At 39.8% G+C, this 144,179-nt stretch overlaps 1 protein-coding gene, 1 long non-coding RNA gene and 2 pseudogenes across 2 annotated transcripts; 1 reads left to right on the plus strand and 3 right to left on the minus strand.

Moving 5' to 3' along the window:
- Positions 1 to 25,019: 25,019 nt before the first annotated feature.
- LOC140523473 (uncharacterized) lies at positions 25,020 to 73,897 on the plus strand. The gene is made up of 3 exons (XR_011973410.1): positions 25,020 to 25,140; positions 33,759 to 34,009; positions 73,822 to 73,897. It is a non-coding gene; the product is annotated as an uncharacterized lncRNA (long non-coding RNA).
- A 17,122-nt stretch (positions 73,898 to 91,019) lies between these two features.
- On the minus strand, positions 91,020 to 93,150 carry COPS9 (COP9 signalosome subunit 9). Its single transcript, XM_072640322.1, has 3 exons — positions 92,934 to 93,150; positions 92,426 to 92,498; positions 91,020 to 91,312 (listed from the first exon to the last, which is right to left on the minus strand). The coding sequence occupies exons 1-3, from the start codon at positions 92,994 to 92,996 to the stop codon at positions 91,275 to 91,277; spliced, it is 174 nt and encodes a 57-aa protein (XP_072496423.1). The 5' UTR covers positions 92,997 to 93,150; the 3' UTR covers positions 91,020 to 91,274.
- Positions 93,151 to 103,815: 10,665 nt separating this feature from the next.
- Positions 103,816 to 105,152, minus strand: LOC140525183 (tubulin alpha-1B chain pseudogene; annotated as a pseudogene).
- A 2,994-nt stretch (positions 105,153 to 108,146) lies between these two features.
- LOC140525184 (L-lactate dehydrogenase B chain pseudogene) lies at positions 108,147 to 109,165 on the minus strand (annotated as a pseudogene).
- Positions 109,166 to 144,179: the final 35,014 nt, after the last annotated feature.

Below are 144,179 nucleotides of genomic sequence, written 5' to 3' on the forward strand. Positions count from 1 at the left end.
AATGTGTAGACAAAGGTCCAGAGAGATTAAGTTACAGGTACAATGTCACACAGGTAATAAATGTGAGAGGTGGGATTTGAACCCAGGTCTTTTGAGAACAGAATCAGTGCTCTTTTAACAATATCGTTCAATGAAATCCAAATATTTATTAAGCACCTACAATATGAAAGATGTTGCTGTGCTATGTGATATCAATAAAAAGACATGAAAGTAAATGTCTATTGCTTGAAACTTGCAGTATAACTTTTCATTATCTCAGGTCTTCTTGACTACCAAGTCTATTCTTCTATCCACTATGCCATCTGACCACCTTGTAATAAAAGGGTTAGATAGTAATAATTATCTTATTTATTCTTCTGTTTCTCACAGTGACTACAATAGTAGCCTATGCTTAGTACATTTTAATTAAATAATTAAGGGACCAATTAGCAAAAGATAAAGGTCTATGTAATTGAGTGATAAATTATATGACTCAGGCTGCAAATACTATTGGTACTAAGAATAACAGGAAGACTCATGTGGATTGGAGTAGATTGGGATTGGTTGGTTGTTGTCCTTTGTCCTCAAATAGGATCAAAATGACATCACTAGGTTGGGGTCAAGGTATGAGCTAGCTCTGTGTTTGGGAGGCTCTGAAGGAAAATGGCTGCCTACCAAACTGAAGGTCTACAGAGCTATGGCACTGACCTCATTGTTGTGTGCCTGGGAAAGCTGGACAGTCTACCAATGCCATGAGAGGAAACTGAATCGCTTCCATATGAATTACGTTGGAAGATTCTGAAGATCACCTGGCAGGATAAGGTACTACACATTGAGGTCCTTTATCCAGCTGAACTGCCAAGCATTGAAACTGTACTGCAGAGAGCACACGTTGTTCTAATGCCAAATGTATGTTTGCCTAAAAAACAAGTTGTAAGGATTCCTAGGAAGGTGGAACTTGACTTCAACTTTGAAGGATGTACAGGATTTAGGGCATAGGAGAAAGGTATGAGCAGAGGCATCAAAGAGGGAATGGAAGAGCCTGGCTCATTTAGGGGATAGTAAAGGTACTAGCTTAGCTGGAGCAGAGATTTCCTGTCGTAGGAGAGTAGGAAGCTGATGTCACTGGCTAAACAAATGGCAAGTCCTCTTAGGCAGGAACTTGGAGGAGGTTTGGTCAAGGTTGTGGGGGTGGTGAGGCATTTCATGCAGTATTTTCCCAAAGAATGTTTTCCTCTTAATCTTGAAACCCATATGGATTTGGAGGAAAATCTGATCCATGTGTTTTTGAATCATTGACGCTGAACTCATCAAAATGTTTTGGTAAGAACGATTTAATGCCCAGGAAATCTTCCAAGTCATTTTCCAGAGTCAAGAGACCTTGAAACTCCAGAGAGGCTGAGATGAATTGAGAAAACTTGAATCTTGAGAAATTGGAGATTTAAAAGCAGGTACAGTCTAGAGGTTGTCAAAAAGGCTGAGATCCTGGCTATATTTGGACTAAGGCCACATATCCTGCTACTCATTGTTTATCGTAAACTTCAGGTGCTTAATAAATACCTGTTGAACTGAATTTTAGGGCTAAAGTATAGAATGAACTTCTAAAAGGAGATAATGAAAAGTTATACTACAAGTTTCAAACAATAGACATTTACTTTCATGTCTATAAAATATTTAATATGTATTACCTTATTTAACCCTCACAATCTCATATGGTAGTCATTCTTATGGAGATGATGAAACTGAAGTTCAGAATGGGCCACAGGCTTGCCCATGGTTGCATGGCTAATAAATTTCAGTGAGGAATTATATTGACATCTTCTCAACTGTCTCCAAGTCAAGTGCTCTCTATCTCCATCTCTCTATCTTTCCAAGGTAGAGCATATGCACTATTTAAGTGTTGTATCTCCAGGTTGTTGCTTCTTTTGCTAGATAGAAGGGGGTGGGTTCAGAACATGCTCTCAGAGAGGCTAAGTTGACAGGCTAAGTTAAAGTCAAATCACATCAGTTGCCACCAACAGTCATTTAAAATCACTGCCTCAGGACTTGTCTGTAGATTGCCCTGCTCCCACACAGATTAGCAGAGAACTGCAAAAGACCTGCACTCTAAATGTGAAATGGAACATTAGATCTGTCTTCCCTGGGCTAGATCCTGAAGGGCTTTTAAGAACAGCCAATGAAGTCTCAGCCTGGAGATGGCACAAGGTAAAATTCTGCAGAAAATGGCTCCAGATGTGGGCTTCTCTTCTCTTCTAACTCTTTTATTTCTGAGAGACCTGGCTCAGAAGTATTCTTCACTTCGTGAATTGGAGGTTAGATTACGAGAGTCACCAACAGGCACCCTGTGATGGTCATTGAAACATCGCTGATCTTGGGTGACAGAGAGGGTCCCCTTTGGTTTTCCTTGCAGCTCCTTCTTGCATGGCCAATGAACATTCAGAGAATCAGAAAATCTGAGAGATGAAAGGAATCTCAGAGTCATTTATTTCTCCCTCACGTAAATAGGAATTCTCTCTACAAAATCCTTATCCTTTTTCTTTTTCAAAAATAGCTTATATTTTTATTTTTTTCAATTAAAGAGCTTTAAAAATCAATCTGTTTTTTCCAATATTCCCTTCCCCATTGATTAAAAAAGAAAAACAATCCTGAAAATAAAGTTCTCAGTACATAGCGTCATAGTTCAGCAAAACAAATTCTCTCATTAATGATGTCTAAAAATGTACACCTCTTTCTGCATTTAAAGTTCTCTTCTCTGTCAGTAGATAAGTGATATATTTCATTTTCATTTTTGTAGATATGTGGTTTATCATTGCATTCATCAGAACTCCAGTTTTTCAAACTTGTTTTTCTCTATAATGTAATTATCATATAAATTGCTCTTCTATTTCTGCTCTACATCAGAAGTCTTCCAAGTTTCCTCTGACATTGTCCATTTCATAACTTTTTATGGTACAATAATATTCCATACAATACCATACAAATTATGCCATTGTATCATGTAGCATAATTTGTTTAGCTTTTTCCCAATAGGAGGACACCCTTAATAACCAATTGTTTGCTACATATAAAAAGACCTGCTATAAATGTATTTGTTCACATATCTAGATTGTGTAACCATTTGGAACTTATCTTGTATAGTGGGAGGCATTGTTTTAAATATAATTTCTGCCAGATTTGTGTCCAGTTTGCCCAGCAGTTTTTGTCCAATAATGAGACCTTCCTCCAGTAACTGAGATCTTCGGGTTTATCAAACACTGTACTACTGTGTTTGTTTGATTCTGTATGTTGCGTACCTAATCTGTCCCACTAATAGACATCTCCGTTTCTGTCTCTGTCTGTTTCTCTCACTCACCAGTACTAAATTATTTTAGTGATAGCTGTTTTGTAGTACAGTTTGTGATCTGGTATTGATATCTTCTTTTCACTTTTTTTCCCCAGTTTTATGCTTCATATTCTTGATCTTTTATTTTTCTATGTAAATTGTATTGTTAGTTTTTTAGGTCTATAAAATATTCTTTTAGGAGTTTTTACAATATTGAGTAAGTAAATTAATTTGGGTAGTATTGACATTTTTATTATTATTGGCTCAACCTACCCATGAACAATTAAAGTTTCTCTGTTTATGAAATCACCTTCAAGTTGTCTCCAATCTGTAGCTTTAAGATTTCCATGATGGGAAATTCCTCACCTGTTAAAGTAGTTCATTCCACTATTGGAAAGCTTTTTTTTTTTTGGTAGAAAGTCTTTCATTATATCAAAGTGATATCTGCTACCCCTAACCTTTATCTAACTCAGCTCTCTAGGGGAAAACAAAACAAATATAATTCCTCTTTCATATGACAAACTTTCAAAAAGGTGAAGATGGTTATCATGTTATCACTGAAGATTTTTTTTTTTTAAATCTAGGCTAAACATCTCTAGTTCCTCTTGAAGTCCCCTTTGGTGAGATGAGGAGAGAGAACCTTTCAGTTAAAGGGGAGATCATAAAAAATTCCTGGAGTTAGGACACAACCTATTTTGTGCATGGAACAATGAGAAGTCCAGAATCACTGAACTGCAGAGTATGTATAAGGAGTGTGGTCTAAGGAGACTGCAAAGCTAAGGACTGTGAGGATACCAAGTTATGAAGGGCTTTGATGCCCAACAGAGGACTTTATATGTAGTCCAAGAGGTGGCAGGAAGCTATTTAGATTGATTGAGTGTGGGGTATATGTGATATGGTCAGAGCTGTATTTTAGGAAGGTCACTTTAGTTTCTAAATGAAGGATGATGAATTGGAGTAGAGGGAGACTTGAGGCATTTGGATATATGATAGTAATGTGATATATGAATGTAATATTGTTGTGCCATAAGAAATGGTGAGGAAGCAGATTTCAGAAAAAACCTGGACTTACATGAACTGATGCAAAGTGAAGTGAACAGAACCAGGAGAACATTGCACATAGTAACAGCAACATTGTACGGTGATAACTGTGAATGACAGCTATTCTCAGAAATACATTGATCCAAGACAATTCCAAAGGACTCGTGATAAAAAATGCTACCTCCAGAGAATGAATTGATGGAATCTGAATGTAGATTGCAAGTCACTATTTTTCACTTTCTTTATTTTTTTCATGTTTTTTCCCTTTGGTCTGTGTTTTCTTTTACAAGCTGGCTAACATGTAAATATGTTTTGTCTAATTGCACATGTATAACCTACATCAAATTATTTATCATCTTGGGAAGGAAAAGGAGAGAGAGGGAGAGAATCTGGAGCTCAAAATTTCAAGAAGTGAATGTTAAAAATTGTTTTTCATGTTATTAGGAAAAATGATAAAATATTATTCAAAAAATGGTCAGCCCTTGGGAACAGATTGGATATTGGGATGAGAGAGTAATGAATTGAGGTTGATGTCTAAATTTTATGCCTGGGTGACTGGGAGGATAGTGATGCCCTTGATAGTAATAACGAAGTTTGGAAGGAGAGAGGGTATGAGAAGGAAAGATATTGAGTTCTGTTTTGACCATGTTGATTTTAAGACGTCTACAACACATCCAATTTGAGATATCTAATAGGCAGCTGGAAATGCTGGTGGTCAGCAAAGAGATTTAGAATGAATAAGTAAATCTGAGAATCATCAGCATAAAGATGATAATTGAATCCGTATGAATTTATGAGATCACTAAGTTAAATAGTATAGAAGGAGAAGATAAGGACCAGGAGAGAGCCCATTGGGAGACCCAATGTACATCACTAGGTTGAGCCAATAAAATAAGATGAAAATATTACCCAAATTAATTCATAGAGTCAATTTGACATTTTTCAAAATAATAATGGGAGGTTTCATAGAATTAAAAAAGTGATAATCAAAATTTATATGGATGAACAGATGGTCAATATAGAAAGAAAAGTTATGTGGAAATAAAAAAGGAGATTTGGCACTATGAGATCTCGAATTTTGCTATAAAATAGTAATTCTAGAACCACTTGGACCTTGATATAAAATAGAAAATTGGATTGGTAGAATAGAGTATATAATTCAGAATAAAAGCCAAGTATATAAAATAGATTGGTGCTTGACAAGTACAAGGTCACAAAGTACTTGGGAAAAATCCATTATTCAATAAAAACTGTTGGGAAATATTGAATAGTAATATGGTGAAAAAATTGGATTAGACCCACATCTTGCAACATACATCACAATAGATTCCCAATAGATTAATGATTTATATACAGAAAATCATAAAAATGAGACAATAATGGGATGTTGTATATATGGACATTTGGGAAGAGAAAGAAAATTCTTAACTATTTGGCAGATACAAGAAATTATATAATCAATGGTTTTGGTTATAAAAATATATAAAAAATAGAGAGGGTTTATCATGTTGTCTTTTTGCTCCAAGACCTCGGCCTCACAGTTCCTCAATATCCTCAGTTTCCATTACCATATTCCTATGCATCAGCCAACTGGAAAAGTAGGATGAAGGAAGATTGTGAAGAACTTTAATTAAGAAAATATTCATTTATTCAAAATTACATATTTTGCATATTTTACAAGGCAGAATTAGTAAAGTAAATCTGATATTCAATTTTGTCACAGGATGGCACCATTGTTCCAAGGTAGCTGGCCCATAGTGTTTTTGTTTTTTTTTTTAATTTTCAACACATACACAGTTTTTTCAGGTGACATTCATGATGATTAAAAGTGAAGAAAATAAAATGAATATTTGTGAAGGGCTTTAAAAACAAAGCAGAGACATTTGTATTTGTATATGTAACTCGAATCATCTAGAGTTAATGGGGAGCTATTGGAGTTCATTGAGCAAAGGAGTGACATGATGAGAACTGAGACATCCATAAGGTGGATGGATTGGAGAGGGAAACAACATGAATCAAGGAGACAAATTAGGAAGGGAGACGTGGTGAAGACCTAACTAGGGTGTTAGTCTTGTGAGTGGAGAGGAAGGACTGATATGGAAAATGTGGAGGTAGGATGGACAAAATGGAAGCAGATTGGATGATCAGAGAAAAATAAGTGTAAATGACTCTGAAATAGTATCTCTAATTCATTAAATACCAAAGTTAGTTACAAACGTTTAACTTCCATGTTGGCAGGGCTGAGGAGAAATAGGTACATTATTATGGTACTGGTGGAGATATAAATTCATGCAATCTTCTTGGAGAGCCATATGACAGAGAAGAACCCCCAAAACAGGGATCCAATTAACTACAATTATACCCTAAGGATGTTATTCTCATTTTTTTTAAAAAAGAAGACATCTGATCAAAAACAGTCAAATAATATTGTATATAATAGTTTAAATAACTTGTGTTTCAATGGCTGAGAAAATTGTAATATTAGAGTGCTGTGGAATATTATTGAAAGAATGAGAGGTAGCCGTATAGAGTGGATAATATAGGTTTGTAGAACCAATAAAACCTGATTTTAAGCCCTGTCTCTGACACTACCCACTGTAAGACCTTGAGCAAGTCACTTAACTCAATACCCTTGGCAATTCCTACACTGTAAATTATAGAAGAGAATTAGTGGATAGAATTTCATACCAGGAGTTCTGTACTCTGATGTGATCATTGGAACAACAAAAAAAAAAAGAGAGAGATAAATATGAAAAATTACCGAGAAATACGGAAAAATTTTTATGGATTGGTGCAGAGTTTTAAAAAATTAGGGTAAAACATTATACAAACCAACTATGACTATGCAAATAATAATGATAATAGTAAAAGAAAAAGAAAAAAACATTCAGAAGGCAATACGGAAATAAATAGGATAACTTCATTAAAATTTTATAATAGATTTTAATATCTTTCATTTAAAAATCATTTAGATTTTCCTCTTGCATCCCTCCTCATTCCATCTCCTAGAGATGGTCTCTTAGACTTTTTTTTAGAGGAAGAAGAGGAAAATATTCAGCAAATCAATACACTGAAAAAAAAATGTGACCTTATGTATTACATTGGGCATCTAGGTGGTACAGGGAGTGCATAGAGTGCCAGGCTTGAGATCAGGAGGATCTGAGTTCAAATTTGACCTCAGATACTCACTAGCTGTGTGACCCTGGGCAAGTCACTTAACCCTGTTTGCCTCAATTTTTTCATGTGTAAAATGAGTTGGAGAAGAAAATGGTAAACCACTCCAGTATCTGTGCCAAGAAAACCCCAAAAGGACTCACAAAAAGTTGGACAGAACTGAAACAACTGAAAAAATACATAAATGTTCCACACTTACATTTCCTCTCCCTCCCATTCTACGTCTCTGACAAGGAGTGGGGGGAGGTATCTTCTCTTTTCCTTCTTTGAGGTTAAACTTGGTATTTACAATTTTGCAAAATTCAGTTCTGATGATTATGTGGTATCTCTTCTCTATATTCACATTTTATTTTCATTGCGTATATTGTTTTCCCGGTTCTACCCACTTCATTTTGTATCAGTTCATATAAATCTTCCCATTCATCACTTACAGCACAATAATATTCTGCTACATTCATGTCCCACACATTCCCCAACTGGGCATCTATTTCTTTGCTATTATGAAGAGTACTGCTAGAAATGTCTGTGTATATTTGGATATTTTCTTCCTGTCAATACCCTCCTTAGGATTTAAGTCTACTAGAGTAATCTCTGGGCTACACCGATGTCAATTTCAAGGTTCTTAGAAAAAAGAAACAAATGGCCAACTTACAGAAGGATGGATAATATCTTGGTATATAAGGAAGCTTCTTTGTTAAATTAACTGAACACAAAATAGAATGGATATTTACATATACATAATAGAATACAAAAGCATTATATGTGAAACCGCAGGTCTCTATTATATACATCTTGCTTCTGTTTTTAAATGGACTGAGAATGATGGCACATGGCTGTGGTCCCTGATATTCGAAGGTTGAGGTTGGTGGATTGGCTAATTAAGTTCTGAAATTCTGAGCTGAAATAGGACTAAGTCTGACTGGGTATCTGATCAGTATTGGGATTGGATCTATGAATGGCTATTGTACATCTAACCTGGGCAACCAAAGGAGACCTAGAAGATGGAATCTAATACACACACACACACACACACACACACACACACACACACACAAAGTCTCTGTGCTCTAAAAGTAAATAAAAATTTAAAATCCAACAACAGCAAAATAAAAAAATCTAGTCTCAAAAAATTTAAGTATATTAAGATAAATTTACATCTTTCAAAGCTATATTGCTTATCTGACTTTCTGACCTTCTTTCTATTCTTTTCATTAAACAAACAAGAAAACAAAAATTGTCAATGATTCTCTTTTCTTTTTTTGCTTTTTTCTAACCCTTCCCCATCCCCCTTTGCCTTCTAATCTCCACTCCCATTAAAAACAAAAACAAGGCCTTTGTAATAAATATACATAGTTAAACAAAACAAATCCCCACATTGAGGGGATCTAAAAGTGGACGTCTCATTCTGCATCTTGGGTCCATCCATAACAGCTCCATCATTGTTGGGGATGTGTACTAAATCTGGCACCAAGATGGTGCAGTCGTTGTGGGTCATTACATCAATCAGAGTTCTCAAGTCTTTCAGAACTGTTTATCTGTAGTGTTGTTTTTGCATAAATTGTTCTTTTCAAGATACTTTAGATCATTTTACACAAATCATTCCAGGTTTCACAGAAACTGTCCCTTTCATCATTTCTTACAGAGCAATAATATTTATTTCATTACATTTATTTTCCATATTTTGTTGAGCCATTCCCCAGTTGATGGGCATCCCCTTAGTCTATGGTTCTTTGCTACTACAAAAAATCACTGTATATATACGTATATATATATACGTATATATATTTGTACATATGGATTCTTTTTCTGTCTTTCTTTGATCTCTTTGGAGCATAGGCCTAGTATGATATAACTGGATGTAACCCAGCTTCACAAACACGTGAGCGCCCCACTATTCACGTTGTACTCTAGCAGGGAATTTACCTTAAGTTGGGCCTATATGAATGCACAATCCCAAATCCAAATAAAGTAATTGAATAGCACAGACATTGAGGTGATCCTTACGGCCAAGGAGCTAAGACATTATTGATGGGATCATTGAAACATAGATTTAGAGCTGGGCGGGTGGGAGTAGGGGGTGCTATAAAAGTAATTTAATCTAATCTCTCATTTCACTGATGAAAAGACAGGCCTAGAGAAGTCAAGTGACTTGGCCAAAGGTACACAGGTAGTAAGTAGCAAAGTCAGAATTCAAACCTTTTATTTCACGGAAATTGGCCCCCAATAGTATATAGACTAAGTAATCTCATTACATCCTGCCCAATAGGGAGGCCTGTAAGTGCTGACTGCCGACCAGGTACGTCTTGTGAGAACCTGGAGGGTGTGGCAAAGCAATGTCTGAAATTCCATCCCTCAACAAAATTTATCATCAATGCAAAAAAATAAAAATAAAATCCCATTTCTAAACTGGAAATATGATAGTTTTTCTTCCTGCTAATTGCTGCAAATTCTTCTAATGCCTAAGCTCAGCTCATGGCAGGTGAAAAGCGCAAAAGCTCTGCACTCAGATTCAGCATATTAAGCCAAATGCTTAAGCCCATTAAGCTTAATTCGAGGGAGGAATGGTCAGAGAATCTGCTCCTGTCACCTCCCTGCTACCCCACCCCACACCCCCAATGCCTTTCTCCAGGCTTCATGCCAAAGCTTCTCAGGAGTGACTGGTGAAGCTTAGATACACCCACACAGAAAGGATCAGCCCGTGTGATGATGGCCACAGCAACTGGAGAAATTCTCATAGCTTGAAACATTTACTTTTTTTCCACTTGAATTTAGTCTTCATTCCTGAGCCTGGCCCCGGTAAAATTGTTGCTTTTTCTTTTTTCAATGTAGTTATTTTGTAGGATCATAGGATTCTAAATTTAGAGACACAAAGGTCTTTAGAAGCCATCTAGTCCAGTGCCTTCATTTTCATGTAGGGAAACCGAGGCCCAAAGCAGCTAAAGAACTTGTCCAAGATGTCAAGGTCATTTATCTAGGAGATGGAACAGCTGGGAATCACCTCAAATATACCACTCTTTCCTCTATATGACTCATAAATCCTCCCCATCTACTCCTGCCACCATCAAATCTCAATAAGTAAGAAAGAAAAACCTTTATACAAACTCACTAGATATAGTACTTATGTCTCCCAGTATCCCACATTGATTCCACATGAGTGGGAACTATGCAAATAAAAATGACACCCCAAAATCTTTGAACTCTGATTGGTCACAATAACTAACCACTTCCCCAAGAAGTGATGATAAAACAGACATCATGGTACTTTGTGTGTATTTTTCTCCTTCTCTGCTTGCTTCTCTTTGTGTCAGCTCATCAGGGCTTCCAAGGAAACATTTATTTTCACAAAGTAAATGGAGGCAACTGTTGTTTTATGTCTCCTTTAATTAAAGAACACCTTCTTAGTTCTACCTTTTAAAAATGAATGACTTACCTTTTCATGCATTATGCAGATGGAATGACCCAGTTTTAATCCAAAAATCTATTATTCACATCTCTACTGCCTTGCAGAAATATTCTGACAGGCTTCAGTGCTGGCCTGAGGAAAATCCTTTACTATTATTTTTAAATCTGAATAAACTAAAGGGGAAGTTGGAAATACTGTAAATAGCTAAACATATTTAGGTTTGTTTTAAATTGGAAGTTGTTGTTCAGTCATGTCTAACTCTTCATGACCCCATTTGGGGTGTTTTTTGGCAGAGATCCTGGAGTGGTTTGCCATTTCCTTCTCTAGCTCATTTTACAGATGAGGAAACTGAGGCAAACGGAGTTAAGTGACTTGCCAAAGGTCACACAGGTAGTTAATGTCTAAGGCCAGATTTGAACTCACAGAGATGAGTCTTCCTGACTCCAGCCTGGTACTCTATCCTTTGCACCATCTGGTTGCCCAAAATGGAAGTTCACTTGGTCAAAAGGCAGAGAAGGCCACTGTTTGCCTGACAAGATCTAAATCCTTGAATACCAAACCCTAATCAGTCTCCAAATGGACTGAGAAAGGGTTGTTTCTGAGGGTCTTATTTACTTCCCACCCAGATATATACCACCCATTCCTTTACCCTTCTCCCCCATCTTTTCATTGCCTCTCCAAAGATGAGTCTTTGGAAATTATTTTCTACAGGAAAACTTTTCTGATACCACTAGTTCTTACAAATATTTCATTTGATCCCTACAACAACCCAGGGGCAGCTAGGTGGTGCAGTGGATAGAGCACCAGTGCAGGAATCAGGAGGACCTGAGTTCAAATCTCACCTCAGACACTTGACACTCACTAGCTGTGTGACCTTGGGCAAGTCACTTAACCCCAGCTGCCTCATCCTGGGTCATCTCCAGTCATCCTGATGAATATCTGGTCACTGGATTTAGATGGCTCTGGAGGAGAATTGAAGATGGTGACCTGCACAGCCTTCCCTCACTCAAAACAAAGTCAAGTGCAAGTCATGTCATCATTTCTCTGGCGGCATGGTCTTCTTCAGCAATGAAGGATGAACACACACACACAACAACCCAGGGAGGTAGACGCTGTTATTATTTATTTTACAGTCAGGAAAACTGAGGCAGAAAGAGTTTATATGATTTGCCCAAGGTCACACAGTGAGTTAGTGTCTGCTGCTAGATTTGAACATAGGTTTTCCAAGAATTTTCACCGAGTCATCAACTGCCAAAAAAACCAGTTACAAAACATAAAAACCCCAATACTTTGTTATTTAGACAAGAACACCACTTGATTGCCCCCTTTCCCTTTTTCTGTGCGTGATTAGTCCAACCTTGTAGTAGATAGAGTCTCCACTCACAGAGGAAGAAGCTGAAAGTGATGATGCCCAGCCCGTGGGACTTGGATTCCTGGAGGGCATGACAGTTATTGGAAAGGGTCCTTCAGTTGACAGACGGTGTCATCGTTTATCACTGGAATGTCTCCCACAAACTATTTAGCTAGAATGCAAAGAGTTACCATGCAGGGAGCTGCCAAATTGTTAATGCTAAAAGGCATCCTCCAACTTGAAAAGGTGAGGAATCCACTGGCAAAGTGAGAATAACAGAAGTCTTAATGATTTACGACCTAGGTTAATGGGCCAGCTGTGTGACCTTGGACAAGAAATTTCCCTTTCTTTAGGCCTCAGTTTCCTCCTCTGGAAAATGGGGGCATGGACTATATGATCTCTAAGATTTCTTCAGACTCTATCATTCCTGGATATAGCTCTTGGAAGTTGTGACTAGATAGGGTCATATTGAAATTCTCCAAAAGAAAAGCTGATTTGATAAAAAGAATGTATATGTGGTCAGCTCTTTTCCTAGACATCCCAGCAACTCATTTTACTTTTCTCTCTAGTGAAGTCATTTCCACATAAATGTGGCAAGAATATGTGGTATCTTCAGATGAGGGATTCTGGAAAACTCTGTAGTACAAAGAGCATGACTATCATCTCCTTAATTAAATCAAGGTTAATTAACATCTGAAAGAAAGGTACCTTGGGGTAGTGACTGAATCAGGAAGACCTGGGGTTCAGTCACACCTCTGATTCCCACTGGCTCTGACCCTAGGCAAGTCTCTCAGCACCCTGGGCAACTCCATGAGACTGTGAGCTTACGCAGTGGATGCTAACATGCATTCTCGGAGGGAGTTTTCTCCACAGGAATTCCCTATAACAATGAAATCATGGGTCCAGTCATGACACAATCTCCTCCCATCCCACTGATCTGACCACTCACTTGTCCTCTCTGGATCTCAATTTCCTTATCCATAAAGTCAGGGGTTTGGATTAGGTCATCTGTGAGGTTCTATAAGGCTTCAGATTGCTTCATCTCAGCCCAAATGGACCCCTATCTTGTGGATTCAGTCAGAGGACTTGGGTTTGAATATGGCCTCTGCCACCTCCTACCTCTGTGACTTTAGTTGAGTTACTTTCTCTGGGCCTCAGTTTCCCCATCTGTAAGATAAGGGAATTGGATGAGAAAGCTTCTACCATTCCTCCCAGTTCTACTATTCTAAATGCAATGTTCAGACATTAGAGGTCATCTAGGACCCTGGCATTAGAATGCTAACTGATGAATTTAGGACAAAAGACAGAGGAAATCTGAGACACTTTAGAGCCTGTGCTGTCCACAAGAGCCTCAGACATGTTACAAATTATTCATAGTGAAATAGATTTTCTTTTGAGGTATTGGAAAATGTCGTACAACAAAAATCAAGCTTCTCCACCATGTGCAAAAAGTAGGTTAGATCTCTTCCCCTTGTTAGGAAGGAAAGGAAACTCCTTCAGGGACCTGGGCTTTTAGAGCCTCTACCACTAATTAGCTATGGGAACTTCCACAGGCCCCTTTACCCTTCTGGGTCTCAGTTTCCAGGCCAATTAATTGGGATAACAATGTTTGTTCTGCTTGTCTAATAGGACTGTTGTGAAGAAGGTACTTTGAAAACTTTGAAGTTCTATAAAAATGTAAGTTATTATGATCATTATTTTGTTATAGGCAGCCAATTCACTAATTGGCTCACTTCCTCAAAGGTCATTCTTGAGCCTATATATATATATGACTTAGGAAGCATTTTCTTTCTAAAACCTGTTTTATCCATGGTGCTTAGTTTTCCAGGCTAGGCACAGTAACCTAGCTAATCCTTTGGGTGATTGAAATTTCAAATCATGAAGCAAAGAAAAATATCAAATGATCTTCTGTCCTTTTACCTGGGCAGTGACAGTGTCAAAATGGCTCAAGAGAGGGTAGAGTGTGCCAAGGTTTTGAATGACAACCTAGACACATCAGTTTCAATGTTGGCGTGCTAAATAGGAGTTCCTTCTCCAATGAGACCAACAAATTTATTTACAACTGGAGGGAATAAATCATATTAAAACTGCCAGACTAGCTACAGATGGAAAGCGAAGACTTCAGGAAGTTGCAAACAAATGAAAGGATGGTTCACAGGCTGACCTTGGGGGGTGTAGGCAGGAGTTGGTCTTATTACATGACCAAAGGCAACAAAGAAATATCACTTCATGGGACATTTGGTCATTTCACCTTGAAGAACCACTGATGAGCATAAGCAAACAAGAATGTCATGAAAATGATCACAGGTTCTATGCTGAAATATACAGAGAGATTTTATGAAGAAGTCAGTATTGATGGGTGGGTTTAGGAGTAAAGAATGAATCGTATCTAAAGGTCATCTGGCACCTAAACAAGAAAACCTCCTACATCATACTTGACAAGTGGCCAACGGTCCTTTGCTTGATGATCTCCAACGACAAGGAATCCACTCTCTGCTGAAGAGGCCAATTTCACTCTGGGTTAAGCTCTACTTGTCAATAAGTTGCTTTCAGTACTCTCGAGAGAAATAATGTTAAAAATAGAATTGAAAAAGGAATAGCATGACTAGACCGCAAACTATATTATAAAGCAGCAGTCACTGAAACCATTTAATACTGGTTTAAAGTAGAAAAGTAGATCAATGAGTCACACTGGATAGGGGAAAATCAGCAATTATTGAACTCAGTATCCTAGTGGTCAGTAAACTTGAAAACACAAATTACCTAGAAAAGAACTTCTTTATGACAAGAATTGCTGGAAAAATTGGAAAGCAATCTGAAAGAAGTAGGTTTTGGCCAACATATTACACCACATAGCTGCAGTAGACAGAGCCCTAGACCTAGAATCAGGAAGACTCATCTCCCTGAGTTCAAATCCAGCCTCAAATACTTATCAACTGCATGACCCTGGGCAAGTCACTTCACCTTATTTGCCTCAGTTCCTCATCTGTAAAATGAGCAGGAGAAGGAAATGGCAAACCACTCTAGTATCTTTGCCAAGAAAACCCCAAATGGGATCATGGAGAGTCGGACACGACTGAAAAATGATTAAACAATAATAAAAACCACAACAAATTAAAAATTTTATATTATATCAAACCATAAAACAGGAAGACAATGTAAAAATAATAAGATATCAATAAAATCTTTTTTTTTTTAAAGAGCCATGACAGGAAACACAAAAGACTTCACAAATGATCTCAGGCAGCAAACGTGATCTTTTAACTAAGTGCATTTTTGTACTTCTAGATTCTACAGGAGAAGGTTTTTTGGGAGAGAGTATCTGAGAAAGGAACTGAACTGAATAAAGATAAGGAATTAGGAAGGTGATTAAGAGGGTCTTATAACTATGAAATACACCAGAGACTGAATTTTGGGGGATGACGTTCGAGAAGATACAGGATCAGAAATTTTTAGATTGAGAATTGGAATAGACCTCAGACGACATTTTAATTTCAGTGCCTCATTTTACAAATGGAGAAACTAAGACTCAGAGAGACGAAGTGTCTTGTCCTTATGAATTTCATTTTATTGTCCAATGTCACATAAGTAGGAAGGGGCAAGGTCAGGATTTCATTCCAGTCTTCTGACTGTGATGCTTTTCCTTCTCCTTCCTTCCTTCCTTCCTTCCTTCCTTCCTTCCTTCCTTCCTTCCTTCCTTCCTTCCTTCCTTCCTTCTTTCCTTCCTTCCTTCCTTCTTTCCTTCCTTCCTTCTTTCCTTCCTTCCTTCCTTCCTTCCTTCCTTCCTTCCTTCCTTCCTTCCTTCCTTCCTTCCTTCCTTCAGTCCTTCTTTCCTTCCTTCCGTCCTTCCTTCCTTCCATCCTTCCTTCCTCTCTCCCTCTTTCTTTCTTTTCTGTACTATGTTGCTATTTTAAATATTTTGGATTAGTTGGTTCCTAGGCATGCCCTTCCTTTTCATGCTTTGGCCTTGAGAAATTAACCCACCTGTTTCTGTTTCCATTGCCACTGTCTTGCTTCCATTTGAGTTTCTCTCCCCACCTGACCCACTGCAGAACAGAAGGCAGCCGCTTGTTTCTTCCTTACCCTCCTGTCCTTGAGACTGTACATTATCCTGCTAGGATTGTCTAAGACTTTTACAGCTGACAGTAGTGGGAAACAAAAAGGATGGAAATAAACAGAGAAATTCACAGTTTCATGATAAAATTTATTTCCAGGGTTCATTGGAATGTGCATGAAATTAAACCTTAGGTCTGTGAACTTGTTTTTAAAAATAGATTATAACTGTGTTTCAATAGAATTGACATCTTTTGTAATCTTACGCATTCCATTTTATGCATTTAAAAACATCACTCTGAGAAGGGGTACATAAGCTTCACCAGAGTGCTACCAAAGGGTTTTATGACACATAAAAGATTAAGAACCCCAGAACTAGACCTTAAATGTTCTTAAGCTGCATATGGACAGAGTGAAGGTAATGGTTCCACTGTCTGAAGCCATGGAATATTGCATCTGCATCAGGAATATTGTTTTGTCTTCTGGGTGCCACTTAGAAAAGAAAAGAATATTAACAAGAAAAGATATTAACAAACTAGAAAGTGCCCAGAGGAGGTCTACCAGCATGGTAGGGGGAAAGGAGATTATGCTATATAAGGATCCATGGGAAGAACTGAGAATTTTTAGCCTGAAGAAACCACTAAGAATATGACAGTTGTCTTCAGTCTATAACTAAGCAGTAGCTAGGTGTTATAGTACATAGAGTCTTTAAGTATCAATTTAGACTCTAAAGTCAGAAAGACCTGAGTTCAAATCTGACCCCAGAGACTTACTAGTTGTATGACCCTGAGCAAGTCACTTAACCCTGTTTGCCTCAGCTTCCTCATTTACAAAATGAGCTGGAAAAGCAAATGGTGAACCACTCCAATATCTTTGCCAAGAAAACTCCAAATGGGGTCACAAAGAGTCAGACTTGACTGAACAACAGCTTTTTGTGGACCAGGATACTCTTCTTGCCCTTGGGGTTTAATTTTGCTTCTAGCTACCCCATTGGCCTCCCTCATTTTCTAGAGGAGAAATCTTTTCAAAACAAATTTACCCTTAATGGTGAATATCTGCTTCCAGGACAGCCTAGCCAGTTGGAGTCAATGATGATAACCATTGCTGACTCATTTGCTCAGAGGGACCCCAGAGAATATATTCTCATTTCCTGGGAAGCTGTAAAAATGAATCAATGATTCTCCTTTTTAGCTTCAAACCCCCAGCCAGAAGTTTTACTCTGGCAAAATATAGCAGTTTTAAATTAATCTCCCCTCCTGTTCCCAATCATCCCAATCAATGCTGCGTTCAAGCAATAGCGTGCCAGTTGAGTACTTCACTAATCAATAGCTTTAACACATTTGTCAACTTAAGAAAACAAAGTAAAATCTAAAACACAGGAGGATAAACAAACTTTCAGGAAACAAGGCTTAGCATTGGGCAGAGATGAGGGAGAAGGCATTGGATCCAGAAGCATGCATTGGAGAAGGATGGAGAGGGCAAAGAGAAAGAATGAATGATGATCAGCCTCTAGATTTATTTCAGCAGCCCAGGATCCACCCTGATGAAAGTCATGGATGATTCATCTGCACTGTCTCAGGTCTAGAGTCCCAGGACTGGCAACTTCATGGCAGCAATGTCTGTTACTTCTACCTCTCTCAGCTCCTACAGCTTCTGCCTTTTTTCTTCCCACTAGGTCAAAGGTGAGAGTGGACAGTTTGAATCAAATACCATTACAGTGACACTTCCAAGGTCAGTACATCACTTCCTGAGGGATCAAGGAAGAGGACACTGGGAAATAACTGTCTGATTAGCAGGCATCCATCTGTGTTCTCCTTGGATGTCTGTAGCAGGTGTTTTTGCAAGACAGCAAACATGTATACATATGCAGTTATCTCTTCGGACAGAATGCAAGTTCTTTAATGGCAGAGACTATTCCTCCCTCCCTCCCTTCCTTCCTTCCTTCCTTCCTTCCTTCCTTCCTTCCTTCCTTCTTTCCTGTTTTGTGTCACTAATACCTAACACAGTGCCTGGTACATAGTAGATATTTAACAAGTATAGTTTTATAAAGAAAGTCTTTCTAAAATAGTTATCCAAAAATGGAATGGGTCTACCTCAGGGGGCAGCATAGGTTGGATGACTACTTGGAGAAAATTTTTAGTCAAGTACAGATTGACCTGGATGGCATCTGAGGTCCCTTCCTAATCTGAGATTCTATGAGTAGGAGCTTATTTAAGTATTCAGAATTCCTCTTGGATATCTTCGTCTTGATTCTTGAGAGCCCTGGCTATAGTTTCTCACCTATTTTCAACCAGGGGATGATGGTTATGAATCATTTTTTCTTTTCTTTAAGGAAGTTTTCCTCCTATAATTCCTTTTTTACTTTTTTCACTGAAATTGTTTAGTAAGAGACACACTGGCGGGGGTGGGGGGAGACTACAGTGACCAAGTAGTTCTTTGGATAAATGACAAACACTTAAGAGTCGGTACCATTTCAAAGAAAAACTCAGATGTGTTATAATCTCCCTTTTTCACCAAGGAAGGTGAGCCAGTTTCCTGTGAGTTACAAGATAAGTTTTGGAGGTGTGTCAATGGAGGAAATTACCAGGAATTCCCTGAAATAATGAAAACAGAGGTCTAAACCCTCCCCCAACCCCTGCAATGAAGCCTGGGATAGATACATTTAAAGAATAAAATTGCAATTTGGTAGAGAAAATATTGTAGGCTCACACTTAAAAAAAATTGTCATCTATTTTTACATCACAAACTTTCCGAATATATCTGCTATCCCTTATGACAAAAATTTTAAAAGATTTTTTAAAAAATGCAGTTCAGCAAAGTTAACTAATGTGCATCAGTCAAATCTGATATGTTTCCCAATGTTTCTACACTCATAGTTCTTCATTTCTGCAAAGAAGTAGCTTCTCATATCATTTCTTTGGGGCCATGTTGGTCATTACAATTTCACATACACACACACACACACACACACATATATACACCCACACGCACACATACATACACACACACATACACACACACATATATAAAACACATACTCATACATATATACTTTCTTGGGAGATTGATACTTAAAACATCCAGACATTCTGTGGGGCTACTGAACCAATATTTCACCTTTCGTCTCAGATCTGTATTGTCCAAGCTAATTAATTCTTTTGTCCCATGTAGCTTCATTTATGATCTCTTGAAACTGAAACTGGAACTCTGGAAAACTAAGCTTTGATAAAGCCCACTGGCATTCAATCGGAGCTCCTTGACTGTGCTTTAAACCCAAATCATTCTGGCTCTCACTGATTGGCCAATAAGAGGTCCCAGTCCAAGTCTCATTTACCAAATGAAGGTAGTTTTGATGGCTCAGAGTGAGTGTAAATAGCAATTGTTTCTGTTCTGGCCAAAAACCCTGAGGTTCTTCTTACCTAGCCTTAAATCACCCGAATGAATGTTACCTTAGACAAACAGATCCGGGAAAGACCTTAGCTTTAAAAGGCCAAGGTCTCCCACTGCATCTGGGGTTGTCCTGACCAATCTTGCCATTGGACTCAGATGACCCTGGAGTAGAGTGAGGCTGATGACTTTGCACAGCCCTGCCTCACTTAAATCTAATTCATTGTTAAGTCAAGACTTCACTGTCCTGATGTCATGTAGTTCTCTTTGAGAATAAAGGACAAACAACCAAAACGTATCATCCAAGAAATTTACTTGGAGTTCATGTCTTCTCCTTCTCCTTCTCCTCCTCTTCATCCTCCTCCTCATTTTTAAAATAATATTTTATCATTACATGTAAAAACAATTTTTTGCATTTTAAAAAAATTTCAAGTTCCAAATTTGATTCTTGCTCCTTCCATACTCCACTCCTCAAGATGGTAAACAATCTGACATAGCTTATACATATGAAATCATGTAAAACATTTCCATATTAGTCATTTTGTGCAAGAAAACTCAAATTAAAAACAAAAAAGAAAGTGAAAGTAGTATGCTTCAGTCTGTATTCAGATGCCATCAGTTCTTTCTCTGGATATAGATAACAGATTCCATCACGAGTCCTTTAAGATTGTCTTGGATCATTGTATTTTGGAGAATAGCTGAGTTACTTGCATTTTTCATTGTACAATACTGCTGTTACTGTGTGCAATGTTCTCTTTATTCTGCTCACTTTACTCTGCATCAGTTCATGTAAGTTTTTCCAGATTTTTTCTGAAATCATTCTGTTCATCATTTCTTATTATATAGTAGTATTCCATTATAATCATATGCTACAACTTGTTCATCCATTCCCCAATTGATGGGCGTCTCATCAATTTCCAATTTCCAATTCTTAGCCACCACTAAAAGAGCTATAAATATTTTTGTACAAATAGGCTCTTTTCCTTTTTAAAAATCTCTTTGGGATACAGACTTACTAGTGGCATTGCTGGATCAAAGGGTATATATCCACAGTTTTACAATCCTTTGGGCATAGTTCCAAATTATTCTCCAGAATGGTTGGATCAGTTCACAGCTCCACCAACAATGCATTAGCATCCCAGTTTTCCCACATCCCCTCCAGCATCTATCACTTTCTTTTTTGTCATATTGGCCAATTTAATAGGTATGAGGTGGTACCTCAGAGTTGTTTTAATGTGCATTTCTCTAATCAATAAGGATGTAGGGCATTTTTTTCTTATATGACTATAGATAGCTTTGATTTCTTCATCTGAAAACTGCCTGCCCATATCCTTTGGCCATTTATCAGTTGGGGAAAGGGTCCTTGTCTTATTACAAGTCAGGTCAGGGGTGGGCTTATTCTCTTGCTGGTTATTACCTTCTACAAGAAGCAATGAAGAATTTATTGGGAACCTCTCCTAAAGAGTTGAGGATGCTGCCTGAGAATCTAGGAACTCTGCAGCTCTTAAACTCCACCACATTGGATCCCCAGCTGGAAACTTCTATCTCAGGATTGCTCAGCACGGTGCCTGGTACATAGTAAGCATTTAATAAATGTTTTTTGTCTGGCTGTTATCTGTGCTCAGTAAAGAAACACAACGAGGAGCCCAAACCCTGGCTTCTGACTTTGATTGTCATGTGCTTACGGCTGCCATGTTGCTAGAGTCCGGAAGGGCATTAGGCTCATCTCCAGCTACCCTTCATGAGGATGTACTCCAATTCAGTCCCTCTGATACTTGGAAGGGAGGTAGAGGACCCAAAGGAATGAGGAAGTGTCCTGTTTGAAAAGGCATTCCCCAATCTTTTCAAGAATGAGAAATGCCTTTCTAATGTTAGAACTATAAACTCTTAAATGAGAATAGTTATACTATTAGTATAGCTTGATTAAGAGAGTCTGTGTGGGAATATTAAGCATCCACTTTGTTTCTACTTTTTTTTGCTATGAATAGTCCTTTTTATGCAGTACTTATACTGCTGTCTTTGCCCTCTGTCTGTGTATCTGTCTAGTAATGGGATCAGAGTCCAAGGGTATGAGTTCAATGACTTTCCCACAATTCCAAATTGTTTCCCCAAAAAGATCCACCAAAATGCCTACCTTCCCACAGCCTGTCTGCCTCATTCCATTTTTGGTCATCTGGGACACTGTGATGGTTGTGAGGTAAAGTCTCATTTTCTTTCACCTGTGTGCAGATGACTCATAGTTCTCTATATCTGATTACAATATCTTTCCTGAATACCCTCTAACATCTGTGTCTGAGGAATGTCCTGCTGTATCTAAAATTTAGCATATCACAGTAGAAGTCATTTTCCTTTCTTCGGATTATGTTTCTCCTCCAAATCTCCCTAGTTCTGTGGGGGATTCTACTATGCTCCAAGGCAGCCAAATTCAGAATTTTAGAAGTACGCCTTTTGCCCTCAACCCCCACATTAAATCAACTCCCCAAACTCATTCATTCTGCTTCATCCTGAAGGTGAAAGGAGGGTTGAAATACATGAAGAGTAGAGTTCAAGGGCAGGTAGCAGGGAAGACTTTATTTCCTTTTTTGCCCACTGGATATGACGACTGATTCAGAGAGATTAGGGAAAAAGATGTCCCAGATGTATTTGGGTCCCTGTCCTCCAGGGTCCTGTAATTTAATCCAGCACACTTTTGCTGTCCAATCACCAGGGAATGTTTGAGCCCAGGGACTAGGGTCAGTCAATTCTTTGAGATCAAGTCCCTAAGGGCCAGAATGAGGTACATTTCAAAGGAAGCTTGGTGCCAGGGATACCCAAAGGTCTTCCTGTAGTTGCTCATTTCTAGAACAATCCCAAATAGTTCTTGCATGGAAATGTCTGTGTCCAAAAGAGGCTGCACGTTCTTTTTTCTTTCTGGTTGCCATTAATAAGAACTTTAGAGACTCTCCTTCCCCAGTTTTGATATGGTCCTCATGATCTCACAGCGGAAGGCCATTTGGATTTAGAGCTATTTGTGAGAATCACACTGACATTCTTTAGGGGAAGGTATAAAACCTAAACCAATTTCCCAGGCTGAGGAAATGAGGTAATGCAACGCTGATCTCCATTGCTTGGTCCTTTTTTAAGATTTATATGTAACAGATATGAAGGAGAAACATGACTGCCCAATGGTTTTCTGAAAAAAAAAATGCTTTCCTTTGCATTGTTCTTAGACATTTAGAGGTGTGGGCAGGGGTGGACACCTTGAAACATGGTTTTAAACTAATGTTTTTAAAGTCTCAAAGGATTATGCATCATGCCATTGAAAGCCTAAAGCAATAAGTTGATAATATCTTATGAGGGTATAAAAGAAGACCTTTGGGATGAGGGTCAGAGCTGTCAGGATCCAATACAGAGGCAAGTTTTGGACTCCTACCTCAGATGCTTGACTTTGCAGGTGATTTTTTTAGGTCACTTTCTCTCTCAAAGACTATTTCAATAGAGTTCATTTATGATCCCATCCAGCTCTGGTAGGATTCTGAAAAATCACACTTTTTCCTTAGGGCTATTTCAATTCTACAAAAACAAAGATTTTCTATCACAATAACAGAGGGAGTCACGAAGCTGGAGGACTTAGAAGCCATGTGGTCCAGTCCTTTCATTTTACAAATAAGTTAACTGGGGCCCGAGGAGATAAAGTGATTTGCCTAAATTCACATAGGTGGTAAACATTTGGTCTAGAAGGATACTTGGGCCTCTAGCAAACCACCCAGATAGGAATCGCTTTAGGCAACATCTCTCCCTAATAATACCTCATTACTTTCCAAAGCTACCTCTCCTACTTTGATTCAGCTCTAATTTGTAAGGGAGCGCTTCTTAGCATCAATCCCAAATCTGCTTAACAGAATAATAGGATCCTAGATATTATAATATTATAATAAAAATACTCAAATAGCACCTATGAATTTTACTTATATTATCTCATTTGATCCTTAAAATAACCCTGTAAAGTAGTTAGTATTACTGTCCCTGTTTTGTAGATGAGTAAACTGAGACAAACTGAAGTCAAGGGACTTGCCCTGGGTCACAGAGAGGTCAGATTCTAACTCAAGTCTTATTGACTTCAGGTCAGGTACTCTATCCACTGTGCCATCTTGCTGCCCCATTAAGGTCTAAGAGGTCATTGAGTATGATGCCAATATTTTACAGATAAAGAAGCTGAAGCCACAGAGGCAAAGTGTTTTCCTATTATTCCTAAATATACATATCAAGGCTGAGAAGATTGAAATGATTCTGTATCATTTTTATTGATCCTATTGACAATTAATTGATTTTGTCCCATAATTGTTGTTATGGTTTGTTTATTTGTTTTTGTTTTTTTTTTGTCTCTGAACTTGGTTCAGAAATTCAGCTGGCCTATAATGGGTTAGCTTTATTTCTTTCCCCTTTTCTGGGCATTTTCCCAGCCAGTGACTTGACCTCTGAATATTCTCCTCACACCCATGGGTTAGCTTTAAAAATGCAGTTCTCTTACTAATCACTGTCCTATTCTTGCCTCAAGGAACTGTGCCGTCTTTGGAGAATGCAGGTGGACACCGAGGAGTCTGCTCTGGTGTCTTTGCCCCATTGAACTATCCTCAAGGATGGTTGGCCTTGTGAATATGTGAACATGTTCAAACAGTGAACATGCCTTAGTCATAGGAGGGAAGGAGGAGGTTGCTGTTAGCCCCTCATCTCCAACTTCTAAGCAATCACCCACTCCTCAGCTATATAACCAATCATGTTGTCCTCAGCCCCATGATGTTACCACTCCTATAACCAATTATATTCTTTCCCCACCTACCCTTTTCTTTTCTTTGTTCTAATCTTATAAAAGGGAGCTGCATCTTGATCTATGGGTCCTTGGCCAAACTGAGCCAAGCCACTGATCTATTGGCAGGTGGTGCCTCTGCTGATAAAATGTTATCTTTTTTAGAGAAGATGAGCCTCCATCTACCTTTGCTGAATTCCACTCACAACGAGGCTCAGCAGAACTTTAAGTCCGCCAAATGATAAGCTTTCGAGTATTTGAAAAGAGTGATCAAGTCTTTCTCCCTCCTGCTTCCATTCTGCTCTTCTTCTGTCTACCCCCCAATTCCTTCAATAGATTTCATATGAGAAGCTTCACAATCCTGGCTTCCCTCCTCTGGATGAATTCCAGTTATCAATGCCATTACTAACATATGGTACTCAGAACTGAATACAATACTTGAGTGCTAGTCTGACCAGAACACAGAATGATCACTTCTCTAGATGCTTCCACCTAGAATCTTCACCATGACTACCTTCTAGAACTGCTTATGGGACCATTTATGTTTGAGTCAAAATATCTTGAATTTTGACTGCTAGTGTGTAATAGTGGCATTTTTACGACTGTTTTATCTTCCTCCAAAGGACCAGGACAAAAATAAAAAGGTAACTTTCAACTCCCTCCCAAGGTTCTGAGATTTACTCATATATCCTTATATCCATAGGGACATGAGTCTTGCAGTATGCTTTTGTTTTAGTTATTTCACACAAGAATCCTCTGAAAATCGCTAGTATTCAAATGTCATCCCCATTTTATACTTATGTAAAACAATACAAAGGAAAGTATATGGTTATGATTGCACTACCAAAGAAAAAACTTGAGGAGGTATCTTCCTCTGTTCTAGGACACTAGAAATAATGTCAGACTTTTTCAACGTGCTGGTCAGTTATGATGAACTATTTTTAAAAATTCTTTTAAAATTGTTGTGGTGGATGACTCTCTGGGATGGAGTACATTGGGAATGGGGTGACAAAAAACCAGAAGGTATTATAAAACCTTTCAAAAAATTTATGTGATAATGGAGCCTGTATGTTGATGCTTGACTTATCAATGCCTTGCTGATGGTCAGTTACCTGATCTTGACTCCCCATGCTGTACAATAGCTTAGGGTGAGGGGACAGGGGACCAGCTATTTTCATAGCAGTCCTTTGCAGGATAGCAACATAGACTCATAGATATAGGGCTGGAAGGAACCTCCAAACTTGCCTAATCCAGCCTCTTAATTTGATAGCTAAGCCTTCTGTGGGTAAGGTGGGGGATGGCACCATTGATGCAGTGGCTGGTGTCCTGCATCACAACGAAGACCTAAGATTTCCAGTCCCAATTCTGCTACTAACTGTTTGAGTTGACCTTGAACAAATCCCTTCTTGTCTTTCAGTTTCCTAATCTGAAAAGGGAGAAGATTGGAGTGGATCATTTCTATTTTCTCTTCAAGGCCAACATTTTTGTGATTCTATCACTTTTAGCCTCAGCAGAATAACTATTGTTGGTCTGGTCAAGTGCCTAATTAATTACTTGCCTCTTCTTTCTCTGAGTAATTGACCTCAGCACCATATTATAGAAGCTGTTTGTTTAGAAGACATGTCTGGGGCTAACAAGGACTTGATATCGTCTTTATTTTTTTCTTTTAAATAATCTGTCTGAAAACCCTGAGGGGTCTACTTGGCCCCCAGAGTCTTCTAGAGAGTTAATTGCACCCAACCCTCAAATTAATGGCTTACACAACAGGTCAGACCCAGGCATTCGAAAGGAACTCCCTCTCATCCTCTAGATCCCTCCACAAAGCCCCTTCATTTCTCCCACGTGATTTACAGGCCCACACAGTCAGGAGGGGCCAGGAAGAGACAGAAAATGATGCCAGGATTCTGGGCATAGCTGAGCCAGCCAACCAGGCAGTATCCTTCATAGCTGAGCAATTACAGTTGTGTGGGTGGAATTGGGGTGGGCAATATTTGTTCAGCCAAATACAAGATGAGAATAAACCCAGGCTCCTTTTCATTTTCTGTGATATGCTCTTTGTCCACAGAGATGCAAGGGTGCGAGGGTTGGGGGGGGGGGGCAACTGGCAAAGGCTGAGGATATAATTTCTTGGCTCGGATCCACACCAACAGCTACCATTTATACAGCATTTCAAGGTTTGTTGGTCCTCACCATAACTCTAAATCTAGTGAAGTCAGCACCTACTGTGTGTAGGCACTGTGCTAATTGCTGGGGATAGAAATAAAAATAAAAATAAAAAAGCTTTCCTCAAGGAGCTTACTCTCTAATGGGAGAGAAAACATACCAATAAATGTGTAAGAAGCAAGAGAAATACAGGATAAAGGGGAGGCAATCAGCATTAACGGGGATTCAGAAAGGTCCTAATAGAAGGTGGGATTTTTAGCTGGGATGTGGAGGAGGGTGAGGAAGACACAAAGCACAAATGAGGAGGGAGACTCCATTGCACAGATTGGGAAACTGAGCTCAGAGGAATTAGGCCATTTACTCAGTCACACAATTAGTAAGTGACTGAGGGAGGATTCAGGCTCAGAGCTTCCTGGCTTTTTGAGACCAAAGGTCTACCTGCCTCTTCAGCTTTTCCTGTTTAAAAGTGTGTAAAATGTTCCCCACTGCCTACTGAATAGAACTCCTCATTCAGCCTATTAGTTAAGGCCTTGGAGGCCAGTGCTTCCCAAAGGACATGTGTGTTTGAAATAGTTTATGTGTTTGTGATTCTCCCATAAGTTGTGTAGGACTTACACTTGTGATCACCAACTGTGGTGTGAGGGGGAAAAATGGGTCCAGGCCCAAAGTCTGACTGGTGATCTTTGAGAGATGCCAAGTACTTGAAGAAGTGAAGGGATTTGGCCAGGGTCACTCGGCTAGGAGGGGTCAGAGATAGGACTTGAATTCTATTCCTTCCAAAGGTTATCTGTGAATCAACTACACTAGGGGGCAGGCTCCCCAACCACAAGAGAATGGCCATGAAAATGGCTTCTTTTGTTCACTTTGCCTGCTCTGAGTTCGGCCCCTAGCAGGCTTTCCCATTTTTGCTCCATCTATCTAATTTTTTATCTAATAACTTTTATTATTAAATTTGTTATTGAAAAAATGTATACATATATACACATATGTATGTATCTACCTATCCATGTCTCTATCTATCTATCTATCTATCTATCTATCTATCTATCTATCTATCTATCTAAAAAGCAGCTAGGTAGTACAATGACTCATCTTCATGAGTTCAAATCTGACTTCAGATCTTGGGCAAACTGTTTGCCTCAGTTTCCCCATCTGTCAAATAAGCTAGAAAAGGAAACAGCAAACCACTTCTGTGTTTGTCAAGAAAACCCCAAATGGCGTCATGAAGTGTCGGACATGACTGAAACATGACTGAACAACAAACAACAGATAGGTGGGTAGATAGATAGATAGACAGATATTACTCATGTTGCCTTCCCTGATAGCATGTAAGTTCCTTCAGGACAGGAGCTGTATCATTTCTGTCTTTGTACACCCATCTCTTAGCAAAGTGTCTAGCCTGCAATAGACATTTAGGGAATATTTGATTGTTTACTTGTGCCTCACTTTCCTCACATGTAAAATAAGGGAATGGAACTAGATTATTTCTAAGGTACACCCTACCCCCATCCCCAGATCTATGATCCCATATCCTCATCCAGGCTATTTTAGGCATGCTTCTCATTGTCTTTAGGTTCCTTGCATTCTCTCCACCTCTTCCCCTACTCCATACCATGACTTTACTTTACCTTTTTGGCAATTTCCTTTACCTTAATTCCTGAGCTAAACAAGCCACACACACACACACACACACACACACACACACACACACACACACACACACACACACACACACACCCCTCATCCTTTTGGTGCCCTCAGGATAGGAGTAACACAGGAGAATTCAAAGGAAAGATAACCTGGGAGAGCTATCCCAAGGTTCCATTTTCTTTATTTTGGAAAGGAAAGATGGGGGATGAAAAGTGCTATGATTTTACTTTGTTAGTAATGAATGAAGGCTGAGACACAGAGTCTTTGCTCCTAGCAAAGAAGGAAATCCTCTTCTCATGTATATTTATGAGAATGAAGCTAGAATATTTCTTCTTTGCTCCTAAATTCAATCTCCTTCTTCTTGGTCCTCCCTTCCATCCCTCAGTCCAGATAGCAGGTCTCCTTCCCTGTTCCCATGTTCACCTCAAAGAGCTTGGGACTTCTTTAGAAGTTAGAATTAGAATCTGATAAGTTTTTACCCAGAATGTTGAAATGTTGGCAGATGGAATCCCTGGAAAAGTTGCTTTTTCTTTTTAAAAAGTGGTCTTTTTTTTTTTTAAATAAAACAAAATATGTGCATGTGTATGTGTTTGTGTACGTGTGTGTGTGTGTGTGTGTATGTGCATGTGTGTGGTCCAAATCTATCTTATACTAAGGTGTAAAACAAAAGGCCACAATAGAAGTCACAATAATGAAGTCCATGTTGACTTTGGAGGACCTTAGTTAAACCCTGCATCTGACACTTATTACCTGTGTGACCTTGGGCAATTCACTTAACCTCCCTGGGCTTGTTTCCTCATCTATAAAAGGGATTAGAATAGGAGGTATTCAAGGCCTTTTAATTGCTCATAATAGAGTCATAGTTCTAAATTATTTTTTAACAGTCATTGTCCAGCCCTTTCCCACATCCCCAGAATCTAAATCTACAATGTGATGACCACACTGGCCGAAGCTTCACAAGGTCCCATTCATACAACCAGACTTACAAGAGGAAGCGTTGGGTATCCTTGGTGGGGCCAGGTTGTGCATTTCATGGTGAGTGCCCACTTTGCCCACTACCACATGTGCTCTATCTGCTCTATGTTCCTATTTTCTTACTTAAGTGGAGGCAACCCCATTCTCTGCCCTGTAGGTTGGGGCTGAGGTAGACAGGCATGTAGCTGGGTAACCAGGTCTTCCCTCATTTCACAGGCTTTCCAGATGACTCCTGTCTCTTCCAACCCCAGGCCAAGAACATCCTTTCACCTTGAGAATCTTGGGAGGGAATCTTGTTCATTTGACATTTGATTCTGTCCTCACAATTTTCAAATTCTTCCAAATGTGCCCTGAAGCTAACACCATTCTTGTCCTTGCAATACCCTGTTGAGGTAGGTGGGTTGTGTTCAGACCAGTACAAAAATCATTAAACAAATCTTGTGTCAGTTTTTGGATGTTGGAGAAAGTAAATGAGGCTTTGCCTGGTGCACAGGAAACTGTAGTAGTAGAGGAAGTCCGGGATCTGGAGTCAGAGACCCTGGGTTTGAGTCCAGGTTTTGCCACGTTGGAGGAGTCAAGACTCATGCCTCCTTGCTGCTCCCTGCCCTCTTCCCAGACACTCTATTTCCAGCCTCTGAGCATTTTCACTGACTGTCCCTCATCTCTGAAATTCTCTTCATCTTCACCCCGAACTTCTGACTTCCTGTAAGAAATCTTTGCCAGTTCCCCTTAATACTAGTGACTTTTCTCTGTTGGTAATTTTGAATTAATTCCATATATATCTTGCTTGTATATAGTTCTTTGCAGTCTCCTTTCTACCTCATGATATTGTGAGCTCTTTTTTTGGAGGGGTGTGTATGTGTGTGTGTGGTGTGTGTGTGTGTGTGTGTGTGTGTGTGGTGTGTGTGTGTATGTGTTGATCATGGAGGCTCTGTGTGTCACCATGGGTGAGTCTAGATGGGACTCACAAGCAGCATAGATAAATATCTCTAGAGTCTCCTCCACCCATCCTTCTCTAAGGAAGACTTTCTTTTCTGCCACAAGGGGAACAAGAGGTTGGGAACACAAGGTTGGTCACTCTGCTCTCCTCAGAGAAGACACACCAGACTAGAATTATATCTGTGCATGCTCCCTATAGCCTAAGGGAAATAGTTTTTAGGATCTAAAATAAATGTTTTAAGTTCTAAGATCAGTTTTGGAAACTCCAGCTTGCTATCCCTTAACAGAGGAGGGTCCCAAGCTATATATCCAAGGCTTGCCTCCTTTCCCACCAAATGCCAGATTCATGAATGCCTCACATGGTGAACAGCAAGAAAACCCATTTATCCAAGGCAAGAGCTGAGAGAAATCAGAGAACTTTTACAGATGAGAATATGCCAGGCAATTCTCAGAGTGAATGAACTTGTCCACCATTGAGGGGAGTGACAGAGAGACAGAGAGAGGGAAAGTGAGACAAAGTGAGAGAGAGAGACAGAGATACAGAGAGATAGAGAGAGAGAGAGAGAGATAGAGAGAGAGAGAGAGAGAGAGAGAGAGAGAGAGAGAGAGAGAGAGAGAGAGAGAGAGAGAGAGAGAGAGAGAGAGATTTAAAAGAAAATTCCCTGGAGTCTCTAGTGTGGCCAGCTGGGGATGGGGATGTGATGGAGGTATTAGTTCTTCAACAGCTTAGTTTCACCCTAGAGTCTTTCTCTGCCTTCTGTGGACTTCTCCCTAGAAGGAATCTAGAAGCAAGAATCTTGTCTCTCACCATCCCAAGAACAAGGATCCCTCCACTCCCATGTTCTCACCCAGGCTCAGAATGTTGAAGAATTCATCTCCTCCAATGAGAAGAGTCGTAGTCAAATAACCTTGAGCCCCAGGTTACTTTGTATCCCTAGTGCTTAGCTCAGTGTCTGGTAAATGTGACTTTTTGTTAATGTGACTTGACTCTGACTTCATACTTCAAAAAGTCCTGAAGTCAAATTAGATAAACCTAAATTATTATCGTAGTTCAGTCATATCCAATCCTTCATGACCCCATTTGAGGCTTTCTTGCAAAGAACAATTTGCCATTTCTTTCTCCAGATCATTTTACAGATGAAGAAACTGAGGCAAACAGGGTAGGTGACTTGCCCAGGGTCTCACAGCTAGTAAGAGTCTGAGGCCAGAGTTGAACTCAGGAAGATGAATCTTCCTGACTCCAGGCCCAGCACTCTATCCACTGCACCACCTAGCTGCCCAGATAACCCTAAAGACCAAGGTATATGTGAGCTCTCCTTCAAAGCTAACACTACTATCCATCTCCTGGAGTAGTGGTGAGGAAAACACTTTGTAAATGTAGACATGGCATTTGTTGCCAGTCTTATTCAAGGTTCCCCAGGATCTAGACCCCAGGGCCACCTTTCCAAACTGGCTGGTCTTCCATTGTCCTCTTTCCAAATCCTTCCTCTCCAAAACTCATTCTAGACTCAGGCAAGAGTTTCAGTAATAAAAGTGGGGTGGGGAGGCACAGAAGTTATCTCAGCCCTCCTCCATTTTTTCTCTCAAGGAATCTCCCTCTACCTATGCAGATTGATACCTAACTCTGTAACTTAGAGGTTTAGAAAGCTGCCCAAGACACTGGGAGAGCACATGACTTATCCAGGGTCACACAGTCAGTATGTATCAGAAGTAGGTCTTAACACTAGCTCTTCCTGACTGGAGGCAGGTTCTCAATCTATGTCATCACACTGTCTCCCTGAAGCCCTTTAGAATCCTGTTTTTAAAAATAACCATTCAACATTTAGCTGAAATTTGAGTCAAATGCTGAATCCAGGAAAGGTCTAATGGTAAAGCTTACCCCAGTAGGGATGTGGGAATATTTATCCCCTCAATTTTTCAAAATGAGAGAAAATCAAGGCTAGATGGAAATGTTCAATTTCAGGTCAAGGTTGATGAAAATAAAGATATAATTTTTCTCATCCTAGTGCCACGGTCCCCTGAAATTTGGAGTTCATGCACCCCAGGCTAAAAATCCTTGATCTTGATCAATTTACCAAGAAGGAAACTGAGGCCCAGAAAGGGCAAGTGAATCATTGAAGGTTGCACAGCTTGTTAGGGGTAGAATTGTGATTCACTCTACTCCATTCATCAGCTTTGTGGGTAGGATGAGATGTTACACTTCATTTAACATTATATGCCTGAAAAGGCATTTAATTTACATTTTTACAATGAAGCTATTGCAAGTTAATTAAATATCAACGGAAATTTATAGGCAGTATTAGGATTTATTAATAGGATTGAAAATAAATCTCCCTGGAATTCCATTAATTGAAAATCACATGAAAATATATGTTTAATTCTCTTCTCATAATCCATGAAACTGGTGGAAGGGGGAGGGAGACGTACAAAAATCACCAAAGGGGACTGAATTAACAGATCAGGGCCAACTCTGTTCTGGGCCTGAGACTGAGTGGCATAACTTTCCAAGAGATTCTCTAAACTCTGGTATATTTTCCTTGGAAGGGGAAAAAGCGATGAAAAATTGAAAATGTCTATTCACATTTTTTTTCTTAAAAAAAATGTGCCAGGCTTGTGGTGTCTTTGGAACAATGAAAGTATGATTAAAAAAAAAACTCTCTCTACTAACACATATTGGCAACTATTCTAGTAGCTAGTTTTCGAGAGTTTCTTGGGAGACGGAGATTACAAGACTTTGTTGAAGTTACACAGCCAGGCTGACAGCTTCCATCTAACTGAGTGGCTATTGAGATTCTCTGGTACCTCCTACCTTCAGAGACTAGGAGTAGGGTTTCCAGAGAGTTACGTTAGACCAGGACCCAGAAGATTCAGTCAAGAACCCACCTGGACTGGAGTGAACCAGAGCAGCTCCCCAAAACATCAGGGCTAAATGTTAGAGGACCAGGAGATCACCCTAGACTCAGCACTCATCTGGTGACTCTCCAGTTGCTGACTCTCACAGAGGTCCCGGACATGTAAGCCCACACATTTGTCCTTGTCGTGACGTTTGGGAGTGGTTGGTTCCACATTGTTCCCCAGATATCCCAAAGAAGTGGGAGGGAAGGAGAACACGATGGGGCTTGGACATGATTGAGTGAAAGCTCAACAGCTTCTCTCATGTTTCCTTACTGTCACTTTTCAATTTGACTTTAAATGATATGGGTTGTTTGTTCTTCATTCTCAAAGAGGACTCTGACACCAGGGAATGATGACAGGACTTGCAGCTGACTTGGATTTGAGGGAAAGAGGGCTGTGCAAGGTCACCAGTCTCACTTTCTCCTCCAGAGCCATCTGGATCCAGTGACCAGATATTCATCAAAATAACTGTAAACGGCCCAGGAATACAATATAGGTTAAACCAAACTGGATTGCCTGTGCATCATTAATACGGAACATGGACAGAGAAAAGGAAATTGCCCAGAGTCAGAGTAGGGGCTAGAGCTATAGGGTGGCCATATTTTAATAATTCCAAGTCACATTTTATTTTATTCCCTAGATCAATACTGAATCTGGGGCTGGTGTCCACCTTTCAACAAGGGGTCAGGCAGTGAGTACTCTGGATGGGGTGAAAGCAGCAATACAAGAGTTTGGAGGCTGAGGACCTCTGGTGTCAGCAGAGGTACAGCAACCCTTAGGAAGGCACCTACATGGACCACAGAGAAAAGAACCTGGAGCATGACTGTGATAAAACTGCTTGGCTTGAGTGTACTGCCACCTGGTGGACACACTCTACATCACATCCCCTTGGTAGGTAATTAAGTGATAACCCATTTTTTTGTAATCTTCTGCAGACCAGGATTTGAGAGGATCTGTGTTGCTCACACTGGTGGAGGGCCTCCACTCAGCCCAGAGACAGCCTGTGCTGCATCACAAATGTATCCATGATGTACAAGGGGTAACATTGTTCAACGTTAGCTTGTAATTAATTTCAAATGATTCATAAAACAGGTGATATATGCCTGCAAAGGTAGAGCATTTAAGGACAGATAAAGAAACTGAGGCGCAGAGAGACTTACATGACTTCTCCAGAGTCACATAATTAGTAATTGGCTGAGGTGGGATTTGAATCCAAGTCTTTCTGATGCACCCTCCCTGACTCAGAGCCTGTACAGACATCCAATGATTGTCTATGACTTGCTGCAAGTTAGTGTTAACTGACTACTGAGCAGGGACTTATCCCTTTTCAACCACACACCTGAAAAAGAATAAGCTTTTTCCTCACACAGGTGTGATGGTTTCTTCTGCAAAGGCAGGAGTATAGTTCCCTGACTCTTTCTGCAGCTAGGTGATGCCATATTGCACAGAGCTCCTGACCTGGAGGGAGTCATGAAGACTGATATTCCTAAGTTCAAATCTGACCTCAGACACACTTTGTGACCCAGGGTAAATCACTTCACCCTGTTTGCCTCAGTTTCCTCATCTGTCGAATGAGGTGGAGAAGCAAATGGCAAACCTTCCGGTATCTTGTCAAGAAAACTCCAAATGGGGTCAGCTGGACACGACTGAAAGATGACTGAATAACAACAGTTATGTGAACATTCCAATAAATAGCTATGTGTCTTTAGGGAAGCACATGAGCAAGTCCAGACCCTAGTAGTGGGAAAATAAGAAGGGATTCATGGTAGGCACACCCCAAATCTAATGAAGGATCTATTGCTTCATTGCAATGGTTTCTTTCTTAATAATTACTTGCCACAAGCAAAGAATAAAAAGAAAACACATTACATTTATTAAAATGAGAATGGACTCATGGAATTCCTAAATTAGAACTCACTAGTAGTCTTTAATGGGAAACTGATATTAATAGATAGCCAGAAAGTAGGAGAAATAGGAATTACTTTTTTTTTTTAAAGTATATAGTTTTGGGAAAATGAGAAAATAGGAAAGAAAAAAAAAGACTATGAAAAATACTTGGGTAAGTTATGGCAGCCTGCCCAGCTCTCTTTAATAATTAAAATTTGGCACTGGGATCTTCTATCAGTGTGGGTTCACTGAGCATGAAGTAACCAGATGTAGACCTCTTGCAAAATATCTCATTTCCATTTGAGAGGCATCATGGTGTGGGATAGTGGATTGAGCCAGAAAACTGTAGGTAAAAGTCCTATATCTTACATATACTCTCTGAATGACATTGGGTAGGTCTCCATGTTGTAGGTATTTCTCTAAGAATATCACTAGCTGAGAAAGTGTTAATCTGCACTGACATTCATGGTTTCCTATACCAATGAAATCACAGGTCCATTCCTTCCCCTAGTTCCCTCTCTTGTGGAGAGAGAAGGTACCATGCTAGACGTTTCAATGACTTGAAAGGCTTCTATGCTGAAGATGGTCATTGTAGACTTTACTGTTTTGGGAAACATCTGAAGAAAGATTTCTCTGACAATCAGAAGAATGAAGATTACGTAAAAAAAAATTGAAGGTTTGGGCACTCCAGAACCATGAAAATCCCAAATATTAATAGCTAAGTTTGTTAACCATGGAGAAAAGACAGGATTGGTCTTTGTTGGGTTTCACTTTCTAGGGTGTGAGAGTATGAAATAAAAATTTCAGTTTTAACCCTTCTCATTCTCAGCTTTCTGGCCCTGAAGTTAATTTGAAATAACCCTGAGTCAACTGGATATCATCAGGAATAAATGTTCCTTGAGGGCGATGCTCAGAGAATGGAGAGCAGGTCCCTCTTCTGAATGGGTCCAAAGAGAGGTGTATGGAATTGACTGAATCAGGGATGATGCCTGGTCTGGGGCAAGTGTGGACAGATGGGGTGGAAGTTACTTTTTTAAATAATATTTTTATTTATTTTTCCAATTACATGTCAAGACAATTTTTAGCATTCATTTTTACAAGATTTTGAGTTCCAAATTTTTCTCCCTTCCTCCCCTCCCCTCTTCTTAAAATGGTAGCAATTTGATGCAGGTTGTACGTGTGCTATCATGTAAAACATATTTCCATTTTAGTCACAGTTATGGTAGAAGAAACAGATCAAAAGAAGAAAACACAAAAAAAATAAAGTAAGTGAAAAAGTGTGCTTCAATTTATATTCAGAATCTATCAGTTCTTTATCTGGATGTGCCTTACTTGTACTTGTCTTGGATCATTGTGTTGATGAAAAGAGTTGAGTCATTGTCATACAACATTGCTTATACTGTGTACAGTGTTTTCCTGATTCTTCTCATTTTACTTTGCATCAGTTCATAGAAGTCTTTCTGGGTTTATTTTCCCCCTGAAATCTACTTCTTCATTATTGCTTATTGCATAATAGTATTCCATTACATTCATATACCACAGCTTGTTTGGTCATTCCCCAATGGATGGGCATCCTCTCAATTTCCAATATTTTGCTACAGCAAAAAAGAGCTGCTTTAATATTTTTGCACATGTAGGTTTGTTTCCCTTTTTTATGATCTCTTAGGGACACAGATATAACAGTGGTATTGCTGCATCAATGAGTGTGTACAGTTTGGTTCCCCTTTGGGCATCATTGCAAATTGCTCTCCAGAATGGTTGGATAAGCTCACAGCTCCACTAATAGTGCATAAGTGTCCCAATTTTCCAATATCCTCCCCAACGTTTTTCATTTCCTTTTTTGACATATTAGCCAATCTGATAGGTATGAATTGGTACCTCAGAGTTGGCATTTCTCTAATCAAGTGATTTAGAGCACTTCTGCACATGCCTATAGAGAGCTTTGATTTCTTCATCTAAAAACTGCCTGTTCATATCTTTTGACCATTTATCAATTGGAGAATATCTTATATTCTTATAAATTTGACTCAGTTCTCTATGTATTTGAGAAATGAGGCCTTTATCAGAGACACTTGCTGTAAAGATTGTTTCTCTGATTTCTGCTCTCCTTTTAATCTTTGTTGCATTGGTTCTGTTTGTGCAAAAACTTCTAAATTTAATGTAATCAAAATTATCTATTTTACATTTTGTAATGCTCTCTATTTCTTATTTGGTTATGAATTCTCCCCTTCTCCATTGATCTGATAGGTAGACTATTTCTTGCTCTTCTAATTTGCTTATGATATCACTCCTTATGTCTAAATGTACCCATTTTGACCTTATCTTGGTATATGATGTGAGATGTTGGTCCATAATGAATTTGTGCCCTATTGTTTTCCAGTTTTCTAAGCAGTTTTTGTCAAATAATGAATTCTTATCCCAATGAGTCCTTGGGTTTATCAAACATTAAGTTACTATGGCCATTTACTACTATGTCTTGTATATCTAATCTATCGTACTGATCCAACACTCTATTTCTTAGCCAGTACCAGATCATTTTGATGATTACTGTTTTATAATGTAGTTAGAGATCTGGTACTGCTAGACGACCTTCCTTTCTATTTTTTTCATTAATTCCCTTGACATTCTTGTCCTTCTGTTCTTCCAGATAAATTTTGTTACTATTTTTTCTAGCTTTATAAAATAATTTTTGGTAGTTTGATTAGTAAGGCACTGAACAAGTAAATTAACTTAGGTAGAATTATTATTTTTGCTATATTGGCTCAGCCTACCCATGAACAATTGATATTTTTCCAGTTGTTTAAATCTAACGTTATTTGTGTAAAAAGTGTTTTTTAAATTGTGTTAATATAGTTCTTGGATTTGTCTTGGCAGGTAGACTCCCAAGTATTTTATATTGCCTACAGTTATTTTAAGCCTTTAAATTTTATCTTTGTATCTCTTGCTACTGAGTTTCATTGGTCATATAAAGAAATGCTGATGATTTATGTGGGTTTATCTTATATCCTGCAATTTTGCTAAAGCTTTAATTATTTGAAGTAGTTTTTTAGTTGATCCCTTAGAGTTCTCTAAGCATACCATCATCTGCAGAGTGATAATTTTGTTTCCTCATTGCCTATTCTAATTCCTTTGATTTCTTTTTCTTCTCTTATTGTTATAGCTAACATTTCTAGTACTTTGTTGAATAATAGTGGTGATAATAGGCAATGAAGTAATATCAATACTAAACATATATGAACAAAATGATATAACATTCAGATTCTTAAAGGAGAAGTTAAGTGAGTTACAGAAAGAAATAGGTTGCAAAACTATCCCAGTGGGTGACCTCAACCATCCCCTCTCAGAACTTGATAAATCCATCCAAAAATAAACAAGAAAGAAACTAAGGAGATGAATAGAATATTAGAAAAGTTAAATATAATAGACCTTTGGAAAAAACTGAATTGGAACATAAAATAATACACCTTTTTCTCAGGAGCACATGGCATCAACACCAAAATGGACCATGTATTAGGGCATAAAAACCTCAAAATCAAATATAGAAAGGCAGAAATATTAAATGTATTCTTTTCAGATCATAATGTAATAAAAATACATTGAACAAAGAGCAGTTGAAAAAGAGATTAAAAGTTAGTTGGAAACTAGATAATTTAACGCTAAAGAATAAGTGGGTCAAAGAACAAATCATAGAAACAATCAATAATTTAATTAAAGAGAATCACAACAATGAGACATTATTCCAAAATTCATGGGATGCAGCCAAAGCAGTACTTAGGGGAAAACTTATTTCTCTAAATTCTTGCATCAACAAAATAGAGAAAGAGCAGATTAATGAATTGGCACACAACTAAAAAACTCAGAAAAATATCAAAATAAAAATCCCCAATTAAGCACCAAATCAGAAATCCTGAAAATCAAAGGTGAGATTAATAAAATTGAAAGCAAAGGGGAAAAATTATTGAGCTAATGAATAAAACTAGGAGATGATTTTATTAAAAAAAACCTATATGATAAATAAGTTATTGGTTAATTTGATTTAAAAAAATCCAAATATCCAGTATCAAAAATAAAAAGGGTGAAATTGCTATCAATGAAGAAGAAATTAAAGCAATCATTAAGAAATATTTTGCCTAACTATATGCCAATAAATCTGACAATTATTGAGTGAAATCAAAGCATATTTATGAAAATATAAATTACCTAGATTAATAGATCAGGAAATAGAATTCCTAAATAACCCTATCTTAGGAAAAGAAATTGAACAAACTATTAAAGAACTCCTTAAGAAAAAATCTCCAGGGTCAGATGGGTTCACAAATGAAATCTACAAAACATTTAAAGAATAATTCATTCCATTACAATATAAACTATGTGGAAATACAGGCAAAGAAGGAATCCTACCAAACTCCTTTCATGACACAAATGTGGTGCTGGTACCAAAACCAGGAAGAGCTAAAACAGAGAAAGAAAATATTAGATCAATTTCCCTAATGAATACTGATGAAAAAAATTTGAACAAAGTAATAGCAAGGTGATTACAGCGATCTATCACAAGGATTATACACCAAGACTAGGTAGGATTTATACAAGAAATGCAGAGTTGGTTCAATATTTGGACGCAGTTTTAATGCTTTCCTCATTAAACTGCTGGGTGGCCTAAGGAGGCAGTTTGCCAACGGCAGAAGAAGACTGAAGTAGCAACCCAGAGAGGAAAATTATTGCCTGGCAAAGTCTGGACAAGGCCTTTGTGTGCCTTAGGCAAAATTAGCTAATTCCACCACCCTGCCTCTCTTCCAGAAGTGTGAATACAAGTTCATCCTTGAAGTGTTTCATCTCAGTTAAAGAAATAGTACCTTCCTTCTGATTGCCCTCTTAGAGAGACCTAAAAACACCTTTATCCCTAACTCAAATAATTTTCCCAAAAAAGTTTTTTATAACTGCATGTCAAAACTCCAAGAAATACTTTTGAAATGTGGATTTATAGTCATATTTTTAAAAAGTCCTGAATTGTGTAGTCCTCTGTATTGTACCCTCAGTGAGTGCCTTCTTTGCCCACACCTCATCCCAAAGAGACTTCTTGGTCAAGTCCAGGCTCACTAAAGTCTTTTAGGCAAATATGTCTAATAAAAATAATATAATATTTCTAGTAAAAACTCATATGAACCCCAAAGAGCCAAACTGCCCCCTCTTTTGGTGTCTTGACAATCCACGGTACTCAAAGGGCAATTGCCTATTTCAAACCACAACATACGCATCCTTTATTGCTAATAAATTTTCCCCAAATTAACCAGAATAAATCACATGACATGAGAGAGCAAAAGAAATTAACTTAAACTAGATTACAAGATCAAAAACCAGGTGTTATATCAGGCAGCAAGCACACTCATCACCCATTTCCCTCCCACAACTACTTCACAAGGTCAGGAGGCTTTAAGTCCCTTCCTTTTGTTTCTTCCAGATGATGAGAATAGTACACAGGCAATTTCATTCATGATACAGCTGGGTTATAGTTAATCAGTCAACAGGAACTGATTAATCACTTAGTGTATGCCAGATCCTGTGCTAAGCACTAAAGATATAAATGGAAAAAAAGAGAGTCCCTGCCCTCAAGACATTTACATTCTGGTAGTCAAGTCAACAGGCATGTATTAAATTCCTACTATGTGCCAGGTTCTGTGTTAAGTGCTGGGGATCCAAAGAAAGGCAAAAACATAGCTCCTGCCTCAAGGAGCTACCAGTTTAATTGGGTAGATAACATACTAACACCCATGTACTGTCAAAGAAAAAAAACTACTGATACTTTACTCTTCATCTTAGGCACATCCAAGAGAAACAACCCAATCTAACCTGAATTTAATATCCCCAAATTTCTAACTTAGAGAGATGTCTAACCTGGCATAGTTTCTCTCTCTTTCCTTCTCCGTGCCTTCTCTAGCCCCAGGAAGATTTGAGATAACAGTTATAGGAGTCTGGAGTAAAGAACATGTTATAAATGTTAAAATACAATTTGGGGTTACACTACTCAGCATCTTGGTTGACTTCTCAAGTTCTTTCCTAAAATTAACAAAGAGACCTTCTGCCTGTGATCAATGTCTTAAAGGACAGGAGTGGGCAAAGCAGGCTCTTCTACACTCTGATGAGTTAATAGCTCAATCACATCCATGGTGAGGAAGGTAAATATTTAAACAAGTAGAGAGATATTCTTTATTCAAAGTTTTGGTTACCACCCTCAAAACATTTCTCTAAGAAAGGTCTTTTGTTCAGTCTGGAAAGGGCTTAGAGAACATATTATTTCATAACATTTGGGGCTTTCATAAAAAGGAGGTTTTTACATATCCTTCCATAGTATATAAAAATATATATACTATTAATGGGAAATAAGGATAGCTAGGTGGTGCCATAGCACGTAGAGTACTAGGTGTGGAGTCAGGCAACTCATCTTCCTGAGCTCAAACCTGGCCTCAGACATTTGATAGTTGTGTGGGTCTGGGAAAGTCACTTAACCCTATTTGCCTCAGTTTCCTCATCTGTAAAATGAACTAGAGAAGGAAATGGCAAGCCACTCCAGTATTTTTGCCCAGAAAATCCCAAATGAGGACACAGAGTCAGAAATGATGGAAAACAACTGAACGATAACACAGAGTGCTCCAGTCTGTTTCCCTAACTCTCTCAAAAGGAGAGCAAAGATCAAATTCCCATTTCTGTCCTGTGCCCTGGCCAGACAATGCTTAGATTATTGTACCAAACTCTGACTTGCTGTACAACAAGAACTAACATAGAAGTTTCCCCCAACATCTCAGAACATAATATCCCCTACAAATATTGATCTCTTGGGGTGGGCATTAGACTCACAATTTTGTCCCACTAAATGAATGTTCAAAGCTTGCATCACCACTGGGTTCTGCTGGGCAGGAGTCCTGGACCTTTACTCCAAAAAGTCTCAGTGCTGAAACGTGTATAACACTGAGCCTGGATTCCTGGACTTTGAGTTCACATTCCCAGGCTAGATCAGAGATTTCATTTATATATATATATATATATATATACATACACACACACATACATACACATATACATATATATACACATATGTACACACATATACATATATACATGTATATATGCGCATATATACATGTATATATACATATACATGTATATATGCGCATATATACATATATATACACATATACATATATATGTGTACACACACACACACACACACATATATATATATATATATATATATATATATATATATATATATATATATATATATATATATATATACATAAACAGTTAACTTGGCAGCTTCTGGCCATCAAAATTTACCTTCTTTTGGAGAGGAGAATGAATGGGAGAGGGCTAGGTTGAGAGAGAAAATAAACCTAGTTATTCAACTAGTTGGGTCCCCATTCAGGCAGCTCAGTCTACTCACAGGTTGTGCTCATCCTTCATTGGCATTATCTTAGCAAACCCCAGCTTAACCAATGGTTCCATGTGTGGATAGTGTGGTGGAGGCTGATGGAGCACCTGCATTTTCTTGGTGTTAATTATTAGACCAAAATTAGCACAGGCAGCAGAGAATTGATCCACACTTTGTTGCATCTCAGCTTCAGAGGCTGCATTGAGTGCCCAGCCATCTGCAAACAGAAAATCATGCACCAACACTCCCTCCACTTTGGTCTTGGTTTGTAGCCTTTTCAAATTGAAGAACTTACCATCAGTATGGTAGCTGACCTTGATGCCATGTTCATCCTCATTGAAAGCATTTGACAACATGGCTGAAAACATCATGCTAAAAAGCAAGGGAGCAAGGACACAGCCCTATTTCACTCCATTGGTGACTGGGAAGGCACGAGAGCATTGTCCACTATCCAGAGCCTGGGCAAACATGCCATCGTGAAAGTGATGTACAATATTGATGACCTTCTCTGGGCAACCAAATTTTGACATAGTTTTCCATATTTCCTCATGACTAACAGGGTCAAAGGCCTTGGTCAAATCTACAAATATTGTGTATAGACCTTTGTTCTGCTCCTGGCATTTCTTCTGGAGTTATTGGGCAGCAAACACCACATTGACTGTTTCTCGACCCTTTCTGAAGCCACACTGACTCTCAGGTAAATGACCATCTTCCAGGTGAAAGATCAGCCAGTGAAGGAGGACTCTAGGAAGAATCTTGCCAGCAATGACTAAGAGACAGACCCTGCTGTGATTGTTGCAGGACAATCTATTCTCTTTACCTTTATAGAGATGGACAGTGGAGGCATCCTTGAACTCTTAGGGGACAACCTCCTCTTGCCAAATAACCTGGAACATTTCAGTCAGCTTTTGTATGAACAATGGTCCCCTACCTTGTAAATCTCAGCTGGAATAGAATCAGCACCAGGTGCTTTGCTACATGAAAGGAGTCTAAGAAAATACAGGTGCTCCATCAGCCACCATCACACCATCCATATGTGGAACCATCAATTACAACAAATGGAGAAGTTTTGAATGTTGTGGATAAGTTCACTTACCTTAGTAGTGTACTTTCCAGGGATGTACACATTGACAATGAGGATTGCCAGAGCTAGCTCAGTGTTTGAGAGGCTCTGAAGAAAAGTTTGGGAGAGAAGAGGTACTATACTGACTACCAAACTGAAGGTCTGCAGAGCTGTTGTGCTGATCTCAGGTTTTTTTTTTTTTTGTTATTTTTTTTTTTTTGTGGACTTACATTTTTTTTATTTTAATTAATTTATTTAACTTTGAACATTCATTTCCACAAAATTTTGGGTTCCAAATTTTCTCCCCATTTCTCCCCTCCCCCCACCCCAAAACACCGAGCATTCTAATTGCCCCTATCACCAATCTGCCCTCTCTTCTAACATCCCTCCCTTCCCTTGTCCCCATCTTCTCTTTTGTCCTGTAGGGCCAGATAACTTTCTATATCCCATTACCAGTATTTCTTATTTCCTAGTAGCAAAAACAGTACTTGACAGTTGTTCCTAAAACTCTGAGTTCCAACTTCTCTTCATCCCTCCCTCCCCACCCATTCCCTTTGGGAAGGCAAGCAATTCAATGTAGGCCATATTTGTGTAATTTTGCAAGTGACTTCCATGATAGTCATGTTGTGTAAGACTAACTATATTTCCCTCCATCCTATCCTGCCCCTCATTGCTCCATTCTGTCTTTTTGATCCTGTCCCTCCCCAAGTGTTGACTTCAAATTGCTCCCTCTTCCCATTGTCCTCCCTTCCATCATCCCCCCCACCCTGCTTAACCCCTTATCCCCCACTTTCCTGTATTGTAAGATAGGTTTTCATACCAAAATGGATGTGCATTTTATTCCTTCCTTTAGTTGAATGTGATGAGAGTAAACTTCATGTTTTTCCCTCCCCTCCCCTCTTTTTCCCTCCACTAAAAAGTCTTTTGTCTGCCTCTTTTATGAGAGATAATTTGCCCCATTCCATTTCTCCCTTTCTCCTCCCAATATATTTCTCTCTCACCACTTAATTTCATTTTTTAGAGATATGATCCCATCCTATTCCATTCACTCTGTGCTCTCTTGTCTCTGTGTATGTGTGCGTGGTCGTGTGTGTGTGTGTGTGTGTGTGTGTGTATGTGTATGTAATCCCACCAACTACCCAGATACTGAAAAGTTTCAAGAGTTACAAATATTGTTTTTCCATGTAGAAATGTAAACAGTTCAACTTTAGTAAAGTCCCTTATGACTTCTCTTTTCTGTTTACTTTTTCATGCTTCTCTTCATTCTTGGGTTTGAAAGTCAAATTTTCTTTTCAGCTCTGGTCTTTTCATCAAGAATGCTTGAAAGTCATCTATTTCATTGAAAGACTATTTTTTCCCCTGAAGTATTATACTCAGTTTTGCTGGGTAGATGATTCTTGGTTTTAGTCCTAGTTCCTTTGACTTCTGGAATATCCTATTCCACGCCCTTTGATCCCTTAATGTAGAAACTGCTAGATCTCGTGTTATCCTGATTGTATTTCCACAATACTTGAATTGTTTCTTTCTAGCTGCTTGTAATATTTTCTCCTTGACCAGGGAACTCTGGAATTTCACCACAATGTTCCTAGGAGTTTCTCTTGTTGGATCTCTTTCAGGTGGTGATTGGTGGATTCCTTGAATACTTATTTTGCCCTCTGGTTCTAGAATCTCAGGGCAGTTTTCCTTGATAATTTCATGAAAGATGATGTCTAGGCTCTTTTTTTGATCATGGCTTTCAGGTAGTCCCATAATTTTAAAATTGTCTCTCCTGGATCTATTTTCCAGGTCAGTTGTTTTTCCAATGAGATATTTCACATTATCTTCCATTTTTTCATTCTTTTGGTTTTGTTTTGTGATTTCTTGGTTGCTCATAAAGTCATTAGCTTCCATCTCTTCCATTCTAATTTTGAAAGAACTATTTTCTTCAGTGAGCTTTTGGACTTCCTTTTCCATTTGGCTAATTCTGCTTTTGAAAGCATTCTTCTCCTCATTGGCTTTTTGAACCTCTTTTGCTAATTGAGTTAGCCTATTTTTCAAGGTGTTATTTTCTTCAGCATTTTTTGGGGTCTCCTTTAGCAAGGTGTTGACCTGCTTTTCATGCTTTTCTTTCATCTCTCTCATTTCTCTTCCCAGTTTTTCCTCTGCCTCTCTAACTTGATTTTCAAAATCCTTTTTGAGCTCTTCCATGGAATATTTATTTTGGATGTTTGGGATACAGAAGTCTTGAATTCTATGTGTTTCCCTGATGGTAAGCATTGTTCTTCCTCATCAGAAAGGATGGGAGGAGATATCTGTTCACCAAGAAAGTAACCTTCTATGGTCTTATTTTTTTTTTCTCTTTTTTGGGCATTTTCCCAGTCAGTTACTTGACTTCTGAGTTTCCTTTCCACAACCACCTTGCCACCAGATCCACCTAGCTAGTGCTTGGGGGCTGAGATTCAAATGCTGCTCCACAGCCTCAGGGCTTTTGGCAGGGGCGGGGCTGCTATTCAGTGTGAGATTAAGTTCAGGTGCTCAGGTGGGGGCAGGGCTAGGTGGGGCTCAGTTCTCTCAGGGGGTTTATGCAGAGACCTTCAACAATGGATCAGAGCTCCTGCCTGATTTGGGAGCCCCTGTCTGCTGCTGCCTCCCGAGGGGGCCTGAGTTGTGGAGACACCCTGCTCCCCTCTCAGCGAGCTGAAAAGATCCTCTCACTGACTTTTGGCACCTGTGGGTGGAGGGACCTGCTTTGCCATTGGAGATTCTGCCCCTGAAGCCTGCTTGGATCTGTTCCTCTCGGTGCTGCATGGCCAAGGCAGGGCTGGGCTCTGCTCTGGATCCCATGAACTACGAACATTTCGTGTCAGTTTTTCAGGTCTCTCTGGAACAGAAATCTCCTCCACTCTGTTGTTTTGTGACTTCTACTGGTCCAGAATTTGTTGGGAGTTCTTCTTTACAGGTATTTTATGGGCTGTGGGTTCAGAGCTAGCAGATGTGTATCTTTCTACTCCACCATCTTGGCTCCTCCCCTCTGATCTCATTGTTATATGCCTGTGAAACATGGACAGTCTACCAGCGCCATGCCAGGAAACTGAACCACTTCTATTTGAACTGTCTGAGGAAGATTCTGAAGATCACCTGGCAGGATAAGGTACCAGAAACTGAGGTCCTTACTTGAACTAAACTGCCAAGTATTCAAACCATGCTTCAAAGAGCACAACTCCAATGGACTGGCCATGTTATTTGAATGCAAAATGTACACTTGCCAAAAAGACTATTTTATGGAAAACTTGCATGAGGCAGGCGATCTCATGATGGTCAGAAGAAACAATACAGGGAAACTCTCATGGTCTCTTTCAAGAACTTTGGATTCAATTGTGCAACATGGGAGACACTGGCACAGGACCACTCAGCATGGTGTGCCCACATCAGAAAAGGTTCTGTGCTCTATGAGCAAAGTGGAATTGAAACAGCACAAAGAAAACATAGGATGAGCAAATTTGGAGTAACCACCTCAAATGTTCACATGGACTATCTGCACCCAATCTGTAGTAGAGCATTCTGAGCTCATATTGGTCTGATCAGCCACAGGAGGACACAATGAAACTTCACTTTACCATGCTGATGTCATTTTGGTCCTCTTCGAGAATGCAGAACAACAACCAACTCCCATCCTATGCTTCTGGAAAAGAAATCAATTAAATTTTCCCCAAATATCCCTACATGTTTGCAACTCCATATTTTATTTTCTGTAGAGATTATGGCAGTATTAGTTTCTGGCAGAAAGGCAAAGGTCCCCCATCTCCATTATCTTCCCCTGCTCTTTCCAGTTTTTCTCCTGAATTGATTTGCCTGGCATCCAGGGGCCATTATGGGGGTTCCGAAGGAATCTCCATATTTCCACTGCTTTGAAATTTTGATAAATAGAAGTCCCAATGATGAACTAAAGGGAATTCAGGCTATTAATGATGATGATAGCTGCTAAACTATTAGCTATTATTATTAACCATGGTTGACCAGAGATGAAAGTTGTTAAAAGGAATTTCAAACCACAACTCAGGAATTTGGACTGAGAAAGTATGGACAGTAGCAGGAAAAGGGGGAATTTAAAACAGACAAATATCTAAGGAAGTCTCTACCTAGCTGGCTAGGTGAAGTTGGCTGTGGTGGGCCATCCAAACAGAGAAGACAGGAAAATTCCTATCCTTGGAGAGAAGATATTGCATCACATCTGACAACCAGTGGGTGGCAGCAGGAACTAGAAGCAGTAACCCTACAAAAAGCTGTCATCACAATGGTGAGTCAGCAGAGGGCAGCAGAGAGAAGTTCAGCAGAGCAACTCAACAGAGTGGAGCCAACCATCTGCATCTTCTAGTGATCTGTCCAGCAGAGATGCTGAGCCAGAGCAGCAGCACACTTAGATGATTGGCAGGTCTGCAGGCTCAGGGGCTTACATTGCTTTGGCTACATGTTTTCCTTGCTCACAGGTGTGTCTTGGTGGTGTTATTATAACCTATGGTGCATATACCCTTGTGCATGTAGGGTGAAATTTTCCTTTTATTTATTCCATAATGCTATTTGATTAAATATTGTTTTATTTGAACTACTGCCCTGCTGTGACCTAGAAAATGAACAAACCTTGGTGGGACTTTGTAAGCTGTGGCTTTACGTGAGTTCTGATACACAAAATCCTGTAGTCCAACAGTAGTTTTCTGCAGGCAACTTGCAAGGGAAGTAGCCAGGGGCTATATTTATTGTTTCCTTGACCTGAAAAATATTATATTACACTAATAAAAATTCTATCCATACTTTAAGGCCTTGATGAAACCCCACTTCCTTTGTAAACTGATTCCTGACCATAGCTCCAGTCCATACTATTCACTCTCTCTTCTGATTTCCTACAGCTCTAGGCTCTATCTACCCCCTTCACTTGTGAAGTCTTTCTCAGGTGGAATGGGTGGCTATGAACAGTTTGTTCCAACAGCCAGGAAGGCAGCTGAAGTAGGTACTTGGAGTACTTACAGCTTATCAGATGCTGAAGATGCCAAGATGATCCACTTCATCCTGGGTGTTGCCACTGGATGTTGATGATTCTGGAAGATAGAGCGAGTCTGATGACTTTGTGCAACTCTGCCCCATTTCAATCCAGTTCACACACTAGTAGAATTCATTTCCTGATGTCATGGTCTTCTTTAAGATGAAGGATGAACCACAACAATAAAAGTCATTTGGCTTTGACTGTCCTGTGTTATTAAACAGTATATATTTCCTGGCTTCCTGATGTAGACATTAAGCTCCTCAAGAGCAACTTTATTTTGAATATCATTGTATCATCCACAATACCCAGTGTAGTACTCAGTACTTAATAGAAGATCAATCAATCTTTTTGTTGTATTGATGGATAGTGGGTTTTTAAATTATTCTTCCAGCATATTGGAGAATTCTTGGTGTTAGCTCTCTGAACAGATAAGCAGTTTTAAGGATCAAAGAATCTTGGCTCTTAATTATAGGCCTAATAAGCTAGAAGAGACATCTGGGGTCATCTATGCTAACCCTCTCATTTTAGAGATAAAGAAGTCTCAAGACACTAAAGGATTTGCCCAAGATAAAATAGGTAGTAAGAGTCACAGGCAAGATTTGAACCCAAATGAAGTACTATTGTGCCATAAGAAATGTTGAACAAGAAGACTTCAGAGAGGCCTGGAAAGACTTATATGACCTGATGCTGAGTGAAAGGAGCAGAACCAGGAGAACTTTGTGCACAGCAACGACCACAGTGTGCGAGAGTTTTTTCTGGTAGACTTGGAATTTTGTAATAACACAAAAACTTCTTATAAAAAAAAAAATCCCAAAGGTGGTTCTCAAGGCAAAATGCCTTCCACACTCAGAGAGAGAAATATGGAAGTCATTCACAAAATGTAGCAGATCATGTTTGTGTATGTGTATGTGTTTGTGTATCATGTTTTGATTTGTTATATGATTTCTTTCATTTATTTTAGTCCGACTACATAGCATGACTATAGTGAAAATATACTCAGTAGGAAAGTATATGTAGAACGTATACAGAATTGTATGCAGTCGTGGGGAGGGAGGGGGGTAGTGGGGGGCAGGTGCGGGGGGCGGGATAAAATCTCAATTGTATGGCAGTGATTGTTAAACATTAAAAAATAATAATAAAAAAAATAAAAAAATAAAAAATAAAAAATAAAAATAAAAATAAAAATAGACATCTCAAAAAAAAAAAAAAAAGATTTGAACCCAAGACTTCTAATTCCAGAACCAGTACTGTACCCTCTGGTTTTACTCATTACCATAATCTAGGAGGGAAGGCAGCTAGGCTACAAGAACAGGAAGACAGTACCTGATAGAGCTTCTTCCTTTCATACAAACACATGGAAATTCAAGGCCTTTTGGTTGGTTTTCCTAAACTGACTCTTATACTGGGGTCATAGGCCTGTGTTCATTGGCAGGAAGGAACACAAGACATCCAGATTTGCTGCTAGAAAATCAGTGAAGTTTTGAGAATTTGGTTACCCGGGTGAATTTTTCTGTGTGTCTCTTTATGTTCCCCCATGACAGATGTGCCCCTGGGGAAAATGTCATGCTTTGGATGATGTAGCCAGATGCCTGAAGTCTTGGGTACTGAATATACCAAAGGCCTGTGAAGTGATAGCTTTGTTTCACAAGATTGATAATAGCTGAGTCTTTGACAGTACCTTTGGCCTCTTTCCTTATTCTGTCAGGCATTCTTGTCCCAGGGTTTGTGGGACCCTATCAGTCCGCCATCATGGGACTGGTTTTCCATGAATTCATCTTGTTTCCCAACCTAGACTGGAAACCATGTTTTCTTCCCTTTCCAACATAGCAGCAGACTCAGTAAAAATGATTGAATTGAATTGAGCCTTTTTCCCAGTCAGTTTTTGATAGAACCATTCCTTAGATACCAGTTTCTTGTAATGAGACTGTGGCTCAGCTCCAAAGATTGACTTCCTCAGAAGCTATTTTTCCTTTGTTTCTCTTGCTTCAATTTTCTGTGTGTGGCGCAAAGCCCCAAATAGGCTTTTGCTTTCACTGTACACTCTGTGTTATGCTGATAAGCTCCCTTCCCAGGCTGACTGGCAGATACAGAGGTGCTAGAGTCCATAGCCTTCCTATCAAATCACATAGGCACCTTCTCCACCTCTTACCCTAATGTCTTCATTTTCACTGCAACTGTTGTCAGGGATATTAGAATTAAATACCTAGTGGTAGGATTAACTAAGGGGTAAAGAGAGGATCTAATTTGTAAGGATGAAACCTAATTATCCAGTGGGACCCCAGGGATACAGTTATACCTATTTTTTTGATGAATAACCTCTTAAAAGTCTCCTCTCCAGTAGCAAAAATTGAAACCTTAGAAACACTCCTCCCTAAAATAAATAATATTTACTTTCCCAAAAGGGTTGAGACTCGGGCAAAAGAATGAGATGAGAACCCAACACTAAGAAAACCTTAAGAGTTCAAGGATTGCCAAAGGGAATTTTGAACTCTACTAGTGATCCAATGTATGTGGAGACCTTAAACGACCATAATGATTATCAAGCACTTAATATGTCCTGGGAAAGTAATTGAAGGATCTTTCTCTCCCTCCATCCTTCCCATAATTTCACTTTCCAAAGGCATCTGCTCCATGTACTTATGGTATATTTTAAGACGATGGTGTTGACATTAGGTGGGGATAACAAAGAGGCAAATTAAGTCATTATATCAGAAAACAAACAACAACAACTCTCCCTCACCAGTGAGAGCTAAAAACAAATGGATCAGGCTGCCTTGAGAGGTGGCTGGTTGGATGTCCTCCAACAGACTGAGCAGTTATTAGGTACCTTATAGAAAATATTCTTTTCATGTATGAGATGGACTAAATCTCCTAGTTCCTTCTGTACTCTCAAATTCTGTAATTCTGCTGAGATGACCTCCGTAGTTCCTCTTCCTTCTAAAATCTTCTAAATGACCCCCTGACATGGCAGTTGTGGGTAAATGGACTTACTGATCTTTTGGTGAGTAAATTGTCTGGAGGAGTCTTCTGGCTCCTACCAGGCCCTTCCTCTTGGGAGGTAGCAACAAGAGAGACCTGATGCCATAGACATTTGAGCCAGTGGCCCAGCCTCTTGGGAAAGGGATTGTCAGCTTTACAGGGAGTGAGAGAAAAGGTGGTTATCCAAGGGCACTGTTGGGGTCCCCTAGACCATTTTTGGGTTCCCTAAACCCTACCCAAGGCTCCTGTCCAGCAAGAGACCTTGATCTAGTGAGTAATGAATGAGATGGGAGACAGGATGGTGATTAACTCCGTTTATTCCAGCTAGCTCACACACTTTTATAGCCTCGGTTACATAAGCATACATTGCAAGCCTATCACATAACTGATTTCCTTATGTGGATAGCTTCTTCACTCTATACCTGGAACTGCCACACTGTCAGCCAGGGCGAGACCCTTCCTCCTAAAGCCATCTTGTTCCACCCCTACTGACAAGCCCCTAGTTTACCTAGGTAGGCTCTCAGTGTGGCATCCAGAGATGGGCAGGGGTTGGCTCTAACTCGTCCCATTACAGGGCACAAATAGAGACTGGTTTATAGACAGAGATGATACAGAATCTAAGATTCTCTTGACCCCATTAAGGGTCATTTGCATTGGTATTTTCACCTATTCCCTTACTCATAGATAGGCCTGTTTAAGAAGTAGCCAGGGCAAGGCCCCCTTTAATGAAGCCAAGAAAAAGAAAGACATCAGGCTGGGAGGGAAACAACAACAGTTACTATTGATAATCACTCTAAAGACAGGAGTATCCAGAAGAGTACTTAGGCAGGGACCCATTGGCATCCCAGCTTCAGAGTGCAGTAGGTTTAAGGTTTTGGGAAAGGAAAAGACAGGACAGGGCAGGAAAGGAAAGGAAGGGAAAGGAAAAGAAGGGAAGGGAAAGGAAGGGAAAGAAAGGGAAGGAAAAGGAAAGGGGACAGTAAAACCAGCGTTGCCTCACCCTAAGTGAGTACCTGCAAAGACCTTGGCCTAAAGGGCCCAAGGTCTCCCAGTGCATCGTGGGTCATCTCCAGTCATCCTGATGAATACCTGGTCATTGGATTCAGATGACTCTGGAGGAGAAGTGAGGCTGGTAACCTGCACAGCCCTCCCTCACTCAAAACAAAGTCAAGTACAAGTCATGCCATCATTTCTCTGATGGCGTGGTCTTTGGCAACAAAGGATGAACACAATACTCATAGATAACAAATGAATCTAAGAGGCTACTGATGTCATATTCTAAAATAAAGGACATTTGACTCTACCCCATATCTGACAGGAGCTTCAGGGCTCAGATTGGAACCAACCCATTATGGAACCTTGGGTGGTTCACTTTAGAATTCTGGCCTTCAGTTTTCTCCATCTATAAAATGAGCATTAGGATGAGTTTGGACTGAGTGGTATCTAATGCCACTTTTAGCTCTGTAGTCTATGAACTTGTGATTGATTAGGACCTTTCCAGTTGGTTTCCTTAGTCTGAAATAGACTATGCATCTAACCAAACTATATTCACTTGCACACAAACCTAAAAAAGCCGTTGTTGATCTAAAAACCTCAATTTGAGTAAAATAAATATAATATTTGAATAAAATAAAATAAATTTAATAATAAAATCTATTACAGAGTGCTTTACAGTCATTAGCGCATGTAGCTCCACAACAAGGCTGAGGTAGGTGAAGGAAGCATTATCATTCCTCTTAGAAAATGAGGCTTAGAAAAGCCAAACAATTTTTCCAGTCACATAGCTAATAAAAGGTAGAATTGGGATGTGAACTCAAGTCTCTTGACTCTAGGTGTGGTACTCTTTATCCTAATGCACAGTGATTCTTGGCATGAATAGCCATCCTCTTAACTTCACCTTTATTTCTGGGAGGGAAGAAAGACATTCCCTTGTCAAACCCTGCTCCAAAACCCAACCAAACATTTAAATGGATACCATCTCCCCATCCCCACAAAAGCACTCCAATCAATAATAGCTATTTAATTACAATTAATAACAAAGTTTCTAATGACTACTTTTTATCCATGAGGGTGGTCTTTGATATAAGTTGTTTAAAAGTGAAGCAACATTGCCAACCGGAAAGTTTGTGACACAGAACCGCAATGTTGTACACACTAGCAGCAATATTATACGATGATCAGCTATCAGTGACTTACTTATTCTCAGCAATATAATGACCCAAGACAGTTCCAAACAACTTTTGAGGAAAAGTGTTATCCATCTCCAGGAAGAGAATGGATGGAGCCTGAATGCAGATTGAAGCATATTTTTAAACTTTTTTTTCTTTTTGATTTGTGTTCTATTTTGCAACATGGCTGATATGGAAAAATGTTTTGTATGACTGCACATGTATAATCTATATCAAAGTGCTTGCTTTCTCAAGGAGAAAGGAGGGGAGGGAATTTAGAACTCCAAAATAATTTAAAAATGAATGTTAAAAATTATTTTTACATATAATTAAGAAAAAAACACATTCTTTAAAATTAAAAAAAAAAGAAAGTTTGCTACGTGGGCCATGATTTAGTATACTAATGAAGAGCCATTAAGGGACAGACTTTAGGCATGGTCAGTAACATAGTTAATCACGAGGAGGAGCCATCCCCTTCCTGATTCTGTTCAATAATAAAGACTGAGTATTGTCAATCAAACATTTGTCCTAGGGGAGTGAGTGCAGTGGGGTGGTAAAAGTCAGTGTCTATGGATCTCAAAGAAAGCTGGTTTCTTCTGTTCTCTTGTTCCACTTTTTTATGGGTGCCAAATACTAGTTTCATTTCTCTTACATTGGTATGTGTAGATTTATCCAATTAGATTCTTGACTCAGCCCTCAACCACCAGCAAATTCCACCTTCTTCCCTTCTCTGAGGGATTTTAATGGCATCAGTCCCCCAAATGTGGCAAACTAGGAGTTGCTCTTTACTTATAACCAAAAAAGAAAGAAATAAAACCCAATATATTGAACCACATAGAATTTGCACCTATTAATAGGGTGCTGACACCATTTTGCTGTTTGCAAGCAAGTCAGAACCTGAGTTCAAAAATATTCCTATATATATATATTCATACATAAGTTATTCCCTGCCCCCAACATGAGGAGGCCTAGGCTCTCTTCCCTCCCTAATCCTCAGTCATAGGAGTTCAGCACTAATGATTACTTGAACAGAACACTGGTAGAACACATTACCTGAATGATTACAATCTAGCATCAGAACATATATTAGGCAGATGTAATTATGACCCTCATTTTGTAGATGAAGAGATTGTCCAAGGTCATACAACTGGTGAGTATCCAAGGCAGGGTTTGAACCTCTATCTCCTTGTCTCCAAGTTTAATATTTTATTCCCCAGCACATGTGGCTTCCCAAGGCATCATGCCAATGCAAATGGTGTTCCAGGATAATGAAAGAAGAAGCATCTGTGCTAACAAAGCTGTTATGAGTGATCCAGCAAAGGTACTCCAGATGTTCACACAAACTATAGGACAGTCAGTTCGACTTAAATTCCTGGCACACGTGCACACACACACACGCAAACAAGTTAGGTCAATGTGTGTGGAACATGCCATGAACAAAGGTCAGTGACAAGAAATCAGTCTAGAAACACAGGTGGGAACTGGACTGAGAAAGACTTTGAAGAAGACAGGGGCTTGCACTTTATACTCATGACAGTAGGAATTCCTTGAAGCTTCTTGGGCAGGTGACAGGCATCTCAGTCAGACCTGAGATGTAAGATTATCAAGTTGGTAGCTATAAGGAAAATGGATTAGAATGAGGTAAAGGGTAAAGAAATGAGCTATGATCACCTAACAGTGTTCACTGGTGGAGAATGTGTAGAGCATGTTTTATAAATAATCCCATTATATGTTGTATATTTTCATGTCACCTGTGTATTTGGTCTTCTGTATGTGACCTTGCCATATGATGCTATATATGGGATTTCTGCATAGAAGTCACCTATCTGGTCTATAGCATGCAGCTCTAATTTGCAGCCCTGTGCCTGGAGTCAGGAAGACTTGAGTTCAAATTGGACCATGGCCACTTATTAGCTATGTAAGCCTGAGCAAGTTACTTCACCCTGTTGGCCTCAGTTTTCTCATCTGTAAAATGAGCTGGAGAAAGAAATGACAAACCACTTCAGTACCTTTGTCAAGAAAATCCCCAAGTGGGGTCATGAAGAGTTGGACATGACTGAAAATGACTGAACAACAACATATGTTTCTGCATGTAGCCTATGTATCTGATATAATAATTACATCAATGAATATTTGGTGGGCTTATAATTTTATCCATGAATCTAGCATGGTTGCAAACTTTTTAAATGGAAGGAAAGTATAAGAGGGGACAAGAACTTTTCCTGTGTTGATAGGAATCTAGGACAGAGGTCAACAAAAGTCTTTTGTGTTTCCAAAGCTGCTCAGGAGCTACAGAGCTGCTGGTGTGACTGGGCACTGGTTACCTGGGATAATGAAATGGGATAATAAAAATGAATGTATATACTAACTCCAACAAAATGTGGCTTAGAAGAAACACAGATGAAAAGCAAAGTTTAACACAGAATAAAAATGTAGGGGAAGGGAATTGGTGAACATTAGGTGAATTTAAAATAGCACTTCTCAGAGTGTGTCCAGGGACCCCTGAAGGACCCTGAGATCCTCTCAGAGGGTTCACAGGGTCAATACTATTTCCATAATAATGTTGAAACATTTTAATTACTAATATGTTGACTATGAATAGATATAATCCTTATAAACAAAAACTCTTCAGGAAGTCTTCAATAATTTTAAGAGCATAAAGGGGTTCTGAGACCAAAAAAATTTGAAAATCACTGATCACAAAATAGCAAGAATTGCAATCATGCTATGGGAAAAATCACTCACAGCATAATGTGTGTTCATCCTTCATTGCTGAAGAAGACCATGCCCTCAGAGAAATGACTTGCACTTGACTTTGTTTTGAGTGAGTGAGGGCTGTGCAGGTCACCAGCCTCACTTCTCCTCCAGAGCCATCTGAATCCAGTGACAAGATATTCATCAGGATGACTGGAGATGATCCAGGATGAGGCAATCGGGGTTAAGTGACTTGCCCAAGGTCACAGAGCTAGTGAGTGTCAAGTGTCAGAGGTGAGATTTGAACTCAGGTCCTCCTGACTCCTGCACCGGTGCTCTATCCACTCACAACATGAACGGAAAGAAACAAGGAAACTGTATTATACTGAGAGGAATCAAAGACAATAAACCAATATCAGCATTAAACTCATATGCTCCAAATGTCTAACATCTAAATTCAGAAAGGAAAAATTAATTTAATTACAAAAGACATTCATAGTAATATAATAAAAGTAAGAGACTTTAATGTCTCTTTTTCTGCTTTAAACAAATCTAACTGAAGATAAACAAAAGGAAAAATATAGAATTAAACAAATCTCTGGACTAAAGCTAAAGACTAATGGAGTCTTTTAGCTGGGACCACGAAAGAATGTGAGTATTTCTTAGCACCACTTGGAACATTTGCAAAAATTATGCTATATTAGGGTATGAAGATATTACAAACGCATGTTAAAAGATAGAAATAGTAAACACATCCTTTATTGACTGTAGAACAATAAAAATAGTAATCAGTTCAAAGAACACAAACAAAAGACATAGACACAATTGGAAAAAACAAAAATTGGGAAATATTAAAATTATTAAAAATTAGAGGAGCAAAAGATAGTGAAAACCAAAGATTATAGAAATTACAGACAAAAGTAAAAGCTATGTTTTTACAAGACTAAGAAAACTGATAGACTTTCAACCAGTCTGACTAAAAGTAAGGCAGAAAAAAATCAACAAAATAAAAAAATGACATGAAGTCATAATAAAGACAGAAGAAATAAAAATAATTACCAAAACATAACATACAGAATCGTATTCTAATAAAGCTCAAAACACAAAAGAAATACAGAAAACCTTCATTAATAAAAATACTCAAATGAGTAGAAGACTAGAGATTTTCAATATTCTACCCTCATAAAAGGAATCAGAGCTAGATAACTATCAAAGGGGGGAACATTCTACTGGTTCTGATGAATTCATAGGAGAATTCTATCAAATTTTTAAGGAATAGTTAGTACCAATACTACAAAAAATATTCTGCAAAATTGAAAAGGAAACCACTCTACCAGACTCCATTTATAGTATAGGCTATATATAGACAAATATAGGCTTAATGATTATACCAGGGAAGGAAAAAACAAAGAAGTAAAACTCTAGATCAATGTCATTCATGGATATTGATGAATTTTTTTAAATTAAATTTAATAATTATTAAATTAATTAATTAAAAAATTAAATAAAATCTTGTCAGATTACAAGATCAAATTAGATTTATACCCAGGAGGCAAGAATGGTTTGACATTAGGAAAACAACCAACATAAATAAGATGGTCCCCTCCTGTTGGCAAATGGATAAACACATTATGGTATGTGAATGTAATGGAATAGTATTGTGCCATAAGAAATGAAGAAATGGACAGTTTCATAGGGAACTAGAAAAACTTATCTGAACCAAAATAGAATGAAGTGAGGAGAACTAGAAGAAAAATGTTTATTTTGTACTATGCGTTATAGAGAAAGGTAACTTTGGAAGATTTAAAATCTCTGATCAGTGCTACCCACCTCCTGTTGGAGAAGTGATGGACTTCAAATGTAAAAGGAAACATATTTTTATATTTGGTCAATGTGGGAATTTGTTTTGCTGCACTATGTATATTGGTCATGAGGAACTTTTAATTTTGATTATTGAGGGGACAACAGAATGGAGAGATAATAAATCTAAACAGATAAATAAAAATATAAAAACAAACTAAAAAAGGATAACTATAGTGGAGGAAAGTAATGAACACACACTAGAAATTATAGGGCTATGACAGGCAGAGTTGAAAGTAATTAACCAATTAACAAGAATTTATTAGTTGTCTACAATATGCCAGGCACTGTACCTGGGGGTAGGGACACAAATACTCATGTAAGAAAGTCTTTGCCTCAGTGAGCTTATATCTATGAATAGGATACAACATAGAGATAAGTAAGTGATGATATATATATATGTATATGTATTTACACACACACACATATGTATATCCATATATGTATATATGTGTGTATATATACATATATGTATATGTGTATACACACACACACACACACACACACATATATATATATATACATACAGGGAGAGAGAATACTTAATAATATGTTGAAAAGGTACACTAACAACTGGGGGAGTTGGTAAAAACACCCTGAAGGAAGTGGCACTTGAGTTGAGTTTTGAAGAGGAGTCATTTGGGGCCTAAGAGAGTCAAGTGCCTGGTACTTGGGAGGGGAGAGAATTCCAGCTTTATCTTTGAGAAGGAATTGATTGTAAAGAGAGGAGGAGTAGAGCCGATGCCTCAGTCACAGTCTTAGTTTCCATCCCTTCACCTTATAAAGACCATGTAAGCCTCAAAGGGAGCAGCTGGGTAGTACAGTGGGTAGAGTTCTGGACTTGGAGTCAGGAAGACTCATCCTCTTGAGTTCAAATCCAGCCTCAGATGCTTACTAGCTGTGTGACTCTGGGCAAGTCACTTAATCCTGTTTGCTTCAGTTTCCTGATCTGTAAAATGAGCTGGAGAAGGAAATGGCAAATGACTCTAGTATCTTGGCTAAGAAAACTCCAAATGGGGTGATGGAGCATTGGACACAACTGAGACAACTCTAACAACAACAACATAGAGTGCAACTACTTCCTAATAATTACAGAGGAGTATCATCTAGAGGACAATAAAGAGATTCATGATAGATCTGAGCCAGCTGCACCATATGCAACCAATGAGGAACTACAAAGAATAAGAACAAAAACCAACTTCTGGAAGAGAAGAGAAGCTGGTCATGTGTCTAGAGGGGCTAGCACAGATGGAGTGCTCCATTGCTGCTCTCACAGTGTCAGGAGAAGCTGAGAAAGGCCTTCAGCACATTGGGCATACTTCCTGGGGAGACCTTTGGGAGGGCATGAGGGTGTGCACAGGATGAGCAGGCATGAATGTTTAGTGCTCTGCATCGTTGGAGAGAAACCTCAAATCAGTGAGATGTCTGGTTCAAGTGAATCAGGCCACCTTTTATGGTCATACAGGTTACATTTGGCCCAAGGACCCCTTGATGGATATTCTAGCACTTGGCCATCAATACGTCTAATTGTTTTGAGCGAGAAGGCTCCCATTGACCCTTTCATTTTATTCGGGAAATCCCTTCAGCCCTCCAAGCCTCCATTACCTTGCTTGTAATATGAAGGCAATGATGCACAAACTATTTACTTCACAAGACCATAAAATGTTCTGTGAACTTTAAATTGCTACAGATATCTAAGTAGCAGAAGCAGTCATAATAGTATTGTAAAAATTTTTTCTTCTAGAAGGTGGAAAGGAAGTAATAGGAAAAGGAATTCTCTGGAGTTATTACCATGTTCTAGGTCCTTGCTGGTAACAAATAAAAGGGAAAGAGGGCAGGATAGAGAATGAATTAATGAATGAGGAAAAATATCAATTACTTATTGATTGGAATTTACAATCAATGAAGCTAACCTACTTCTTTAGTCCACTGAGATAAATCTAGAACTCTGTTCTTGGTACTGGTGATAGCAATACAAAAGCATTTTAAAGGTAGAGAGTTAAACTGTGGTTACCATGGATACCATCACTTGACATTGCTGTCATGTAGAATAAATTTAATTTTTAGTCCATTATACAAAAGATCATGACTGTTGATGAGTTTGGGATTGCTGGGATCCTTGTCCTGTAAAAACAATGAATGCAAAACCTCCTCTCTGGCTAGACCCAGCAGACTTCCAGCAGAGAGAAAGAAATCCACAGCATGAACACAGTCACACAAAAACGAGGAAAAAAGGCCACTCTTCAGGGATCTCATCCCTCGACCACTCATCCAGCTCAGTGACCAGTGGTCCATCTTTATCAAGGCAAATTCAGTTAACTGAGTCACAAGCAGAAACTAGTTAGTACTTTCCTTGAGAAAGCATACACAGAGTCCAAATATGTGGGCAGTAGGTGAAATAGTTAAAGAGTATATTAAAACTCGGAAAACTGGGACACAGAATATAGCACTATTTAAAACAAGTGTAAATAAAAATAATGAAAAATAGGCAACTAGGTAATGCAGTGAGTGAGTGGACAGTGTGCTGGGCTTGGCATCAGGAAGACTCGTCTTCCTAAGTTCGAATCTTACCACAGACATTTACCAGCTGTTTAACCCCGGACAAGTCACTTAACCTGTTTGACTCAGTTTCTTTATCTATAAAATGAGCTGGAGAAGGAAATGGCAAACTACTCCACTATCTTCTCCAAGAAAACCCCAAATGGGGTCACGAAGAGTTGGGCACTACTGAAATGACTCAACAACACATTAAAAATGATTTAAAAATTCCTCTATTACCCGAAATGTGCTCTTTTATAGGACCTTTAGTTCATTTTTTTTAATCATAATCATAGAAACTATAAGTAGTTTAGTTTCCCTCAAGCTATAAATCAGTATTATGGAATGCAATTTCAACAATGAGACTAGATCATAATTCTTTTCTCTGTGGAATTTCCAATCAGTGAAGTTAACCTGTTTCCCTGGTCCACTGAGAGATAAATCTAGGGCCAATCTGGCTCTTTTTCTAAAGATGTAATTGTTGCTGATGGTTTTATAACTTGACCTTACCCTTGGCTGTTGTTAAATTTTCTATTAAGTGTTAAGGGCTTATAGCCTAACCCAATGCCAGACAAGTCAGCTGGAGGGAGTAGAATATGTAACCAGCTAAGCTTACAGCTCCAAGAAATAGGGAAATGTTTCTTTTCTTTACTTTAAAAAAAAATGAACTCTGACAGGTTGAGACTTTGTAATGTGCACAGGTAGCACCAGTCTTTTGCTTTCAGCTCCTTGTAGTAAAACTGTAGTACTATGTTCTCTTCTTTAGCTGGGATGCTATAGTGCTTTTTCAGTTGAGGTTGTTTCTTATGTCCTGGGAGGAGATAGAAGAGGTTTTACCTTTACCTCTCCAATTCAACAGTATCTCTTGGACCAAAAGTCCCTTCCCATGGCAAGCCAGTTCACTGGACTTTAGAAAGATTGAATGCATGTCTAACCTATGATCTTATACCATATACTGCTATAATCAGTAAACATTTGCAAAGTTCCTACTATGTGCCAGATACTTTGCTAAGCACTGGAGGTACAAAAAGAGGGCTCAGTGCGCTTACAATCTGATCTCAAAATGGATAAAGAACATGAACGTTAAGTGTCACTATAAAGAAAAGAGAGTGGAGATGTGAACAACAAATCAAGTATTTATTAAGCACTTATTGTGGGTCAGAGACTGGCCTGGGTTCAGGGAATTAAGATACAAGCAAAAGGAATGACAGCCTCTCCCCTCTAAAAGTATACTTCCCAAGTTAGGGGGAGACAATACATGAAAGAAAGGCTGAACGTCAGGGGTGTATGGAAAGAGGGGAGGTTAGAGCAAAGATGGGAAAGGAGTGAAGGAGGAACTTGGTGGGTCTTGGTACTTCCATAAAATGGAGATTCTAAGAGAATCACAGGACAAAAGTGAAAGTTTGGGGGAATCTTCCAAGGTAAGAAGGCTGCAGGGACAGAGGAATGTTCCATAAAAGATACCTTTCAGAGCTATATTTAGAGAGAAAATTCTTGCCCAAACAAGAGACAGAGACAATTACAAAAGGTCTTCCAAAAGATAATTTCAGTTGGGGGTGGGGCCAAAATGGTGGAGTAACAGCACACACTTTCTAGAGTGCTGCCCCCAAGCCAAGCCAAGCCAAGCCAAATATCCGTAAAAAAATGACTCTAAACAAATTTTGGAGCTGCAGAACTCACAGAATGATGGAGTGAAGCAAATCTCCAGCCCAAAACAGCCTGGAAGGTTGCTAGGAAGTGTCTGTTGCACCATGTAGGGTGCAGGGCACAGCTCAGCGAGGGCTGTGCTGGCATAGACAGGACCTGAGCAGACCTTGGGGAGACTGAATCTCTTGCACCTGTGGCAGTTTCCAGACTTCATGATTCCAAAAAGCCGAGGACAACTTTGAAGGTCAGTGGGACCTGTGGGACTAGTGTGGGAGAGTAGAGTGGTCTGGCCCCAGCCCCAGGGGGGTAGAGCAGGAACGGGGCAGAGGAACCTGTAGCAGCCATACCAGCAGCAGGGGGCCAGAGACAGTGACTCTTTCTGGAGCTCTAGGCTGACAGATTGCGAGGAAATCTAGAAGCTGACAGTACACTCTTCCACCCCCACTGGAAAGAGAGATCAACCTTGACAAGGAGCTCAAAAGTCAAATAAATGACTGTGGAAATGAGCAAAAACCAGAAAAAGAATCAGACTATAGAATCTTACTTTGGTGACAAGGAAGATCAAAACATGCAAATAAAAGACAATAAAGTCAAAGCTCCTCCATCCAAAGCCTCCAAGAAAAATATGAAATAGTCTCAGGTCATGGGAGAGCTCAAAAAGGATTTTGAAAATCAAGTAAGAGAAGAAGAGCAAAAACTGAGAAGAGAAATGAGAATGATGCAAGAAAATTATGAAAAATGAGTCAGCTTCTTGGTAAAGGAGACCCCAAAAATGCTGAAGAAAATAACACTGTAAAAAATAGAGTAACCCAAATGACAAATGAGATCCAAAAAGCCAATGAGGAGAAGAATGCCCTAAAAAGCAGAATTGATCAGGTGGAAAGGAGATCCAAAAGCTCACTGAAGAAAATAATTCCTTAAAGATTAGAATGGAGCAGATGGAAGCTAATGACTTTATGAAAAATCAAGAAATTATGAAACAAAACCAAAGGAATGACAAAATAGCAGACAACATGAAATATCTCATTGGAAAAACAACGGACCTGAAAAACAGATCCAGGAGAGGTAATTTAAAAATTATGGGTCTACCTGAAAGCCATGATCAAAAAAGAGCCTAGACATCAAGAAATTATCAAGGAAAATTGCCCTGATATTCCAGAACCAGAGAGTAAAATAAATATTGAAAGAATCCACCAATTGCCTCCTGAAAGAGATCCTAAAAAGAAAACTCCTAAGAATATTGTAGCCAAATTCCAGAGCTCCCAGGTCAAGGACAAAATGCAAGCAGTCAGAAAGAAACAATTGGAGTACTGTGGAAATACAATCAGGATAACACAAGATCTAGCAACTTCTACATTAAGGGACTGCAGGGCTTGGATATGATAGTCCAGAAATCAAAGGAACTAGGATTAAAACCAAGAATCACCTACCCATCAAAACTGAATATAATATTTCAGGGGAAAAAATGGTGATTCAATGAAATAGAGAACTTTCAAGCATTCTTGATGAAAATACCAGAGTTGAATAGAACATTTGATTTTCAAACACAAGAATCAAGAGAAGCATGAAAAGGTAAACAGAAAAGAGAAATCATAAAGGACTTACTAAAGTTGAACTGTTTACCTTCCTACACTGAAAGATCATATTTAAAACTCTTGAGACTTTTCTCAGTACTAGGGTAGTTGGAGGGATTACATACATATAGACAGAGAGCTCAGGATGAGTTGAATAAGAAGGGGTGATATCTAAAAAATAAAATTCAGGGGTGAAAGAAGAATATATTGGGAGGAGAAAGGGAAAAATGGAATGGGGCAAGAGGCAAGAAAAAGCTTTTTCAATGGAAGGGAAGAGAGGGGAGATGAGAGGGAAAAAGTGAACCTTACTCTCATCTCATTTGGCTTAAGGAGAGAATAACATCCATACTGAATTTGCTATGAAAATCTATCTTACACCACAGGAAAGTAGGGGAGAAGGGGATAAGTGGGGTGTGGGGGTATGATAGAAGGGAGGGCAAATGGGAGGAGGGCATAATTAGAAGTAAATACTTTTGAGGAGGGATAGGGTCAAAAGAGAGAATAGAATGGATAAGATGGAGGGAATTACAATCTTTCACAACGTGACTTTTATGGAAGTCTTTTGCATAACTACACATATATAACTTGCCTTCTCAGTGGGGATGGGTGGGGAGGGAGGAAGGAAGAGAAGTTGGAACTCAAAGTTTTAAAAATGAATGTTAAAAATTGTTTTTACATGTAACTGGGAAACAAGATATATAGGCAATGGGGTAGAGAAATATATCTTGCCCTCCAAGAAAATAGAGGGGATGGGGATAAGAGAAGGGAGGGTTGTGTTAGAAGGGAGGGCAGATTGGGGGAAGGGGTAATCAGAATGCATGCTATCTTGGGGTGGGCAGAGGGCAGAGATGGGGAGAGTATTTGGAACTCAAAATGTTGTGGAAATGAATGTTGAAAACTAAAAATAAATAAATACATTAGAAAAAATAAAGTGGTTGAAACAAAAAAAATCTGCTTGTAAAATTGTTTTTAGTGATAAAAATGTTTTAAATTTTATTCATTTAAAGAATTTTTATTCATTTTTTATTTCGAGTACTAAATTCTCTACCATCTCCAGTGCCTCCCTTACCCATTGAAAAGACAAGCAATACAATATCCATTGTGCACGTGAAGTCATACAAAACACGTTTTCATACTATCCATATTGTCAAAAACCCAAGAAAAAAAGTAAAAATAAAATGAACTGCTTCAAAGATAATTTCAATTATGCAACACTTAAAAATTTTGCATGAACAAGGTCAATGTAACTAGGATAGGAAGGAAAATCATCTAATGGCAAAAAAATCTGAGATAAATATCTCTGATAAGGACTCAATATCCAAAACATAAAGGGAATTAACAAACATGTATGTCCCAAAGCTATTTTACAATGGGTAAATGGTCAAAGGACATGAACAAATACTTCTCAAAAGATAAAAAAAATGAATAACAACCATAATAAAGATTATTCTAAATCATTATTAGCCAGGGAAATACAGGCAAAATTAAGCTGGAGTTTTCATGTCTTAGTCAGTAAATTGATAAAAATGACAAAACATGAGAATAGTTAATGTTGAAAACACTGTGGAGTTGTGTATGAATCCAACCATTCTGTAAAGCAATGTGGAATTAATCGATGGCTTTTTTTTTGTTCTCCTTTCACGTAGACTGAGAGAGAGACAAATGTCGTTACATTCTCTCTGAAATTCTTACCTCCTTTCAATGCTATTAAGCCTGAAATAATACAACCAAAAACTCTATAAAGAGAAGATAAAGCATCCAGTTCAACTTGAAAGAATAATGTTCTCAGCATAGAATAATTAGAGAAATGCAGTTCTTTCTGTGGACTATTCCTTCCATAAATGGGATAATGTGCCTCAGGAGACTTTGCAGGTCTTGTATACATTTTTTATTGTAGATTAATGTACATTTTCACTGATATTCTCTTTAGCAGAGGTATATTTTATAGTAAGCCAGAATTGTTTGTGAATAGACAAAGACCTATTATTTTAGCCAGGCTGTAACATTTCATATTCATTCAGATTAAAATGTCCTTTACCAGCACGAGGTTGATCCCATCAACTAGGTTGATGTAATTTACCCCTTCTCCCAACAGTTGTTACATACTCCACCTTGAAGGGTTCTGATTAACTCCAAAATGTTAGCCCATGTCTCCTGGAATCTTAGTCCTTCATATTCTCACCATTTGACCAAACCAACGCTTTGCCTAAGCCACAAAATCTCCAGGTCAAATTCTTATCTCCTTGGTTCTCTTTGCTCTGGAGTGGTAATTTCTTTAGAAGTTTTGGGGATGGGTTTGGGACAATAGATAAGCTTATTTAGCCTCTGATCAGTCTGTCCAATGTATTACCTGGGCTCCATTGTTAGAAAGTCTTTTTCCTGAAATTAAGCTTTGATTTGCTTCTAGGTAACTTTAAATAAATGAATGGTTGAGAGAAGAAGGTTCTGTCTTCTAGAGTAAAAGAGAAAAAGTCCAATCAAAATGTACCTTTATAGAGAGACAAGCTTACATTGAGTACCCTATGGGAAGAGCAGGATTTCTTTGGCTAATTTATTGTCCATCCAGTCCCATTTCAAATTTCTTCTTTTCCAAGAAGTCTTTCATGACAATCTACTCTGGTTCCAAGAGTCCTTTTCTCCTGTGTACTCCATAGGCAACTAATTTCTTTAGCATTTACCAATAAATTTGGATAAATGTTTCTTGTTGAGTGTGAATTCCTTGAGATCAGATACTATTTTGCCTTTGTATTTGTATTTTAGTACATACCACAGTTCTTGACACATAGCAATCCATTAATAAATATTTTCCCTTTCCATTCCCCACAGTAAGCTCATCTCCTTTGCCCCTATAGAGATTATAAGTTTCTTCAGGGTAAGGGACATGCCTAATTCATCTTTGTCTATCTAGAAATTTGCAAAGTGCACAGTGTGACGTAGTTGCTAAAATATATGTTGAATGAGAAGGAGAAAGGACAGGGAAGAAGAATTTTTAGTGCCTACTATGTGCCAGGCACTATGATAAGCACTTTACAAATATCTCCTTTGATCCTGGAGGATCAACAACCCTGATGTGTGTGTGTGTGTGTGAGTGTGTGTGTGTGTGTGTGTATGTGCTGTTAGTATCCCAATTTTACATTTGAAGAAACAGAGGTTAAACAGAGCTTAAGTGACTTGCCCAAGGTCACATAACTACTGAAGTGTGTGAGGTGGATTTAAATTCAGGTCTCCCTGACTTCACAGTGCACTATCCACTGAACCACAAGCTGCTTCATTAACTCTACTTCTGGTTGCAATGTGAAATACGTTTGTAAAGGACACCCTCAACCCACTTGGTGAAATAACGAAGGATAAGGTAACACAGACAACGACATGAAAAGGTTCACTCTTTAAGTGATCTATTTGCACTCTGTAATGGGTATGTTCATTTCAGACTTTGATGGGTTGGTGGAAAGGAAGTCAAGGAGATGTGAAGTTCATCAAGCAACTTGAAGGAATTCCCTCAGAAACCTATTCAATTCTTTTCTTTGGTGTTTATGTCCCCTGCGCCTATAACACTGTTTGACACGTGGTAAGCAATTAATAAATGTTAGATAAGGAAAAGACTGCAAGAAAGGAGGGCAATTAGGAGGTGTGGGAATTGAATGAACCACACTGACTTCATCTTGTGACTCACTTCTGGAATATGATTTTAGAAAAGTTAAATATGCTAGATCTCTGGAGAAAATTGAATGGGAATAGAAAGAACTGTACCTTTTTCTCAGCTTTACATGGCACCTTCACAAAAAATTCACCATGTATTAGGCATAAAAACTTTACAAAGAAATTCAGAAAAGCAGAAATGTTCAGTGCACCCTTTTCTTTTTTTTTTATTAAATTTATTTATTTAACTTTTAACATTCATTTTCACAAAATTTTGGGTTACAAATTTTCTCCCCTTTTATCCCCTCCCCCCCTAAACACCAAGCATTCTAATTGCCCCTATGACCAATCTGCTCTCTCTTCTATCATCCCTCTCTGCCCTTGTCTCCATCTTCTCTTTTGTCCTGTAGGGCCAGATAGCTTTCTATACCCCTTTACCTATATTTCTTGTTTCCTAGTGGCAAGAACATTACTCGACAGTTGATCCTAACACTTTGAGTTCCAACTTCTTTACCTCCCTCCCTCTCCACCCCTTCCCTTTGGAAGGCAAGCAATTCAATATAGGCCAAATCTGTGTAGTTTTGCAAATGACTTCCATAATAGTTGTGTTGTATAAGACTAACTATATTTCCCTCCATCCTATCCTGTCCCCCATTACTTCTATTCTCTTTTGATCCTATCCCTCCCCATGAGTGTCGACCTCAAATTGCACGCTCCTCCCCATGCCCTCCCTTCTATCATCCCGCCCACCCTGCTTATTCCCTTATCCCCCACTTTCCTGTATTGTAAGATAGGTTTTCATACCAAAATGAGTGTGCATTTTATTCTTTCCTTTAGTGGAATGTGATGAGAGTAGACTTCATGTTTTTCTCTCACCTCCCCTCTTTATCCCTCCACTAATGAGTCTTTTGCTTGCCTCTTTTATGAGAGATAATTTGCCCCATTCAATTTCTCCCTTTCTCCTCCCAATATATTTCTCTCTCACTGCTTGATTTCATTATTTTTAAGATATGATCCCATCCTCTTCAATTCACTCTGTGCACTCTGTCTCTATGTATGTGTGCGTGTGTGCATGTGTGTGTGTGTACTCCCACCCAGTACCCAGATACTGAAAAGTTTCAAGAGTTACAAATATTGTCTTTCCATGTAGGAATGTAAACAGTTCAACTTTAGTAAGTTCCTTATGACTTCTCTTTGCTGTTCACCTTTTCATGGTTCTCTTCATTCTTGTGTTTGAAAGTCAAATTTTCTTTTCAGCTCTGGTCTTTTCATCAAGAATACTTGAAAATCCTCTATTTCATTGAAAGACCAATTTTTCCCCTGAAGTATTATACTCAGTTTTGCTGGGTAGGTGATTCTTGGTTTTAGTCCTAGTTCCTTTGACTTCTGGAATATCCTATTCCATGCCCTTCGATCCCTTAATGTAGAGGCTGCTAGATCTTGTGTTATCCTGATTGTATTTCCACAATACTTGAATTGTTTCTTTCTAGCTGCTTGCAATATTTTCTCCTTGACCTGGGAACTCTGGAATTTGGCCACAATGTTCCTAGGAGTTTCTCTTTTTGGATCTCTTTCATGCGGTGTTCTGTGGATTCCTTGAATATTTATTTTGCCCTCTGGTTCTAGAATCTCAGGGCAGTTTTCCTTGATAATTTCATGAAAGATGATGTCTAGGCTCTTTTTTTGATCATAGCTTTCAGGTAGTCCCATAATTTTTAAATTGTCTCTCCTGGATCTATTTCCCAGGTCAGTTGTTTTTCCAATGAGATATTTCACATTATCTTCCATTTTTCCATTCTTCTCTCTTTGTTCTGTGATTTCTTGGTTTTGCATAAAGTCATTAGCCTCCATCTGTGCCATTCTAATTTTGAAAGAACTATTTTCTTCAGTGAGCTTTTGGACTTCCTTTTCCATTTGGCTAATTCTGCTTTTGAAAGCATTCTTCTCCTCATTGGCTTCTTGAACCTCTTTTGCCAATTGAGTTAGCCTATTTTTCAGGGTGTTATTTTCTTCAACATTTTTTTGGGTCTCCTTTAGCAGGGTGCTGACCTGCTGTTCATGCTTTGATTGCATGTCTCTCATTTCTCTTCCCAGCTTTTCCTCCACCTCTCTAACTTGATTTTCAAAATTCGTTTTGAGCTCTTCCATGGCCTGAGCCCAATGGGTGGGCTGGGACACAGAAGCCTTGACTTCTGTGTCTTTGCCTGATGGTAAGCATTGTTCTTCCTCATCAGAAAGGAAGGAAGGAAATGCCTGTTCACCAAGAAAGTAACCTTCTATAGTCTTATTTCTTTTCCCTTTTCTGGGCATTTTCCCAGCCAGTGACTTGACCTCTGAATATTCTCCTCACACCCACCTTGCCTCCTGATCCTCCCAGCCAGTGTTTGGGGTCTGAGATTCAAATGCTGCTTCCAGCCTTAGGGCTTTTGGTGGGGGCAGGGCTGCTATTCAGTGTGAGATTAAGTTCAGGTGGTCAGGTCGGGGCAGGGCCGCCTCTCAGGCTTAGTTCCCTCAGGGGCTTTATGCAGAGACCTTCAACAATGGATCCAGGCTCCTGCCTGCTTGGCGAACCCTGGTCAGCCTCCTCAGAACCTCAGCTTCTGCCTCCCGAGGGGGCCTGAGTTATGGGGGCACCCCACTGCCCTCTTGACACGCCAAAGAGACTCTCTCACCGACCCCCGTCACCTGAGGGTGGAGGGACTTGTGCGGCCACTGGAGATCCCATCCCTGAAGCCTGCTCGGATCTGTTCCTCTCAGTGCCACGGCCGCGGCAGGTCTGGGCTGGGCTCCGCGTCTGCAGCACGATGGACCTTTTGCGAGAGGTTTGCAGGTCCCTCTGGAACAGAAATCTCCTTCGCTCCACTGTTCTGTGGCCTCACTGCTCCAGAATTCGCCGTGAGTTACTTTATACAGATGTTGTATGGGTTGTGGGTTCGGAGCTATGTGTATTTGCGTCTTTCTACTCCGCCATCATGGCTCCGCCCCAGTGCATCCTTTTCTTACCACAATGCAATGAAAATTATATTCAGGAACGGAATGTGGAAACATAGATTAGAATTAATAGAAAACAAAATTATATTATTGATCACTCCCTCTTCGTTGATACTCTTCTCCTAGACTTTTAGGGATAGCACTCTCTCTTGGTTCTCCTCATGTCTGTTTGATCACTCCTTCTCTGTCTCCTTTGCTGGATCCTCTTCCAAGTCATGCCATCTTACTATGGCAGTCCCTCAGTGTTCTGTCCTAGGTTTTCTTCTCTTCTCCCTCTACACTGCTGTATACTATTGAGATCAGGTTATCTAAAATCTTTATCTGGTCTTCTGATAATTTGGGTATCTTATTTCTTTTTCTTTTGTGTTATTAATTTTGTTAGCATATAACTGTTCACAATATGTTTTGAATCTTTCTTCTGGTGTTGCTGTGATTTTCTCTTCCTTATTTCCTGTTTAATGATATTTTGCTCTCTTCTTTTTAATTAAATTAGTGAATGGTTTATCAATTTTATTAGTCTTTTCAAAGAATCATTTTAAAGTTTTATTTATTATTCTGGTTTTTGTTTACAATGCATCTATTTTCTCTCCAATTTTTAATATCTTCTTTCTTGTCCTTACTTAGATTTCTTGATTTTTTCTACTTTAAAAAAGTACATTGTTAATCAATTTTTCTATTTTGTTAACATGATATGATTTGTTATGATGTGATCATAAGTACATGATTCTCTCTTCCCCATGCCAGGACTGCCTTAACTGCCTCCCAGAAGTTTGGGTATGTTGCCTAATCATTATAATTTTCTTTCACTTACTCATTATTTAAGATTTCATTTTAAAATCTTCATTAGGATCTGTATCTTTTCTTTGTGGTCACTGATCCAAGTTTTATCTTATTGCATTATGATTTGTCAAGCATATATTGACTATTTCTGTTTTTTTACATTTTTTGGGATACATTTGTACTCTAGTAGACAGTCAATTTTGTAAAATTTGTAAATTTTGTAAAATTTGTAAAAATTTCCAAATGGTGTAGAGAAATATGTATATTTTTTTCCTATCCTATTTAGAAGATGCCTCAAATCATTTAATTTGTTTCTCCAGAAATTGGTTCAGTTCCATGTTTTCCCTTTTGCTTATCTTTCTATTAGACTTATTCAAAATTGATAGAAGGATATTAAAATCTCTTGTCACTAATGAGATACTGTCTATGTTTCCTGATGCTCAGGTGATGTTTCCTCCCCTCTGATTGGAGGACTGGTGGGTGGAATCCAAACTCCTCCTAATGTCTTCCTTTATAGAGGGGCAGAAACTAGATTCTCAGCTCATTCCACTTTGTATTGCCCCCTTACCTGGTTTCAACTCCAAAGAACAAAATAGCCTTCTGCATTGAGTGAAATTGGAAGTGACTGAGGAAACAAAGGTTTGAGCTTCTTTCTGCACATTTCAACTTATTAAGCAATGTATGCTAATTAAATAACAAATTGAGATCCGGTTTCCCCAACTTTGGCACTGGACCCTGAATACAGGGGTAAACAGACTTTTATGCATTAAAAATAATCAAATAAAACCAATTAATTAAAAGAAAACTATGACCAGAATACAAACCATTATACAAAATTAGGTAATCTGCTTTCTAACTGGAGGAAAGATCAGAAACTTTCTAAGTTGGGAGGGGAGAGTAAATGGGTGCAATTCCTTAAAATCTGAAAAAGACGTATCTCACTCCCCTCCAAATGTCTCTGTTCAGCCAAGGGAACATGGAAACAATAACTGATTGATCAATACGAAGCCAGTTTTCAGGTATGGTATATGGGTCACTTAAAATGTATAATTGTGAGAAAACTCCTTGCATCACTCTCTGGATATGACTGGATTTCTAGTTAGCATAACCTAGATCTTTAGTGAAGGGTTTTCAAGCAGTAGGGAGAGGTGGTCCAGCTTCCCAGCCACATAGGGTTAGGTTGAAACAATGGAATAAATTTTTCTCACAATTCTCATACTTGAATAGTTTCCTTGCAAGACAGAAATTGGACTAGACCCATACCTGAATAGAAATGGAACTGAGCTCGATGCAGAATTGAGTCACAAGATGGAGTCAGTGTTGTTCACTCAATTCCCAAAATTCCCTCATCTCCCAGGATAAGCATATCACTTCTAAACTCATCACCACCTAGACAACTTAAGCCTTGATCGATATTGCCTCACATATCCTCCTTTCCCCTCTAATAAGAGGGTTGGAGGGTAGAGTATCAAACTCTCAATAACTTCTTTTACAGATGATAGGCAATGGACTCAGCTTGATCCACTTTGCATTTACTGCTCTGCCTGGTTTCAACCCCATGGAACAAGATACTCCTTGTTTCCCTATCCCCCTGCCATATTCTTGCCTTCTTTGGTAGGTTTTCTCTCCCTTTACATTGTAAACTTCTTGAGGACAGGGACTGTTTATTAATTATACCAATTAATTGTAATTAATGGATGGAATGCCTGAAGCATAATTGGTTGGTTGGTTAGTTGTTGTTCTTCGTTCTCAAAGAGGACCAAAATAACATCACCATGATAAAGTGAAATTTCAGTGTGTCTCACAGTGGCTGATCAGACCAATACAAGCTCAGAATGCTTCTATCTGGGCACAGATAGTCTGTGTGAATATTTGGGGTGGATACTCCAAATTTGGGGTGGATACTCTAAATTTGTGCAACCTGTGTTTACTTTGTGCTATCTTAATTCTACTTTGATCATAGAGCACAGCACCCTTTCTGATGTGGGCACGCCATGCTGAGTGGTCCTGTGCCAGTGTGCCCCATGCTGCACAGTCAAATCCAAAGTTCTTAAGAGAGACCTTGAGAGCGTCCTTGTATTGCTTCTTCTGACCACTATGTGATCTCCTACCCCATGCAAGTTCTCCATAAAATAGTCTTTTTGACAAGCATCATTTTGCATTCGAACAATGTGGTCTGCCCATTGGAGTTGCGCTATCTGAAGCATAGTTTGAATGTTTGATTTGAGCAAGGACTTCAGTGTCTGGTACCTTATCCTGCCAGGCGATCCTCAGAATATTTCTAAGGCAGTTCAAATGGAAGCAATTCAGTTTCCTGGCATGGTGCTGGTAGATTGTCCATGTTTCACAGGCATACAACAATGAGGTCAGCACAACAGTTCTGTAGACCTTCAGTTTGGTAGTCAGTCTAATACCTCTTCTCTCTCAAACTTTTCTTCAGAGTCTCCCAAACACTGAGCTAGCTCTGGCAATCCTCACTGTCAGTGTGTACATCCCTGGAAAATACACTACTAAGGTAAGTGAACTTATCTACAACATTCAAAACTTCTCCATTTGTTGTATCCAATGGTTCCACATATGGATGGTGTGGTGGTGGCTGATGGAGCTCCTGTGTTTTCTTGGTGTTAATTTCTAGGCCAAAATTAGCAGAGGCAGCAGAGAATTGATCCACACTTTGTTGCATCTCAGCTTCAGAGGCTGCATTGAGTGTACAGTCATCTGCAAATAGAAATCATGCACCAATACTCCCTCCTCTTTGGTCTTGGGATGTAGCCTTTTCAAATTGAAGAACTTACCATCAATATGGTAGTTGACCTTGATGTTCATCCTTATTGAAAGTATTTGACAACATGGCTGAAAACATCATGATAAAAAGTATGGGAGCAAGCACGCAGCCCTGTTTCACTCCACTGGTGACTGGAGTCCTTTTTGGGGCCCTTTCACCTTTGGTTTTCACCTGTTCCACTCAACTTTCACCTGTGACTCCAAGAAGCTGCAGTGGCCACACCCCGGCAAACCATTTCAGCAGATGGACCAAACCAGAATGAGGTAACCAAAGGTTCTCAAACCCATTGGTGAGTTAAGGGGGTATCTACCCCAAGCATGTGAAGACTTGCTCTGGTGGAACAGGCAGAGGATAACAATTTGTTCAAATGGCACAAAGGCAGATGAAACAGGTGATGTGGAGCACTTAGAGCTTGGTTAGACAACAAAGATGTCAAGGTCATCCACTGTATCCTGAGCCATTGCCAGCCATCTTGACTCTGTCCAGCCACTGGACTATGATGACTGAAGCATAGTAAGCACTTCAGAAATGTTGATTGGATTGGATTTATAAATTTGCATGCCAGCACATATGAGGGCTATTACTGATACAGATTTGATGTCTGATTTCTTTCAGCATAATATAGTTTCCTTATTTATCCCTTTTTATTTTCTGATATTTTTAAATTGTGTCTGATAGGATGATTGCAACTTCAGCTTTTTTGGATTCTCTTCATGCATAGCAAAGTTTTTTTCCTATTCTCTTAGTTTTATTTTGCATTTTTTTAAAGTGTGTCTCTGATAAGCAACAGATTTTGTTTTCTTATCCAATCTGTCTCTTTTACATTTTATTGGATTGTTTAATATATTCACATTTGAAGTTATGAGTCAGGTTTATATTTTCCTCCATCTGTGTCTAAATTTTTTTTGAGCTATGATTCCCCCTCCCCACTTCTGTTGTAGACACAGTGTCATGCTCTTTCAGTTACTTTAATCTTTTTTTTTAAGGTGGCCCTGCTCCCACTGGCTCTCTTCTCATCCTTGAACTCCTCTTCTTGTCACCCCTTTCTCTTTAGAGTTTTATTAATTCTTCCCTCCTGTTTTTATCTGGTTATGTATATTTCTTTTTTCTTTTCAGTTAGTCAAATAGATTCCCCTTTCATTTCCCCCCTTCAGCTAGTCCCATTCATTAGTTTTTAAAATTTCATTTTTGCACCTCTTTCTACAAATAACTTTTTCTCACTCAATTACTCCCCCCCTCCCCATCTCTCACCTTTTACTCTATGTCTTTATTCTCCAAGTTATGACCCCTATAATCACTTGGTCTTTTTCTCTTTTCTCAGTATCCTTCATTAAATCAAGGTTTTTAAGGTATCCATTCTAGGCTCTTCCCTCTATGCACTTTTTGCTACTGCTTTGTAGGGTGCATCCTATGCATTTTCCTTTTTCCATTGTGCCTCTCAGAACATTGCCACGTTTTGGAGGTGCCAGAGAGGACACCGCCTTATGGTAGGGCCCCTGCTCCATCACTGATCTACACCTTCTCTGTTCATCTTTGTTGCCCCCACCCCCCACATTTGCCTGAACTCCCCTCCCTTTGTCCATGCTCTTCTACCTCAGGTTGCCAGTTGCCTCCAGGGATTCCAAATCCCTGGTTCCAAGGACAAGTAGGATACCCTGGAAGTGGAAGGAATGGGGGACATTGCGAGTGAATATCCAGATCAGGATTCAGTCTGGTGAATTTTCTATATTGATTCACAGGAGTTTGTGGAATAGAGCTCACCACACTGTTTTGATATACTCTGTCATCATGGCTCTGTCTCCTCTAAATTCTTTTTCTAAGAGATGTTTATTTAAGCCCTCCTTTTCTTACACCGTTATTCTGGGAAATTTATGTTTTTGTAAATATTCATTTTCAGTTTTATTGGTATATGACTGTGAAAAATAACTCCTGGTATATCTTTTATTTCTTAATCATTGGCTGTGAATGTAACCTTTTCATTTTTGAAACTAGTAATTTTCTTCTTAAAAAAAGCACATTAGCTTATGTCTTACCTTTTAAAAATAACTCCTAGTGTTATTAATTCAATATTTTTCTTTTGCTTTCAATTTTGTTAATTCCTAACTTGATGTTCAGGATCCCTATTTTGTTGTTCGGGTTTTTAATTTGTTGATTTTCTAGTTTTTTAAAATTTTATGTCCAAATTCATTAATCTATTTTTTTTATTGATGAATATTTAGTTTTCCCTGAAGTACCGCATTGTACGCATCCCCCAAATTTTTGTGTGCTCTCTCATTGTTATTATTTTTTATAAGATTATTGTTTCTGTATTTTGTGGTTTGATACATCCTTTACTAGGAATATTTAGTTTTTAAGTAATTTTTTCACCTTTTGTCCTTTTATTTGAAGCAATTTTATTGCGTAGCTGTAAGTAAAATATGAACTTAACATTTCTACCTTTTTTTTTTGCATGTTTTGGTGGCTTCTATGCTCTAATTGTCAGTTTGTGGAGATTCTATGCACAGTTGAGAAATGTGTATACTCTTTTCTATTCCCATTCAACATTCTCCAGAGGCCTAGAATAATCTGAGTTTCCTAAAATTCAAGTTCTTCAATTCTTTAAAAAAATGCTTTTTGGTTAGATTTATCTAGGTCTGAGGGGATAAACTGAGATCTCCCACATTTTAACATCTATTTCTTCCTGTAACTTAAGTTTTCCTTTATGAATTTAAGATGCTCTGTGATTTGGTGAATATACGTACAGTATTTGTTTTATATATAATTATAGTTTATTTTAAGTCATTTAAAACGTTTAATTTACAAACTTTCCCCCTCCCTTCTTCCAACCCTTCCCCCACCCACTGAACAGGTAAGCAATTATTGATTAAAAAGGTGAAATCATGCAAAAAATATTTCCATATTAGTCATGCTACAAAAAAGCAAGAAAAATAAAGTTAAAAAGTATACTTCAATCTGCATTCAGAGTTATTCAGTTCTCTATGTGGATGTAGATAACATTTTTCATTGTGAGTCCTTTGGAATTGTCCTTTATCATTGCATTGTTTAGAGAAGCTAATTATTTCAAAGTTGATCAACCTTGAGATATTGCTGCAAATGTTCTCCTGGTTCTGCTCACTTCACTTTACATCAGTTCATACAACCCTTCCCAGGATTTTCTGAAACTATCCCCCTCATCAGTTTATTATAGCGCTGTAGCATTCCTTCACAATCATATACCACAACTTGTTCAGCCATTTTCCAATTGATTCCCCTCAGTTTCCAATTCTTTGCTACTACAAAAAGAACTGTTACGAATACACACACACAAACACACACACACACAGACATATACGTATATATATATGTATGTAGGCATCTTCTTTTCCCTTTTCTTTGATCTCTTGGGGATACAAATCTTGTAGTGATATCCCTGGGCCAAAGAGTATGCACAGTTTTATATCCCTTTGGTCACAGTTACAAATCACTCTGTGGAATGCTCGGATCAGTTCACAACTGCACCAACAGTGGGGTTTAGGGTGTTCAGGAAAGACTAAAACCTCTGGTGTGAGGATTGCCTTTTACCTTTGGTGTCCACCTGATTCACCCAACTCTCACTGTGACTCCAAGGAGTTGAGGCATGAGAGCGGCCAAACCCCAGTAAACTTTTGGCAGATGGGCTAATTTGAGGCTAACTGAAGGATCTCAAATCCACTGATGAGTTTGGGGGTATCTACCCCAAGCATGTGAAGATTTCCTCTGGCAGAATGGGAGGATGAACAATTTGTTCCAATGGACATGAAGGTGGCTGAAGCAGGAGCACTTAGAGCTTCATTAGACATTGAAGATACCAGGATCACCCACTGCATCTTGGAGCCAACACCAGTCATCTTGACTTTTGTCTTGTCATTGGACTCCAGTGACTCTGGAAGAACTAGATTATAATCTGGTTGCCCAGAGAAGTTCATCAGTATTGCACAGCAGTTTCATGATTGCGTGCTTGCTTGTGTTCTAGATAATGGACAATGTTCTTATGCTTTCCCAGGCACCAGAGGAGTGAAGCAGGGCTGTATTTTCTGTGATGTTGTCAGATGTCTTCAATAAGGATGAAAATAGCATCAAGGTCAGCTGCCCACTGATGGTAAATTATTTAATTTGAAAAGATTATAAGCTAAGACTAAAGTGGAGGGAGAGTTAGTAATTTTCTGTTCACAGATGATTGTATACTAAATGCAGCCTCTGAGACTGAGATGCAGCAAAGTATGGATTGAGTCTCTGCTCCTGATAGGTGTAAGGTGGCACCTCAGAATTGTTTTAATTTATATTTCTCTGAACAGTGGAGATTTTGAATATTTTTTCATGTGAACATCCATCAATAGATTTTGATTTCTTCTTCTGAAAATCAGGTTTATATCCTTTGATAACTTATGGCTATCTTAAAAAAGCAATCTGACTCACCTAAATATTTGAGAAATGAGGCCTTAATCAGAGTAATTTGATGTAAAATCCCACCTCCACTCCCCTACCCCCATTTGCTGCTTTCCATCTAATTTTGGCTGCATTGGTTTTGTTTCTGCAAAATCTTTTGAATTTCATGTAATCAAAATTATCTATATTTCTGTGTTCCCCTCTATTGCTTGCTTGGTCATAAATTCTTTGCCTATTCATATATTTAACAGATAAAATTTTCTATGCTCTAATTGACTTGTATCACCCTTTCATGTCTAAATCATTTAACTATTTTCTCCCTGTTATGTGGTGTGAAATGGTGATCCATTCCTAGCTTCTGCCAAACTCCTTTCCATTTTTTTCAGTGATTTTTGTCAAAGAGCAAGTTCTTGCCACCAAAACATCTTTGGCTTTATCAAAGGCTAGAATAGTCATTCACTACATTATATTGTGTACCCATATTGTGTAATTTATTCCTATGATCCACCATGACTTTCAAATACAAGACTCAAGAGAAGCACAAAATGTAAATATGAAAGAGAAATCATAAAGGACTCAATAAAGTTAAACTGTTTAGTTTTCTATATGGGAAGACAATACACGTAACTTCTAAAAATTTTATCATTAGGGCAGTTAGAATGATTCTCTATAGACAGAGGGTACGGGAGTAAGTCAATTATGTTGGGATAAAGTAAAAACAAACAACTCAAGAATTATTTTATTTCTGTAAATATGAATCCCTTTTGTCTTTGATTTTTTGGGGGGTTTTAAATCTAGTAGTGGAATCACTGGAAGTGTATGCTCAGGTGGATGATTTCTTGGGGATTGTTTAGCTGGACCAATTCTGTGATTCCACTGGCATAAGAGAGTCTCTCTACCAATGCAGGTCAGTAGATTCTTAGCAACTTATAGAAAAGTTACCTGATAGTTCCAGGGTCACACTGTATGTGTCAGAGGTGGAACCTGAACCCAGTTCTTCTTTGTTTTGAGGTCAGTTGCCACATTGTCTCTCAAAGTATACACATGTAATGACAGTTACTTGTAAAACAACAAGTATTTTCAGGGTTTACAAATTCCTCCATCAAATACCACATTTCAGAGCACACCTGTTTTTCAAAGCTCCTAAATCCCTTTGAGTCTGGCACTTCATGTAAGGCAGTGTGGTAGCTCTGGAGCCAGAAGACCTGGGTTCTAATCCTGGCTCTTCTACTTACCAACTGTGTGACCTATAGCAAGCCTTTCCCCTCTCTATTCCTCGGCTTTCTCATTTTCAATGGCCTCTAAGGTTACATTAGATTTGACTACAACTTCGTGGGGAGTCTGATGCATTTGAACGAGCTTGCTTATCTATCTATCTATCTATCTATCTATCTATCTATCTATCTATCTATCTATCTATCTATCTATCTCTATCTATCTATCTATTATTATTTTATTTATTTATTTAACTTTTAACATTCATTTTCACAAAATTTTGGGTTCCAAATTTTCTCCCCTTTTGTCCCCTCCCCCACCCCAAAACACCGAGCATTCTAATTGCCCCTATCACCAACCTACTGTCTCTTCTATCATCCCTCTCTGCCCTTGTCTCCATCTTCTCTTTTGTCCTGTAGGGCCAAATAACTTTCTATACCCCTTTACCTATATTTCTTATTTCCTAGTGGCAAGAACAGTACTCGACGGTTGTTCCTAAAACTTTGAGTTCCAACTTCTCTTCATCCCTCCCTCCCCACCCCTTCCCTTTGGAAGGCAAGCAATTCAATATAGGCCAAATCTGTGTAGTTTTGCAAATGACTTCCATAATAGTCGTGTTGTATAAGACTAACTATATTTCCCTCCATCCTATCCTGCCCCCCATTACTTCTATTCTCTCTTTTGGTCCTGTCCCTCCCCATGAGTGTCGACCTCAAATTGCTCCCTCCTCCCAATGCCCTCCCTTCCATCATTCCCCCGACCCTCCTTATCCCCTTATCCCCCACTTTCCTGTATTGTAAGATAAGTTTTCATACCCAAATGAGTGTGCATTTTATTCCTTCCTTTAGCAGAATGTGATGAGAGTAAACTTCATGTTTTTCTCTCACCTCCCCTCTTTATCCCTCCACTAATAAGTCTTTTGCTTGCCTCTTTTATGAGAGAGAATTTGCCCCATTCCATTTCTCCCTTTCTCCTCCCAATATATTTCTCTCTCACTGCTTGATTTCATTTTTTTAAGACATGATCCCATCCTCTTCAATTCACTCTGTGCACTCTGTCTCTATGTGTGCGTGCGTGTGCGTGTGCATATGTGTGTGTGTGTGTGTAATCCCACCCAGTACTCAGATACTGAATAGTTTCAAGAGTTACAAATATTGTCTTTCCATGTAGTTCAACTTTTATAAGTCCCTTATGACTTCTCTTTGCTGTTTACCTTTTCATGCTTCTCTTCCTTCTTGTGTTTGAAAGTCATATTTTCTTTTCAGCTCTGGTCTTTTCATCAAGAATGCTTGAAAGTCATCTATTTCATTGAAAGATCAATTTTCCCCCTGAAGTATTATAGTCAGTTTTGCTGGGTAGGTGATTCTTGGTTTTAGTCCTAGTTCCTTTGACTTCTGGAATATCCTATTCCATGCCCTTCAATCCCTTAATGTAGAAGCTGCTAGATCTTGTGTTATCCTGATTGTATTTCCACAATACTTGAATTGTTTCTTTCTAGCTGCTTGCAATATTTTCTCCTTGATCTGGGAACTCTGGAATTTGGCCACAATGTTCCTAGGAATTTCTCTTTTTGAATCTTTTTCAGGCGGTGATTGGTGGATTCCTTGAATACTTATTTTGCCCTCTGGTTCTAGAATCTCAGGGCAGTTTTCCTTGATAATTTCATGAAAGATGATGTCTAGGCTCTTTTTTTGATCATGGCTTTCAGGTAATCCCATAATTTTTAAATTGTCTCTCCTGGATCTATTTTCCAGGTCAGTTTTTTTCCCAATGAGATATTTCACATTATCTTCCATTTTTTTCATTCTTTTGGTTTTGTTTTGTGATTTCTTGGTTTCTCATCAAGTCATTAGCCTCCATCTGTTCCATTCTAATTTTGAAAGAACTATTTTCTTCAGTGAGCTTTTGAACCTCCTTTTCCATTTGGCTAATTCTGCTTTTGAAAGCATTCTTCTCCTCATTGGCTTTTTGAACCTCTTTTGCCAATTGAGTTAGCCTATTTTTCAAGGTGTTATTTTCTTCAGCATTTTTTTGGGTCTCCTTTAGCAGAGTGTTTACTTGTTTTTCATGCTTTGCTTGCATGTCTCTCATTTCTCTTCCCAGTTTTTCCTCCACCTCTCTAACTTGATTTTCAAAATCCTTTTTGAGCTCTTCCATGGCCTGAGCCCATTGAGTGGGCTGGGATACAGAAGCCTTGACTTCTGTGTCTTTCCCTGATGGTAAGCATTGTTCTTCCTCATCAGAAAGGAAGGAAGGAAATGCCTGTTCACCAAGAAAGTAACCTTCTATAGTCTTATTTTTTTTCCCTTTTCTGGGCATTTTCCCAGCCAGTGACTTGACTTCTGAATATTCTCTTCACACCCACTTCGCCTCCAGATCCGCCCAGCCAGTGCTTGAGGTCTGAGATTCAAATGCTGCTTCCCAGCCTCAGGGCTTTTGGCAGGGGTGGGGCTGCTATTCAGTGTGAGATTAAGTTCAGGTGCTCAGGTCAGGGCAGGGCCGCCTCACAGGCTCAGTTCCTTCAGGCGGTTTATGCAGAGACCTGCAACAATGGATCCTGGCTCCTGCCTGCTTGGGGAGCCCCTGTCTGTTGCCACCCCTGCTGCTGCCTCCCGAGGGGGCCTGAGTTATGGGGGCTCCCCACTCCCCTCTCAACCCACCAAAGAGACCCTCTCACCGACCCTTGTCACCTGTGGGTGGAGGGACCCACGCAGCTGCTGGAGATTCTGTCCCTGAAGCCTGCTCAGATCTGCTCCTCTCAGTGCAGCGTGGCCAAAGCTGGGCTGGGCTCGGCTCAGGGTCCGCAGCGGGAAGGACCTTTTGTGAGAGGTTTGCAGGCTCTCTGGAATAGAAATCTCGTCTGCTTCGTTGTTCTGTGGCTTCTGCTGTTCCAGAATTTGTTGGGAGTTCTTTTTCACAGATATTTTATGGGCTGTGTGTTCGGAGCTAGCATATGTGTGTCTTCCTACTCCGCCATCTTGGCTCCGCCCCCTGAATGAGCTTATTTATGAGAGGGATCGTAGATCTAGAGGTTGATGGCTCCCTCACCCAATCCCTTCAGAAAACCAGGGCTTAGAGAGCTTATGTGATTTACCCAGTGCAATATAAATTGGAAGTTGAAGATCTGGGAATCAAACTTGGGCTCCATGATTCCAAGTTCAACGTTAGCATTCAGCAATCTTTCCAATGAAGGATGTTGCCAACTATTTTAGAGAGGCTAAAGTTAATTAGGTCCAGATTAATATTTTCCTATAAACTCTATCTTTATTATCCTATTGTCAATGGAGACATTAAAAAAAAGATTGATTCTGTCTCTTATATTTTGGTAATAGCTACAAACTCAAAATACAAAGCAAGCAAAAATGCCAGGCTTGCCAGGAACCATATTAAAAAATACATCTGTTTTGTTATTTTGGGGACACCACTTGGATTCCTTGAAGTCTCAGATTCCCTTTTTTGTCTAGCAATCCTGTAGACTAACTACTGCAGGCATGCTACCCAATGAGGCAGGCACAGAGATTTAATCCTCTTGCAGTTTATCTCAGTAACTATTTGTTCTAGGCAATAACCACACGCAACTTCTAAAGAAGGATTTGCCATTTTTAAAATATAGTTGGGTAACTTAATCCTGGGCATTTAGATATCACAACAGGCAGTAATGCTTCTCAAGGGTGCCCAGACTTGATTTCCAAGCCAACCAGAAACTGGAACAAAATGAAATGAAAGACTTGGCAAGCACTTGGAAATTCAGTTGAATAAATACAAGAGAATTATATTTGCCCTAATTATTGGAGGAAATTAACTTACCTGTCATACATTACTTTGTCCTCCATAGGAATTAAGCACAGGGAAAGTACTTAATATTAGTTATACCGAATTAATGAAATTCTCTTTCTGATACACTACAGTCACAAATCTTGGTACACCACACATTTAGAATAATTACAAAGAAAAGAGTAATAGCTCATATTTCTGTAACACTTCAAGGTTTGCAAAGCACTTTACACATAATCTCTTTGGATACTAGAGGGGTAGATGGTGGAAAGATTTAAGTATATTATCATTTATGACTGGCACACTCCTCAAACTGCCTTGCTTTTATTTTGCATATAATCTACAATATGTGTATTTTTGTGTGTTGTTTCCTGATAGAACACCTTGAGGGTTGGGATTATTTTATTTTTGTCTGCGTATCCCCAATGTCTAGCACATAGTAGGTGCTTCAGAAATATTTTTTGATTATTGAATAATGCTTGAGAAAGGGCACAAGAGATTCCTAAGGAAACATTATCAGAAAAGGAAGAAGGACATCTCATAGCAAGACAAAATCTAAGTGCTATACTGCTACTCCTAAAACATTAGAAGAGCCAGAGGGAAAAAAGCCTCCTGAGCACTGGGTGAATTTGCTATGAAAGATTAGAAAACCTGGACAAGAATAGCATAGGATGAGAAAGAAGAGGGATTACGATCTGGAGAAAATCGCCCCCCTGATAAAATCAAAGACAATTCTATTGGCAAAATGTTATTTCTCTATGTGCTAAGCATCACCTCATACATAGCAACATGGGTGTTTTACCCTTAGAATTGTGCATCTATCTACACACATTTATATGCACATACAGAACATTTTTATGCAAATGTATAATGTGTGCATGTATAGAACTATATATACTAACAGATATTCATTCACTGGAAGCTTACTCTATGTCAGGTCGATGACAGAGTATTCTGGGTTACAAGGAAAGGTCAAAATAGTTTTTGGTCTCTGGGATCTTACATGTGTATGGTGGAGATAATATGTATATAAACAGGTATATATGTACAAGAAATATACAAAGTATGCATTCTATATGTGTGTATGTATATATGTACATATATATACATACATACACACACACATATATGGAGGAAAGGGAAGGGAGGGAGAAAGAAGAGAGAGAGAGAGAGAGAGAGAGAGAGAGAGAGAGAGAGAGAGAGAGAGAGAGAGAGAGAGAGAGAGAGGAGAGAGATTAGGTAGGGATAGGGAAGTAGATCTGTGATTTCACTGATGTAGGGAACTCCTGGTTGAAGAAACTCCTTTTACCAACGAAGGTTGGTACCTCCTCTCAGTTTCTTTAAGCACTAAGGTAAAATGACTCTCCCAAGGTCTTACAGTCAGCATGAGTCAGAGGTAGGACTTGAACCCAGGTCTTCCTGACTCTGCTGGATCAGCTGTCTATACCTCACTTCCTGTGTCTCTGTCTTTGTCTCTGACACACACACACACACACACACACACACACACACGGAATGTTCTTCAAATGTGTATGTGTAAGCAAAAGTTAGAGATATTCTATTTACTAGAAAGGCAGAAAACTGGAAAAGAAACCATAGAAAAAATAAATACCGAAAAAATACTGAAGTCATTCCAGAATCATTTATTACTGAGTACTTTCTATGCATAAGAACCTAGTATGGAGGAAGATAAAAGAAAAAAAAATAACAGATCTTTGCTCTTCAAGAGCACATAGCCTACTGGGATAGAAGAAATATACATAAATAAGTGTAACAATAATTGATTAACTATAACAATAAACAATAACAATTATTAGGGCTCCTATGTATCCATTTTTCAATCAGGCCTGATGACTTTGGCAGGGTAGGAGGCTCCAGGTGAGGAGTGCCCTCTCTTGGTGCAGACATATTTTCCTGGCAGTGAGGGCTTTGGCAGCCAGGGATGGGTCTTGAACCTGCGCCTTCCTGACTGAGGCCTACTCTTCATCCACCACGTGATGATGTTCCTACCAGGATTTTCTATTTTCCAGAGCTCTTGTACACAGCTCTGCTGGATGCTCTCAGGAAATAACACATGATGGTGCTTTAAAATTTACAAAGCAATTTCCTCAGAACATTGTTAATCAAATTTTATGGATGAGGAAATAGAACCAGAAATAAAGACCCTTCCTTGAGAACATACAAGTGAAGAGGATCAAGGATGACATCTATACCTGTTAGCATCTCTCGCGTGTGCTTTGCCTTGAGTTGGAGACCCTGAATCAAAGTGTTGTGACAAGAAGGGAGAGGGCATGCCTGAATTTATAGAGAAGGTAGATCTTTTCCCATTCTCTTACTTTCAACAACCCCTGACAGCATCGCCCCTTTTCTCAGTCTTTCTCTGTGGCAAGGACAAGCTCTCCACGTGTGTACTCATCCTATTCCCTCCCATCTCCTGCAGAAGACTGTATTCTCAATCATCCTCCCTCTCTCTTGAAGCTTCAACTCCTCCTTAGCAGCTGGCTCCTTCCCTACCTGTTACTTTCAAACATGTCTGAGTTTTTCTCATTTTTATTTATTTTATTTTATTTTCAGTTGTAGACTCTCTCTCTTCCCCCTCTCTATGCCTACTGAGAAGGCAAGAAATAAAAGGAAGCTATTAAAAATATGAAGTTATGAAAAACAATGTCTGCATTAGCCATGTTTTCTGTAAAAAGACAGAAAAAAACGCTTCAACGTGCACTCTGAGTTCCTAAGTTTTCTATCTGAAGGTAGCTTTTCACCATGAGTCCTTTGGAACGTGCTGTTTCTGTGTGAACTGTTCTCCTGGTTCTGCTCCCTTCACTTTGCATCAGTCCACAGAAATCTTTCCAGATTTTTCTAAAGCCATCCCCTTCATCATTTCTTCTAGCCCAATAGCATTACATCACATTCATATACCACTTGTTCATCCATTTCCCAACTGATGGGCATCTCCTGGGTTTCCAATTCTTTATCATCACAAAAGGAGTTTAGAAATATTTTTGTAAATATGGGTCCTTTTCCTTTTTTCCTTGATCTTTTTGGGGTATAGACCTAGTAGCTCTTCCGTATCTTAGAGAAAAAAAAATTTACTGAACTGTGCATATATTGCATAACAATACCACTACTGGACCTATGCTCAAAAGGATTCAAAGAAATCCTCTATGTACAAAAATATTTATAATAGCCCTTTTTGTGGCAGCAAAGAAATAAAATCTAAGGTAATGCTCATCAACCGGGGAATGACTGAACAAATTGTGGTATAAGAATAGGACAGAATACTATTGTGCCATGCGAAACAAGGGAATGGTTTCAGGAAAAACCAGGGAGGCATGAAGGTTGAAGCGAGATGTACCAGGGGAATAATTTACACTCTGAACAGCAACATAAAAACAAAGAACTCTGAAGGACTTTAGAGCTCTAATCAATGCAATATTCTACCACGATTCCAGAAAACTCACAATGAAAGGCATTACAAATGTTATTTCACATGATCCTCACAACAATCCTACTGCTATTGCCATTACTTTACAGCTGAGGAAAAAGAGGCACATGCAGGTTAAGTCCCTGCTCAGGGTCACACAGCTAGTAGGTGTCTAAGGCATTCCTTGGGTGACTCAGGTCCTCCCGACTTGAGGCCCAGTACTCCATTGCATCACCTAGCTGCAAGACTAAACGTACAGAATGAGACACACATTTTGACATGACCAAGATAGAATTTGCTTTGCTTGACTACTCACGCTACTTTCCTTCTTGTTAGTGGGGCAGGGAGGGCGGGGGGAGGAGGAGGGAAAGAAAACAAATACTTGTTCATAGAAAAAAAATTTTAAATCTTCACCAGACTGAGCCCTTCCCTCAAGCTATCATTCTCTATTTCTCCTTCTTTTCTTAGCCAAACTCTGAAAAAGTTTCTACAACTGCTGTTTTCCTTCACCTTTCACTCACTCTTCATCCCTTTACCATGGGGCTTCATTCCTCAACTCTCAAATGAAATCACACTCTTTCAAATTACCACTTATCTCTGAACTGTCCAGTCTTAGGCTTTTCTCATTCCTAACCTTTCTTGACCCATATGTTGCATGCAGACCTCAAACAACCCTCTCTCCTCTTGCTTTTGTGACAATACTTACTGTCTCCTGGTTCATCTCCTATCTGACCACTCCTCCATCTCTTTTGCTTGCTGATTATCCACCTTGCATCCCTTAACTTGGGGTGTTCTCCGAGGATCTGTCCTGGGCTCTCTCCTCTTCACCCTCTTTACTCCTGCTCTTGGTAAACCCAGTTCCCATGAATTTAACTACCATCTCTATGCAGATTACTTAGATTTGTAGATACCCAATCTCTCCCGTGCTTTAGTCCCCCATCACCAATTACCTATTGCATATTTCAAATCAAATGTCCTGCAAGCATCTCAACCTCAACATGTCCATAAATGAAATCATTATCTTGTCCTCAAAGCCTTCCCTTCCTCCAAAATTCCTTATTTCTGTTGAAGGCACTAACAGCCTTCCAGTGCCTCAGGTATGTAATCTCAGCATTCTCCTCATCTCCTGACTTCCCCTCACTCCGCCATAACCAACTGGCTGTCAGATCTCATTTAACCTTCACTTCTCACGAGTCTACCACTTCTCTGCCCTCCCACAGCTACAAGTTGGTTCAGGCTCTCTCCATCCAGTACAGAGAGGATTGGTTTCCTTGTTTGAGCTCTCCTTCTTCCCTTTTCCACCACCTTCAGTGTACTCTGCACATGCTGCCAAAGTAATTTTCATGAAGAAGACCATTGTTTTGTTACTCAACCAACCCCAGTGGCTTCCTATACTGTTGGGAATAAAACATAAGCTCCTCTCTTTAGCTTTTAAAGCCCTAGACAACATGGTGCCAATCCAACTTTTCAAACTCAGTTGATACTACTTGAATGCCCACACTGTCTTCTAGCCCAAACGACCTTCTCTATGTTCCCCCTAACACCCAATCTCTTGACTCTGTACCTTTGCACTGCTCAAGCCTGAAATGTACTCCCTGCTTACTGCTGCTTTTTACTTTAAAAAACAATGCATCACTAAGCATCACCTTCTGCATAAAGCTTTTCAGATCCCCTCCCCACAACTACTAGTGCCTTCCCTTTGTATCCAGCTACTTAGTACATATTTATCATTAACTTTATATGTATGCTGCATATATTCTTATATGTACTGGTCTCCTCCAAAACAATGTAAGTTCACTGTAAGGAGGGATGATTTCAGTCTTTCTGTTTTTAGCCCTAAAAAAGTGGAAAGCACTGGGCCTAGAGTCAGGAAGACAAGTTCAAATCCAATCTCAGATGGTTACTAGCTGTGTGATCCTGGCATGTTTGCCTCAGTTTCTTCATCTGTAAAATGGGGATAACAAGTATTTTGCAGGGTTATGTGGATCAAATGAGATATTTGTAAAGTGCCTGTAATATAGAATGTGCTACATACAAGTCTATTTCCTTCCTCTCTCCCTCTCTATGGTCTAATACTGGATCTGGCAAATAGCAGACACTTCATATGTGACTGATGTGAGAGACTGTGCTGTGTATAAGTAACAGGAAGATCCGGTTTGCTGGACCATAGTGTATGTGAAGGGGAGAAATCTGTAATGAAGCTGGAAAGCCAAGCTGGAGTCAGATTGTACACGGCTTTAATGTCAGAGACAAGCTTTTATTTGATCCTCGACCCTAAAGGTAACAGAAGTGCTGGAGATGACGAAGCAGAGGAGTGGCATGGCCATTATGGCTGTTAGGATGCATCACTGTGGCAGCTGTGTAGAGGAGATGTAGGGAAGAAAGAGATACTACAGCCAAGAAAGAAACTGCTGTTGCAGGTGAGAGGTGATGAGGCTGAACTGTAGTGAGGGCCGTAAGAGGGGCTGCCATGAGTGGATGAAGAGCTGCCCTGCTCTGGGAAGACCATCAGCTCAACTGTCACCCAGCAATTGCAACTATTAACAACTGTTCCTAGTTTTAGGGTAGAGTGCCTACTCCTGTCTTAGCCTTTTTTGTATAATTGCTCATAAAATCACCAATTTCAAATCACTGAGAATAGATGTTCCCCTTGGGGAAAGTGTATAATCTTATGTTCTTCTTGTGACCTGGGGGTGACCTGTCCTCAGATTTTGCATGAAACGGTGACCAAAATATCTGGTGGGAGGAGGGGAAGACCGCAAATGAATATTCCCCATTTAAGAAACATTCAGCTTTCACATCACAATGTGAAATGAGTATGGCTTCATCCATTTCTGATAGACTAATATGAAATTTTTTGCTTAAGATCTGTTCCCTTCATCATATGTACTGAATTGTTTTGTGTTGTAAGAAAATTTCTGAGGGAAAAATAATTTATTCAAGCTTGGTATTATATTGTCATAACACTGATAAGACATGTTAAGGTCTCCGTATTCTTCCTAACCCTATGATGTAAGTTGCACAAAAATTATTTTTCCCATTCTACAAATGAAGAAAGTAAGGGTCTGAACGGTGACTTGAAATGGTCACACAGCCTCTGAGTGTTTGAGAAGCAATGTCTCCAGAATCCCTGACCACGTTCTGCTGCCTCTCCCTACCAGCATCAGGAGCACACAGAGCAAAGCTGCAGCTAGAGAACTCTTCCTATGGAAGCTGATGCTAAGAGAACCAGTCCAGCTCACAGATGTGAGGAAAGATAGTAGGGATGGGAGAGAACCACGTGCAAGGAACAATGTGGAACAATCCTTCTGCTGGTGGTGTGAGTCGTATTGGACGGCTCCCAAGGGAAGAAGGGACTCAATAAGGGAAAAACTGCTTCATCTCTTACAGAAAGGGGTAGTTTTATTAAATGCTGAGTTCACATGGGAACTTCTTCTGTGTTTTCTGTTGAGTTAAATAAAATCTGTCCTACAGTCAATATCCTTTTATCCTGAGCGGTTGTAGAGGAGGTGAGGGTCCTTTTATAGAGTAAAAACTAAGTCTCTTTACGCTATTCTCAGGAAAAACTTTGGGTTAAGAATGTAAAGGCCTTATGTGGGTTTATTCTGTCAGCAGCTAGGACTCAACTGCCACATGGGTCAAACAGTCATATGTTGTGTAAAGTACAGCAGCACATGCCTTTACTACTGATGCTACGAGATGTAATTATACCTTGGACTACAAAAGAGACAAGGCTAGACCTAAGGTATAACCAAATCAGTGCTTTAAAAAAAGATGAATCAAAATAGCGTTTACTCATATTACATTATGCCTATAGCACAGTGTTAACTACACAGAGCATTCACTCAAAAAATTCACTCTTTTCTGTGGAGATATATTAAAATGATCAATAATTATTTGCTGAAGCAAAATAAGAAAAATCTTATAGGCTGACAAATTTGCTGTTTGAATTAGCATTCCAAAACATAAGTAATTCATTTTTCAAAATTATGCATCAAACTGTGACATCATTCAATTGTGGAAAAACAGAACTATATGCAAATAAAAACTTTTTCACATTTATTCAAACAAGGAAAACAGATGATATTAAAAGATATCTACCAGTAGCTTCTTCATGGTTAACATTTTTTCATAATTAATTTCCTAGCTTGGTAACCATTTTCCAACTTTGAGTGATTTCCAGAAGCTCTTTAGAGATCACATACTGTCTTTTGGTTAAATAAAAGAGTATTCACACTATTGCTACAAAACAAAGAATTAACATCTTGAGTTTCCATAGCTGGAAATCATTTCACTGGATATCATCATCATCAAAAAGATCTTCGAAATCTAGGCAAAAAATGAAGCGTTAATATAATCCATTCATAGTTAAAAGGACATTTCTACTTGTTTGATGAACTTTAAAACTGAAATAATAAAGTCTGTAACATGCTTAAATGCCATGTTTATAAATGAAAATAATGGGCATGACATAATTACGATCAGTAGGATATTTCTATGTCATTTACCGTATTTATTAGAGAGATATTTATGAGTGCAATTAAAAGAAGAGTCAAATATCCGTTGCCAGGCCACACAAAATCCCGTAGAAAAACTGCACCTAAGCTCCTCTCCTAAGAAGTGCTACTGTCCAATTCCCTTGTGATTGACTTTCCCAGCAAGTCCACATTTCAAAACTTTCCTCTTATTTTATTTTGAATGAAGCCTTAAAGAAGTCAATCGACTGCTACGTGCAAAACACCTACTCTGCTCTGTTCAATTTTAGTTTCCATAGTTAAGACTTTAAGTATTGTTTTTCGTTTAACCACTGACCAACCATTCGGTGGTCTCTGCAATTCTTTAAGAAAGCAGGAAAAATACAGGTCCCATTCTACTTCAGCAGACAGCTGATTACACCAGGCTCTGTCCAAGCCTTGGTCTATGGTCCTCCTGTGGGACAGTGAAATAGCTTCCTCATGCTGGCGTTTGGGGCTGGATTAATACCACCAATGGAGATATAACTTGGCCACAGGATTCTTGCTGAGATATTATAAGGGGTAGCTGGCGTTGTAAACAAATATTCTATCCCAGTCTCTTTCTCTATGCACCCACAGGAAGCTAAGGGCACGAGGACCCACGGTGGAACTCTCAGTCTGACTACTCTGAAGGATCTCGTGCCAACTCTTCAGGCTCTGGGGCTGCCTGGGGGGCTTCTCTCGGTGGCTCCCCCAGGTGCTTCCTTGGAGGGGCAGGGCTGGCACCCTTACCCAGTCTAAGCAGGATGGCAGGCCATACACCTGGTAATTAAGACTCTTCTGAATCCCCAATGCTGCGATTCTGCTTATTTTGTTTTGCCCTGTAAACAGGGATCTGGCCTGCGCCAATGCCCAATGCCAATGCCCAGCGTCCCCAAGGGGGTCCAAGACTCCCTGGGACATGGGACCCCGAATGTCAGCTCCTCACCGTTAAAGAAATCCGCGTGCACGGCCTTCTCGTTGGCTGCCAGGTCCATCAAAAGGCCGGTGCTGCCTCCCGCCTGGCAAAGCAGGGAAACTGCGGTCAGGGGTGTTAAAGCACGTGGCCGGGCCAGGCCTGGCTCTGAGGACATGAGGGCGCATGCGCGGCTGGCCCGCCCACGAGGGCGCATGCGCAGCTGGCCCCCCAGGCAGGGAACCCTGCAGCCCGGCCGCCCGCCTCGCCCCGGAGAAGCATCGGCTTCTTCACGCCGCCGTGCACCGCCGCCTGCGGCCTTTCCGGGTCACAAAACGCTTTCTCGCTCGCTGCCCCCATTTTGCAGGTGGGCCCAAGGTTCCCCTCCTCCCCTCGCCTATGGTACTCAGCCGCCAGATTGCGGGGGCAGCCCAGGAGTTTGTAGGGAGGGACTCCCACGACCCCGCCCCCTCCCTGCTCACGTGACCCGCCCCCGCAGGCCCAGGCTAGGCCTCGGCCCGGCTCCCGCTCCTGCCATCACCTCATCCAGGTCCACGTAGGGCCCGGCGCCCTCGGGGAACATCTCGTCCACAGCCGGCTTCATGCTCCCGTCAGTCTGTCCTTCCGTCTCGGCCCAGCACGTCACGCTCGTCTAGTCTCCGCACGTTTCGCCCTGTGTATGGCCGGCTGGGCAACGACTTCCGGCTGCAACCGCGGCACTTCCCGGGAACGCTCGCGCTTGCGCGGCAGGTGTAGGCGCCGGAGGACCATCCTCTCTATGGTACATCGGGTACCTTCCCGGCTTCGTTTCTAGCCGCTACCTGTAAAATACACGCGGCCGCTCTCACGCTTTGCGGCCAGGGAGCCCACAGGTCGAGGGAGAGTGTGGTTTTTGTCTTCCCTTTCAGGGATAAAACGATTGTTACTTTAAACATTATTATTTAAAATGGAAGCACCTGGAGGGCAGGAGCCGCTCCATCCTTTGCATTTGAAGCCCGAGTGTCCCTGCCATCCTCTGCCATTCCCAGCCACCCCTGCCATCCCTTGCCAGCTCCAGATCACTGACCCTCGGACAGATTCCACAACAGGCCACTGGCCGAAGGCTGCCCTAAGGTGACATGGAGCCCTGGGGCCACCCAGGACAGCAGAGCGGCCAGGAGACCCTAGCACCCCTGCAGTCACAATGTGGATTCCTTTCTGTTTTCCCTAAGGATGGAAAGAGGGACCCGGTTAGAGCTGAGGACCCAGTGACCGTCATAGGAGGAAGGAGCTAGAGCCAGCCAGTGAGTGACCGCACAGCTTTCATGAAGACGCAAAGGTAGATGTGCACTAGTGAAGACCCTCCTCTGGTGGCTGAGCAGTGTGGGGCAGTGGGTAGGGTACCAGAGTGGAGTCAGTCACACCTCCGTGCTAACTCCTCCTTAGAGGAGGTCTAGTTGCACCACCCTCCAGGAGTCACTTAGGTGCCCTCTGTCTCAGTTTCCTGAGTGAGTGGACTAGATGGCTTCTCAGGACCCTAAATATATGACTGTGTAATTAAAAAATGATTGCCCTGAACTGCATGACTTTGGAGTAGTGGCTTTCTGCAAGGGGAATTCAAACTCCAGTCCACTGGCTGGAAATCCAATTATTTTTTCCTATTTTGCCTTTTAAAATCTCTTTTAAAATTATTTGTATCCACAGTGCTTATCACAGTGCCTGGCACATAGAAGGCACTGAAAACACTTGTTCAGTCATGTCTGATTGTGACCCCATTTGGGATTCTCTCAGCAAAGATATACTGGAGTGGTTGACCATTTCCTTTATCAGCTTATTTTACAAATGAGGAAACTGAGGCAAAAGGGTGAAGTGACTTGCCCAGGGTCACACAAGTAGTAAGAGCTGGAAGTGGCTTTTTAAATGCACTTCAATTTAATAAACATTGATTAAGTACCTACTATGTGCCAGGTACTTTCCTAAGCAGTGGGGATACAAATACGGAAAAGAAAGGTAGATACCCGTCTTCAAGGACCTTATATTCTAATGAGGAGGATAATACACAACAGGAACCTAGAAAGGGGGGAGGGGGCAGTGAAGTCTGAACCAAGCAGAACTGCAGATAGAAAGTGAAGAGTGAGCTGGAGAATTCAGGTCCAACCCTCTGTAAAGGAAAGGAGAGAGCTGGGGGGAGTTTAGTGCTCCTCTTTCCTGCCCTCTGCTCAGAAGGGAGAGGAGGCTGAGGGGATTGAGAAGGTGTTGAGTATCCAAGGCTGACTTCACAGTACCAAGGGGCACAAGGGTGTTCAGCCCCTGGTATGAGGGCTGCTCATCCACCTTTGGTGTCTGTCTGATTGGCTCTAGGAAGCTGCAGCATGCACAGCGACCCACCTGGGTAAAACTGTCTTGGCAGAGGAACTAAGCCTTATTGAAAGTAACCTAACCCATGGACCTCAAACCCATTGGTGAGTTGTGGGGGGGCACCTACCTCAAGCATGAGAAGACAGTTTATTCTAATGGCCATGAAGGCAGCAGAAGGAGGTATTTGGAGCTTGGTCAGATATCGAAGATGCCAAGATCATCCGCTGCATCCTGCGCCAGCCCGTCTTCTTGGCTTTGGTCTTGCCACTGTACTTCAAAGACTCTGGAAGGGAAAGTGAGGGTCTTGATTTTATGCAACTCTGCCTCACTTAAATCCAAGTTCAGAAATCACCCTGTGCTCATTAGTCTCCTTGAAAACAAAGGACAAACAACGAAGCTATGATGAGATTTCAGGTCAGCTTCTCCTGGGCAGGGCTTCATGTTTGGAAGAGATCAAACCAAGACTATGGACAAATGGAAAGTGGGGAGATCTGAATCCCTATTTCCTGACTCCAGAGAGACAGAGAGAGGCCATAATAATAAGTCACATTTCTATGGTTTGCAATGCATTTCTCTCACTACAGCTCTGTGAAGAAGGCAGAATAAGCATTATGACTGCCATTTTATGGAAGAAGAAACTGGCTCTGAGAAACTAAGTGACTTGCTCATGACACCTCAGTAAGTTTCAAAGCTGGGGTTCAGACTCTGGAGTCTCTCCTCCAAACTATTTTTTTAAGTGAAGCATTGATGCTGGGAAGCTAGATGGCGCCATAGTGCACAGAGCACTGGGCCAGGAATCAGGAAGACTCATCTTCATGAGTTCAAATCTAGCCTCAGACACTTCCTAGCAGTGTGACCCTAGGCAAGTCACTTTACCCTATTTACCTCAGTTTCTTCATCTGTAAAATGATCTGGAGGAGGAAATGACAAACCCCTCCAGTATCTTTGCCAAGAAAACCCCAAATGGGGTCACAAAGATTCCAGAAGGACTAGAACAACTGGACAGCATTGATGCAAAGAAAGAGGCCCTGGGATTCACTGGGATGTCATGGGTCTCAGGCTCATCAGCGTAGAGGGGCTTCAGAGAACATCAGTTGTACGTTGAATGTCTAATACTATTGTATATCATTATAAAGATGAGGAAACCAAGGCTGAGAGGGTTTAAATGACTGGCCCAAGGTTAATTACAAGGTCACTTAGTTGCCAGTATAGTCATTGAGAGACCCAGGAATCGAATTCAGGTCTTCTGATTCCAGATCCACACTGGGCTTTCCCCCACAGTACCACACTACTTTTCCAGGGCATTGGGAGGAGGGAAGGGGAAGGCACAGCACTCAATGAGAACAAGGAAATTTGAAAAGGGAGGGTAGAGGCCCCAAAGCCAAGCTTTGCCAACTTCCCAGTTTTGGTCTTGCTCCAGGGAAAGGTAGGAATGGGCACCTTCCCCCTCATGATCTGATCCCTGTCTCTTCAGACATGTTGTACCCTTTAAAATATCACCCCTCAGATGACGCTTTCGTGACCTGAAGTCACACAGGCAGACTTTATTTTGTGGTCGCTGTTGTTTAGTTGTGCCCGACTCCCTGTGACCCCATTTGGGGTTTTCTTGGCAAGGACCCTGGGGTGATTTGTCATTTTCTTCTCTAGTCTGTTTGACAGATGAAGAAATGAAGGCAAACAGTGTGAAGTGAGTTGCCTAGGGTCACACAGCTAGGAAGTATCTGAGGCTAAATTTGAACCCAAGATGAGGATCTATCAGTTCTGGGGCCCTGTCCACTGCACCACCTAGCTACCCTGTTAGAGTAATAGTAGATACATGTTAAGATTTGCACAGCCAAGTGGGTTGTAAAGCTGGTATTTGTGGCTAACGTTTCAAACTGTCCAAATAGACTGTCTCTTCTAAACCAAAGACCCCTTTTGGAACCCAATGTTTGTATGCCTTTGGAAGATTGATATTCCTTAAGGATGAAAATCAGCTCTGATTGGTTAACAAGTAATGAGGAGGTATGTTTTCTCTCTTCCCTAACATCTTTTCTCCCCTCCCCTTCACGTTTTCTCTTCTGCAGTAAATAGGTGTGAGCACTCCAACACAATAACACCGTCTTGGCTACTTAAAAAAATAAATATAAGAAATGAGTCCAAGACATTACGTTCTCCTTCCTGGACTGCTGTGACTACTCCAAATTAAGAAAAAACTCTGAGGTATTGTGGAGGATACATTTTACATCACTGTTACTTCAACGCCTTCCCCCCAACACCCTGCAGAACCATCTCTTTTCATCTCAACAAAACAAACCAGCCCCTCAGCCAAGCACATAGGTTTTCGTCAGCTCTGCCAAGTTGATAACACTGCCCCCATACTCTCTCCGTTTTCTTAACAAAGGCTAAGTTTGAAGATATATGTACATATCAATAATATAAGTATTATATAGAGACAATCATTTCTCACTATTTACATACACACATATATCTATGTATGCATATGTGTGCGTACATATATAAGTGCGTATCTATAATGATAGAGAGATAATGAACAGAAAAGGCCCTTTTTAGCCTCTGTCGTTCCTTTCCGTGTATACATTTCTTTAGTGAGATGAAACGAACCTTTGTGTTCTCCTAAGGATTATTGGAATTGTTTACCTCAGAAGTTACTTCTCATCTGATTCCGCAGCCTGACCTGAGTGGGCTTCGGTGGATGGTAGGAATGAAGTTGCTTTCTTTAGAAAGGCAAAGAGAAAAGGCAAAGAAATGTCACTTACTCAAAACACCAATATGAATTTGTCATTCACCAAAGAACCAAACTTGTTTACCAGTCGTATTTGGGCAAAATGCATGCATACACATACACACACATAATACAATACATATGATATATGTATGTATATATATACAACACATGCCATAGAAACACATGCCTGCAGTACACATGCAAAACACATAAAACTCAACATACAAACAGGCATCTACACATGCATGTACACACATCTGTGAATACATACACATGCAACATAAATATGCATAAAATGCAGCATATACACAGGCACATGAGCATACATGTGCAGGCATGCACATGCATGTTTACAATACACAGAGCTGAACATACATGCATACATGCATGTATACACACAACCCAATTTGTATGAACTGGGGAAAAGTATGTCAGACTTGTGGGGCAACTGCTTTTTATTTTACTACCTCGGTAAAAACCATCTTTCTAAAAGCTACTTTAAGCTGACAGATTCTCAACGTATAACCTTGGAGGTTAGGGTTCTGGTGGTGCTGGAAAATCACCCCAATTCCTCAGGGAACACCCTGAAGGGAAGCCATAGCCTTGCTTTGGGACCCAAGCCTCATCTTTAAGAGTGGAAGTTGGCATAAGGTGGCTCGGATAGCTCAGAGAAGGGCTCAAAGTTGGCACAGAGCAAAGAGAAGTCAAGAGAGCCATTGGAAAGCTCACCTAGTGAAACAAAACTGTTGTAATAAGGGGGGAGGTGGGTCCAAAATAATTGTCGAAATTAATATATTTTAAAATATTTTTCACCCCCTGTATTAAGACCAGGGAAGGAAATAGTAGCTGTGGGATAAGTAGTACTTTGCCTGCCAGAAATAAATGTGAAAACTGGCATTCTCTCTATTGAGGGTGAGTAACCCAGTCTCTTAGCTCCCCATGGTGGCCAGAAGAGACACTGCACACTCCAAGTTCCTCCAGACCTTACAACTTAATTTTAGTCTGTGTGACCAGCTGCATGTTTCTGCATGTTTCAAGGAGGAAGTATTAAGTCACATCAGATGCAAATGCCACACTGTTGTGACAAGCTCAGTTCTTTTTAATAATGGGATTGTCTCTCCCCAGCCCCATCCTGTAATCTTGTTAAACTATCATCAGTTGATAACAAATTAGTTTATGAGGACCTTTTGAAGAGCTTAGCACAGTTCCTGGCACATAATAGGTGCTTAATCAATGCTGGTATATATAATGTATAATAATATAATTCCTGAGGTGGGGAAAGATTGGTTCAGAGCCCAGGGGTATGTCTGGGAAAGTGAAAGCCAGGTGAATGGATAAAGTGTTGAACTTGGAGTCAGGAGATTCTAAATTCCAATCTGAATTCAGACACTTATCAGCTGTGTGACCCTGAACAAGTCTCTTAATCTCTGTTTGCCTTATTTTCTTCAACTGTAAAATGAAGATTATAACAGCATTTTTCTTGCAGGGTTGTTATGAGTATCAAGATTTGTTTGAAAAAAGTGCCTGGTACATAGTAGGTGCTGTGTAAAATGCTTTTGTCCCCTTCCTCCTGTTCAAAAAGACTACTCTGAGTATGTTACACAGGCTGCATTGTTTGGAGGGAAACAGAGTACTTTGTTAGGCACTTGTGGCCCCACTGTGAAGTGGATCAGTTATCACCATCTGTGAGTTAGCGAATCTTGAGTTTAAAATGGCTCTTCCTTTAGTCTGCTGCTTTCCAGATAAAGCTAGAAGTGTGATTTGGTTTCGAAAGCAAAATAATTCATTGCCAACTCATTGACATTTATGGAGAGAAAGTTTCCAGTTGGTAAAACATATCAAAGTAGGTTGCAAGGTTTTGGGAAGACAGTAAAAGCCTCAGCAAATCCTTGAGGAGGGAATTGAAAGCACAGGACCCTTAATTTTACTTGATTGTCAAAGAAAAGCTTGTCCTAGGGCATGAAGCATGTTTGAGGTGCTTAGGCATTTTTGTGGAAAAGTAGCGGTATGATTTTGAAATAGTCTTTTTTTGAATGTCATGGCTGTATAAAGGAAAGAGCCCTGGACTTCGAGCAAGGTAGCTTGTGTTCAAATCCTACCTCTAAGCATTGCTGTCTGTATGACCCTGGAGGCCTCTCAGCCTCAATTTCCTCATTTGTGAAATGAGGGTAGAAGTGTATGTGCTGTGCTTATCTCACAACTCACGAGGAAAGCATTTTGGAAAGGTTGATGTTATTGTTAGTACTTATATAATTTGTAGTTGTTCAGTTGTGTCCAACTGTGACCTCATTTGGGGTTTTCTTGGCAAAGATACAAGAGTAGTTTGCTATTTCCTTCTCCAACTCACTTTACAGATGAGGAAACTGAGGCAAACAGGATGAAGTGACTTGCACAAGGTGACACAGCTTGTAAGTATCTGAAGCTAGATTTGAATTCAGATCTTTCTTATCTTAGCCCTGGTGCTCTTTCCACTGTGCCCCTAGTGGCCCCTACTTATATAATACGTAGGAATACTGCCCTTCAGAATCCTGGGGTCCAGTGGGTAGGGGGAACCACCTTTTGCTCGACAATTTATCCAGTATACCTCAGGTTCTAGGGTCTTACCCTTGACTTTGAGCTTGAGCTTATAGAAAGAAAAATGAGGAGGTCACAAGATACCATTCCAGCAAATGGTAGTTGTTGCAGAAGTCATTGACTTTGAGAACCATGAGCACTTATGCTCCTGAAACTGTAGCGGGGCGGTCCTAAACAGGATCAGGGAACATGTGATGATGGTGACTTGCTTTGGGAACTGAGACTCATCTGCAAGAGCGGAAGTTTGAATAAGATGGTTCAGAAATTATCTGGGCTACAAGTGGGTAGAGAGAAAACAGAAATCAAGAGGGCTGTTGGAACAAAACTGTTCCAATAAGTGTGCATGTGTGTGTGTGTGTGTGTGTGTGTGTGTGTGTGTGTGTGTCTAAGATAATTGTTGAAATTAATATATTTAAAAATATTTTTCATCTTCTATATTAAGACCAAGGAAGTGTTAGGTCACTGACCAAAGCATGAACAGAAATAATGAAATGATGACCAGCTCCTCCTGTCTCTCTCTAGAAAGAAGCTGATTCTCCTGCTGCCAATATAGAATCCTTTAAATGCCTGTTCCCCCTCCCCACTACCTGGTAGAGGCTATACAATCCCCAGATGTCCAAGAAAAGGGGTTCTGATTTCCCATAAATCTAAACACCTTTCTATAACTCCCTATAACCTATTCTCAACCTATTCATTGAATGGGCATTACCTCACCCTAAGTGAGTATTGAATAGGCCTTGACCTAATGGGACCAGGGTCTCCCATTGCATACTGGGCCATTTCCAGTCATCCTGATGAATATCTGGTCACTGGATCCAGATGGCTCAGGAGGAGAAAGTGAGGCAGGTGACCTGCACAGCCCTCCCTCACTCAAAACAAAGTCAAGTGCAAGTCATGCCATCAATTCTCTGATGTCATGGTTTTCTTTGGCAACAAAGGACGCATACAACAATAACCTATTCCTTCACCCTCCCCTCTAGAGATTCCTCCCTTTTCCTCCCATTTCCATTGATCTAAATACCCTTTTATACCTTCCTTTAACCTATTCCCTCACCTTCCCCTGTAGAGATCCCTCACTTGTTCTCTCATCCCTCTCTATCCCCCTACGTTTTATTTCTTCTAATTTAGAAGACTTTTATACTCTTCTAGGTATACTTGTGTTGTTCTCTCTTAAATCCATTCCCAATGAAAGCAGGTTACAAGAACTGCCAGCCCTGTTCCCCCATCTAATGTGTTGATTTTTCCTCTTGCACCTCATTTGTATAAATAATTACTCTTTTTAGCTGTCCCGAAATGGTTTTACTTTTTAAAGTCATATCACACGCAAGTCTACCCCAATGTTTCTTACAAACTACCCAATTACTAATGCCAATCTTAGACATATGTTTTACATTTTATATATGTAAAAAGTAAATGGTCCGTCCTTATTGAATCCCTTGTAATCAGTCTTTGGTATGTGCCTTATGCTTCTTTTGGCTCCTGTATGTCAAATCTGCTATTAAGTTCAGGTTTTTCTTTCTTTTAAACAAAGTCCTGAAAGTCTGATGGTTGATCAGTTGTCTATTTTTTTCCCATTCATGATTATGCTTAACTTTGCTGGGTATGATATTTTTGACCGGAATCCCAGTTCTTTCACTCTTTGATATATAATGTTCCAAGACCTGTGGTCCTTTAGTGTCTCTGCTTCTAGGTCTTGTGTGATTCTAATTGTGGCACTGTCATATTTAAATTTTTTCTTGTTGCTCTTAACATTTTATCCTTGAGCTGGGGGTTTCAGAATTTGACTATAATATTCCTATGAGTTTTTCTTATAAGATCTCTTTCTAATGGTAATGGATGCATTTTTTTCAATTTGCATATGTAAATCTTGATGGCCACAAATACTTATTTCAGCTGGAAATGAGTATTATTTTGTGTGAATGTTTTAAAAAGAAAGGATTTCCATTTTCAAAGGTGGGAGATAGTTATTTGCTTAGCAGAGCTGAAACCACATGCATACATACATGCGTGCACATGTGCAAGGATTGGGCCTGGTGCTGTATTTTGTAAGCTATATAAATTATCCAACACCAAATGTATACCCTAGACTCATTTCTGTTCTTTTTGTAAAACTAACTAAATAAATCATAAACTCAGAAAGAAATGGATTGTGAGAGTAACCTCCCCCACCTCACGAAATCCTATAAAAAACTGAAAACAACCCCCATCTTGTTTCAGTGTAAAGTTTAGGGCAGTTCCTATCCACATGTAAAAAACCAGTCTTTCAGAAGCTTTCAGCTAGCCAGGGCAGCTGTGCCTATGGAGTAGCCACAGTGAGGGAAATGAATTGTAAGAGACAGAAGTAAGGAATGAGGGCATTTCAGATATGGGCGGCAGCCAGTGCAAAGGAACAGAGGTGGAGAATGAACTGTCTTCTATGAAATTCAGTTAGAAGCTCAGTTTGTCTGGGCTGAAGAGAATGCAGAAGAAATAAATGGGTAATGAGGCTGGAATGGTAGTTTGGGGCCAGGCTGATTTTGAATGCCAAACCACTTAACATTTTCTAAAACATTCTGAACAATCCTTATTTGTAAGAAGCCTTTGACTGGATCAACATCTTGTGTCAATGTCTGGTTCATATACCTTGTTTGTTGATGCTTTGTAATACCTTGCTTTTTAAGGGGAGAAGCAGAAGATCTTTCTCAATATGTTATTTCATTGTGAAGGCAAGAAACTAGAGAAAATATCAGGCTATAAGTCCCCAAAGAGACAGGGTTCATAGGAGTTTTAAGAAAGCAGATGTCATAACATGGGAAAGAATGACCACTGAACATTTACAGCTCTGTCCAGGCATAAGACTCTTCTTGAACTTTTCTGTGATATGATGATGCACATCCAGAGATGCCAAGAAGAGAGAGGTAATATAGCAATGATCAGAGAAGAAGAGATAAATTGCTACACTACTGACTCCCTGCTAAATATCCTGGAACCATTTATCAACTTGACATGAACAGAGATCTACCATCTCCCTGGAATAACTATCTGGGAGAAAATGGAGATTCTTCTGGGATATTCCATGTCCATAGACCACTATGACCACCTTTTAACGATCTAGGAGAGGACAAATGACACCACAGAAAAGAATGGTGAAATCTTGGATAAGGAATGAAAGTTTCATGGGTGTAGGTAGTATTTTAATTATTGATGTCAATGGAAGGTAAGGATTTCAGAAGAGAAAGGCACATTTGGAAAATAAATAGCTTACTAAGACTATTCCTGGGATTCAATTTTTATTTCTGAATTATAATATAAAATATAAAATGATTGATACTTGCCTAGGGATAGAATGCACCTAATGAGGTCCAGGAAAAGTATATTTTCTTCTGAAGTCTTGTGAATTTGATGGATAAGACTTTAAACTGCAGATAGAAGGAAGAAAAGGATAAAGCCACCAAGCCAGAAACCACAGAGAGGAACTGGTGCAACAGAGGAAAAATAATGTCAGTAATTATTTCACAGGGGTTTATTTTGGAGAAATATCTTTTTTTTTTTTTTTTGCACTTTTCCTTAAAGCCTTTAATTTCAGACATGATGGAAAAATTTTTACAGAGACACATGGAAAACTTAGATATGATCACAGTTTTGATAGTGTAGACAAACTAACCAGATAGCTAGCTGTACTATCAAGGCTGCCTTCATACCATCATGGTACCTTCTCAACAGTTGCCTAGGTAACAGATAAGCTAAGTGTGTTTAAGCTGATGAGTTTTGGATGCAACATACTGCAGTTGTATGGAAGGGATAACTAGTACTCTTCTCCTACCTCTTCACCCTCTCCTTCAACAGAATCCACATCAACCTTCTCATAATCTTTTCCAGGGCAGCCATATTCTCCCGTGCCTCAGAGAACTCTCCTTCCTCCATGCCCTCCCCCACATACCAATGGACAAAGGGACGCTTGGCATACATCAGATCACATTTGTGGTCCAGGCAAACCCAGGCCTCAGCAATGGCTGTAGTGTTGCTTAACATGCACACAACCCACTGTACCTTGGCCAGGTCACCACCAGGAACCATAGTAGGAGGCTGGTAATTAATGCCAATCTTGAAGCCAGTTGGGCACCAGTCCACAAACTGGATACTACACTTTGTCTTTATGGTGGCAATAGCAGCATTGACATCTTTGGGAACCACATCACCATAGTAGAGCAGGCAACAAGCCATGTATTTACCATGGCAAGAGTTGCATTTCACCATCTGGTTAGCAGGCTCAAAGCAAGCATTGGTGATCTTTGCTACAGAAAGTTGCTCATAGTAGGCATTCTCAGCAGAGATGACTGGGGCGTATGTGGCCAGAGGGAAATGGATATGGGGATAGGGCACCAGGTTGTTCTGGAATTCTGTCAGATCAACATTCAGGGCACCATCAAATCAGAGAGAGGCTGCGATGGAGGACACAATTTGACTAATAAGGCGATTCAGATTAGTATAGGTTGGGCGTTCAATGTTAAGGTTTCTGAGACAGATGTTATAAATGGCCTCATTGTCTACCATGAAGGCATAATCAGAGTGCTTCAGGGTAGTGTGAGTGGTCAAAATGGAATTGTAGGGCTCCACTACAGCTGTGGAAACCTGAGGGGCTGGGTAGATGGAGAACTCCAGTTTGGACTTCTTGCCATAGTCAACTGACAGACGTTCCATCAGCAGAGGTGAAAAGAGAGCCAGTCCCACCACAAAAGCTGTGGAAAACCAAGAAGTCGTGATGACCTGTGCACTGATTAGCCAGCTTCCAAATCCTGTCTAGAGCCAAATCGATGATTTCCTTGCCAATAGTGTAGTGCCCAAGGGCATAGTTATTGGCAGCATCTTCCTTGCCAGTGATCAGCTGCTCAGGATGGAAGAGCTGGCGGTAAGTTCCAGTATGAACTTCATCAGTTACAGCTGGTTCCAGATCTACAAACACTGCTCTGGAGACGTTTGCCAGCTCCTGTTTCACTGAAGAGGGTGTTGAAGGAGTCATCTTCTCCCCCAATGGTCTTGTCACTTGGCATCTGCCCATCAGGCCAGGCAGTACAACTCCCAGCAGGCGTTGCCAATCAGGACACCAGCTTGGCCAACATGGATCGAGATACACTCCCTCATGGTGGTCAATGAGTTAAGCAGCGGCTGAGACGGCAGGAGCAAGGATACCCGGGTTCTCATTACAGCCCTCCACAAGCTAAGAGTCGAGATAAGTAACTTGAGTAATATATATCTTGTCTCAGCTGACCATATACAAATGAACAACGAAAAAACCAAAACAAACAAAACAGAAAGAAAGTAAATGAGGTACCTTGATGTAAGGAAGCAAATTTGACATCATATACGTCTCAGACTTGATGAGATGGGATTCTTGCCTGAACTATGACTCTGGATGGCCATGCCTTATTCAAAAGAGGCTACTCAGAGACAAGGAGCAATGAATTTTTGTCTTGTTAACTGAAAATCCCAGGAGGGAAAATCCAGGAAGCAGAGAGGAGAGAATTTGAGGGAGGAATAATGGAAGGAAAAATGGAAACCACATTTTTATGTTTGTATACAGAGATCACTTGGATGGAAAGAGAAAACAGGGAGGTTAGGAAACAGATCAGAAACCTGAAATCGAAGCCTAATATTGCATTTGTGGAGGGCTAGTTGTGTTACAGCTTCCAGATATTTGCTGGAATTCTTATCTTTGCCAAAAACAGACAAGCTGATAAATTATTATTATTTTTTAGAAAGAAATTAATTAGATAATTTATTAGATGAGAGAGCCAGAAAGAAGAGATGGCTCCCTCCCTACAAGTTCTGAAAGATTTATATAGGATTTTTATGAAGTTATTTACTTGTTGTTGTTCAGCCATTTTAGTCTTATCTGTCTCTTCATGACACCATTTGGGGTTTTCTTGGCAGAGATACTGAAGTGGTTTGTTATTTCCTTCCCTAGTACATTTTACAGGTGAGGAAACTGAGGCAGACAGGGTGAAGTTACTTGCCTGGGGTTACAAAGCTGGTACATGTCTTAGGCCAGATTTGAACTCAGGAAGATGAGTCTTCTTGGCTCCAAACTTGGTGCTCTATCCACTGAGCTACCTTGCTGCCTTGAAATTATTCATAATCAGGAATTATGATAATTCCATAACACTAATCATTTGACAAAGGTACTGAACATGAGTCATGTAAATCACATGAAGGGAACCTAAACCACAAGCTTGAGTGGATGTTAAACAGGTCCTGGGTATGGTAACCTGAAAACAAATGCCTTGGGTGCATTTGGGACCTGGGAAAACCCAAAATACCTTGTGGTCATTCCTAGAGAGTTACGGGGTTCAGGTGATATTCTGAATGCAAACCACTTAACGTTGGATTTAAACAGCATAATAATTTTTCTAAACAATATAATGAATATTTTCCCCACAATTTTCCTCCTTTGGGACTTTCTCAAGCCCAACATTTTTATATTAGTGAAAGCATAATTTATAGAAGCAGAAAAGCTGGGTTATGATTTCAAAGGGAGTTCATTAAAATAACTTGAAATCAATGGATGCATCTTCCTCATTATCTTGTCCAAAGCTTGATATAACCCATTTAATGAGGGATAGGGTTAGACTGGTGACAGATTTTCCTCAGTGTCATAATTTTATATATCACTTAAAGTGACAAACCTTGTTAAACAGATTCTATAGATAAACTAAGTCAGGTTACAGATGAAACTAGATTTGAAAAGTTCACAATGGACTGGCTTTTTTGGGGGCGATTTACATATCACAAGGCAACTAAGAAAACTCAGTGTCAGGGAATTCTTCTCTTATAAAAGTAGTTAGAGTACCTAACAAATAACTAAATCACTTTAGGAAGTTCAAAGTTCCCTTTGTCTTCTGTCAAACAGTTTTAACATTATTATTCAATAAGCCAAGGTTTGGTAAAGTCAGGTTAATAAAGAAAAGAGACAGACTTTCAGTTGACCAAAAAATTGCAGCCAGAATCTGTATACCTTTCTTGCATGTGTTCATCTTTCTTTGCCAAAGAAGACCATGCCATCAGAGAAATAATGACATGACTTGCACTTGACTTTGTTTTGAGTGAGGGAGGGATGTGCAGGTCACCAGCCTCACTTCTCCTTCAGAGCCATCTGAATCCAGTGACCTGATATTCATCAGGATGACTGGAGATGACCTAGGATGAGGCATTTGGGGTTAAGTGATGTGCCCAAGGTCAAACAGCTAGTGAGTGTCAAGTGTCTGAGGTGAGATTTGAACTCTGCTCCTCTTGACTCCTGCACTGGTGCTTTATCCACTGCACCACCTAGCTGCCCTAACCTTTCTTGCATGCAAACATAAACACCATGAACCATTAAAGCCAAAGTATGCAATAATAATGATCAATGTTAAGTAATGTCAAGTGTCCTTGTAACTCATTCCCAATGTTCATTTAATCAGTACATTTCATCTTGAGCCCTGAGGTCACATGTTTGATCCCTGGAAGTATCTTCCCTTGGAAATTCTGGAATAGGCCTCATTCTCATAGCAGTTTTTGAAGGAATTCCTCCTAGTAGGTCTGCTTCTCTGGTTACAAGTTAGGTGCAGAGATTCCTTAGGTAATATTGCCAAAATCACATTCTCATCATGTTTGATGTGATCCTGTGTTGGCTAATCCTGTCCATATGCTATTCTAGAAACACAGAGATTTACTCAACTTCCATGTTCTCAAAGATTCTTTGAGTTTATTCAGGTGACCACCAGTGAATTTCACTTCTGACACCATATTATTGTTTGCAAGAACAAATCACAAAATCTGAAATAGTTTTAGAAGGAAGTTTATTGCATCATTTTTTTTTTAGTCTAGGAATTATAGCTCTATTTTTTTAATCATACTATTATGTTAAAAAGGAAAAAAAGCTATTTATGTAACTGGAAATATTAAAAGAATGCATCTTGGGGAAGAAAGCACACTTCAGTAGTGTATTTATTGGTTCATAGGTTCATATAGCAAGCCTTTTAATCATGTACTTTGATGCTGTGGCCAGAGTTAAATTCAAGAGAAAAATTCTATCCTCCAAGATGGCTGATTACTAAGTGGGCACAGCGATTCACATGTTGATTGAGTTTCTACAGAATATTACAGGTCTTTCAGGTCTTTTTGAATGTCCCACAAGGTATCTGCACTCTTCTTGAGTTGAGCTACCTCATCATCTTTCAGCTTCTGGTTGATAACGCTGGTCAGTCCTTGGGCATTCAGAATGCATGGAAGGCTAAGGAAAACTTCATTCTCGATGCCATACATCCCCTTCACCATAGTGGATACAGGGTGAATCTTGGAGAGATTTTTTAACATGGTCTCAATTAGATCAGCAACACTTAATCCAATAGCCCAGTTAGTGTATCCTTTGAGTGTGATCACTTTGTAGGCACTTTCAATCACCAGCTTATGAACCTCCTTCCAGTTTTTGATATCATTGTCAGTTCCCATTTCTGGATTCAGGTCTTGGAGGGAAACGCCTGCCACATTCACTCCACTCCCCACAGCCACCCTTGAGTCCCCATGTTCTCCAAGGATCCAGCCATGGCAGCTGCTTGGATGGATGCTAAGTTTTCCAGACATAAGATAGCGGAATCTGGCAGAATCCAGATTGCATCCACTACCAATCACCTGGTGCTTTGGCAGCCCACTCAGTTTCCAGGTGACATATGTAAGGATATCCACTGGGTTGGAAACCACAATTATGATACAGTCTGGGCTGTACTTTACAATCTGGGGAATAATAAATTGGAAGACATTCACATTCCTTTGTACCAGATTGAGGCGACTCTCTCCCTCTTCTTGGCGGACTCTGGCAGTGACTACAACAATCTTGGAACCAGCAGTGACAGAGTAATCTTTATCAGCCACAATTTTAGGAGTTTGAAGAAACAATTTTCCATGCTGTAGATCCATCATTTCTGATTTAAGTTTGTCTTCCAAAACATCAACAAGGGCAAGTTCATCAGCAAGACTCTTTGCAAGTATGTTGATAGCACAGGCCATACCAACTTGTCCAACACCCACAACAGTAATCTTATTGTTTGGGGCTACTGCCTCCTCTTCTGCAACTGGAACAATCAGTTTTTCTTTAAGAGTAGCCATTTTGTCCTGCCTAAAGAGTAGTTGATTGCTTGTGATGAAGTTTGTCCCAAAGAGAGAAGAAAATCAGCTATGTCTTTCTCCAGCCTTGCCCTAGCTCTATTACATCATTTTGTAGAGGAGAGAGTCAGAAGGAATGGCTCCCTCTGATGAATTCTGGACTACACTTTGAAGGTTGTCTTTTCCAAAGGGTGAAGAAGCTAAGAAATTCCATTAATGAGGAGAAATTGGATGTTGAAATAGGGATGGTGAAGAACTAATAAATCTTATCTTATAAATATTCACAAAAAAAGGAGAATGATCCTGTTACACAAGGAGCTCATTAGCTTAGCTTGAAAAAAAGACATGAATGGAAAACAGAAGGAAGAGCAAGTAATGAATGAATACAAAGTAATTTCTCTATGTGGTGTACATTTTCTTTTTTTAAATTTACTTTAAGTTTTCAACATTAATTTTCACAAAATTTTGAGTTCCAAATTTTCTCCTCATCTCTCCCCTCTTCTCACCCCCAAACCCCTTGCATTCTGATTGCCCCTTCCACCAATGTGCCCTCCCTTCTAACACTCTTCCCTTCCCTTATCCCCATCTTCTCTCTTGTCCTGTAGGGCAAGATAAATTCCTATACCCCATTACCTGTATTTCTTATTTCCCAGTTACATGCAAAAACAATTCTCAACATCTGCCCCTAAAATTTTGAGTTCCAACTTCTCTTCCTTTCTCCCTTCCCGCCATCCCCACTGGGAAGTCAAGCAGTTCAATATAGTCTCCATATGTGTACTTTTGCAAATGACTTCCATAATAGTCATGTTGTGTAAGATTAATTATATTTCCCTCCATCCTATCCTGTCCCACCATTTCTTCTATTCCCTCTTTTGACCCTGTCCCTCCCCAAGAGTGTTGACTTCTAATTGCTCGCTCCTTCCATTTGCTCTCCGTTCCATCATCTCCCCTTTCCTGCTTCTCCCCTTCTCCCCTACTTTCCTGTAGTGTAAGATAGATTTTTATACCAAATTGAGTGTGTGTGTGTTATTCCTTCCTTGAGCCAAATGTGATGAGAGTAAGATTCACTTTTTCCCTCTCACCTTCCCCCTTTTCCCCTCCATTGGAAAAGCTTTTTATTGCCCCTTCTATGAGAGATGATTTACCCCATCCCATTTCTCCCTTTCTCCTTCCAATATATTCCTCTCTCACCCCTTAATTTTATTTTTTTAGATATGATCCCTTCCTATTCAACTCACTCTGTGCTCTCTATCTCTGTCTGTTTGTCTGTCTCTCTCTCTGTGTGTGTGTGTGTGTGTATAATCCCTCCAGCTATCCAGATACTGAGAAAAGTTTCAAGAGTTACAAATGTTATCTTTCCATGTAGGAATGTAAACAGTTCAACTTTAGTAAGTCCCTTGTGATTTCTCTTTCCTGTTCACCTTTTCATGCTTCTCTTGATTATTGTGTTTGAAAGTCAAATTTTCTTCTCAGCTCTGCTCTTTTCATCAAGAATGCTTGAAAGTCCTCTATTTCATTGAATGACCATTTTTTTTCCTCTGAAGTATTATACTCAGTTTTGCTGGGTAGGTGATTCTTGGTTTTAATCCTAGGTCCTTTGACTTCTGGAATATCCTATTCTAAGCCCTTCAATCCTTTAATGTAGAAGCTGCTAGATCTTGTGTTATCCTGGTTGTATTTCCACAATACTTGAATTGTTTCTTTCTAGCTGCTTGCAATATTTTCTCCTTGACCTGGGAACTCTGGAATTTGGCTACAATATTCCTAGGAGTTTCTCTTTTTGGATTTCTTTCAAGAGGTGATTGGTGGGTTCTTTCAATATTTATTTTGCCTTCTAGTTCTAGAACATCAGGGAAGTTTTCCTTGATAATTTCATGAAAGATGATGTCTAGGCTCTGTTTTGATCATGGCTTTCAGGTAGTCCCATAATTTTTAAATTGTCTCTCCTACATCTGTTTTCCAGGTCACTTGTTTTTCCAATGAGATGTTTCACATTATCTTCCATGTTTTCATTCTTTTGGTTTTGTTCTGTAATTTCTTGGTTTCTCATAAAGTCATTAGCTTCCATTTGTTCCATTCTAATTTTTAAAGAATTGTTTTCTTCAGTGAGCTTTTGAACCTCCTTTTCCATTTGGCTAATTCTGCTTTTTAAAGCATTCTTCTCCTCATTGGCTTTTTAGATCTCTTTTGCCAATTGAGTTAGCCTATTTTAAAGATGTTATTTTCTTCAGCCTTTTTTTGGGTCTCCTTTAGCAAGCTATTGACTCACTTTTCATGATTTTCTTGCTTTGTTCTCATTTCTCTTCCCAATTTTTTCTCCAGCTCTCTTACTTGATTTTCAAAATCCTTTTTGAACTCTTCCATGGCCTGGGACCATCGCATATTTATTTTGGAGGTTTTGGATGCAGAATTCTTGACTTTTATGTCTTCCCCTGATGGTAAATATTTTTCTTCCTCATCTGAAAGGATGGGAGACAACCTGTTCATCAAGAAAGTAACCTTCTATGGTCTTATTTTTTTTTCCATTTTTTGGGGCATTTTCTCAACCAGTTACTTGACTTTTGAGTCCTTTGTCAAGAATAGGGTATACTCTGGGGTCCTGTCAGTTCTCAGTTCATCCAAGGTGGCACAATCAAGGGAGAGATGTTTATTCCTTGGCCTGACTGGGGTGGCTAAGATTCAGATCAGCTGCTCAATTCCCCTGGGGGCTTTAAGCTGAGGCTCCAACAATGCCTGCCATAGCCACAGCCACTGCTGCCCACTGCTACTGCCTCCACTACCTAGGGCCAGGGAGGACTCTGCTGACTTGTCATGGAGGTGAAAAAGCTGTCCCACTGACCTTTCAAGCTGCCTCTGGTGTTTGCAGGTTGAGGGATCTGTGCTGCTGCTGGGGATTCTGCCCCTGAGGCCTACTCTGGCCCTGTTCCTCCTGACGCTGTATGGCCCAGGCTGGGCTGCACTCTTCTCCATGTCCTGTGCAACAACCTTTCCTTTTGGCCTTCCAGGTCACCCTGGGTTGGAAATCTCCTCCACTCCATCGTTCTGTGGCTTTTGCTGCTTTAGAATTTGTTGAGAGTCTTTGTGGGCTGTGGCAGAAGAGCTAGAGTATGTGTATTGTTCTACTCCACCATCTTGGCTCTGCCCCTTGGTGTACATTTTCAATATCCAAGCATTATACCGCAACTTTTAAAAATCTTTCCCTTTAAAAAATAAATTTCATTGGTTTTTTTCTTTTTATAGTATCAGTGCATATTTCTCCCTCTATATCTATTTCAAGTTTACTTATCTCTGTACATTTTGTACCTCCTTCTCCAACTGACCATAACGTCTCTGAGAACTGGAAATGTTTTATTTTGTTGTTTGTATCTTCATTGTCCATACTAGTGAATTCCACAGGAAAGGTGCCTACTATGCATTTATTAAATATCTACCATTAAAATAAGAAAGATGCTGTCCTCAAAGAGTCCAAGTGAGGAGGTCTGGATGAACTATACCTCAAGTGCATTTAATATTATAGGACAGGAACCATAGGGTTGAAAAAATGCCAATGTCACAGAAAAAAGAGAGGGGTGATGCACAGGAGGAAAAAGAAGTATGAGAAGAGAGGAGAGAAGAAAGAGTACAGGGAGGGAGGAGTTGGGTGAGTATAATCTTGAGAGCTTGATTATGGTTCCTGAAAATTACTCTTGAATCTATCATTAAAGGAATGGCTTGTATAAATTTATAATGGAAAACTGATCATGAGATGCATTCTTCAGATGAAGTTAAGCCAGAGTAATGCCATTTTCTTTCTTGATAGCATATTTCTTTTAATTGATAGGTCAGGGGAATATCTAATTTCAGCAAAGTATTTGACAAAATGTGTCCTGCTCTCTTTTGGGACAAGATGGAGAGATGTAAGTTAGAAGAGATCCCTGTTGAGTGGATTCAAACTGGATAACTAGAACCAAAGTTGGATCATTCATGGATCAATGTCATCTTCAAGAATTTTTTCTGAGTATTCAAGGGATCTGCCTAGTGATTTGGATGAAGTCATAAGTAACATATGTAGACACACATTCTAAGGATCTCTGTCCCAACTTACACTTGAACTAGTAGTAGATCAGCCCCCCAGAGGTTGACTAAATTCTAGGGGAACCTGAGGAGTTGGGATATCTACTACTACTATAACCTACAAGCCCTCCCCTGGTATGTTTCCTCTCAATATTAAATACCTGTGCCATGTTGTCTCCTCCTCAATTATATCACCAGTGATTAGCACTCCAACAGAATTTTGATGAGTTGATATCTCCTTGATAATACTGATAACCAATTAATATTAATAAGTTTTTGTGAGGGGCCGAGAACGGACCCCCTAAGTGGGTAGGAGACACCCTGGTGTTGGGACCCGCCCGAACCCGGAACTGCCACGTCGCGAAGGCTACGTGGCCGCCGAGAACGGGTGCTGGGGAGGCACCATAAAAGGAGATGGCTTCACCCTTGGGGAGGATCTGGGACAGACCCGAAAAGAGAAAGGTATATAAGACAACGCCCTAGGGAGCTCGGGGGGACTGGACTGAGACACGCCAAATAAACGCTTGCTCTACCCTACTCTGGTCTCTGCTCGATTACTGCTCCCTTCCCTTGTTCCCCGGGAGGGAGCCCGGAGACGTCCGAAGCCGTGGTGTGCGGAGTAGAGAGAAGACCTCCCTCTCAGGGATTGCGAAGGTGGTCGGTGGTCGTCGCCCGCCCGCGACAAGTTTTGACAAAGATGATGTTTCCTGAGAAGATGTAGTAAGAGTGAAATACAAAAATGTCCCTTTTAGCTGGGGCATGCTAGTGTCTCTCCACCCAAATCCCTAGGAGAGTAGATGCAATCTCAGCATAGTTGCTCTTAGAACATTTGCTTCAACAAGCTCATTCCTAGAAGGGACATATTCTCTGGATGAGTCCCTCCCTGGCTTGAAGGATTTGTTGCCTCCACTGCCTGTTAGGGTTACTACTGAGCTGGGTCAAGTAGGTCTTTTCTCAGGGCTAGTTTCTGTTGTAGATTAAATGACCCCCAAGGCAAGTTTCCCAGGCAAGATAATAGTTTATTAACTGTTAATAAAGTAGGTCACTCTGGCCACTTCAACAAAGAGACCACTTTTATTGACAGCAGAAAGAAGAGGAGCTTGGGGTAGTTGGTATGCTTTATGATTAGTTGCAGCTGGGGGAAAGTAGATTGGTCTTTAGGTGTGGCTGATCTCACTCCTCTCTGACAACTAAGGTTGATTGCTTTATGGGCCTGTAGTGATCTTGGCTAGAAAATCAGAACCACCCCTATCAGGATCACTTGGGTTAGCTGTCCCCTTGGGGAGACCAAATCACTCCTAATTTTGAGAAGTAGAGAGAAGGATGGGAGAGATGTCCCTTGAGAAGGGGGTTGATCTTTAGGTGTGGCTGATCATGCTCCTTTATAACAATTAAAGAAGGTTGACTGATTTATGGGCCTCAAATACCTGTAGTGATCTTGGCTACAAAAATCAGAGCCACCCCAATCAGGATCATCCTGTTAGCTGTCCCCTTGGGGAGGCCAAATTAAGCCTTGGAGTGGGGTCCAGCCTAAGCTGATTCTTTGTTTAAAGGTAAACAAAGCAGGGGTCCCAGTTATACTGGTTAGCAAGCAAAGGTCCCCAGAGACTAGTTGAAAGCTATTGTACCATTCCCTTTCAACCACACCTCTAAGCCTATTCAGTCTGGAGCAGTCAGCAAATTTAAGGCAGATACTACCAATTTAAAAAATCAATGCAACATAAATACTAATTACATTACAAAATCATTGTAGTAGAAATCAGATATAGTATTAATTTTTATCTCTAATACTCCCCATGAGGTTCAACCACCACAGGCAGCTCCAACAGGCTCTGTTATGTGTTTGGTGAACGTCTGGTGGTTCTTGAAATCTTCAGAGCTCACAGGGTCATCAAGGAAGAAGAAATGTAAAAGAGACAGAAGAAACCAAAGCACCCCATGTTTATCCCTCTCTTCCCTCCCCCACCCCAACCTGGAGGCTTTCAGCATTGCTTTTGAGGCACTCAGAAGTTGCCTGGGAAAGAGAATGATTTTGCTTGTTTGGTTTTTGTATGCACACCCAGTTCCAGTTTAGCAGCCAATTAAAAAGGCCTTTTGTCCCCAAGCCATAAGTGGTCAGAAAACTTTAATCAATACATGTGAATGCTCAGAACTGGGGGCAGAGTCCCTCCATTAACTCTCCTGTTGGATCCTCAGAAGCAGGCTCATGTAGCCTTCAGGCAGATGACACTGCATACTCCAAGAACCGGGGCCAGTTACCACCATCCCCCTCACCCCTATTCTGCGCATTTGCTGGTCATATTTGCAGATGAAAGAAAGCTAGAAGCCATAACTAGTGGGTGGGATGGCAGGGGGAGGGGAGATGAAGACTGCAAACACTCTTGCTAGGATAGTATGGTAGTCTGAATCTACTGAGAGTGATAGGAATACATGTAAAGGCTTGTGTTAAGAAAGAAATTATACAAGCACAAGACAGGAGACACGAGTAGAGATCAGCTAGTGTGAAGAAAGATCTGAGCGTTTTAGTGAATCACAAAGTCAACGTGAGTTGATGTGACCGCATCTGGAGAGTCTTGTTTTTGAATCTGGGGACTGGCTTTTTAGGAAGGCCATTGAGAGTCTGGATAACATTCAGAGGAGGGAGCTGGGATAGTGAGGAACCCCAAGAACATATTGTATAAGGATAATGGAGGAGCCTGGAGGAGAGAAAAGTTGGGGAAATATCACATCATTTTCAGATATTTGAATGGCTCTCATGTGGAAGATGGGTGAAACAGGTTTTATTTGGTGGAACTGGGGGCAACGGCAGGAACCGAAGAGAGGAAGTTCAGTTTGATATAAGGATGACCTTCTGAAACTTAGCTCTGCCCAGAGGGCACATGCTGTTCTAGGAGGTGGTGAATTCCTTTCCCTATGTAATCAGAGGTGGGATTTGTTATCAGAGGCAGGGGCCTCAGAGGCCAGCTGCTGTAATTCCTACCTGAATAAGAATCCCCACTATATCATACCTGACAAACACTCCTCTGGCCTATGCTTAAATACTTCTAGGAATGGGGAATTCACTACTCTCTAAGTCTGGGATCCTACTTTGGGTGGCTCTTATTGCCAGGAAATTTTTCTTTCCATAAAGATGAAATGCACTGCTGGTTTTCATTCTGGCCTAGGCTGGACCATGATCTCTAAGGTAGTGAATAATTTTCTACCTGAGATTCTGTCTTAGTTGTTGGGATGAGTCCATAGCATTAGAGATTATGTACATAACTCATGCAACAAGCCCTACTCAGTGACACTATGTCACTGAACTCTGTGGAGAGTGGTGAAGCTAACAAAAAGAGGAAGAAGATGTAATTTCTAGTCACAAATTTCTGAGACCCAAGGCAAGGCAAGGCAAGGCAAGGCAAGGCTGTAGAATCTGCAAGTTTGAATGTATCACTTTGAATTTGCAAGTTCTTCAAGGACCAGCAGAGGTCAGCAGAGGACTGGCCTTATAGCTGACTGGCTCGGCTTGTACAATGCTGAAAACTACCGTCCCCAATGTAACATCAAAAATAGAGGAGGATACAGTTGGGTGGCAAGAGAGATCAGTGGCAAGAGGACAGAAACAGTGGGTCCCATCATACAGAATAAAAGGAAGACAGCACTAACCAGTGGGGGGAGAGAGGGAGGGAGTGATGAAAGATGTCCAAAGGAGCTGGCATATGAGGTGACCTTAAAGAAAGTTGGGGGTTCTAAGATTCCAGGCACATGCTCTGCGAAGGCTCCAAGGAAGGAAATGGAATGTTGGAGTGAGGGAACAAGGAGTAAGCATGCGATTGGGGAGGGAGAGCAACAGGAAATGACTGGAATGGTAGGTGAGAGTCAGATCAAGGGGAGCAGTGAGTGCTGCTCTCGGTAAAGTGTATTTTGTCCTAGAGACAATAAGGAGCACCTGGAGATCTTTGAGCTGGGGAGTGATGAACTCAAACCTATTTTGGGTATATTGGCTTGGCAGCTCTATGGAGCATGGCCTGGAAGTCAGGAATACTTGGATTCATGGTCTGCCTCTGATACATACTGGGCATGTGACCTCAGGCAAGTCCCATCACATCTTAAGCAACTCTTCAGGATTGGAAGGTGCACAAAAGGTACCACCTGGGGGTAGCTAGGTGGTGCAGTGGATAGAGCACTGGCCCTGGAGTCAGGAGGACCTAAGTTCAAATTTGGATTCAGACACCTGACATTTACTAGCTGGTTGACCCTGGGCAAGAGATTTAACCCCAAGTGGCTCACAAGAAAAAAAAAAAAAAAAAGGTGCTACTTGAATCTGTAGAGGAAGTTTCTCACTGGTGAATTCTCTATGCCAAGGAAATAACAGGTTTGGTAACAAAAAAAGAAAATAAAGTTGGATTGGGGATGGAAGAGACTACATGAAGAGAAATTCATCGTGCTACTGCTGCCATTGTCCATGTGAAAAGTGGTGAGAGCCTTAATGAGAGTAGTTGTTAGTGAAGATAGGACATAAAAATGTTCATGTTTGTGGATATTTGCAAATTCAATGATTTTTTAAAAAGAAAAAATAGTAAAAGCCCACATAAGCATACAGAGGAAGTCCTGTTCTGAGTTGAGGTGAAAAGGTGATTCCTATAAAAAGGTGAAGTTCTCTATTTTTTCCTGTGTTGATAATATTGTACTGAGTGAATCAAGCCAGAGAAAACTACATGGTCTTGTCAGTGAGATTCCCCAGCCCTTCTTTTGGGATTCACCTAACATGAAACCCAGAAAAAAAAGTATGTATTCATAATCTAGAAATACAGAAGACTTTAGAGATTGTCTGATCTAACTTTCTTTTACAGATGAAAAAACTGAGGCTCAGGGAGATTGTGACTTTCCCATAGTCACACAAGGAGTCATCATCAGGGATGGTATTCGAACCAAGGCCTACTTTAGAGCTATTACTCTGTCTTGCCACACAAGCTCCTGAGTGGGTAAAAAACTCACATAGCCCAGATGTTATGTTGCTGCATGGAAAGGTCATTACTTAAGCCATCATGATTCAGGTGTTGGTCAGATGCTACAAAAGGGTCCAGAATTGACTACCATGGGGAGAGCAGGCCAGATGGCATTTGGGGAATTGGGCAGTGGTTCCAACAAACACAAAAGTTCTGGTGCATTTTCTGTGGAAAGCTCTGATTTCTAAAGAATCACAATGTGGGGTGATCCAAAAAGCAGTGGAGAGGTACCCAGTGGGGTAAGTGAGCAGTATCCTGTTACCAATTAAAACTTACTGGAAAAATGTGGTACGAAAGGCATCACTGAAGTTATGGGAGACCAAAAATGGTGGCAGCCCAACTACTAAAGAGAGGAAGGGATAACAGGTGGAAATTCTATACATTGTGCTAATAGTTGCAAAATATTTCAAGACCTAGAAGGTGGCCTCTAGAATGCTGGAGAGATCATTTATTAAGGATTTAGGGGAGAACAGGGACGAAGAGAAGTCAAAATGAGAAGGTTTGGATGGTCAACAGTCTGAGAATTCCCACATCAATATAATCAGATTCATTATTTTTTTCTTTCCTAAAATTATTCTTTTTCAATTAACAAGCATTTATTTTCTCTCCCTTCCATCTCCTCCCCCCCCCCCCCCCCCCACCTAGGGTGATAACAAAACAAAACCTCTTTGTAATAAATATTCATTCAAGCAAAACAAATTCCCATGTTGACGATATACAAAAATATAAAGGGAGGAGCCAGGTTACCATGGCTTCTCACAACCCTGGGCCAATGGCCATTATCCTACTGTTTGTAAGGATCGTTGGAATCTCTCATTGTGCAAATTGAGTCAATCATTTCCCTGCCAGGAAATGGGTAGGATTTTTACAATGATATGGTTGTAGTATAAATTGTTCTCCTGTTTCTGCTGACTCCACTCTGTATCAGTTTGTATGTCTTCTCAAGTTTCTCTGAAATCAACCCTTTATTTTTTTTTGCATAATAGTATTCCATTGTATTCATACATCGTAATTTGTACAACCGTTCCCCAGCTGATGGGCAGATTCATTAAGTTATACAAATCTTAAATCAGCACTGTGAGGTAGGTAGTACAAGGATCTCTCCCCATTTTAAAGAAGATAATACTATAGTCCAGAGAGAAGGAGAGACCTGGCAAGTTTATACAGTTACTATACATCAGAACTGAGCCTGAAAACCAAGTCTTCTGACTATGAATCTGGTGCTACAGGAGGCATTTATTGGTCCCTCCAGTTTCTAGTTTCTTCCCTTTTAAATTTACCTTGTATCAGTTTTGTGTATGTGTTTCATATAAACTTATCTAGGTGTATGCTGTTTTCTGTCACAGTAAAATGTAAGCTTTCTGAGGGTGGGGACTTTAGTGTTTCTATTGCCATGTACTTGTACAGTGCCTATCATGCAGCAGGTGTTTAGTAAATGCGAGTTCATTGCTCTTTCCACCATGCCATATCAATTGCTTAAATGGAATGAGTGGCTTTTAATGGAGTGATTTCCCTCAAATTATGTGATTTTTTTGATCATAGAACATGTTTTGTTTTATGATGAATATCAAGTAGAGTCTCTAGGCAGAGGACTCGGTGACTTATTTAGAATAATGTGAGTGAAATATTACGGATGTGTTGTGTCTTGTAATACAGCCTGGTCCATAGCACACTTAGAAATCCATGGGGACCTCAATTTAGAGGTGGAAATCTGGCCCAAGTCTTTACCAGTGAGGAAACAGAGACCCAGGGAAGGAACATTAAGACTTGCTCAAGGTCACACAGGTGAGCAAGGGGCAGAGCTGAGATTCCAACCAGGTCATTTGATTCCAAATTCAGTCATTTTTTCTGCTTTATCTTGCTACCTACATAAACGTTCCCAGAGGAGCTGGATTTGTACAGAGTCAGGTGCTTTGTTAGAAAAATAGGCTTATTGAACTGTGCACTTGGGTATTCTATGATATAGTCCTGGGAAGGCACAGGGCTTACCCTCAGGGAATTCACAGTATAGGTCTATGGACAAGACTCACACGCTGCTCTGAGTCTCAGTTTCTTCACTCATAAAATAAGGGAGAATATATGGTGATCTTTTCAACTCCTAAATCTCGAGATTCACATTCTAGAGCATCTGGTGTTCCTGACAGCGACAGCAGGTGGCATCCCGAGACAGCCCTGGGATATGACAGCCACCATCAATCTTGGGAAAAGAGTTGGCAAAAGAGAGCTAGCAATGGCTCCAAAGGCACAAAGAAGTGCCTACAGCCTATGTGTGAATTAAGCAAAAGGAAAATAAAATTCATATTTCCTGGGCTGCAGCTTCTCTGCTTTGTGAGAAGGAAAGAGACATACATATACACATATGTATACACACACATAGATTTGTGTGTATGCATGTGTATATTTATGTATATGTGTATATATACATGTATGCATGTATGTGTGTGTATATACATGCATGCACATATGTATGCATAAAATCTGAAGGGAAATGTTTACCATGGCCAAGACATTCCTAGAATTATGTTCACTGGTGTGTGTGTGTGTGTGTGTGTGTGTGTGTGTGTGAGAGAGAGAGAGAGAGAGAGAGAGAGAGAGAGAGAGAGAGAGAGAGAGAGAGAAGATTTCCTCTTTTAGCTCACACTCTCTTGAATAGTGCTGTAAATTGAGACTTTGTATACAACCTTTTATCTTCTCCTTTGTCAGACCCCGGAGGTTGGCGGGAACCTTCATTTTCAGTACCTTGAGAATTTCAAATCTGGCCTCAGATACTTACTAGCTGTGAGATCCTGGGCAAGTCACTTTCCCTTGTTTTCCTCATCGGTAAAATGAGCTGGAGAAGAAAATGGCAAACCACTGTAGTGTCTTTGCCGAGAAGCCCCAAATGGTGTCACAGAGAGTCAGACATAACTGAAATGACTGAGCAACAGCAACCTTCAGAAGGAGCCTTGCTTAGAGACTACAGGGATCTGAAAAAGGGAGGACCTTTTGGTTTTTAATTATTACTGAGGGAGGCAGAGTAAAACAATGGCCAGAATACTGGACAGAGTCAGAATCCTGCCTCTGATGTTTAATTTTGCGTTTGCCCTTGGGTCAATCCCTGGTCTAAATGAAGGGCTGGACCAGATCACTTCTCAGGTCCCATCATGTTGTATTTCAATCCTGTGACAAAGTCCATGAGTTATCAGACCAGTAGGAAGAACCCATCTCCTGAATCCAGTTAGATAAACTGAGCCCCTACTCCACCCCAGCCCCATAATCTGATGGAAACAGGAGGAGGGGGATACTTAAAGGCTGCTTATAGGAAGCCCACAATCCAGTGGTCCAAGATGAGATTCATACATAGCAAATAGAAATGACAAAACAAAACTTGACTTGCTATGAGGATAAATGGTAAAGACAGGAAATTTTGTCAGAATTTAGAGGCAGAAAAAATTGCCATGGGCTGGATTGGAGAAGGCTTATGCTCTTTGATCATGCACAGTCCAAGTGGATTCAACCAGCATTATCAGAGTTGCCATTTATCTGATTTCTTAACTGAGACTAGGTTTTTATACCTTTTGCTAGATTAACTTTTTGAAGTTGGCTGGCAAGGGTTGACTGACTTTCATCAATATAAGGGGAGGGGGTCAACAGGCTCAGTGAAGCCCAATCAGGAGTAATGACTGTAGTTGCTGAGATACAGGAGAGACCCTTGTGGATTGAAGTAGTAGGGGAATCCTCACAGAGGAGAAAGGCTATGTACTAGACCTTGAAGAATGGTAATACTTTTCCTTCTACCTCATACTCCATATCCAGGCAGCTGTCAAGCCCTCCTTATTGCAACAACATTTTGGTCTTCTGACACAGCTACCACCTTTTTGATAGACCTTATCATATCTCCCTGTTATTGTTATAACTGCCTAAGTGATCTCCACTCTTTTCCCCCCTCTAATCTATGCTCAGTACAGCTGACAAAATATACCTTGCAAGGTACAGATCTGAAACTCCTTTAGTGAGGAACCTTCACTGGACCCTTTTTGGCTTTAAGAAGAAAAAGATATATATCTATGTCTATATACATCTATCTATCTATCTATCTATCTATCTATCTATCTATCTATCTATCTATCTATCTATCTATCTAATCTTCACCCTACATTTAAGACCAGGAACCAACTTATCTTTAAGAAAATACAACATTCCACTCATTTCTGATAAAATTTCTGCAAAGCATAGAAGTCTTTCCTGAAATAACAAAAAGTATATATTTAAAACTAAGAGCTCGTATCATATGCAATGAGAAAATACTAGATGTTTTCCCAGTAAATACTGGAGTAAAGCATGGATGTCCCCTTTTCCTTGTTATTATTTGACACAATGTCGGCATTGCTTGATATAGAAATGACTTCTCTTAACTTTGCCAAAGTTAATTTTCTTCTCTTAACTTTACTAAAATTGAACTATTAGCTTTTCCAACTGCATATCAGTGAGGACGGATTTTTCTTCTCATACTTCAACCAGAACAATATATTATAACAGACTGAATGCAGAAACAGACAGGAGAGTCCATTTTTTTATTATGACAGATATTAAAGAAATTTGAAAAAATATGTGAAACAATTCCCCTTTTCTTATCTTTTCATTAAAAATATATTCATTTTTTCATAAAATATTATTTGTATTAATATGTGAAGGGTTTATACTTATTTTACAATGAATAAATAAAAATATATTTTAAAGTTAACCCTCAATTTCTAGTTAAGTAAAGATTGGTAGATGTTACCCACACAAATAAAGGTTCTTTGGAGTCCTTAAACATTTTTAAGAGTGTAAAGGGGTCCTGAGGCCAAAAAGTCTGAAAACTGCTATTCTAGCTGTTTATAATAGTATGAGGGAGCAGAATATCTTGCCTTTCCCCAACTCAGTTCCATTCCTATTAGGTGGGCCCTAATGAGTCCATAGTGATTGAATTGAAGAAGATTTGTATTCATGAGCAGGGCAGGGCAAATTGGAAACAATGGTCTATAGAAAAGGGAAATCACTTTCACCATCCTTCTGGAAGAAAGAGAAACCATTTCTACCATAAAAGCTTACCATTGTTCTATAAGAAAGAGAAACCACTTCCACCATCCTTCTTTAGGAAAGGGAAATCATTTTCACCACCTTCAAAAGGGGAGAGTTTGAAAGGTAGAAGGTAGGGTGTTGCCTCCAAACTTCAAGAAAAATGAGCTGAGCAGCTGGAGTTCCTGATGGGCAGGAGCATGCCACCTGAGTAGAATGGAGACAGGTGGGGCTTGTTGCCATTTCTTCTTGTTGACCTGAGCACCCTTCCATACCCAAAGGACTCCAAGAATCTCACTTCTTCTCCTTTCTACCTGGAAATCAGGCGAGTCAGAGTTGTTTTCTTGCTCTTAGTCATCAGAACAGCACAGGATCATCATGGCTCTTTTCTCTTTGCTAGGAGCATGAAGTCAAAGGTGATTTCTTTGGCCAGTAGAAGAGTTGCCAGCAGTCTCTTGCTATTTCTGTCTCTGTCTGTCTCTCTCTTGTCTTATATTTTTAGGATCATTATTAAAGATTCTAATTTTAATGTATAGAAGCAGTTCTGGTGTATTTATATCCCCCAAGCTTAGAATAATCCCCTGGCACATGGTGGCACTTATTAAATGCTTGCTGTCTTGATTTGACTCTATGTTTATACCAAGCTAGGAATTTCCCCTAATTATCCATGTTAATGTACTTGATAACCCCCATTAAGTTAATTTTTCTCTCTCAAGAAAAATTGCATTTTGATTTAATTAGGTCCATCCTTCTAGGTATTCTATTGGCTGTTGACAAAGATCCCTAGGCAAAAAGAATAAAGGGTAGATTTAGAGTATTACATCCTCAATAGCAGTTTCTGGTAGAAGGATGTGGGTAGTAAGAAAACTGGTCAGCAAGCATTTATGAAGTGCTTGCTGTGTGCCAAGCACTATGCTAAGCTGGGAATGCAAATAGAATTAAAAAGAAAGACAATACTTGCCCTCAAGGAGCGTACCTTCTAATGGGAAAGACAATATCTTAAAGAGAGTTGAAAACTGGACAGCCTTATTTGACAAGTTTGTGAAAGCTTATGCAAGTTGAGTGTATTAATAAAGTTCCACCTTTTCTATAACAAGGAGTATTTTAAAGTCCCAGCTTTTTTATCTGCAAGTTTTGTAACTTTGGGCAAGTTGCTTTACCTCTGGACCTCAGTTTTCTAATTTGTAAAGTTAGGTTTAGAGGTGGTGTAGTGGATAGAATCTTGGAGTCAGGATAATCTAGATTCAAGGTCTGTCTCTGACATATGCTGGTTTTGTGACCCTGGGCAAGTTCTTTTCTTTCCTTTCTCCTGTGCCCAGGCACGCACTTAAGGCTATCAATGGCACAACAGCTACTAGTCTGCATTGGTAGGAAAAATTTCCTCACTGGGAATTCTCCATACCAATGAAATCATGACTTTGACATAAAAACAAAATGATCTGGGAGGAGTAGATAATTTTTTAAGGACCTTTGTAATTCTAAATTATATAATTCTAAACTCTTGAACATCCTTAAACTAACTTCAGGACATAACTATAGCCATCCTCAACAGTCAAGATTTCATCTTTGGAATTGTTAATCAGTGCAGCCAGTGACAAATGGGCTCTGGATGCCAGCACTCATAGCCTGATTTACATGTGCATGGAAGTCCCATTCTATTTCAAGGGATTAGCTGCTGGCGGTATGGAGTGCAATGTGGCAGCATCATTACCTGAGGTTACCTTTGAAACTCAGCAGCTGTTCCCAGTCAGTGATGCTAATGATTTCCACCTTTGCTCCAAGGTGACACTTGCTTCTTTTTATGCTGCTGAAGGAAAGGATACAGGAGTGAACAATGCCATTCCCCAGTGTCCTACTGCAGAGGGGGAATTGTCCAAGGTCACAGGAAGGATAGGATCCCAAATCTTCCCATGAGGGAGGGGATGGTAGGATGCTCTACAAGGATCCTGAACCCCAGAAAGGGGATTCAAATGACATGAAACCAACCCAAGTATTCTGTCAGGTAACAGTTATTGAGTACCTCCTCCGAGCAAGGCATAGATGCTAAGGGTCGGGAGGTATCCAGGTGAGGCAGTCACCTACTTTTTCTACAGAGAGCTTAAAGTCCAGATGGGAAGAGAACAGTATACTTTTCATCTCATTCAAGTCAATTCAATTCACAGACATGTAATAAATGCTGGTTGTGTGCAGACTGCCATGCTAGGTTCTGGGGGAGAAATGTTTTCTGCCCTCATGGAACCTAGTGGCTATTTGGGGGTGGTGGTGGGCATAAGACACAGATAACTAGAATACACAATTAATACATGATATAGTCTGTGGCATGGTAGATAGAAAGATGGTCTTAGAGTCAGGATGACATGGGTTAGAGATGCATTTTTAACACATACTGGCTATGTGACATGAAATAAGTCACTTAATAACCTTTCAATGCTCCCAGGAAACTAAGAATGTTCTCCCTCTGCCCTTCATCATCATTTCCAGATAGAACCTAAGCACTATCAGTGCGGAACAGTGAAAAACCAAACAAAAATAAAGCTTTTGTGGAAGAATTGGAACCAAAATATATGTCCATCATTGAGGAATGGCTGAACAAATTGTGGTACATGGTTGTAATGGAATATTACTGAGCTGTAAAAACAACTAGGAACAACCCAGAGAAACAAAGAAGAGTTATATGAACTGATACATAGTAAAGAATGAGGACACAATGTAACAATAAGTATAACAACATAGATACAAAGAAAAAACCCAGAAAATTAATATTATGTTATTTTAATAATAAGAATCTTGATCCTGGAGAAGATTTGAGAAAATGAGTTTCACTCCCTTTATTACAGAGGTAGTATTGCATTCTACGGGTAAGGAATATTACATTTATTATTAGATGTGGTTCATTTATTGGTTGGCTTTACCGAATTTTTTTTTCTGTCTAAATCTTTGTTATGAAGTTGATGGGTAGGAGAGAAGAGGGAGAAGAAACAAAGATAATGTAAAAGCAAAAGACATCAGCTTAAAAAAAAGTAGATAGAACTTTGTTACAAGCTTGTTTTTCCTCAGTCTCAAAGTGATCTTGTGTATTAAATGACTTGTTAGTCATACAGCCAATAATTGTCATAGGCGGGGCTTTAATTCAGAGGCTGGAAGAGTGAGACCCAGGGGAAAGGGGCAGAGAGTTCTCTCTCTCTATAAATTTGCGTTACTCAAACTTGAATTTCTGAAGGTATGAGAAGATGTAACAGAAATTTGTATGAAGAGAATTTGGAAAAAAAAGGTGCCCTCATCTTATTCCCGATTTTCATGGATTTGACAAAGGTGAAAAGTTCAAGGGAGTGAGTGACAAGGTTGTAAAATTAGCCCAAGAATTGGAACTTGAAGCAAATGAGAATGATGTGGAGTTGGTTAAGTCTCATGGAGAAGAACCATCAGACATGGATCTGGTTGAGCTGCTAGCTGCAAAGATTGTAGAAGAAAGGGAAGCTTTGGAACCAGAGGCTGAACCACAAAAATCCACAATGAAACATCTGCCAGAAGCATTTGAGTGAATTTTTTTCTTGTACTGAGAAGATGGATCCAAGTACTTCAAGATTTTTAAAAGCTCAAAGACTAGTTGAGGACATAATGTCTCTTGCTAGCATCAGATATACAAGATAAAGAAGAAAGCCATTGTCTAAACGTTTCTAGATAGTTTCATCAAAAAAGCTACATAGCCAACCACCCACCAATAATGAAGACTAGGTGCAGTGGGAGATTGGGGGGGAAAGGGCAGCATAGTGCATACCTATACTCACTTTATTGTACAATACTGTGCATTCTTTATCATTAATGATAATGATAATTATCATTATCTTCATTTCATAATTCTGCTTATTATCTTGATACAGTATCTAATGCCTGTATTTTAACATATTTTATGACTTGCATAAAAATATTTTGTGCATGACTTTGTTATATAGCCTAAGTGAAGTGGGTGGGTAGCGGCAAATTTGCATTATGTAAAAATTGTTTTATGTAGAATTCTACATAAAAGTTCACTTCCATAAAGTGAGAAATTTCTGTACATCTGCATCACAATCATAACAGAGAAAAGGATAACTATGTATAATCTTATCACTGGAGGAGACAGAATCTGCTATTTGGTCTACTGAGGGGGTGACACTGCCTTGGGTGGGAACATCTTCATGCCATGACAAGAAGATGAAGGGATCTGAGAACAATGCTAAACACTAAGGGAGGGTCATTCTAGAAGAAGCACCTTCTGACCTGACATCCAAGTTATACCTAGTCCCTGTCATTCTTCCTAGTTCAATGTAGGGAAATTGGAGTCTGCTCATGTAACAGGTAACACATCCATGTGGTCCATGGCCAGCAATTTTATAGGATCTTACTCAGGTACATCTGATTGGTTTCATACCTCTGCCCTAACCCTAACCCATTTAATGAGGTTGAATGGGGCATGGAATTTTCCAACATGGAAGGTGATAAACATAGAAGATTCTAGAAAAAGGAGGGTGCTAGGTAGGGAAAGGCTTATCTAGAACGTAGGTGGCCTTTTGCAAGAAAGATTAATCTCAAAATTCCATACAGGTTTTTTTTTCTACATAGTTTACTTGTCAACAAAATGGCTGGTGTTATCTTGAGACAACTAGACCTCCTCACCAACAGGGTTAAGTTACACCTAACCACAGAGAAAGATAGCATCAGCCAGGAAGCAGATCCCACAATCAGGATGCACTTCCAACATTCAGGCTTATGGTAATCTACTCATTGGTTATAACCCTATTTTCCTAATTAATTGCAGAGGTATGAGAGTGGAATAGGATTGATTCATTTCTCTCTTCTCTCTTTTTCTCTCTGTCTGTCTGTCTCTCTCCCCCCCCCCTAATGAATTCTCCTTTGAGGAAAAAGACTGCTTGGTATCAACAACCCTGCCATTCCTGCACAGCACATCCACATTGTTGGAGAGAGGTATCCCCAAAGGACCCTCTCATCTAACTTACAAATGGGTGCTGAAGGAGGATTTCCATCCTAACTTCACTTTGGGATCTCATCAGTGGACAGTGGTATGCCTCACTGTTGGGACCTTTGTCACTGCTGGTCTAGAGCTTCCTATTTCAGACATCAGTGGTCTTCATTTCCCTCAGTCTTGTCTTGATTCCAGATAAAAGTGTAAGGGCAGAATTGCCAGTTACATAGGCTGCCTAAAGTTTGGTCTTCTATGTGGAGGGACAGGGCTACATTAGCACATCCCCTTTTCACCCACTATGATGGGACATTCACAATGCAGAGCCACTGACTGTGTCTTTTCCCAGGATGGAATGGAATCTAACTGAGGGTATCTGTGTCAGCCAGAAAGGCGCCTCAGGCACTTTGCCAGCTTCTTGATTTCACAATAAAAGCCCGCAACTCCTACCATCCTAGGATGACCAAAGATCCACAGTCAAGCAGCAGCCTGACCTGAGCTGGTTTCCTGAGATCTAGCTCTTTACAGCCTGTGACTCTATTTCCCCACATGAGATGGAAGTGGGAACCTAGAGGATAAGGATGGTAAAAACAAACAACAAAACAAAACAAAACCAAAACAAACCAAAAACCCCTCCTTTTCTTCTCTGCCCTGGCCATTCACTATTTCCAGTACAGGAATATCCCTGGTGGGTCACAGATGAAGGGGGAAGTTACCCATTCGTAGTGAGGACAAATTGACTCCCACTTGCCACCCCCCATCTGAGTTGATATAATCACAGAAAACAATGGATTGATGTGTTTACACACTGACACAAAAATTAATCTATATCCTGTTGGCCCAATGGAATCGGAAGGGCAGCTTGCCATTAACTAGCCAACAATTGTCCACCTCCTAAGTAGTCTTAAAAAGCTAAGCTTACTAGTCCCAGAGACAGGAAAGTCTATCCAGGAAGGAGGTAGCTTTGTGAATCATAACTCCTCTAAGCCTCTACCGGAGGGCAAGGGGTAGGAGGATGGGCATTTCTTCTCCCCCTGTCCTCCCACCATGGTGTATTCCTTTGTAGTGCTTTGCTTAGTTGTAGATAGTACATTCAGAAAAGGGAGAGAGAGAGAGATAGAGACAGAGAGACAGATAGAGAAAGAGACACACAGAGAGAGAGAAAGACACACACACAGACATACAGAGGGACAGAGAGAGAGAGAGAGACAATCTGAAATAGAGACAGAGACGCAAACACACATAACCCACAGAGGGACAGAGGGAAATGGAGAGGCTACTGTTCTTACTCCTCCCTCTTAGTAAATGCCATTGCTTTGAACTAATTGTCTCTTGATTAACTATTAATGATACGGGTATTGATGAGGGCTTGTGACCTAGAGACCTGGAGTTTTAGGGATGCAGATCCATTGAGTACCTTGAACCTGGGAGTAGTCACCCCCGAATACCCAGCATGCAAACCTATGAGTGTGAAGTTGGGGACAAGACCTGAGGTGGGGGTATTACATGTTATAGCTATGGGGCTTCATTCTCTTGATTTAATACCAGGGACCCTGAAGAGGGAGGTGAATTTCTTTCCCTTTAAGAAGGATCAGACTCTTTTTCAAACTTCTGATGGTGGAGCTTTCAACTTGGATATGCTTCATTTCTAATAGACGCAGTCATTGTACACTTCTAAGGAAGACAGAACTAAAAGGACTGAGCGTGGGACCTAACTGACGTGAAATCAAGTTTCAGCACTTGACCTGTCACTGGCTATGGAGGAAGCTGGACCCTGCTCATTCTACTCACAGTTTTCTCCCTTTTCCTTCTAGACCTCCTTCTCAGCTTTACTCATTGACCTGGTTCTACTCTGAGTAGAGCTGAGTCAAGTAACAGAGAACGGATTTTTTTCTTCTCTTTTTCTCTTCTCTTATTCTTTCCCTTCCCTCTTCTTCCTGAGCCAGCCATTGAAAAGAAACTTTCCTCCCAGCTGGGCCTTAAACAGAGAGACAGATAGAGAAAGAGGCACATAGCGAGAGTAAGACACACACAGAGACACACAGAGGGACAGAAAGAGAGAGAGAGAGACAATCTGAAATAGAGACAGAGATGTAGACACACATACCCACAGAGGGAAACAGAGATGTGATACCCTTCTTAGGGTGATTATCAAGGATTAAATTTTTATTCTATGGGATTTAGTGTAGATAGCCTTATATGTTGGGATGAGTCCCCTGATGGTCCATAAACCTGAGATGTAGCAGTTTGATTTATGCTAGATTAGTGTTCATTACAGAGCTAAGGATTCCCATAGTCTAAAGTCTCATGGTCCCCCACTAAGTACCTCTCTCTCTAGAGGCAAACTTCTTCAATATTTAAGTTCAGCATTGTTGATAAGCTAAGACAATCATGTTCATGATTACAGTAGTCTTGGTACTTTAATCCACTATGGTAAACACTCTGGGGAGGGCTCATGAGCCATAGTTTTAGGAATGCAGACTCATAAAGCATCTTGAACCTGGGAAGAATTCAATAGACTAAGAGTTGGTAGTGGTTAAAGAGAGCTTTCTCCCCAATCCAGAAAGGTCATGAACGGGGACCATGGCATCTTTCCAGAAGAGCCCTAATATCCCCCTTTTTGAAGCTTTTCCTCCATTCCTTTTCACTGTTCCCATATGATTCACCTAGGATCCATCAAGTGTGCCACTTGGGGCCTTGATTTTGTCAGATACAGGCACCCTGTAAGCAGCCTGATGACAATTTCTCAGTTATTGTTATCGTATGTGCATTTTTGTTTGTGTATATGTATTGGGGGTGGGAACCCGAACCAAGGAAATGGGGGGAAAGTCCAATACTTGTAGAACTATCCACTCCATTGAGTGAATGGACCTCTTGTTGATATCTAATGCACAGCTGTATATGAAAAATAAATCTACTTCCCTACTCTAACTGTGTTTTTATATATTAGAAATTGAAACTGCTTTAGATAAAGGACATTTGTTCCTGGTCAAATGCCTTGTCAAGGATAATAAATCTTCCCAGTTCTTCAGTCACTGTGACATTGTCAAAGAATTATCTTCTGAGAAATATGATCAAAAGTTCATTTTAAAAAATCAAACAAGGACTTTCTTGAGAAAAATCTAAGAGCAGGAAATTAGGAAAATGAAAAGCTCTGGAAAGAGAAGAAGAAACAGTCTGAATCCTGACATCAACTTTAGGATAAATTATTGGAAAGTCTGTGAGATGGCAAGCCATGTGCTGTCCATTATTCAGGCTTGTCATAGAAACGGATCAAATACTATTGTAATTGTCACAGTCATCTGAATTCTGGTGTGACCTGCCTTTGGAGGGAATTAGGAACATTGACCAGAGACCCTGGCTAGCTTCAGATTTCTCTTGAAAGCCTGAATTTTGGTTGGGGAGATGGGTAAAGGAATCATTCCCTAAACTGATGCCATTAAACTCTAAGCCAATTCCCTGGTATGATCTTAAGGAGTAGACATGGAGGCATGTATCTATCCTTACTGGAACCCAATCAGGTAAGAAAAAACTGTTGCCTGAAGGATGAAGGAGAAACTTAGTTAGCCATCGGGGAGATAAGTGTAGAGAAATCAAACTTAGTACTTTCCCTTTGTCCTTGAGGAAAAAGGGGAAGGTGCCTTCTCTCCCAGGTACCTTCCCACTGCCATCCCCTTTTCAATTCTCATTGAAGTATTTTCCTCTCCCAGGAGAATGTAAGCTGTGTGAAGACAGGCTTGTCTTGCTTTTTGCTTGTAATGGTATTCCCAGCACTTAGCACAGTTCCTGACACATAGTAAGTGCTTAATAAATTCTTCTTGGCTTGACAATGTCCATCAGCCTTTTCTGTCTCACATGCCAAGTCCATCCCTTCGGAACAGACAGGAGTGGGGTGGAGAGGGCTTTGAAAACTATTTCTTCCCCACAATGGTGCTCAGTTCTTCTTCAATTTAAGGAACTAGTAACCTGGGGATACTTACCACGATAAGGAGTAGGGAATATTCAGTCAATCAACAACATTTATTAAGCTCCTACTATGTTGCAGGTGCTGGGCTAAGAGCTGGACATACAAAGACCAAAAACCAATTTCTTCTCTGAAGGAGTTCAAGGTGTAATGCAGGAGACAGTGTGCAAATAACTGTGTACAAAAAATATGTGTATAGGATTAATTGGAGATGATTTCAGGGGGAAAGCTCTGAGATTAAGCAGAATGGTGAAGACTTCTTTCCCAGAACTGGGACTTCAGTTGAGACTTGAAGGAAGTCATGGAAGCCAGGAGGCAGAGATGAGGAGGGAAAGTGCTCCAGGCATGGGGGACAGCCTGTACAAAGACAATGAGTCTGGAGACAGTGATGCCATTTTAGCCACTGTTCTCAAGGAGATTCCACAAGAATATTTTCCTGATTTGCTTCTCATCCAGAGAAATTCTTTTCTATTGTAGTTAATAAATGGTAAAGAGAGAGCCTGGAAGGCTGAGTCTGCTCCATGGTGGGCACAGAGTTTGGTCCTCAGCTTTTCAAATTCAAAAGCTTGATTTTAATCAGTTTAGGTGAAGTGGGTATAGGAAACCAATTCACACTAATCGGATTCACAGAAGACATTTATATAAACAACACCAATTTATTAATTTATGATGGAGTATCGTTCCAGGTCACAATAACAATGATATATGTAAAGTGTTTTGCAAATCTTGAAGCAGTATATAAATACAGAACGAATCATTATTTATTTACTTTGGGTATAATTTGATTGATAAAATAATTCTCTGTGGATGAAACTCCCTCTGTCAGGGGATTGGTACCTTCCTCTATCACTTATGGTCTTATTAAGTGTCTTGGAGCATTATGAGGTTAGAGACTTGCCCAGGGTCACAAAGTCAGAGTCAGGACTTAAATCTCTATCTTCTCCCTACCCTCCCCACTCCCAAAACTCAAAACCTTCATTTATGAATGCAGGGACCATATCTTTCTTGTCTTTATATCTCAGTAGCTAGCAGAACCTGGAACATAGTGGGTCTTTTATTTTTTTTTAAATAATTGTTTATTGATGTTTTCTGTTTCTGATATCACCATAGTATCCCATGTATCCCTTTTCCTTCTCCTTCATGAGAGCCATCAACATGACAAATAATGTGGGGATTTTTAGGGAGGAAAAAAATCAGCATAATATACTGATACATTGAGAAAGTCTGAAAACCTATCATGGGATGGGTTGGAGTATCTTCTCATTTGTTATCTTTTGAGTCCTGCTTGACTTTATAATTTTGTTCCATTTATTCTGGTTTCCTTGTGTATCTTTTTTACATTTACATGGTTGCAGTTATTGTGTATATTGTTTTCTTGACTCTGCTGACTTCATTCTGCATCAGTTCATGTAGCTCTTTCCAGGCTTCTTTGCACCCATCAAACACATCGTATCTTATGGCATGGAAATATTCCATTACATCTATGAACTACAATTTGTTTAGCCATTCCCCAAGTGATGGGCATTTACTTTGTTTCCAATTCTTAGCTATCACAAAAGGTGTTGCTCTCAATATTTTGGAGTTTATGGGGACTTTCTATAGTGGGTCTTTTATAAAGACTCCAGTTCCTGAAGCCAGCCCTCTAGCTATTATGTCAAGCTTCCTTTCCTAGCTGTGGTTGGGACAGCTGTTATTCATATATGTATACATAAATAATAATAATAAAAATTTTTCTGTGCTGAAATTTTCTTCCTTTATCTGTCACATCCCAGTTCCTTGGCTGATTTAGAAGAAAGACTATTTATGCCTTAAGAATGGTTAAAGCCATGGTTAGACCTGGGGCTTGGGACCAAGGCAGGTAACTGACACCTTGGGGTCATTAACTCACACTGAGAATGCTTCTTTCCTCTCTCCCCACCCATAGTCTTTAGAAATGAAACTGATGGGATCACACCTTTCCAGATTGGAGACTAACTTTTCCTGACATATGGAGCTCATTGAAATGACCAATTAAGCAAAAACAGGGACAGAAAGAAAAAAGAGGAGTGTTATGGAATAAAAACCACTTATTCAATTTAGCAGGTAGGTTACCCAGAGTTTTATTCAGCAGTTGGTCAACTGGGGAAAACCAGTTTCTTTATGAAATGGTTTCCCACTCCCTTAATGAATGAAAGAAATGAATAAAAAAATTCATTAAGTGCTTACTATGTGCAAAGCACTTTGCCAAGTACTGGGGAGACAGATAGAAAAGCAAGAGAGTCCCTGACCTCAGGGAGCTCCTGTTTAAAAGGGAGAGACAGCTACAAGTCAGAGAGAAAGACCCTGTGATCCTTGGGGTGCAGCAGCAAAGTCAGAGGGAACACATCTTGTAAATGCTGTCTGTTGATAAAGGGAAATTGCATCACGATGTTCAACTATTTCCTAGTCCTAAGAACTTTCTTTTCTGGGTCTTGTCATAGCTGCGTCTCCAAAGGCAGGTGCCAGGTTGTATCTCCACATGGGGTACTCTCCTACACAATGACTTTGGAGTCTGGGCTGGTAGCTGGGTATCTGAGAGGCACTGAAAGGCCTAGCACTCTTGGTTCTTGCCTGTTTCCATTGGGGTTCATGAGAAGTCAGCGATTTGACCTGACTGGCACCTGCCAGCTCTTCTCACTTCCTCAGAATGGCTTGATGCTTTGGACATTAGTTGTAGTTGGCATTAAAAGGCACAGAAGGCCACTTTATTTGTTCACCTGGATGTGGCTATAGGACTGGTGATCTTGGGGTGGAGGGAGGAGTTATTATTCTTAGGAATTCTTGGGCTTATTTGCACAGATGAATGCATGACTCAAAGAATTATATATGTGTATATAACATATACATATATACATACACATACAAATACATGTGTATATATGTGTATCTATCTTTCTATCTATCTGTCTGTCTGTCTGTCTAACGAACAGGAAAGAGAGAGCTTGGTCCAGATATTTCTCTAATGTCCGAATTGAAATATCCTGCCATTCTGAATGAGGAAAGGCATACATGTAAAGTTTTCTTAGGGGACACTTAGAATAGGATACTTGTAAGCACACAGACAACATCTTCCTGGCCACTGCAGTATCTGCCATCCAACTTGTGGGAGAAGGGGAGAGAGTGAGGGGACTGATGTAATAGAAAAAGGATGGCTTCTAAGTAGATGGTCAATGCAAGCATGCAACAGCCATTACATCCTTCTAGTTCATAGCATCATGGGATTTAGAGTTCTCTGTGTGTTTGCGTGTATGTGGTGGGACATACCTTAGATATCCCTGAAAATGGGAAGGCCTGCCTGTTTTCTTTCAAGTTTTATAATATCTTAAATATAATAATAAATTTATAATATTTATAAATTTATTTAAAATTTATATAAAATTTATAATATCTTAAATATAATAAGAAATATATATATTATATGCATATAATAATAAATAAATATCTTAAATCTTTTCCTCTTTCTTCTCCCCTGCCCCTATATTGTCTTCTGGCTTGATGGCAAATTCTAGAGCCACTAGTTTATCTGTTGGCAAGGCAATCTGGATAATATGTGTGTGTGTGTGTGTGTGTGTGTGTATGTACGTGTGTACACATGAGAAATCATGCTATTTGCCTGGAGGAGATAAAGTTTGGTGGGGGAAGAGAATATGATTGCCATTGTGAATTATTTAAAAATCTGCCACATCCAAGAAGAATGTTTCTGTTTGCCCCAGAAGGTAGATGTTGCAAAGATGCATATTTCTTCCCCATATAAATGTAGCGAACTGTTCACAGGACTGAGTCCTCACTGGGAATCCTGGGATTTGTTGTCTTTGACATCTATCCAAATAGCCTGTTACATAAGAAGAGGCTTCTCAACTGTTTGAACTATCCCAAAGAGTAACAGACTACTTCAAGAAGCAATAAATTCTCCTTCATTGAATATCTCTAGGTAGTGGGTTGTACCAGAAAACCTCCAAGATCCAGCCTAACTTTGAGATTCTGTGATTTTTAATTTGTACCCAGAAGATTTTTCCCCATGATTCATTTAATCCCCTCATCACCAACTGCCTTCTTCCTTCCCCGGTGTTCTCTGGGACTCAAGGACCCTGGAAGCTCTCAGCTCAGCCCTTACCCACTTTTTTTCTGACCTGATCTTTTGTTTGTTTTGATCTGACTCGTTCACTAGCCAGTTGCTAAGTTTGGTTTTATCTCTAAGTAAAAGTCAACTCTTCCTTGGCTTACTCTTCTAAGCTCACATTGGGGACTGTTCTTGTGTCTTTCCATGCAGAGACCTCTTGTTAGCATGTCTCCTTTCCCCCACCTAGACAGAATCAGACTCTTCTTGTCTTCAGTTTCAAAGCTCTTACTCCCAGTTGCCTTCCTCAATGCATTCTGATTTCTTGCAGCTCTCACCCCATTGGCAGAATAGAGGTGCCTGCACATCCTGATCCCAATGATTGACCATCCCTTTCCTGGCTCAACTTAACAACTCTATATACTTTCCCAGGTTACATTTGATGAAACATAATTTAGGTATCTGCAGGAACTGTTCTTTCAAGATCCTCTGACTTCAGCTTTGCAATATCCAAAATACAAAAATACTTTCCCTGAGAAGTAACAATATTAGAATATCTACTGTCACCCATGACCTGGAAACTGAGGTGAGAGGAAATGCTCTTCTTCTATTGAGCTGTTGTTTTGGACTCACATGCATTGAATTCACTCCTAGGGGACCCTGACCTCAAAGAGGTGGATAATAGATTTTTTTCTTGTATTCTGGGGCTCATTATGACTCCTCATTATGATTCATTATGAAGTCCTGGGTAAAATCTCTTACATAAAGCTTAGGTATAACTTGTGTCTAGAGTCTTCCCAAAAGGGATAACAGGTTCACTTCCAGAGAAATAATTGCTTTAACATGCAAAGTGGTAGATGCCAGCAATGGGACAGCTATTTATTTCATCTATCACAAAAAAAATGCTTAAGACACAAAAGACTTAAAAGCAGGTGTGAACACATCCTTAAAATGTAACGAAAACCTTTTGCTTCTAGGATGTTCTTCTGGTTAGTAGGAAAGTGTTGGGACTGCTTAACAGATTTCATTTTCACACTGTCTAAGCAACAACTCAAGGGCCAGGTCTTCCGAATAGCCAGGCATACCTCAAGCTTTTGAATATTTCCAGCTTCAGGAGAATCCTGGCAATGGTCATCTCCTCTTCTTCCATAAATTTCATGATTTCAGGAATCACCCCCCCCTCACCCCCCCAACCTTGGGAATCCCGCTCCCGACTGTCAAGCTCCCTCATCTCATTGGTATCACTAAGTAATCAGGAAGGCATCTCAGGATTTCTGTTTACTTACTTGTGGCCAGGGACTTGAGGTCCAGAACTCAGGCCTGTTTAGCCAAGCACATGTTTTTGCCACATGCTCCTAGCTATCACAGTTTCTACTGGAGGAGAGGAGAGAAAAATCCTCTTTCCATGATGGGAAGTTCAAGGGAGAACTGACCATTTTAAGGAACAAACTCAAAAGAAAAGAACAGAGAGAAGTAGAAATTTTGATGTCTCTTTTTGATGGGTAATTTGTTCTGACTCAGGAGGCAATGCTACTTGGCACAGACCTCCATTATGGGGACCAGGAGACTTTCCAGGAGCCTCTGGTCATGCATGGTCTTTAGCAAAGGGCCAGAGCTTATGTGTCTTTCCACATGGAGCCAAAGTGCATGGCTAGTTCCAAAGAATTAGCTGAATGCCCATTGACTGACTGACTAATCCAATTCCCTCCCCTCCCCCCACAGAACTAAAGGAAGAAAAAGGGTAATTCCCTCCCATTGTGCCCGCCCCCCTTTTTAGCATCTGTCATCATGCAGACAAAAGAATTGATTGAGTGAATTACAGACCCCTCTGGGAATTGTCTGGGGGTTGTTCATTCCATCCATCCCTTAACAAGCATTCCTTGAATAGCAATTAAATATCCTACATATGTGCTCAGGGTCAGCAGCCCACCTAGTGGAGACAACTCTAAAATGCACCCAGGAATTAACTTGGCAACGCATTTTCTTTGAAGCACAATAGAAACCTTTTCTCACAAAGCCTGGAATTTCTCGAAGGCAAATTACCTAGGTCTTGGGAATAATAAAACAGCTGTCTATTTGAATCCAGAACAAATGAAATGCACTGGCATGCATGAGTCATGTCATTTCCAGTTAATCATCTTTCTTTTCATTGCCAGAATATAAAGTAGCCACCTTCCTGGAGTCAAGGGGCAGAGACTGGGAAAGAGAGAGGAGCGGCAGGTTAGCAACACAACTGAGATTTTTCAGGACCCTTGGCAACCCCCTTCTTTTTTTTAGTTATTTATTTAAAAAATTAATGTAGGATTCTATCCTCCTATAAATTCTAATGGAAATCATTGACAGACTCCCACTCTCCACTTCAGTTCATCCCTGAACCTTTTCATGTCTCCCTCTCCACCTTGTTCAAGTCATGTGTTGGCTTCTGCCCTCTCCTGAAAGGGGGGTTATGTCTATGTAACAGGGGCAATCTCATCGGAACATGTCCTTAGATTCCGTGATGAACGGAACAAGGACTTTGGCCCCTTGAAAAAGGTTCTAGTTCACTATGTTGCCACACAAGAAGAGAACTCAGGAGAAAATTTCTTAAATGAAGCTTAGGGTTTGGTTCATGTCTAAGATATTCCTAAAAAGAATTAACAATATCCCTTCTGGAAAGGTGTTCAATCAATATACAAAGTATTTCCTTTGTATTTACCTCTTTTACTACAGAAGAAATGCTTAAACACAGAAGTCTCATAATCCCACACTGACAATACTTAAAACATGAAACAACAAACCATAAATCCTGTTTTACTCTGCTAATTTTTTTTCCCTCTTCCATTCTGGGTCAAAAGTGATTGGTTCCTGAGCATGAAGAGCTGCCATTTATATATAGAGAGAACATTCACTTTCTAGATCTTCTTTCTTCAGAACTGGTGACTTGGGACTGTACCAGCTCTCCTCTTGGGGGGAAGGGGATTTCTTCTTTGCCCAGCTATGCTGGTTGCCCACATATGACATTAAAAGGGTGTGCTGGGGTAGGTGAGCCTGAGGTTGGTTCTCAACCTCTACTAGTCTCCTTTGCTTCATCACCCTTTCTTTGGGCACAGCCGACTAAACAGTGATCCTGAGAGATAAACTTTGCAAGTTCAGTATCTCTCTCAGGAGTTGTTGGGTTTCTCAATCAGCACCAACAAGTTGGCACGAAGGGCTTCCTGCTTAGACAAGATGACCACCGTTCAGAATGAGCCCAAGTGCCCTGGCTAGCCTTATGATAGAGACTTTGAGTAAATTGGTTAGACATGCAGAGCCAAGGGGAGGGTGAAATGTCTTCAGTAATTCCATAAAGTGCTTTTGTGTTTTAGATATCACACTCCTGGTAGAGTATAATGGAGTTAGGGATTAGTCTTCCTTGTTTTCAGCATTTGATATTATGAGTTCTAATGTGAAATGGGGATGAAATAAGCCAGAGAAAATAAGTAAAAAACAAACCCTTCTCTTTTAAGACGAGGCTCCCACAGAGCCTAAGTTGGGGACCTGGGCTGGGTCTTTATATGTCTATGACATGTGTCTTTTCATAAATTAGCCAGTATTAATCAATTGCATGCTATTGTGAGCACCAGCCAGGAATGTGCTGGAGCTAGATTAAACTGACTCCAGAGAGCAGACTGTTAAATTTTCAGTGTGAGCATTTATACCTTCGAAATAGGTAAATGTTACCATCAGAGTTTTATTAGTTGTTTTGTTGATTTTCTAAACTTAAGAAAATGATGGAGATGTTAAAAATGCAAATTAAACTTAAAATTGTGTCCTTTGTACTATGTTTTTCCTTAGAGAGAGCTGGTTGTTAAATATTTACCATCAAATCCCTGATACTAGACCATAATGGAAAAAAAAGATAAAAATTTTAAACTTTATATATAGTCTTCTAGAATATTGGATAGCTCCTCAGTAAGGACTGATGGAAGGATATGGACACAAATCATATAGGTCTGGAAGAGATGGAAAGATTGCAATCAATCATGGAGGATGTTGAAATTCCTATATATATGAAAATATATCTAGATATATGTCTATGTATAGATACACACACATACACATGTGTTCATATGTATATTATATGTAAACACATGTGTGCACATACACATATGTGTATGTGAGTGTGTACACGTATATACATATATATGTATATGAATTTTTTTCCAGTGGTAAATAATTCTACTCAGAAGCCTCCTGACTACATTCTCCCTGTTGGGAGTACACGGGAAATTCTGGCCTTGTGGCTAACCGCCAAAAATGTATTCCATTTTCCCCCTTAATCTTGGGAAATTGAGCTCTTGGAATATGAATTTTTTTCCTTGAGGGGAAGGTTTTTGACAAAACAAATCAGGGAAAAGCTCTATAGATTGTCAGAACACTTGGGAGAAAGATTCAATAAATAAATATTTGCTTTCAAAATGAATACTTCCAAAATGAGTGGCCATCTTCGCGTCTGGTTGTCATCTCTGGTCAGCATTACAGCTAAGCTCTATGAGGTTTGCTCTCAGGTTTTGAGATGAAGGAGCTTTAAGGAAAGGGTAAGAGACTGTGACATGGCATCATTTGATTTTTTTGCAGAATAGTTCCCTGCCATCTGTCCACCATGTAATCCTGAATAATGAATCACCCCAAACTCACACAATTATTTTTAGGGCAGATGTGGTCATGCTCCTTGCCAAAATGCAAGAATCTGACTCACATATATACAGAAATCATCTTTGCAAGTTCATTTCACCATGAAGGACAGAAATAAAATGGGTTTCATCTTTCCCTGCTTGCATGCAAACATGCAAATACTATGAGGTGGAATAGTGGATATCTCCCTGGGCTTGGAATCAGGAAGACTTCTCTTCCTGAGTTCAAATCTTGCCTCAGACACTTACTAGCTGTGTGACTCTGGTCAAGTCATTTAACCCTGTTTGCCCCACTGCCTTATCTGTAGAATGAGCTGGAGAAGGAAATAGCAAATCACTCCGGTATTTCTGCCAAGAAAATCCAAAAGGGAATCACAAAGAGTTGCACACAACTGAACATGACTGAACAACTTAACGCAGATAAATTAATACCTATGGTTTAATTATAGTGAACTTCTTACACCTGCCTTCTGGGGTTCTCTTCTTTCATGGAATCCAGTGATATTTCTGGGTCTAAAATCTGAAAACATGAAGATAAATTAGGTATGTAGTCAAGAGAGTTCCACCCTTCTCACATGTCAGTTAGACAGTTTTAAAGCATATAATACTAAGTGCCAGGCATTGTGCTGAGCACTAGAGATCCAAATACAAATAGACAAGTTAGATTCTGCCCTTAAGGAGCTTACAAGTCTATTGGGGGAGAAAGAGAGAGAGTAGATGGAAGGCAATCTTTCAAAAATATATCTATTTAATATTTTATTTCCCTCCAATTACACGTGTAAATGATTTTTAACATTTGTTGTTTTTTTTAAATTTTGAGTTTCAAATTCTCTCCCTCCTTCCCTTCCTTCCCTCTCCCCTCATTAAGAAGGCAAGCAATTTGATAGAGGTTATTCATGTGCAGTCATGAAAAATATATTTCCAGATTACTCATGTTGTGAAAGAAAACACAGACCAATCCCCCTCCCCCCGGAAAAATAAACTATAAAAAAAGTTTGCTTTGATCTGCATTTAGACTCCATCAGTTCTCTGTAGATGGAATACATTTCTCATCATAAGTACTTCAGAATTATCTTGGATCTTTATATTGCTGAAAATAACTAAGTCATTCACAGCTGATCATTGCACAATGTTGTTGTTACTGTGTACAGTGTTCTCCTGGTTCTGCTCATTTCACTTTGCATCAGTTCATGTAAGTCTTTCTGGGTTTTTCTGAAAGCATCCTGCTTGTCATTCCTTATAGCACAATAGTATTCCATCACAATCATATACCATAACTTGTTCAGCCGTTCCCCAAATGATGTATCTCCTCAGTTTCCAATTCTTTGCCACCACTAAAAGAACTGCTCTAAATATTTGTGTGTATATAGATCCTTTTTCTTTATGTCAATTTGGAATACAGACCTAGCAGCTGTATTACTGGTTCAAAAGATGTGCATGGTTTCATAACTCTTTGGGCACAACTGATGGAAGGTAATTTTAAAATGAAGTTATTAGTAGGGCAGGGAGAAGTGATCAGGAAAAGGCTTCCTGCAGAAATGGGACATTACATGTTATTTAATGACAGAAGCAAGCATGTTATTTGCAATATAATATAATAGTTGGAAGTCAAGATCTATCCTTAAATCCCTTTGTAAACCTGGGCAAACTACTTCATATCAGTGATTCTCAGTCTGCTCCCCTGAAAAGTGAGAGGCTCCTAGAAGACTCTTTTTTATCTCCAAGATTCCATGATGCTAGACTGTTCTTTCTTTCCTCATCTTATTCCTGTGGTAATTCCCTATGAAATTCTCAGTTCACTTTGATTTGACTCCAGACTTACATCGTTGAATGGGATTCAATGCTGCGTGCCATTTTCTTCATGGCAAAGAATGGACAAGTCTATAAATTTGCCCTAGGAGGCAAGGACTGGTGGTTAGTAAATTCAGAATTGGCCACTTGCCTACACACCCCCTACAGTGACCTTCACACTGATCAGGTAGAAGGATACATGGGTTATAACTAAATAGATCTGAATTTTAATCATGGTTTGACTACTGACTTATTCTATGATCTAGGGCAAAAATGACCCTTATCTTCAAGTTTCCCATCTGAAGAATGTGAAATTTAGACTAGAATTGATGATTAATTATTAATTAAGAATCATATGTAATCAGTGGAATCAATATTTATGAATCAAATTCATACTTGATTATATAGACCCTACTGGTAAATTTGTAAGAGCTTAATTGAACTTTTGTTGACCATGGAAGTGGGGAGGGAATATGAGCCAGCCTGGTCACAAGATGTTTGCCCATTAATGGACTTTGCAGGAATATGAGTCAATCCAGTGATAAGCTGAGCCTACCATGGGACTTTCCAACTCTATATTTTTTCCCTTAACACAGGGTATAGCAATTCCCTGAGTCAGATCAATCACAGTCAATTTAATTTGCATCACTGGACTATTTTTGGTACCCTATATAGCCTGTTACTTTTCAACTACATAAAAAAACTCTGACTTTCAGATGCATCCTTGACTACTGAGGAGATTTGGATCCTTTTTTATTGGTATCTGCTAACCATAGTAAAAATTGCTAAAACCTTTGTGCCTCAGTTTCTCTTTATCATAGATTTTATCATGAAAAGAATAAGTGATTTTTTACTGAAGTGTGACTTTTAGGTCTCATCATGATTTAGAAGTAACTGCGGGTTCTCAAAGGCTATAAGAGCAGAGGGCCAGGTCTAGAAGTTCCTTCCAATATGGAAGTGCCCCTTGTCTGATGACTAGCCCAGATCATTCTGGAGTTAATGTTGGAGAAAAGCATTGCCAGAAGTCTGGCCATCAGGTAATGATCTTTTTTTCTCCCTTGGTTCTAACAACTCATAAAGTAAACTTGTATTATTATTTAAGTACATGTACTTGTCTGTTAGAATGTAAGTGCCTTGAGCTTGTCTGTTGTTTTATTCTTTTAATTTATATAACCTAGGTTTTGGAACGATTACTAGCCCACAGACATAACCAATGCCTGTTGAAGGATTATATTCTCAATTCATGTTTTCTTAAATAATTTTTTTTTCCAGAATGGCCCTCTGGTCTTTATTGTTATAAGGAATTCCCAGTAAAAAGCAAAAAGATCCTTTCTAGTGAGAGGAGAGACTTGAACCCAGGTCTCTCTGTCTCCTAGGCTGAGTCTCATATTCACTATGCCATACCAGCTCTTAATAACAGAAATAACAAAATGAAGGCTACCACTGCCAGGGTAATCTTGAAGATAAAAGGAGATTGTGGTTGTAAAAATACTTGAGAAAAAGTGCTG

Source organism: Notamacropus eugenii, chromosome 2, assembly GCF_028372415.1.
Source record: "Notamacropus eugenii isolate mMacEug1 chromosome 2, mMacEug1.pri_v2, whole genome shotgun sequence".
NCBI classification, from domain to species: Eukaryota; Metazoa; Chordata; class Mammalia; order Diprotodontia; family Macropodidae; genus Notamacropus; species Notamacropus eugenii.

What these genes read in the sequence shown, in the direction of transcription:
- COPS9 (XM_072640322.1), bottom strand. Translation starts at nt 92,996, where the DNA reads ATGAAGCCGGCTGTGGACGAGATGTTCCCCGAGGGCGCCGGGCCCTAC. An exon ending in CCTACGTGGACCTGGATGAG is followed by an intron (nt 92,499 to 92,933) that starts GTGATGGCAGGA and finishes CTGCTTTGCCAG; the next exon opens with GCGGGAGGCAGCACCGGCCT. An exon ending in GCACGCGGATTTCTTTAACG is followed by an intron (nt 91,313 to 92,425) that starts GTGAGGAGCTGA and finishes TTTTTTGCCTAG; the next exon opens with ATTTCGAAGATCTTTTTGAT.